This window comes from Neurospora hispaniola (assembly GCF_033458365.1).
Source record: "Neurospora hispaniola strain FGSC 10403 chromosome Unknown B0T23scaffold_2, whole genome shotgun sequence".
Classification (NCBI taxonomy): Eukaryota; Fungi; Ascomycota; class Sordariomycetes; order Sordariales; family Sordariaceae; genus Neurospora; species Neurospora hispaniola.
In genome coordinates, this window is record NW_026944407.1 from 4,790,545 (window position 1) to 4,903,201 (window position 112,657).

Sequence of the window (112,657 nt, forward strand, 5' to 3'; positions counted from 1 at the left end):
GAATCCTCTTATGGAATGTTTCATTCCAAGCTTTGGAACGGGGAGTGATGGCATTCGCGCCCTGGAAGGACTCAATCTCATAGGTGAACGGTGAAAAGCCGGAGGTTTTTTTTTTTAAATGGGACTCGGCTTGAGCGTCAGGGCAGTCCTCTGACCGACAGGGACCTTCTTGGCTCTTCAAGCTCTGACAGGGATACTGAACTCGGTGGCTCCCGTACATACTTCGATGGCCCTCGATGAAAGCTTCTTTCTGCCCTGACACCCACAAGTCACCGCCCATCGATGGCCCTGGCTGCCCACTGCAGCCTACCAACACTACAGTTTGAGCTGAGGTCGCTACCACAGTCCAAGCACGTTTGTAGCACCGTCAAACCCGTTACAGTACCCAAGATACCGCACTATGTTCGGGTGAAATCCGGGCGGGCGCGTGTCCGACTCCCCTCCATCTGTTCCAAATACTTAGCCCCATGGCGGCTGAGCCAGTTGCAGGACATGGTGTACGGGAATCTCGGCATTTCCATGGCTTGTAAAAGGCCGATATTGGACAATTGCCCATCCAGAAACCAGGCCCAGATGGAAGAATCGTGATCGGAATTCCAAGCTTCAGGATCACGATGTCTCCTTTACCAGGGGCGGTTTTACCATCACTTTGACGCTCCTCGTACCAGCTACTGTACTCACATCTCTCCCAGTTCGGCAGCGACATGCTTAATGACGAAACCACGGATGGTGATCGAGATATCCGACGGTTACATATGTCGACGGATCATCCTAGAACAAAGCTACACACAACACTATTAACTACACTAGAGAGACTAGCAACATGGAATCATCATGAAATTCCACATCTAAAAGTGCATCCTAGCCGATGAAGTCGAGTTGAAGAAAACCAACCGGGGCAGCAAATACGGACTCGTTTGCAGTTTATGGTAGAATACACGCGCACCTGATAATTGGACATCTGTGGAACGATGTCCGTCCCCGGTCTGACTTGGTCTACATTGCTGACCTTCAAACACGCCTCTCACCGTCATTTTCTTTGTGTGGTTTTGATGTTGAATATCTTGACTCCTAGTGACGTATCTGATACGGCTACAGCCTCGTGATATTGGTTGTCCACGCAGAGACGCCCTTGACGCCGTCACTGCAGTGATAACAACTGGCAGCTGGAACTCCCCGACTCGAATCCGGTCACGACCCGCATGCCGAGGCGTAGGTGCATGTTAGCAAGCTGAACTGCAAGCACTAAAAAATGAGCCCCATCAGGGGGTTGGTGAGGGGAGGTTAGGCGGTTGTGGGGGAGGTTGCAGTCTTTTGGAGTTTCGGCTCCGTTACAGGCGCGCGCGCACTGACATCCAATAGTGCGTATGCACCTACCAAGCAATTCCCTTTGCAGCTACCACATATCCTGACGTCCAACGGGTACATACTCGGTACCTACCTACACTCTGTGCCAGGTTCAGGCAACGGGGCTGAGAAGCATCCCGACGGTTGTCCTGGATCGACATTTGCAAATTCGATAATAATCTCGAGATGCAATTTTCTCGCATACGACTGACTGCACTGAAGCAATAGCACCTCCAAATAGGTGGAAATCACGACAGACTGAGAGAAAGAACCCGCCGGGTCCTCCCCCTCCCTCTTCCCTCCCCCCCTCTTCTCCTTCGTAACTCGAAAAGGGAAAGGATCCAGACCCGCCATGCCGAGTTGAGCAACCGGGAGCGAGGAAAGCGGAGCCGCCACGAGTTCCAAAAGAGTCGTCGATTCTTCTGGAGAGAGTTTAGTGCCTGTCTCACGGTTGACCCAAGTACCGTGTACACTACATTTTTCACCTGTCTCTTGCCATCCCGGGTAGGCAAGCAAGGTCTTCAATTTCTCTCTCTGTTCATTACGATATGTATTTTGTCGGTGCTGTAGTAGTGTACGCGAGGCTCGCAACGGGAGGTACCTCACCCAAGTGCCCAGGAGTCGATTTGGAGTTGCCCGGCTGGAGCTCCATTTTCGGCTTGGTGCCCACGATGAGACCAGGAAGAGGTCCTCTTGTAATTGTACACTACTGTAGACGACTCGGCCACTGTCCATGGGCAACCCAGAGCCCACATGTTTTGTACCGGGTACCACGTACCATGTCGACGAACGGGCTCTTTCCAGTTCACTTCTTACAAAATCCCACTCTTTCCCTTTTCCCCCTGCCTGCCTGGCCGCCCACCTTGCCCTGCTCCTGCCGCACCACCGCTACGCCCTGGCATCTGCATCTACCTGGCGTCAAGCTGGAGAGTCTCGAACACTCTGTTCATGCACTCCAACCCTCTCGGTACTTGACTTTGCCCATTTGTCCCTTCCTTGTCGACCTTGTCTCTGCAACTTGGACTTGCCAATTAAGATTCCCGTCAATCAATATCCGTCTTTTTCTTCATTTCGAGGTTTGCTCCTCCTTCCCCATCTTGAACCTCCGACGTACCTCGTCAGCAGTCACACTCAACCACTTTAACTTGCAGCACATCGCTTTGCTGCTACCACCTCGCATCGAGATATCAACCAACATCGAACCTTGCGACCACCACTTCTTGGGAAATCCGGATCACCATCCACGGTTTCGGTCACGGTTACCCAGAAGAGAGACGGAGATCAAAGACATCTCACAACGTCAACTGAACTCAAGAACACAAGGTAGGATGCTGCCACGGCTCCCCTCCCCCCTTCCCCTTTTGCTTTTCCAACCTAAACACCACTCCCCCCCTCTCCCTCGCTTCTTCACTCCTGCGGGTTTCACGGAGCCAAGAAACAAACAAATACATGTCCAATTGCGCGTTCGGAGTTGGTGGAAATGCACCACGGCATCATCAGCATGTTCGACATACCACTCTGTCCTGCTCCTGCTCTTTTCCCCTGTGCGTCTACATATCGCAGACGCTTCCGAATGTAACCGCCCTGTACGGCGGCAACCTGTTCCCCTTGACTTGATCCATTCACCCCAACATGCGCACGGTCTGCTCTTACCGTGACGACAGTCTAGCCAGGAACCCACACACACACATACACACACATACACTTTGACAGTGGATAGGAACTGCAATGTCTTCGGATACAGTACAGACAAACTCGCCTAGGCTATCAAAAAGCCTTGGTGGCTGAATGTATGGTACATGTATCTCGTGATACCCATTTCCCCGTCCACTTGGCATGGGATGTGCACACAGTGTCAAGCAGCAGATCTCTTGCCTTTTTGAAGATTCCCAATGATCCCCAATGTAGTGCATGGGGGCGAGGTTCCGCCGTTGGCTGCTCAGGGGTTTGTTCTGGTTACCCGAACGAAAGACGGGACCCAGGCGGCTCTGGGGAAAAAGAAGTCGGAGGCACTTCATCTCAAACTCCCCAAGAACACTTCACCATCCTTTGATGTGCATTGAGGGTGGCATCGCGCCGCCCGAACTTTGCACGCCTGGGGAAAAGTCTGGCTTGAGAGAGAAGAGTCTAGGAGCTTGTGCGGTTGTGGTCGAGGCTGGCGTGCTGCTCTCACTCACAAAATTCCGAGAGAGCTTGACAAAGTTCAAAGTTGACTTGATTGTCCACTCGCCGTTTACACTGATTTGCCGCTGACGTGGATCCATGCTGATAGATCTCTCTTCAGACAGCTGGAAGCTCCATCTTCTTCAAAAGCCCCTCCCAAGCGAAATCCCCCTTGTCAGCACTTGTGGGCCAAATTTCTGTCTTTGAAGTCCTGAGCTTCACCGTCCACTCACTCCTCCACCGGCGACGCAAGAAGCCTTGAAAAGAGCTGAAATAATCTCAATTCCACCCTTTGCTCATCGCCTGTGGCTGCCCCGCTAGGTACCTAGGCCACTGGTACAAGTATGTACCTCCCCCATTCCCTCTCGCCCGGTAGCTGTATCAGAGCCGAACCCATGCCCGTGCCGATGTCGTACCACGCGAAGACTTCCTTACCTGTCTTCTGTGCTGGGGTTGTCATCGAGATCTCTGCCCTCACCCCACCAGCCCAATGGGTCATGGCTCCATGAACTCCCGTCATCATCTGGATCGCGTCTGGACTTTACCATTGACCGAGACTCTTGTTACAGATATACCTACCATTTTCAGCACCTTGCTTGCAGTCTCTCAGCGCACTTTGTCTTTCTTCATGATCAGAGAACTGTGACACTCTGCCCAATATACCAAGTCGAATTACCTCCAACCATCCAAGGAAGCCATCATCACCACCATTAATTATTCTTCTTCTCCCTCCCGGAAGCTTCATCAATAGCCCGATCTGCTTCTATCCTTCACGGCCTTGGTTGCGGTTTCTTTTCTTCGCTTTGATTCAAAAGCTCACGCCATACCCACCACAGCAATTCATCCACACGAACTCGGCACGGCGACAGAAACCAGGTCTCTTGTCGCTCGGCCACCTGACGACGACTTTATATCCGATCTATTAATTCATCCATGCACCTGGGGAATAGTTGGTTTTGTGGCAATCAGGCATCCATACCATCAACCGCTTTTGGAAAAAGCTCCCGTTGAGCTTCGGTGCAGGGATCTTCTAGGAACTTCGACTTGTCGGTGCACCATGCAGCACAAATCACACCAATTGGACTCAATGGCGCAACAATTAACAGTCATCTTTGGGGAGTTGGGGATCAGTCAGTATCTCGATGCGTTCGTTGAGCAGGGTTTCGACACATGGGAGACTATTCTCGATATCACGGAATCTGACCTGTAAGCATCTTGTTTTGGACTTCCACGAGCAGGATGTTGGATGTTTGACTAACACAGCTGGTCCATCAGCGATGTCCTAGGCGTGAAATTAGGTCATAGACGGGTAAGCAATCATCTTACTGCCACGTACTACAAGATCTGTGGTACAATATGTCACAACTGCTAACACGGACCAACAGAAACTCCAGAGGAGGATAGCAAATTACCGAGGGCTTGCGCCAGAAGCTTCATTGGCTCCCTTGGCACAGCCCAGCATAGAAGATTTCAGGCCAACAGAGGTTGTACCTCGTGCTGAGCCACCAAAGATGGAGCTACGAGAACCTGGGACTGTTATTGTTACCAAGAGGAAGTATCGTAGACACCCAAAGGCGGACGAAAATGCGCCGGAAAGGCCTCCATCAGCCTATGTGCTTTTTTCCAACAGTAAGTCACCCATTGGAAAGCGCCTGTCCCGCGTCAGGAAGACAACTAACCCGTTTACCCCTTTCAAGAGATGCGCGAGGACCTCAAGGGCCGTAACCTCTCATTCACCGAGATTGCCAAGTTAGTTGGCGAGAACTGGCAAAATTTGACGCCGGCTGAGAAGGAGCCTTACGAATCCAAAGCGCAGGCTTACAAGGAAAAGTATCACGCCGAACTTGCCGAGTATAAGAAGACGCCTCAATATCAAAAGTACATGCAGTACTTGGCGGACTTTAAGGCGAAGCATTCTCTACCATCTCAAGGTACGTATGATGCGACCTTGCTATTCAACTGGGTCAGCCAGAGTCTAAACATGCCACAGACAACGATTCGTCGAAGCGAGTGAAGCTCTCGGAATCTGGTGGTCCCAGTAGCGCTGCTGCCACGCCCACCAGAACATGTCGGAGTCACAGTGGCGGCAGTGACAGTATTCACGGAAGCGAACCACCGCCATCCAGGGAACAGAGGATAAGCTCTATTGTTTCCACCACGGATTCTCATCAATCGGCCGCACTGAGCCCAGGGTCATACCATGACGACTGCATGCAATCGCCACGTACGATCCACGCGGATCGACGGTCTTCGGAACAACGATCACCCACGGCTTTCAACACCAATGCCAGGAATTACCCATTACCCAGTCGAACAGAGACTACCCGACCGGATGAACATCGTCAGGAACAACCGCTAAGCACACCTCAGTCTCAACAAAACCTACCATCCTTCTCCGATGTTTTTGATAGCCACAGATTTCTGCCCAGCGGATCACAACAGACAAACGATACAAGCAGCTACTTCCCAAGAGGAAGTCTCGCCAATAGCCCTGGTCCCCCACCTGGCTTGGTTGGCGGTGATCGGAGATATCCGCCTACGTTGAAGAAGGAGCAGTCCTCGGCGGGTAGCATATCCTCGGCCTCCACGGCCTCGTCCTTTGGCTATCCAAGGACCCCTACTGACGGTCCATTGCCGATACAGGCTTTGCTCTCGTCCAGCTCCGCCCACTCCTATGAGGCAGGCCAACCGCACCATTCGTACCCAACGGGTCCCTTGCCTGTGCATCAAAAGCAGCAGCAACATCAGCAGCAGCCGCAGCAGCAGACATCCATGTCTGCTGGACAGCCGCCGGTACTTGCTAACCTGGCCATGACAAATGGTATGCCTTGGAGAAAGTCACCTTCAGTATCTAGAGAAGCCGCTGACGAAGCCCTCGTAGGCTACCATAGGGCTCTATCGCTCGCACACGTGCCTCCTGCTGTAGCGAATACTGCTACCCCCACTTCCCATTCTATTAGTGCTGTGTATGGAATCCCGCCACGACCAACACCCCAGCAGATGGGTTCTGGTCTGGCACAGCATCAGCAACAACAATATCAGCAACAATACGACAGGAAACCAGAGGGAGGGAACCTCAATCTCGATGGAATGAGTGCCTTGTTGAAGGCTGGCGAGATTGTTGATCGGCGGACGCATTGAAAGGGTTACGTAAGGGGGGGAAAGAAGGGACAGGGAACAGGGGACAATTGGATTGGGGAAGGGAAAGGGAAGCATCTGGAAGCCGGGTTGGTTAAAGCGGCTAGACAAAAAAAAGACAACAACAGCAACATATAATACGCCGTTAAGGCTGACTAGCTGACGGACGGCCGTCAGTCATTTTGAATATCATGATACGGGCCATTGGTCCGGGGCTCGGAGTTTTCAGCATGCATATTCTGCATTTTTAGCATCATTAGTACTATTACTGGATATAAAAAACTGGTTGTATACTGAATGCGATGTACTTACCGCACTGTGATATACACTGTACGCTCTTCGTCATCATGCAAGTCAAGAATTCATCTGAAGTCTTTACCTGATTGGATGATGTATTCGCAATGCTTTGTTACATACACGATTTCTTCGTTTACGATTTGTAATAAACTGTATGGCATGGTTACCTCCAGATCACGTAAATACGTGTTGGTCGAGTGTAACAAAACGAACCATTTCCGACACACCGCGAGTGTGAAAGAATGGATAGATACCTCCCTCGCTCGCCTTTTCAGGACTTCTTGAATCAACCGCCATCCGCCCTCCATTTTCTGACTTCATGATGGACGTGAACTAGTGCAGTGGGTAATCCAGTCCCCAAAAAGTATGTAAAAGGGTACTAAAGTCAATAAACACATACATTTAAGCTCAAGCTTCTAGATGATGTTTTTGTCGAATGCTTTGTCACATGCATAGGTAGAAATGTGGGTCTAGATACGTTTCCTCACTGAAGTAAAGTACCTCATGGTTATATCACAGCAGTCTTCATGGAAACAACAGCTTAATCAGCACTGCAGGGGCAGGCAGGAAATGAAGGACCAGCCAAGATCTTGCTTCTCTTCCTTCTTCTTCGTTCCCTTTCGGAAGAAGAAGAACCGAGTGGTGAATGATCAGTCGAAAACAAAAAATATAATGAAAAATAAAATAAAAAATGGGAAAATAAACCGACCAGTTCCAGAAAGAAGAAGTGACTGGATGGACGGGCGGACAGATGGATGGACACATGGATGCATGGATGGTAGTGTGTGGTATGTGTGGTGTGTGTGGTTTGAGCTGCTGCCTGGGGCGCCTAATGAGAAAGAGAGGGAAAAAAAAAAAAACCAAGAAAAAAAAAGAGCCGAACTGAGACATTCTAGAAACTTGGTTGGATTATCATTACCCAAAGAGGCAAAGAAGTACGAAAGAGAAAAGCGAGAAAAGAGCGAAAGAAAAGCGAGAAGAGAGTGAAGAGGGCAAAAAAAAAAAAAAAAAAAAAAAAAACGACAGCGAGAAAGGAAGGAAGGAATCCTCAAAGGGTAAAGAGTAAGGACGAGCTCTTATCATCATCAAGCAAGAATCACGAGCAGCAGAAGGGGAAGAAGAAGAAGAGGAAGAAGAAGAAAAAGAAGAAGAAAAAGGGGACGCTCAAACAAACAAACTTTGTCGGAAAGGAGCGGCGGAGAGGGAAGACGCTTTGCAAGAGCTGTGGTCACCATGTACCTGCATCCACCTTATATATAATATATATATATATATATATATATATATAGTATCTTTATGTGTCAATTTCAGGCTGGTGTGTAAGACGTCAGGCACATGTCATGCACATGCCGAACTTATCACTTTGCACGAACGTTCGATGATGCTCATTCACATTGATACATTAATGTTCTAGCAAAGTTCAGGTTCGAGTCTGGAGTCCGGCCGGCTTGTGTTGAACTTCAGTTGGGTTGGTACTTGAGTCCAACTGAACTTGGCATGGTCCGTCCCTCTTGCCTTTCTCACGATTGCCTTGGGCAGTGATGGTGATGCCCAGGAGGTATGTGTTTCTGACTCACATGTAGTATTCTAATGTAGTGGCTACTTAAAACGGATGCCGTTACTCATTAATACTAGTTTCTTCTAATGCCAATGCTTTGGTGTCTTGGAAAATGTGGATATTACCGATACCTATCCTTGAGGTTGTTAGTAAAGGGAAGGGGAACGAAGCTTGTCTTATTGGAATAATACCCATTGAAACAGAAAGAACACATCCAACGAGCTCCTCATATTCCCCAAAACATAGAGGACAAAACCATTCCCCTTAGACACACAGAACTACAGCAAGAGTCTAAAGAACAATGTATGTGTATAATCATTCATTCACAGCAACTACACATGTCGATACTACATACGCAGTTCGTGAAGCCCGCGATAATTGCCCGTACACACCCCGTGTGTCTTGAGAATGTGTTCCGAGGTCGTCTGGCTAAAACCTAGATATCAGTGAATTAGCTTACGACTGACTGTGGTAGACCCAACCGCTGCTGCCGCCGCCCGCGTGTGCTTAGGCCTACATACTGGACTTCATGGACTTGGATGATCAATCTGATTGGCGACATGGGAGGTCTAAGACGAGTATCTACCTAAGGAATTGCTCAAGGCGGGAACTCGTGATAGGAACAAAGTGGTGGTGAAGAGGATGACAGTTACGAAAACTGTCCACAGCCGACGAGCTTGTGGGTCTAAATATATGAGAGTGACGTCGAGGATATGTATGGTACGACGTGGATGGAAGTATGGATGGAAGAGAGGATGGCAATCTGTAATAGTGATAAAGACACCTGCAGTGATGATGATGATCTGAAAAAGGAAGGAAACGAGATTTTAACAGAGCAGTGGTAATGGAGCAAAGTGGTGGTGGCATTCACGACAATAAAAGAAGATAAGGTATGATAGTAAAGGGAGTGGATCATAGAATAAAGCAAGGTTAAGAGTCAGACCTGGTAAGCTGTTGTTCAGATATACCTACCTCGGACAATTATTGGACAAGGGAGAATACATGCGGTTAACGTAGTTAGCTTTAGAATTGTTGGTGATATACGCCAAACTATGTCTGAGCCAACAGGCCTTATTGATGACCCCTTTTCCCGGAAGACAAAGTCAACAAACCTTAACCAAGTGAAAGGTTCCGCGTACACACTTCTGATGGACGGGAAAAAGCCAAGAACAGACTGATCGATTCATAGCAACTTTGTGTCTTTCAAAAGAAAAGTCCAAAGACGTCAAGTCACTACCAGCCAGCCGCTGCTCATCCACCAACTCGCCAACGGCGTTCCCTTCAGTCTTGTAGAAAATTCGGAGATTGGTGACCCACGAAATGTCAACGTTGACGACGAAGCGCAAACGGACAGACTGGGTCCAGCAACACTCTGTCCGCGTCAGATCCAGTGGCCGTCGTCTCCGTGATGTATCGCTGGCAAGGGGAATGGGTTCGGAAAGGTGGTTAAAAGAGGAGTGTCCCGGTGCTATATGGCGGTGCATTTGACGAGTCTTCATCACCATCGTTGTCTACCTCCCATCTATCTACCCAACCTACCTTAACCGCCGCACCCACAACAGATATCAAGAATGTGCGTAAAAGACTACCCAATCTACGCCTGCGGAAAAGAATTATTTCCCGGGCCCGCTCCAAGCCGAGAGTACCCCTGCGGCAAAAACTGCAAGAGTTGGGAAATTGGTCGGTACCAGTCTGAGCAGTATTGCATGAGTCCGCGCTGCGACGTTTGTATTCAGAAAATACAGCCCAAGACGGCGAAGTGGACGGATCCGCAGCATTCCCGGTATTATGATTCGTATGGGACTGTTCCTCCTGTGAGTGGTGGTGGTGGTGATGGACAGGTTGATCCGGGGTATGGTGATCCGTCAGGATATGGAGGTTATGGTGGTGGTGGTGGTGGTGGACAAGTTGATCCGGGATACGGAGGCGGTGGTTACGGAGGTGGAGATCCCTCGGGTTATGGTGGTTACGGAGGTGGTGATCCTTCGGGCTCAGGATATGGCGGCGGTGGTAGCGTCCCTCCGAACCCAATGCCGCGTCCAAATCCGAATCCGTTCGCTGGCGACAACCCGCCGCCGCTACCTTCGTGGCTGAGAGATGACGTGGAGAAGAAGGGAAGTAAGAAGAGTAAGGGGAAGAGTCATCGGAAGCATAGGTAAGGATGTTATGGGCAAGGAACATGGGGAGAGAGAAACATGAGAGAGTAAAAGAAGGGCAAAGGGGAGAGAAGAGTGGGTGAGTGAAAGATACTTAGGTGATGGAACTGGAGGTGAAAGGAAAATGAAGGGATTTGTAAAAGAGGAAGAGGGCGGATGGTCAGAAGGGAATGTGCAAAAGTAGGAAACAAGATAGGAAACAGAAGGAAAGGAAGGAAGATGAAAGGAATAAAGATGAGTGGCTACTAGATTCCACATATCAGAATATGTCGCCCACACAGAGTTGACGTTGCTCAACTTGGTACAATATCAAGTCTCTCTCCTCTCTCCATGCATGCATCAACGACACAGAGTCCACATGCACATATGCATATGCATTTGCATTTGCAGTACACGTGCTCATGTTACCACGAAAAAAAAAAAAATGTAAGAACAGCGTTGCAATCAACCTGCTTATACTTGGGTAACTTCGTCACCACACAGAACTAGATTCAGACGCACTTTCCACTTTTCCCTGTCTCCCCTATCTCTTCGATTCCCCCATGTCCGGGATTAACAGACTCCAAGCTAAACGTCACAACCATTCACCTTCATTAGACTTCTTACTCACCTTGTCGACAACCTACCGACGATATCTCACCACAATCGTCGGAGGCGGGCACCCTTGACTGCCACCGCCATACGGTGGGAAAGGTAAAAAGAAGGGTTGACCCAAAAACGGGGCTGGAGGTGCTGACATAGGACGCAACACCGGGTTGTTGTATCCTTGGTAGTAGCCGCTGCCAGTGTTATGATACGGTTGAAGAAAGGGAGGCGACGGCGCCGGATTGTATCCACCATGCACCGGACAAGACACGGACGGCCCCGACGGGGACATCGGAGAAAAGCCGGCATATCCACCGCCGTATCCACCGCCATACCCACCATACGTAGTAGTATCACCACCAGCGGCACCACCGTAACCCATACCCGAGGATGAACCACCACCGGTATAGTTATTACCAGCATGAGCACCATAATTCCACTTCCAATCAGCAATTTTCACTTGGCCTTTGTCAAACATGTTCCGTATTGCTGTTGAGCAGCGAACATTACCGCAGTCTGTTGGGAGCTCGTAGTAACCGGAACCCCAGGAGTGTTCTGGGCAGCTGTTTCCGCAGGACTCGGTGCGGGTGCTTTGGGCAGGGATTTGTTCGTGCCCGCAGGAGTAGACGGGCCAAAGCTTGCGGCACATTGTGACTATGAGTTAGTTCTAACGATGAATTCTGTTGGAGTTGGATTGGGTTAGATGAGGATATAATATTACTGGCGGCGAGGGTCTCAAACGCTTCTTTTAAGTAGGCATGGGAGATTGTCATGGTTGAAGATGCCTGCCTGGCTTTGGACATGATGCATCATCAACCAGTATCAGGTACGTGACATTTGAAATTTCATACTTGCGAAGCGCATGTTCGTTTGTCTTTCCAAGGCATCGGTCAGTGACACACCACTTTGTGGCAAATGTCTGGCTCGGATGCTCTTGTTTAAGGATTCCTAGCAAGTGATGTTGATACAGTTGAGTCGAGATCGAAACAAACAGGGAGCTAGAAGTGCCCCCCAAGACACTCGACAACTACATGATATTCTTCGGTGATGCACGCAAACCAGAAATACATCTGTACTCCATGACTATCTGTCAATTGCGTTCGTCGTTGCTTGCCCGCTTTCTTCATTCATCGTGCAAGCCGATAGCGACACCCCATTGTCATATGAGACTATGATGCTAGCAGGACCAGATCCCACGTTTTATCAGTTGAGCGTGCTCAAATTAACCATTTAGTACTGAAAATACTAAGGTACCTATCTATCCCACCCCGTTGCACGTAGTTCGTCAGATAGATGTACCTACAGCTCTAAATAAACTTATTCTAGTTCCTCAAATTCTCATTATATATTTGTCTACACACGACTATTCACTTTGCAGAGCAGAGGTTAGGTATAGGTACTCTCGGCGTCATTGGCCTAGGTATTACCGATATCGGGTTCCTTTGTACATACAATACATAGGTAAGGTCAGTATGTAGGCATGTGAGGCTATATGTATGTACATAAATAGGTAGTATGGTAGTGACCCCCAACCCCTTTACCCTGGCCTCGATCGCTCGCTCGCTCGCTCACTCGCTTATCAAAAAAAAACCAACTCACCGAGAGTTCACCGTCTCACCGAATGAAACCTACCTTACCTAACCTTCCTTATCTTACCGAGAAACACCCATTTCTTCTCGTTTTTCTTTCCCTTCGAGACTCGTCTTCTCGGCCCGACCCTGGCTAGATCTGATCTCCGAGACTGTCTTTGCTTCCTTCCTTTCGTGTTCCCCCCATTCTCGCACATACATGTAGTCCCCGGTTCTTTCACATGGACCCCCCCTCCCCTCCCCTTCGTCGCTTGCGGTTACGGCGCCAGTGAGAAGACACGACACTCTCAACTCAGACGGACCCTGTTTCTCTCTGTCTCTCGGTGGGGGTACAATGGAGGCTATCTCATCCATGTATGTACTATGTAACCTTAACTGTGGCTTGACTTGACGGGGGAATGATTTCATCGTCGCAATTCGTCTTTCCCCCTGCTTGGTACCTAAAAACCAAAAGCGAACCGCAACCCCAACCCCCGGGGAACATGGGGATGTTATAGCCTCACTTTTCTTTTGCCTCGCATCTTTTTTTTCTCTCTTTGAAACTCCACAGTTCAGCTTAGGGGGTAGTACATATGTATATATAAGTGAAATTCGTGCGTGAGGCTACATAGGTCTCATCCAGGCAGGCATTCATTCTCTTCGTTCCGTCCCTTAGGACATCCGTCTCGAAGTGTCTTGAGTGCCGCCCAGTAAGAACAGGTATGTGGGTAGGTAGGTAAGTGGTATCGTATTCAGAGGGAGGTAGGTGGGTAGTAGGAGTGCTGTTGTTAGTGTCGGCCTAGTGACCCCCCCATCTAGATACCATGTAGACACAGGAGCTGGTCGCATATCTCGACTGCGTTCGTTTCTTAGTTAGTCGACCTGTAGGGATGGCTACCTAAGAACGTATAGTCGCGGAAGCTCCAACTTCAACAAATTCGACCGCTTATACCTAGGGTACCGAACCAGACGCTCTGGGCTCTCATTGTCGTTGTTGAAAACAATAACGACTTTTGGTGAGCAGACAGTGTGATGATCCCCAAGCTTGCGATGCTGACTTCCAACTTAGCAGGTATGTACGAAACTTGAACTCCCACTCGTGACTGTCAGTTTGTACACTACATAGTTATGTATGACCCTACACTACCGTCTAGGTATATAATCGATTAAGAACCAAACGCATGTATGTACTGCGTAGGTTTTTATCCGGCCCGGATTCCCGATAAGTAGGTATCGATCCATATCATACCGAGAGCGAGCCAGCTGTCCTCGACAACCAACTTCCGTTCGTTCGTATTCGAACCACAAGTCAAGAAAAAACCCAAAAAAAAAAAAAAAAAAAAAAAAAAAAAAAAAAAAAAAAAAAAAAAAAAAACCTGGGGTTCCCCGGCGGCCCCCCCTTCCCCTTCTGGGTCCCGAATGCTCCGCCAGATGGCTTGGCAAACCTGAATGGGTTAATATGTAAAAAAAACATCGATGGCGAGTTGGATACCTATCCTATCCTATCCTATGCTATGCGAGAAGGGTTCAACAACCGTTTTCACTTCTTTTTTCTTTTCTTTTCTTTCTTTCCTTTTTGCCCTGTTCTGTTTGTTTTTTCCCCTTCCATTGATACCTCCTTGCTCCTTCCCTTCACAGCCTTGACATGGCGGATTTTCTAATATCTGTCCTCCCGCCGAAAGATCATTATAACGAATTCGTTTCTTGCGCGCGCACGCTTCCTTCTTCTCTCTTTATACGCACTACACTACACTACACTACACTACACTACATACTCCTCCGTCTTCTAGACTACACTACTAATTTCATAGTCAAAAAATACTGTCCCCTTCCTCCACATATCCAACATGGTAAGGGGGGACAGTATTTTTTGACTATGACTGTAGTAGCCCTTGGCGTTATGATCTTACTTACATATCAGACCACCCACGTTACACAAGATGAGTGAGCTTGGCGCACTACACGACACGACACTGTGTGAAGCACCCCAGTAACTACTCTTCTTCGTTGTTGCCAAGATGCCCCAAGATTGAAAGCGTTCCTTTTTCGGTCTTCGTTCATTGATGTATGGGTGATGAATGCGGTAAGGAGGCCACGTGAGCATTTCCCTCAGTGAATGATCCGAGATACATTGCTAGCTAGCTAGCTAGGTATCCCAATAGCATCATCTTGGTTTGTTTCTGTCAACAGTTTCTACGTCTAGCGCCTACCTATGTACCAACCCCTATAGTATCCTCTCTAACTTTTCTACATACCCGCATGCCATGCCATGCTGCCGCTACAGGACGAAACGAACTCCATCGAGCCATTGTTGGACATCCAAGCATGCATGTATGTAGTGACATACACTAAGGAAGCGGCCCTGGCTCCGGATGATGTGACCGATATCAGATCAAGATCAGCACTGACGAGAAGGGAGAATAAAATTAATAATAATAATAATTTTGTAAAAAAAAAAACAAAAAAAAAAAAAAAGTGTGACAGCCAAGACAAGCAAAAAAAAGGAGAAACGTGAAAAAAATCAAAATATGTGCCTACACACGGTACTGTAGTTTGGATCGGAGACTTCTTTGAGCCTCCCGCGGCAGGCACCCCCGGCATCCCGATTCCTGTGACACTACACTAGACACATTCTGGTTTGCTCCGGCTCTGAGAAACCCCCTTGATCGCTTTGATTCCTTGCTCTGCTGAGGGTTGGCAAGGAAGGAAAAAAAAAAAAAAAAAGATTGGTCGCTTGGGTGTTTAGGTCCCTTGTGTGAGCGAGTTACTGGGTGGGGTTGGATGTTTACTAAGAGGTTGCCAAATACACAATGTTTGGGTTGGCTTGGCATTGTGATAGGGGTCTCTGCACTAGCGTCCGCGAGTCCGTTGTTTCACTAACTGGGGCGGATCTGTTTCCTGTGAGTGGTGGTTGCATGTGCAACGTTAAAACGGTGATAGTATAGGGCTATGTATTTCCCAGCGAGCCCACACTGCGAGCTTCAATTCGCCACTTTCAGGGTGTCGATATGGTGGCCGCAGAGAGGAAAGAGACGGTTTTGGTTCGGTTTGCCAGACCATGTGGAATGTGGAGAGGTTAGTGAAGGGTGTGTGCTGGGACTAGAGAACCAATAACGTTGCCGGTATCCGGCTGAACGAGCATAGAAAAATATGAAATCAAGGCTTGGCGCTTGATTGATCGCGGGAAATAGCTCGAGCGTTGTGTTTTCTTCTTGGACAATACCACAAGCCGTAACCCTTGAACAACCACACCCACTTGGTGTGTTTGGGCACGCGAGGCAGAGGAGACAAGGGTGCATGTTAGCTTCCAGGGTCTTTGAGAAGCTCGAAAAGGGAAACTAGAGACAAAGCGAGGAACATATCCGGTTGGGCCCATCTGGGCATTCGCGTAGTGTTAGCGATTCGAGGCTGGATTTGTCCAGCCACAAGCTGCTTTTTTGTCTTCTTTCCCTTTGGCCTCATTCGGTTCTTACATTTGCTGCCCGGCCAAATACAGGCAAGATCGGACATTCGGGAGGTAACCAACACACCAGACAGATGAGTGGATGTGGATGACAATGTTTCTTGATACAGCCATGTTGGCTTGGGTTAAGTGAAGGCGTGTCGCTCTTGTGCCTTAATCACAAGATAAAACAGACGAACGGCCTTATCGCAATTTGTCGATCACCTCGGCTGTCGATAATTGAAGTGGCCTTTGGTTTTTTTTTTTTTTTTTTTTTTTTTTTTTTTTTTTTTTTTTTTTTTTGGTCCCCTGTGCTCCCTTTCACCCACGCGCTATTCGACTGACAAGTGAACAAAAGGGGATAAAGAGAGCAAAAGAGGTCGAGTCTGGATTCGGGGATCGACATTCGCCACCTGACCGCTTTTCAGGGTCCTGGGGATAGGACTTCTAAGGGTTCTGGAAGGCCTCAAGTGCGAATACGTACTGTGTCCCTGGTGTTGTTGTCTGCGAGTCGGCGTTGAGTTGCCAGCCTCCATTCGGATGTCAAGCCGTTTCGTAGCAGCTGGTAAACAGCAAGCGAAACCAATCCGCAAGATTGTGCAGTCACGTGAGAGATAACCAAGCCTTCCGATACTGCACAGGTAGGGGATCCCCATCAGTGCCCGCCTATGTCAGCTCAGATCCACGATTTCGTCTTGGTGCTTAGCTGTTAATGGTAGACACTATTTTTGATGAGGCTAGACTTGGACGAGGCTGGGACACTGGATACCAGACGAGCAAGCACATCCTAAGTGGTGAAATAATGTGATTTACCTTGAGCGCATACAAAATCTTTTTCTCTTGTTGTCAAAGTCATGATGCCTCTCTGGATTTCTCCGCCAGCTGATGCTTAACTCGAGACGTAAGCGGGAGCTGGACCTGACGGAGCTCTGGTTGGGGAAGTCGGATACGATGGTAAATTCCACTTCGGCTACAAGGGTCAAAGTATCGCGATTGCCGCCATCGTCATGGCTGGAAGCGTATACTGCCTAGGCTTGTTTCGGCATCAGGGCAAGTCCAGCCATGTCTTGCAGTGGTCTCTGTTTCCACGTCGTCAATTCATCAAACCTTCACCGCCGCGACTTCCATCTGAAAGAGAAAAAAAAAAAAAAAAAAAAAAAAAAAAAAAAAAAAAAAAAAAAAAAATATGTCTCGCTGGCCAGGGTTCGGTCGTTCTGGGCGCCAAAGGATGCCGTCCCAATGGCGGCTTTCGCGAGAAGAAACGAAAAGCCAGCACTGACGTAGGTGGCTGGCAAAACACACTTTGAGACGAGGAGAAGCTCCAAGAAGTGTTGGGCATCGGCCGGGTCGCCCGAAATTCACAATGGCCTGAGGAAGACTGGAAGGAGGGGTAAAATATCGACAAGTGTATGTAGTAAGAGTAAATAATGGGGTCGCGTGCCTGCAAATAAAATCGATTTTGACATGTTGTCGATCCGGTCGGTCCATGATCTCGATCGCATATCTTTTGGCCCGTCTAGTGTGGTGGTAGAAGTGGTCAATTTCCATGGCAATCGTTCGAACGCGATAGGGAACCTTGCGAGCGCAAAAAAGCAAACTGAGCAGTTAGTTACATAGGTAGTGGATGTGTTGTGGAATGGAAGGAACTGAAGGTGTTGGCACTTGCGCTTTCTCCGTCGGTCAGTGTGACGGGGCAATCATGTGCGAGAAGCCCTAGGTCCCTAGGAAAGCGACGGGAGTCTAGCCGTTTATGGGTTGGTGTACAGTACCTGGCTGACTGTACACACTGCAAAAGTTGGGGAAGGAGACTCCAACGACGCTTGTTGCTGCATGGGTGTCTTTGGAGTTTGGATGCCCAGCACTGACTGCATCGTCAGCTTTCATAGTTGGGTCGCAATGTCAAAACACGTTGGGCGTTGAAACTCCCACGGGATGCCGACGGGTTCGGGGAGGCTCAAAGTCTAGAACTGCTTTGCCTTGGCTGCTTGTACAGGGCAGAGCTGGCTGGAACTGCCCGCTGGAGCACACGGTTCCATCCCGAGATGCGAACTGCGAACTGAGGCTCACCTTTGTCATCTCGCGTGGGACAGAGGGAGTGATATGTATATACACTGCATAATACTAGCCAAGGGTTACCTGACAAGGACCGGCTGTCATGTTCTCGTCTCTGGATGGCTTAGCAGGCTTCGGGGCATCTGGAGTCGAGGCTAGTAGAATCCCTAAAGCTGTTTGGCGTCCGCTGTTGATATTGGCGTCTTTTTTATTGAAAAAGCGGCTGGCTACCCCTCCATCGGCATGCCTTGCCTGGCAACTGAAACCTGTTGCGACGCAGGCAATATTTCCACCGCCATACTTATATTACATGTAGGTAGTCGACCGAAGGCAACGAAAGCCGGGGGCAACAATTCGGACTGTTCAACGTGATGTTTGTAACAATGTGTACGACTTTGAAGTGGTGGCGTTGAGCAACCCCGCAACCCCGTTTCAGGCGACGACTCGCTGACTGCTGGGGGAGTGTAGTATATGTAGCCACACATAAGATACTTACCAACCAGTGATCTCCATGGCATCGATCGATCGTTGGTTGATGGGAGATTAGTGCATCCCTATGGCCTTTCTCCAAAGACGCTCGATTACTGGCGATCCGGCGACCCGACCAGATGCGCAATAGAAGCCAGAAACGGCTTCTTACAGAATCAACTAAAGCATGACCTAACTGCCTTGACTGCTAAGACTCCAAGTCGTACATTAAAAAGAGTCTTGTGCAAGGCGCCTTGTGTGCCATCGCGTGCGGGTATCCCATGCGTGCCATCGGCCAGCTGCCTGACCACAGTAGGTGACCTTGGATCCCTTGCTCCCTCTGCGATCGAGATCGGGCCCGAGATGGAAAACGTGAGATGAGGATGGTGTTTCTAGTGGTGAATGTCAGCCTTGACCCCGAGTTTCCAAGATTCCGATCTGGAGTTTGCGGCCTTGAGGGAGGGGGCGCTCTCGTTAAGAAGATGTCTAGGTCAATGGTTTCTTTGCGTCCCCTTGATGCCTTTTCTGATCCCATCTCTCCAAACATGCACGATCAGATGCTTCCGTCCTGAAGAGTGCCAGGCACGTCCTGGTTCCCGAGCGGAAACACCCCGTCCCGGCAGCTGTCTGTCTGTGTGTTCGCCGTCCGTCCCTCCGTCTCCGTCGCAACGGACCACGAGATGGGACGAGTCAGGCACGTGTCAGGCTCGAGGCGTGCAGGTAGCGTGTGAAGTGTTGCCGCTCATACTGTCCCAACCGTGCACCACCAGTCTGCAGCCTTTGATACCACCTGCACGGCACTGGATTTCGGAGTCCGGACGGTGGCCGCCGAGTGGCAGGAAGAAGATGACCGAGTTATCAGATGAACAAGTTCGGATCAACAGTTGACGACTGATGAGATCTTGGTCATGAACGTGTGAGAAGTGAACCCCAAGAATGCTCAAAGGGTCCCATACAGACTGCGTAGTGTACATCAAGTGGTACGCGCAAAGCACAGACCACCTGTACAATATCAACCCTCAGGTCCCAAGGGGCCAAGCACGGCAGCACCAAGCAAGAGGAAGCAACCAAGAAGAGTTCAGTTCATTGCCTGCCTTGCCGTGCAGGAAGCGCGGCCAGCGCTGATCCCTCCCTTACTCGGCGCACTCGGCCGGCAAACAACCCCACCAGCCCACCCCCATCCCGTTTCTGCGGCCTCTCGTCTCTCTTGGGCGGCTGTGAAGCATGGGAAATCAACTGAAGAGCCAAAGGGGAAGACCTGAAGAGATTCCCTTTAGCAAACACTGGAGAGGCTTCGTTCAGTTCTCTCTGACTTTCCATGACCCTGCCTGGTGTTTGACCTCGCCCAGCAACAACCACAACAACAACATCACTCCGGGCAAGTCTCAGACCTTGGATCCGCCCTCCACCCTCGTCGTCCGCGCGCCGCCATTATCCTTGTTGGCCATCGTCGGCCCTGTCCCTTTCTCATCCCATCCGTTTTCCCTTTCAGAATTTCCCCATCCACGTGCCATCCATCTTCTCGACGAAGCCCTTTTCCGCACTTGAGTTGCCTGAAGGCTCCGTCCACAGCACACTGTACAAGAGTCCCCCGTCAACCTCGACCTCCCTAGGTGGCAACTTGGAAAAGAGAATGAAGAGAGACTCGACTGATGGGATAGGCAAAACAGTTGGGAACGAAAAAGAAAAGAAACAAAAACCAAAGCGACGCTAGGAACAAGTGCAGTGGTCAACGGCACCAAAACCATAGCCGATTCATTCAGCCATTCAACGCTCGGCGGGCGCCCCTGTTCCCCGTCGCACGGCACGCACTAACACAACTAGCACTGTGCTCCTCCTCTAGCGCTCCGACGGACTCTGCACCTGGAGTTTACAAACTGACACTGCAGTGCCCTGCTGCGGCCCCGACGAGTCTGTCTTTGGTCTCCAGTCCCGTCCATCCATCCAGGAGCCAGTGATCTGATCCCATTCAACCCAGTCGACCCAGTCCACGCCCGCTGCCAGCCAGTCGAGGCCAGGCACCGCTCGATAACTCTCCTCTTTCTCCGCCTCACTCTCCCAACCAGCCCGTCCAACAGTCCACCCACCGGGCCACCACCACTTACCACCACCACGGCCCGGACTTCTTCAACCGCAGCAGCGCAAGGAGCCAGGCCCAGCAACAGATCAGCCAGCTCTCAGCAGCAGCAGTGCCAGCCCAGTCCAGTCCGCAGTCCGCCCGCAGTCGTCAACGACTGACTGACTGAACCTGAGGACGAGACTAGACTCGCTACCTACCTACCTACCTACCCACCGCTGTCGCTGTCCCCAGTCAATCCTACTACCTGACCTACCTTGGCCACGGAGAAAAAGGCGACCAAAACAGGCAAACAAAATCTCCTACTGCCTCCTCGCTCCGAGGCGCACGTCGAGTCTCCGAGCCTGAAGCCTCCGTCCAGCTCCAGCTCCCGCTCTCCTTTCGCGATACAATCCTTTTTGAAAAACACAATTCCCACCCATCGCGGCGGGATACCTATCTACAAACAGTGAGCCCACTCCCCACCAGCACTGTTCTTTCGTCTGAAACTGTCAATTATATACGCACGCGCTTGCATTCTTCACCTTTGCTGACGATCCCCTGCTTCAAGACCACCACCAACCCGACGCTCTGCATTGCAATTTCGCAACATAACCACATCAAGCTACCCAACCAGCAACACAACCCAGAGACCAGAGATCGATTACAACGCCGCTCCCTATTCTCTCGAGTCCATCTCCCATCTCGATTCAATTGAAACCAGCTTCTGAGACCCGCAAACGCCCATGAAGTCGCAAGAGTTGATTGTTACCCACTAGCTTCCGCGCCTTGCCCGACTGCGTTTCCTGCTCTATTCCGTCCCCAAGGCTCACGGCGCCAACGGCCGTAGCCCACAATCATGACTGACGGACCAACTCTCGCAGCTATTGCTGCTCTCGTCAAATCCCTGGCCGTCGACCCGGCCACTACCCAGACCTCTGGCCTTCGCCCAAGCACCCATGTCAGGCTTCCCGGTCCGTATACCCGTGAGAAGGGTGATTTGGAGCGTGAGCTCTCGGCTCTGGTTGTCCGCATAGAGCAGCTGGAGACTGCCGCCATCGCTGCCTCTCCTCCAGCTATGCCCGATACACCAAATGCGCCAACCGATGCGCTGTTTTCAAACGGCACCCTTTCGCCATCCTCGGAAACGCCTGATGCCCGCTACCCCGCTCCGCTACCGCGGAATGGCTTCATCGACGAGGCCCTGGAGGGTCTCCGCGAACATGTCGACGACCAGTCCAAGCTGCTTGACAGCCAGCGTCAGGAGCTTGCTGGTGTCAACGCCCAGCTGATTGAGCAAAAGCAACTTCAGGAAAAGGCTCTGGCTATTATTGAACAGGAACGGGTTGCTACCCTTGAGCGGGAACTCTGGAAGCATCAAAAGGCCAACGAGGCCTTCCAAAAGGCTCTCCGGGAAATCGGTGAGATTGTCACTGCCGTCGCCAGGGGTGATTTGTCCAAAAAGGTCCGGATGAACTCGGTGGAAATGGACCCGGAAATCACCACCTTCAAGCGTACGATAAACACAATGATGGACCAGCTGCAAGTCTTCTCCAGCGAAGTCTCGCGTGTCGCTCGTGAAGTCGGAACCGAGGGTATTCTTGGTGGCCAAGCTCAGATCGAAGGCGTTGACGGCACCTGGAAGGAACTCACAGACAACGGTATGTTTGATCCCATCTTGACAGCCGCAGCAGCAGTGGCCTACGTGTACTGACCATCATTTAGTCAACGTCATGGCCCAGAATCTTACCGACCAAGTGCGAGAGATTGCTTCCGTAACGACTGCTGTCGCTCATGGCGATCTTACCAAGAAAATCGAGCGTCCCGCCAAGGGTGAAATACTTCAACTTCAACAAACCATCAACACAATGGTGGATCAGCTACGGACTTTTGCCTCTGAAGTTACACGTGTCGCCAGAGATGTCGGTACCGAGGGTATCCTCGGTGGTCAAGCCGACGTTGAAGGAGTCCAGGGCATGTGGAACGAACTTACGGTTAATGTGAACGCCATGGCCAACAATCTAACAACCCAAGTCAGAGATATCATCAAGGTTACTACCGCTGTCGCCAAGGGTGACCTTACTCAAAAAGTACAAGCTGAATGCCGCGGTGAGATTTTCGAACTGAAGAAGACTATCAACTCTATGGTGGACCAACTACAACAATTCGCTCGGGAAGTTACAAAGATCGCCAGGGAAGTCGGAACCGAAGGAAGGCTCGGTGGGCAGGCCACTGTTCACGATGTTCAGGGTACTTGGAGGGACCTCACCGAAAATGTCAACGGCATGGCCATGAATTTGACCACACAGGTGCGAGAAATCGCAAAGGTTACCACAGCCGTCGCCAAGGGTGATTTGACCAAGAAGATTGGGGTCGAGGTTCAGGGTGAAATCCTGGATTTGAAGAACACTATCAACACCATGGTTGACCGTCTTGGTACTTTCGCTTTCGAGGTCAGCAAGGTCGCCAGGGAAGTCGGCACCGATGGTACCTTGGGTGGTCAGGCACAGGTTGATAATGTGGAGGGCAAGTGGAAGGATCTCACCGAGAACGTCAATACCATGGCCAGCAACCTTACATCTCAGGTAAGCTGCTCCTAATGATCCTTTGCGGCATGCACTGTTTGCTAACTTTTTACAGGTCCGTGGGATCTCTACCGTCACACAAGCCATTGCCAATGGTGATATGAGCCGCAAAATTGAAGTTGAAGCCAAGGGAGAGATACTCATACTCAAGGAGACTATCAACAACATGGTTGACCGACTCTCCATTTTCTGTAATGAGGTGCAGAGAGTCGCCAAGGATGTCGGTGTCGATGGTATCATGGGAGGACAAGCCGATGTTGCTGGCTTGAAGGGCAGGTGGAAGGAAATTACCACCGATGTCAACACAATGGCGAATAACTTGGTATGTCTCGCCGCCAGCACCCTTGAACAGCACCCCTCTTTGCTAATGCCTTTTACAGACGGCTCAAGTGAGAGCTTTCGGCGACATTACAAATGCAGCAACAGACGGGGACTTTACAAAACTCGTCGAGGTAGAAGCCTCAGGCGAGATGGACGAACTCAAAAAGAAGATCAATCAGATGGTCTACAATTTGAGGGACAGTATCCAACGTAATACCCAGGCCAGGGAAGCCGCCGAACTGGCCAATAAGACCAAGTCCGAGTTTTTGGCGAACATGTCCCACGAAATACGCACACCCATGAACGGCATTATCGGCATGACACAACTTACTCTCGATACTGACCTGACACAGTATCAGAGAGAAATGCTCAACATTGTCAACTCCCTGGCCAACAGCTTACTGACCATCATCGACGACATTTTGGATCTGTCCAAGATTGAAGCTAGGCGTATGGTCATCGAAGAGATTCCTTATACGTTGCGTGGCACCGTCTTCAATGCGCTCAAGACTCTTGCCGTCAAGGCAAACGAGAAGTTCCTGGATCTTACGTATCGTGTCGACCATTCTGTACCCGACCACGTCGTCGGAGACTCCTTCAGGTTGCGCCAGATTATTCTTAACCTTGTTGGCAACGCTATCAAGTTCACCGAGCATGGTGAAGTCAGTCTTACCATCCAGAAGGCCTCTTCAGTACAGTGCAGCACCGAAGAGTACGCTATCGAGTTTGTCGTTTCCGACACTGGTATCGGTATTCCGGCGGACAAGCTGGATCTCATCTTCGACACTTTCCAGCAGGCCGATGGTTCGATGACTCGCAAGTTTGGCGGTACTGGTCTCGGTCTCTCCATTTCCAAGCGTCTCGTCAACCTCATGGGTGGTGACGTGTGGGTGAAGAGTGAGTATGGTAAGGGTAGCAAGTTCTTCTTCACCTGCGTGGTCCGCTTGGCCAACGACGATATCTCGTTGATCGCCAAGCAGCTCAACCCTTACAAGAGTCACCAGGTCCTGTTCATCGACAAGGGCCGCACCGGACATGGACCGGAGATCGCCAAGATGCTCCACGGCTTGGGCCTCGTTCCCATTGTCGTCGACTCGGAGAGGAATCCTGCGCTCGAGAAGGCCAGAGCTGCCGGCCAGGCGCCCTACGACGTCATCATTGTGGACTCGATCGAGGATGCAAGGCGCTTGCGGTCTGTTGACGACTTTAAGTACCTTCCCATCGTATTGCTAGCACCAGTCGTTCACGTCTCGCTAAAGTCTTGTCTTGACTTGGGTATCACTTCGTACATGACGACGCCTTGTCAACTCATTGACCTCGGTAACGGCATGGTCCCTGCTCTTGAAAATAGGGCCACGCCGTCGCTGGCGGACAACACCAAATCTTTCGAGATCCTGCTTGCCGAAGACAACACGGTCAACCAGAGGCTCGCGGTCAAGATTCTGGAGAAGTATCACCACGTCGTCACCGTTGTTGGAAACGGTGAAGAGGCTGTTGAGGCCGTCAAGAGGAAAAAGTTCGATGTCATTCTTATGGACGTCCAGATGCCTATTATGGTGAGTCAAAGCTGTTTTTCCAACCAAGAAACCGATGCTAACAATTCCATAGGGCGGTTTCGAAGCTACGGCCAAGATTCGCGAGTACGAGCGCAGCCTCGGCAGCCAGCGCACACCCATCATCGCCCTCACGGCGCACGCCATGATGGGCGACAGGGAAAAGTGTATCCAGGCACAGATGGACGAGTATCTCTCCAAGCCGCTGCAGCAGAACCATCTAATCCAGACCATTCTCAAGTGTGCGACGCTCGGCGGGCAACTACTCGAGAAGAACCGGGAGCGCGAGCTCACTCGTGCTGCCGACGCCGTCACAGGCGGCCGCCGCGACAACGGCATGTACTCTGCCAGCCAAGCCGCGCAGCACGCTGCGCTCCGCCCACCCCTCGCCACCAGGGGCCTCACTGCCGCCGACAGCCTCGTCTCCGGCCTGGAGAGCCCATCCATCGTGACGGCGGATAAGGAGGATCCTCTGAGCAGGGCACGTGCAAGCCTCTCCGAACCCAACATCCATAAAGCAAGCTAACCGTGTGGATGGGTCAATATGACTTTTATTGGAGGAATTTAGCTGGTCATACGAGCACATACTACTCTTTGATCAACATCGCGTGCGATACACCAAGCAACCAACAGCCACGCCAATTTAAAGTGGAAGAAGGTTTTATGAGATGGGATGGAAGGAAAAAGAAATGAGGAGAGAAAGGGAGGAAGAAAGGATGGAAAGTGGATGGAGTCCGTGTTGTCTTTATCGTGTTGTGTGTTTTCTCTGTCCGGTACCCGGGTTCAAATCAGGTTTTTAAGGTCCAAAGGCGGTTTCTGTTATCAACAAGGCATTGAAATTACTACTTGCGGCTGGTTTGCTAGTTTTCAATTTCTGTATGTCTTGTTCCTCTGTCTCGTGTCTCTCTCGTATTTACTGGTTCGACTGTTGCTTTGCCATCGCTGCTAGTCTCGTCTTTGCCGGGGCTTGTTTGCTGCTGCTGCTGCTGGTGCTCGTCTGTCTTTCTGCTGATCTGGCTTTCTGGCTTTTTTGGTTGTTGTCGTCTGGCTTGCTTGACTTTGATGGCTAAGAAATGGTTATCGACTTCCTGTACCTTACTTAGCCAGACCAAGGGGGACCTGTTGGGTTGCTGCTTCGTCTCTCTATGGACTGACAGGAGTGGCTTCTCTTTTTTTAACGCTATTGCATGATACCTATACTACACTACTACTACTATCACCACTACTACTAATAAATCAGGAGTACAATGAACATATATATCCTAGCACGTCATCCGAGTAACCGGATGCTCTGCTTGTTTGTTTCTTGCGCTTCACTCTGCACTTGATCAGGATAGGAAGTAATGATACACACTGCCATGTTATATCAACCAGCAGTTGAGGATTCACACACATACACACATCTCTCTCTCTCTCTACCTACGTTTTATAGTGTTATGTAAAGTTATTCATACTTCCCCCTCGCCCATTTCGTCGTTCCCTTTTATATTAACAGCTAGGTTATCCCCTTGAACACTGGGCACTGCGTACTGCGTACTGGATACTGGGTCCTGGGTACAGGGTAACCTACTAGAAACGCAACGGTGATTCTTGTCATCATATCAGCAAAGAAAAAAAAAAATTATGAATGATGCCACCACCCACCCGCAATTTGAACGAGAAGAAAAAGAAATTTGAGAAGTACCTACCTACCTACCTACCTACCCCAACAGCTTTCTTTCTTTTTTTCTTTCTTTCTTTCTCTTAGAAGATAGATAGATAGAGCTCCCCCCCCCCCCCCCCCCCCCTCCCAAAAATAAAAAAAAAAAAATCAAAAAAAAAAATTAAACCCTGATTAATTGAACTATACTACACTGACGGAGTTTAGTTAAGTTTAATCAAGTTGCACAGAGCGACTAAGTAAATAGTGTGGGTACTGACCGAAGGAGGAGGAGGATCGGACCTTTTTCCATCTTTTCATTCTCATGTATGTTTCGGTTCCCGATGTCTCGTTCCCCTTAGCGTTTCCCTCTTTTTCCCTTTTTTTTTTTTTTTTTTTTTTTTTTTTTTTTTTTTTTTTTTTTTTTTTTTTTTTTCGAGATTATCCTTCTTTCGAAACCCTTCAATCGAGGTCTGTCCTCCTTTATACATTGTTGTTGACGGATACCTAGTTAACATTTCTACATCAATCAATGTCTGTCCTTCGATATTTCCCCTCTCCTCTCAATTTTCTCTCTCTCTCTCTCCTTCCAAAACCCTTCCATCGAGGTCCGTCCTCCTTTGCTCACCATTGTCTGCGGACACCTCGCTACGTAACATTCCTATTACATCGATGTAATGTCATCTCTCCCCTTGTAGCGTCCTTAAATCACCTATGACTGTCTGTCTGTTCTGTTCTGGCCGGGTACTACTTACCCAAAACCCAAAGATGTAGTGCCCATGGGCGGAATTATACAGGGTAAGGTTTTCTGACAACACAACACTCACTGGATACCGCACCGCTTGATTATTTAGTGGACGGACGGACACTCGATCGGGTAGGATGGATATGTGATCACTAGAGAGGTACCTTCAAGTTGTTCGTGTTACGCAAGTTCCAACCAACAAATCTGATTTCACGCCGCGATCAACTTGTAGCATCATTGAGGCTCTTTGTGAAGAAAATCCTGTTTCCTTTTGTTCTTCTTCTGAGATCATCTATCTACCTAACTAAAATGTCCTTGCTTGCTTGCTTGCTTGCTTGCTTGCTTGCTTGCTTGCTATGAATACCCATTCATCATCGAAGTGAAAAGATAAAGAAGCAAAACGCTATCTAGGTGTCCTCAGATGTACTTTGCACGCACAGATACATACATACATACATACATACATACATACATACATACAAAATAACATAACTCATCATATACCACTGAATCTCGCCTTGGCAAAAACCTCGCCTTAAAGTCCCATGCAGCACCGCTTTTTTGGCTAAAGAAACTCTCTCGTCACACATACAGTGGAGTGCCGAAAGAAGAAGAAAAAGAAAAGCAAATGGAGAAAAAAAAAAAAAAAAAAAGAAAAAGAAAAAAAAAATTAAGCAGATAAGACGAAAAAAAAGATTAAAGCTCCAGTGATATATGTACCAGTTTCCGTCCTTCATCCATGAAATCTTGCATCCATAATGACAATCCCAAAGCCGCTTGCTAGTTTGCCTGCTTCAACAACAAACATGTCATGACCTGTCCTGGTTTGGACATACCATTACATAGAACATCAGATCCATGCCATCCCCCCCAACATCCATCATTGTAATATATGTCCTCCTTATCCCACAGATACAACCCAATTATTACTCTAACAACCAAATGCAATGCTCCAAACGCCAATGCCCATATTCCATCGTTGAAGTTTTTTTGGTGAAGGGAGGCCAGGCAAGAAGTACGGAGTGATCATGAACCCCATTATTACTTTTTCTTACCCTTACCCTTACCTTTGCCATTCGTCTTTGTCGTCGACTCGACAATATCCTTCGCATCCTTCTTGGCGCTTGGGTAATTACTTTTCGGATCGTCCGCAAAGAGTACCTCATCACCCTTGCCACCCATCTTCATAAACTCATTTGGATCCCTGTTGTCATCGGGCCTGGCCTCCTTTTGGCGGGAGGGTCCTGCTTGTGCACCGGCAAGTTCGTGCTGGCTGGGCCCATTGACCGTTTCCGTGGGATTCTTCTTGTAGATCTTCAGCTCGGGCTTGTTCTCGCCAAGTGGGATCTTGTCGGCGATCTCGACCGTGTTAATGGAGCTGAGGAGGGTGCGCTCGCGGAGGACGCCGCGCCTGGTGACGTCGAGACCGGCGATGCCGTTAACGAGGCCGTTGGTGCTGTCGTTGACGCCAGGCGTTTTTTGGGTCATCCATGGATGAGAAAGGCAATCGTCGATGGTGAAACGCTTCTCGGGGTCGACGACCAGCATGGAATCAATCAGGTCAACTGGGGCACTGTTAGTATCGAGAACAGCACTATCTTGAATAAAACTAGGTAACTTACGAGCCAAATCATCCACCGGGTCCCAGTAAGGCGATGGATAGTCGAATTTGCCTTGTCTAATTTGATCCGAAAGGGAATAAGGGAAGTCGGGCGAGGTGAGTTCATCCGAAAAAGGTGGGAAGCCGCACAAGCAAATGTACAGCACTACACCGAGAGACCAGATATCGACCGCCTTGGTGTACTTGCGATGACGAGTGTCGGTGAGGATTTCCGGTGCCACATAACTGGGCGTACCGCAGAGAGTGGTGGTGAAGGACTCCTCGCCAATGATCTTGGCAAGACCAAAATCCGCCAGCTTGACGTGCAGGTCATCATCGACCAGCAGAATGTTCTCGGGTTTGATGTCGCGGTGGACAATGTTGCGGTCGTGCAAGTACTTGACACCCTGGAACAGCTGGGTAAACAACTTGCGGCACTCGTTCTCGGACAGCTTGGTCTTCTTGACAATGTAGTTGAAGAGCTCGCCTCCTGGCGCCAGCTCAAGGACTAGGTGAACGGCGTTGGGCTCATTGAAGGTATCTTTGAGACACAAGACGTTGGGGTGACTAACCCCCATCAGCACGGCAATTTCCTGCTGAAGACCCTCGTCCTTGGACCTCTCCTCGACGCCAGGAGTCTTGGAGAAGACCTTGACGGCATACTGTGTACCCGTCGACTTCTCCACACACAAGTAGACCTCGGCGAAATGACCCTTGCCCAACTTCTGCAGCATGGTGTACTGCTGTCTGAATGCGCTGGTGTGTCGACTTTTGGGGTATCGGAAGATGAAGCGGGCTGTGCCAAGAACGGCGATCTCATCTAGCTCTTGGAGCTCTCTCCGGCGGTTGCGACCCACTATTGCCTCGTTGACGAACGTTCCGTTACTCGACAGATCCTCTAATACGGCGATGGTGTCGTTGCCCTTGTTCTCTGTGAAGATGATGCAGTGCCGGTTCGAAACGATGGGGTCCTCTATTTGGATGTCTAATGTCATGTTAGCATGGTGGCGTATAGCGGGGATTGTACAGGTGAACCAACCGCATTCTGGGTGTCGGCCGATCAGATAGCCACCGGATGGAAGTCCCTTGACCTTGGTCTTGTCCAAATCGTGCTCCTCCTTGATCAGCGCCTTCTGGCCGCGTTTACCTCTCTTGGAGCCAACCGCCTGTGAGACCGTATCTGGAAGGGGACAAGCAGCCCTCCTCCTCAAGACGACGCAGCGGCCGCCGTACCTAGGATCTAGGGGAAACAGGTAGCCCCAAACTCCCTCCTTGACTTCGTCCTCCACCTCGTCCGACAAAGCCTTATCGAGATCGGGCAACTGGCTAAAGGCTTGTGTGTCATTGAGCTGGGACGCTTGCGACTGAGAATGTTGGTTTTCTGGGCGAGGGCTGATTTGCGACAGCTGGCTGGGGCGGCCGGCTGGAGGAGTGGCAGTGGGCTCTTTGGAATCCTGTGGGAATTCATCGGAATCGTGGGTGACTGGAGATGGCAGTTGTTTGGTGGTCTTGAGGGGCGTCTTCTGCTTGGGTTCGGGGCTGTCGCCGGTGCGCTGGGAGGAGAGGCGCTCGGAGCGACGGGGTTTCTTGAAGGAATCGTTGTCGTCGGCAGAACCCTGAAGTAGAGCGCATATTAGTCGACGGAGCATGCTTGGTGGTGACGCAATGCGCCATGGACTACCTAATAAAAAGCTTGATGTATAATGTAGTCATGACATGGCATGACATGACATATGGGATGGGGGAGTGAGTGGACGGACGTACGCGAGCTCTCTTAAGAGTGCTGCTGCCTTCAGCTCGGGGAGCCATGGCTGCTGGGATTGTAGGGCAACGGGTCGAATGGTGTGTTGGTCAGTTAATGCCGGAGCTGAGGATTCGATTCAAAAGAGAGGATCTCAAGTGATCAAGTGGCGGGATGGTGTGTTCCAGGTAGGTTGTGTGTAGAGTGGAAAAAGATGGGGTGGTGGTGGTGACGGCGCCGGGCTGGGGAGAATGACTGAGTGACTGAATGATGCTACTGTGCAGTTCGCGAGGGACTGGGATAGGCCGCGGGCAGTGCTAAGGTATTTGGGGGGGGGGGCCTCCACCAGAAAGCAACCATACAACGTCAGGGATTCACAGTGTACATTAATTACCTTACAAGCCTTGATGACCGCGCCCCAAGTGGAAGCTTTTCATCTTTTTCGCTTGGAAATCACGCCGCGCCTCGCCTCGCCATGACTCCACTCTTTTGGCGCGTATAAGTCAACAAATCCACAGAAAGGGAAACAGCATCCAGTTGACAACATTGATTTGATTCTCTATGAAATATCTACGTGTATATGCAATTTGAAATATGCCCTCAAGGGGCTTTGTTTACTGTTGCTGTCTCTGTACGCTAGCTAGGTACACTTGTTGACTTTCTTTCGGCGGTGCACACCCTCAGCCCTTGTTGAATGTCACCATGTGCATTGCATACATAGCGTAGGGCTGGTTGGTCATCACTCTTTTCTTGGGAATCCATTGTGGGTTCGTTCGTTGTGACTCTTCAACATCCTTCTGGGTTGTCAGGCGTGCCGGTCATTTGTTATTTTGAGACTCCCATCACGTCAGTGGAAAAAGGAAGGAGCTGATACAATATCCTCAGGCTGTAATGGAAGGTGGCCGTTGCCCGGGTCACCACCACACTCTAAGTGTCTGCCTGGATATCCGATTCAGATGACCCGTGACCCCCTCTTCGCTTCCCGCTTCTGTTTGTGTTTTAGGTGAGCTTACAAAGGTCGCCATCTTGTCTTGATAGATACGATCGTGACAAGTCAAAAAAGAAGATATTCGATGATGTAGCGAGTTCAATAGTTTTGTTTACTCTAATCAAGGTGTGCCGTCATTCCCGTGGTTTATATCTCCACAGACCAAGGCAAGTAACTGCGAACCTCGATCGAGTGCATCACATCAAATAGGAAATCAGATCGTTCAAGTGGTCCAAAATCTCGACCTGGATATTTGATTTGTCAAATTCGGATCCTTCGATTATTCATCTTTGTTGATATCCATGTCAAAACATCATGAATGGGAATGTGACTTTAAGAAGATCGGATTTGGAGAAGCTGGGGACAATGTCAAGTGCACGGTGACAAGCACAGGAAAAGGGACTGGAGCTTGACATTGTCACGACCTCGCTGGTCAGGGTTTTCTATGTCACAAGCAGATGACTGCAACAACCCTGACAATCCTGCACGTGACTGGCTGGAGCACACAGAACAGCTCTTCTTCAGCACAGGGCAAAAATAGGCGGTGGGCTTGGCATTTGAATGCGGGGCATTTTTTTGCTTTGAGAAATTGGTTCGAGGGTCCAGTCTCAGCGAGTCGAGGCCCAGCAACTGAGTGTGCAAAGAAAAAGAAAGAGCGGAGCCCTGCCACTAAAGAAAACTTCCTTTGGGGCCCCTCCCACGTCTGACGGGATATCCGTATCGTTTCCGGCCAGTGTCGACCTTTAGCACCAGGACATACTGTCAGATTGTCCCCGGCCATATTTTCCCCGTCGCCGTGTCCCCCGTCCGTCCCCCCGTCCCGCCGTGTGTCTCGCCTCAACCCGACCTCACTCCAGCCTTTAGGTCCAAGTGGGAATAGTTCGGTAGCCCGTCGTCAAACAACCACACACGCACACACACACCGACCAACATGGCTACCCCCCAGTTGATCTTCGTCGACGGCACCTTCGCCGAGCTGGCGCAGGAGATGGCCGACTTCGTCCAGGTCGGCGAGCAGGTCCAGCCTCTCCTCGAGCAGGACAAGCGCGAGGATGCCCTTGACCTCATCGTCAAGGCCTCCCACTCCCTCAACGCCGCCCCCGAGAAGGACTTCACCCCCGCCTACAACCTCCTCATCCACCTCGTCCTCCAGTCCGAGGAGCCCAAGAAGTACCTGCCCACCCTCTGCGCCAACCTTCTCAAGCCCATCACCTCGTCTCCCACCCACGGCTTCACCCTCGCCTCCAATGCGCTCACCACCATCTTCAACCTCCTCGACAAGTCCAACCCGCTGCGCTTCAATGTCTTTATGCAGATCGTCCGCTTCATCAGGCAAAACAGCCAGTTCGACCTCCTCAAGCCCAGGTTAAAGAACGTCGAGGGCTGGCTCCAGGAATGGAAGTCCGACTCGGAGAGCCAGCGCAAGCTCTACGTCGAGGTTTCCGATGCCGCCAACGACGCCGGTGATCAGGAGTGAGTATTTACCTTTTACAGCATCATTGTACGGCTTCATGCTAACCTTTTCTTGTGTGTACAGGGAGTCCTACTTTTACCTCCTCAAGGCTCTGGCCACCTTCGACCGCGACAACCAGGACGAGGTCGCCTCCGATGAGGCCCAGAAGCTCTCCCTCCGCGCCCTCCGCATGGCCATTTCGTCGCCCACCCGCTTCGACTTCAACGACCTGCGCTCGCTCCCCTCGGTCCACGCCCTGAGCGACTCGCACCCCGTCTACTCGCAGCTCCTCGACATCTTCACCGAGCAGGACCTCGAGGACTACAACGACTTCAGGGACGAGCACCAGGGATGGATCGAGAACGAGAAGCTCGACCACGAGAAGCTGCAGCGCAAGATGCGCCTGCTCACCTTTGCCTCGCTCGCCGCCAGCACCCCGAACCGCGAGATCCCCTACGCCAGCATCGCCAAGGCCCTCCAGATCCCCGACGAGGACGTCGAGATGTGGACCATTGACGTGATCCGCTCCAAGCTGGTCGAGGGCCGCCTGTCACAGAAGCAAAAGGTCTTTTTGGTTCACCGCACCACCTACCGCGTCTTTGGCGAGAAGCAGTGGCGCGAGCTCGGCACCCGCGTCGACCAGTTCAAGACGGTCGTCGATAGGCTCGTCGGCGTCGTGCGCAAGGCCCAGACCGATGTCGAGGCCCAGCGTGAGCGTGAGCAGCAGGAGCTCGAGCGCAAGCTGGCCAACGCCGGTCTTGGCGAGTCGGAGCAGCGCGGCGGCAACCGGGGAGGACGTACCGGCGGTGCCAGACAGACGAGGCAACGCACGGATGATGATGACTGAAGGGGGTTGCCAACAGGATATTTTTGCTGCAATAATTAGTTGTTGTTGTTAGTAGCATAGAGATATGAGGGGATCTTTCAAAAAGAAAAAGAGCGATGTCTTGCCCCTGTATTATCCCGCTCGGTCAGCAGTTCAGTTCAGTTCATTTGAATGGGAAAGGAATTCTACATCAAAACGGGTTGTTGTTGTTGTTGTTGTTGTTGTTGTTGTTGTTGTTATCTATCAAGGAGTTGTGAGCCCCCCGAAAAAAAAACGGAACACCATTTTCAAGGGAGAGCTACTACACTTTTTGGCGGAATTGCATTTCTATTGTTGTATCATTCCGAGGAATTGGGGGGGGGGGGGTTAGATATCCAGCAATCATCAGGTTTTCTCTCTCCATTCGTATGATGGGGCAAGCAGCAATTCGGGTGAAGGGGATGTCGAATGAACCGGATGTGGTCTACCACTCAGGATACAAAAGACCAAGAAGGCGAGTAACAGCATTGCTTCTTTAGAACGTCTATGACCCTCAACGGTGGAAACAACGAGATCATTCTGTTCAGGCTTCACAACGGTAAAAAGTCTGAATGCAATACCAAGCCATCTCGACATCTGGAAAAAGACAGAGCAAGTTCAATTTCCAAACGGGAGAAAACCATCCCCATCCATCCACCGACCGTCTCCGCGACTCCATCGCTCCGTCCCTTTCTAATAAATCTGTAGTAGTGTAGTATTTAAAAGTTTTTATTTTCATGGAACGGCCAACCCCATCTCAGAAATAGTAGAAACCAAGTTACCTTAACCCCCCCGTCAACCACTCCCATCTCATCCCCGGAGTAAGTCAAGTCAACCCCCTCTAAAACTTATCCCCAAACACCCTCCTCAACTGCTTTCTCGTCTCCTCATACACCTTATCCGGCCCCGGCGTCGAATCCACCTTGACCACCTTTCCTTCCCTTTCATAGTGATCCACAACCGGCATGCTCGTCTCCACAAACGTCCTGAACCGCTTCCTGATACTCTCGGCATTATCATCTTCACGCCCGCTCGTCTTGCCGCGCTCCAGCAACCTCTTCTCCATCTCCTGCTCCGGGCAATCATAAAAGAGCACCATCTTGGCAGGGCAAACGACCTCTTCGAACTTGACGGCTTGGTCCATCTTGCGGGGGAACCCATCAATCAGGAACCGACCTTTACCACCAGTTTTGGACGAGCTAAGAGTGTCGCGCATGGCGTTTTCGAGCAAAGCGACGGTGACTTCCATGGGCACGATGGCGCCGTTCTTGATGCAGTCGCGGATTAATTGGCCGTATTGCGAGCCGGGACGGTCTTGTTCGGCGCGGAGCAGGTCGCCGGCCGAGAGGTGGGTGAAGCCGTAGTCGCGGACTAGACGGGCGCATTGGGTGCCCTTGCCGGCGCCGGGGCCGCCGAGGACGAAGATGACGGTTACGTCGGAGGGGGAGAAGGCAGGGGTTGTGGAGGGGGCGGGAGCAGCCGCGGCTGAGGAGGAGGTGGGGTTGGGAGGCATGTCTAAGTGGTGATCGGGGGTGGTTAGCTTTGTTGTTGTTGTTTTGAGGATGGTTTATGTTATGTTATGTAGGTAAAATAGGGAGGTGGAGAGGTAGGTGGTGAGCTTCCACTTAGTTTAGGAACTGCAGTGGTGGGTTGTGTCGGACGTTTCGTCTCGTCTCGTCTTGTCTCGTCTGACAAAGCCACAGGGCAGCAGCAACAGCAGCAGCAGCAGCAGCAGCAGCAGGGAGTTAAGAGAGCGACTGGACCTTGAGTTGCCCTTTCCGCCTTCCTTCGCTGCCCTGCATTCCCACTGCACTGCTGCTTCCACGTGCGTCTCCCGTCGGCCGACTTGACTGACTGACTGACTGTCTCTAGTACCACCGCTTTACCCCTCTTCACATTCTTCTTGTTCTTCTCTTTTTACCCCCAGATTATATCAAACAAACAGAAAGAAGAACTCACCTTTTCTCCGGTTAACCAACAACATATACCCTCCGGACGTCAAGGCAATCAGCGCCACAAAAGGCCAAAAGCTGATCTTGTTCGTGTCCCTAGGCGGGGGAGAGCCACCGGGAGTGCTGTAGCTTCTCTTGTTGCTTCTTCCTTGCCCTTGCTGGAAAGTGGAAGAAGTCCACTGAGTGCTGCGACGAGTAGTGGTGTTCTGGAGAGTAGATGCGCAACGACGAGAAGCGGCGGAGGCGGCGCGGAGGGTAGTAGAGGTGGTTGTGTAAGAAGAAGGAGTGGAAGCAGCTAGGCTTCGGAAGGCTTGGCGGGATGCCATTGGATAGGTCGGTTTGGTGAGGTAGGTAGGTAGGTAGGTGGTACAGAGCGACTTGCCGGTTCGGGGTTGGGGGATGATGGGAGCGAGACGACGACGGAGGATGAGTGGGAAAGCTTGGTTTTGGGTTTGGTAGGCTGGTCTGCACGGTGACGCCCGTTTCGTTAGTTATATTGCTAGGACCGGACTGAACTGGACTGGACTGGACTAGGTGGGTTGTGTGTAGCTGAGCTGGAGGTGAGGTCGCGGCTTTGGGAGGAAGGAATTGGAGAGCTCCCGTCCCGTCCCCTTTTCTTCTTCTTTTGGGGAAAATGGGGGTGGTGACGATCACGGCGAGCGGCGGTCGAGTGGTGTGGTGTGGTGTGGTGTAGTGTAAGTTGCGAATTACCCTTGAGGTTGCTGACAACTTCATGCACGTACCTTTTTACTCGACTTGTTTTGTGTACTTCACTTTCATTCACCTCCAACTCTATCTGCTTAAACTACGAGAAGGAGAAGATAAAGGGGAAAGGAGAGGCACGGTAAAAGAAAGCGTCGGCCTGATTCAGGAACACACTTGGGGACTTGACCCGATCCGAAACGCGACAATTACATGTGGCATCCCCGAATGGGTCCAATTCCACCTCATAGCAAAGGGTCCTGGTCCCTCCGTCCCGCCGGCAAATTAATTGTTAGTGCAGGTCCCGCCAGCGTCCGTCATTGCAGTGTAGCGCACCCGCTGAGGACCGGACCCCGACAGGATGAGATGAACTCGGGCTGGCAGCTGTCGCAAAGTGCATCAATCTTGATCTGTTCCTGCTGCCCACTGGCAGTTCAGATCGATGAGTATCTTTGGCAGGTTGACAGCTGGCGCCCCTGAGCGGAGTGGAGCTTGGATTTGGCTTCAATTCCCCGGGCCCCTCCCCCGGGCCTTGGACTTGGTGAACATCAAAGCTTATTACTACCACCGAAGGAAACGGGGATGATGCGTCGGGTGCTCCCGCTTGTAATTGTTATAATGGCTGGGAAAACTATTATGGTATTACATACACTACCGTGCCAGGATTCACCTCGCTGAGTAACCCAGATTTTGTCTCTCAATGTAGCTACACATGAATCTTGGTGATGGCTTCACCATGTGGTTTGTGGCTGGGGAGGTTGGCTACCACCCAAGTTCGTTTGTGAGTATCACGATGTTCAAGACACGGGAGTACTTTTTTTTTTCTCAACATAAACACCAACCACTTGGCTATGCATACCACCATGTTCAAGTGAAACTCTTCAGTGTCAGACGAACTTGTTTGTTTGATTCGATTCACACACTTAGAGAATTCTATTCTCTTGTTCTTTTCCTGTCTGATCTGTCTCAGAGGAAAAAAGGTAACTTGACCTTCTGTCATCCATCCATCTTCATCTTTCACGTATCCCGAGTTCCCGCTCATATTATACACACACTCTGTCTGCTCCGCTCAATTTTTCTTCCGTCATTCCATCCATCCATCCTCCATCGCTATTCCAAAAAAAAAAAAAAAAGTTGTGATCCCGCCAACGCCTTTGGTATATCCAATTTGAAACAAACAAAGTAAAACCTATAAACAAAGGGAAAAAGAGATTGCTTTAGAAGAGAAAAGGGGATATATATACTTTCATCGCCTTGCTTATTGACACCCACTGCCACTGCCACTGCCATCATCCGAACCCGGTGACCACCTAAGCAAACCTCGTCTGCATAGGCGGCGGCGGGGGGTTCTTGATCGCCTGACCGGCATAAGCCCCGGGGATCGGTACCGCCTCATACTGCTGCTCGCCATCCGCCATCGGCGCGTGCGCAATCTGCACCACCGCCGGCGGGGGAGGCTGGGGCAGGTTGATTTGAGGCATGGGATCCACGGGCGAGACCGCGTTGGAAGACGAGGGCGTCATGAACCCGCCCTTGGGCGTGACGGGCGTGGCAGGGTTAGCCTTTGAGGGAGGAGCCTGCAGCTTGAAACCCGTGTCGATCTTGGGCGAGCTGAAGGAGGACGACTGAGGGATGATGAGACGCTGGCCGCCGCCGCCGCCGGGGGTGAATGGCTGCTGCTGCTGCTGTTGGGTAGGACCGGCACCGTAGCCCTTCTCGACGTCGTCAAAGGATTGGTACTGCGAGGGCGGGAAGCGGGGGGAAAGGGCGTATTGCGAAAAGGTGGGCGACTTGGGGCCGAAGCCGGGCGTGTTGGGCGCCGATTGCACGCGCAGCTGGGCGAGGTAGAGGTCGGACCGGGCCTTGTCGCGCATGTTCATGGTCTTGAGCAGCTTGCGCTTGGACCAGTAGCGGTAGAAGACGATGCTGTAGAGCGTGATACTGATGATCTCGATAATGATTTCGATAATCATGCAGATAAGACCCCAGTTCTGTTCAACGAGAAAAAAAGTTTGTTGTCAGTAAGACATTCCGGGTGTTGCCGTGATACAAAGTGAGGGGAGCGGAAGAGCTTACCTGAAGACGGCACACAAGCGCGTAGTCGACCTTGTCCTTGAAGAGCTCCGCGCGGTGGTTCTCAACGCAGGACCAACCCCACATGTCTTGGTTCTTGCTGTTGTTCTTGGTGAATTGGAAGATACCGGCAGCCACCGCCCACATGATCATGCTGAAGATGAACCAGCCCACAGCAAAGAGCGTGTAGTACACGCCAACCTTCTCCGCCCTTTGATGACCCCCACGGCAGTAACCAATGAAGACACCGATGCAGATGAGGAGCGAGACGCAGGAGCAGGCGAGAACGACGTATTGAGGCCAAGGGTTAGTGCCAGCGGCCCAAGCGGGAAGGCCGTTCATGGCCGGAAGATGTCGGGTAGCGTTGAAGATGGAGAACGAGGCCGAAAGCATGGAGAGAATGATGAGACTGCAGCTGAAGTTGACACCGCGGAGAGCGAACTTGGCCATGCGTACCCGGGTTTTAATTTTCTGTATGTATATATTAGTATACCCTAGAGCTTGGTCGCAAGTTGAACGCAAAAACTCACCAAATCCCTGGCCTGCTCCTTCTCCGTCAACTTTTCCTTCACCTCCAGCTCCTCCTCTTCCCTGAATGTTGGGCTGAGAGGATTGGCGAGAGCCCGACCTGGTGTTCCCGGAACCTTCATCGCACTCTTGAGGGGCGACCTTGGTGTCATTGGCATGGCGACTGATTCCCTGTTTCCTCCATTCCCGATATAACCAAAACCCACATCTCCAGGCTGAGCAGTCGCAACCTCCGACTGCTCAGAAAAGGGTAGTGTTCGTCCATCGACAGGCGAGTGTACTGAGGTGGCTTCGGCAAATCGTGGTGTCCTTGGAGGCTTGGCCAGTGATGAGGATGTGGATGATGAGTTGTTAGAAGAGACTGAGCCGGCCGACATTGTTCGTTGGGGCGTCAGGTTGAGAGCGGCTGGCCGCTTCTTCTCGTCGTTGAAGGCCATGTCGACGATGTAGATGTGTATACGTTTTAGTTGGCTTTACTGTATGAAGAAATAATTCGAAGAAGCCAGTCCCCGATGTCGATATCAAACCAGCAAAGGGTACACGGCCTCAAACTGTGAGATGATGACGGCACACACTTTGCAGGAGTGAAGCAAAAGGAAATAGAGTATAATGGAAAGGAGACACAGATATGAGAGAGCCCAGCTACCGAAGTAGAGGAGAGGATGGAAAGCGAGACGCTGCCGTTGGGGTGAAGGTGGTTTTGAATAGCCGCTGCCACTACCTGGTACACCTTGATTTGGTATCCTGGTGGTGGATGGGTATGGGTGGTTGCGCGAGTCTTGCCTCTCTGCATGAGACGATCAGCAAGTGGTTCCTCGGAGGGAAGCAATAGGGAAGCATACTTTGCACAGGGGTGGTGTAGTCAAACCCGAGACACGGAAGCTGATAGGACGACAGGCTAGTGTCGCCAATAAGGTCGGGCGACTGATGTCGAAAATAGACGCCCACTGGGAGTCAGGAGTGGGCACCAGACTGGCTTCGTGGTTACCTCTAGCTGCTTTTTCGCTCGTGGCTCAAGAGGGAGGCCGCGGATGTACGTCGGCAAGCGAGGAACTGTGATCGGGCAGTGGCAGGCCGTTTTTTTCGTTCCCTGCGTCTCCTGGATGTTGGAGATGCTGCAGATTTCTGTGGTGTTGCTTTGAGAGAAACGGGAAAAGAAGAGAAAGTCAAGTCTAGAAGCAGAAATGGTCTACACATAAGACTCGAACACCGTAAGAAAAGATGTAAGACCGGAAGTGGGGTTGCAACTTTTCTTCTTCTCGATATAGTAGCAACGGACCAGGGGAATAACAACAGCCTGTCGACGGCATGGACGATCCCGCGGCGTCAACACCAACATGTAGATGGCCCTGCGTGTGCACACATGGCCAAGAAGACGGAAATGTGCTCATAACTCGAATAGTAACCGACTGCTCATGATGAGTCCTCCTTCTCTCCTCATGTCTTCTCGCCCCCAATACCAGAGTTCTCATTCTCTCTGTGTTCTGCCTTCCTGGTCACAGGAGAAAATATCACTGGTTCGGACGGGCAAGGTTGGGTAACACGGATCCATTGGCCGGGGGCGGCTGGCGGATGGGGGAGCACTTTTACCGGACTCGACCAGGAAGAGGCAGGCCAACGACATCGTCCAGATGTACCGCCAAGATCATCGACAGCGTGAAGCTCAGAGCAGCACTAGGAGACGGCGGCCCGTGGTTGGGCGGCAAGCGGTCGTCGTCGTCGTTGTCGTTGCTGAGGAAGTCTTGGAGGGCGGGCCTTTTTCACAAGAACCCCTGCCGTACATCTCCGCTGGTCCCCTGCCATCCAACTGCCTACCCTGGAGTGTTCCGAGTCCTCTAATTGGCTGTTTGTTTGGGCTTTTCACAAGTGTAGCCAATCAGTTGGCACAATCCTGTGATAGAGCTGCCAACCATGCATTGGTGGGCGGCAAGCGGTACCACACAAACCTCCTCGACGCTCTCTTCTCCGCGACTAGCGACTCGCTCGCTCCACGCTGTTCACACTCCATTTTTACGCAAATCTTGGTCCCCCAATCTAGTGTAATATCGGGCGCTGACCCAGAAAGATTCTGGAGTGTGATGTTTGACCATGACTTCGCGGGAACGCGCGGGAATCACGCGCCGGGGACACAGTAATCTTTTATACTTGCCGACCAGAATCGTCAGTTGACCATGTTCATCAATGTGAAAGCCAAGGGCTGGTGAAGGCGGGGACTTGATCAACCCGGCGGCTTCCTCAGACTTGTCAATGTCGCACCTTCCAGCTATTCTGTGTTCTTTACGCTTTTCTCTATCTGGGAGCGGGGTCCTCTGGAACAGCGACGACGTCGGTGTTCCGTAGCACAGCGGACAACATGGCATGGTACCAAGACATGTACACCGCTAGGACGAATGTAGTGCTGCTGAGTGTAAGACGAATTCTGCAAAGAGCTTGATTCAGGAAAAACGATACAAGGCTGGGTGTTTTGGGTGTGTGTTCTGGACTCGCAAAGATCAACACCTTGAATATCAGAGCCGTCGTCACAAGTCCGCGACAGTGATGTCCTTGTTCTGGACTTGCATTTGACAGCCAATATATTATCGAACTCGGACATCTCAGCTTACGAGTTTCCGCCCATAGATAGCTTGGCAACTTATATGCCGTCCTCAACTCTGACGAGAAACCGTATCTACACCTGGAAGCGAGGTTACCTTGTGCTGCACTTGTCAGCACAGAGATACCGCCCACCCTCCATCAAGTGTTCGTAAGCACAGAGTATCATGAAAGTGCCAGTATTTAGCACATCAATTTGTAGGTGCTGTTGCCACCGGTTTGGTATTTTTAGCCCGCCGAGTCGGAGGTGGTGTACTAAAAGCTTCGGTATTGCCATCGTGATACTGCCATCAAGCAATGATGGGCAGCCAGTTCTGCGTTGCATTCCTACCCGTCCTTTTGGGCTCTCGGTGGCTCGGTGGAAGCACGCTGTTCGGCTGCTGCAAGTCATCACCCATGGCACCATTGATGCGGTTCTATTACTTGACAAGAAGAATCCGAGCTCAGCAAGAATTCCCAACTTGGTGAGGAGCGCCGTAGGTAGTGCTGCCCACATCATGTCGTGAAACGATGATTACCAAGCTCATTGCAGAAGACACTTCCTCAGCAAGTGCCTCTCGAGAAGAACTGACAAAGTATTTATAGGAGTAGCTCGGCCATGCCAGTTGTAAATTCACCTTTTGGTCGTTTTGCCCAGTCTCAGCCCGAATGATCTTGAATAGACACTCCCATGCTGCTTTTCTTGACCCCAACCCAGCGATGATCAAACTCCAACCATGGCTATGGCCGTGACTGACGGCCATTCAGCGGTCAAGCGGATATGTCTCGTGTAACCGGTTGAGTCTTCTCCCCGCTCCAATGGTCATTGCTGTGAATCGGTTGTGGCTTGAATCCTACTAGACTGCTTCTCGAACCATCAGAGACGGTTGTACGCGCTGTTAAACAGGTCTTGGCCCTGGAATCTCCCCGATCCCGATCCAACAAGCATCTGGGTTGGATGTGAAACAAGGGCTTGGGCGTGTTTTTGGGGCCAGGAGAGAAGCGTGTTTGTGGCCGATGTAGCTTCCATGTATACCGAGCATGTTCCCAATAAACTCGAGCAGTGTTGTCCTGAACACTCGAACATAGTAACGCTTGCACAGCTGGTGCAGTTACTCCCTGCCCCAGTCCGACATCACGGAGGACAACATTCGGGCCACTTGGCTCAACTTGTCACAGCGCTGTAATCCCGAGACTGAACCCAAGTTGAACCCTTATTCTCCCAAGAGTGATGAGCCTCACTCTTCGTGAAGATATCGAATAACTTGATGGGAAAGGGTCGAATCCAGGAGAAGACACCTTATGTCCTAACTTTTCGCTCCACAGCCAGGCATTGGTAGCAGGTAAGACTCTGATGACGCCCTTAACCAAGCTTCATAGAGTTGAGACTGTGGCCATGACCAGCGTCGTGGGTGCTCCTCAGAGTTGACGACAACAAGCAGACTCGGCGTTGTCGGGTGATGGATCAGCTTATCGACCCGGAAACGTTCGTATGTACGTCGAAGAATGTCGGTCTCAATGGGAGAGGCCGTTGCAAAGTAACGATTGTTCTCAAAGAAAGAGACCGATTTCAACTCGCCGATCGATACAGTGTATCCGTTCTCAACGTTTCCGTGTGATTTATGAGTGAGTCTTGTGCCGAAACAGATGAATAATCGGATCAAAGTGTAGGATAGCGAACTCTTGATAGGATGGAGGTTCCAAAAGTCAATGAGCGGGATGTGACTGAGCTCTGCACTTCATACCTAAGGTAACCACAGCAGCCAGAGGCGAGTGCTTATCGTATTCTTATCGGCCTTTGTGGGGCAGGCGACGCTAAGCCGAAAACCGTGCTTAGTGGGGCAGCGGCAAAGGGTTGGGCGCAGCGCACGCAGGGCAGGTTCGCAGAGCGGAATGTGTGAGGCGGCTCGCCTTGTTGGTCGCAGCTGGCAGCGGCAGCACAAGAAAATAGTACCGAGCACAAGCCAAACACAAGTCAAATATCGTCAGAGTCATCCACCAGGCAGGCAGTTTTTTCTTCTCAGCCTTCTTCCAACCTTCGCTGTAACCCCACTATTTTGGTCAGGTCCAGTTTTACCACCAACAACGCCCGCTATCACAAATATCGCGAGTCCCGTTGCGGAGACAGGCAGTAGGACAGACACCCACATACCCACACCAAGGAGCAGGGTCTGGAAAAGTACAGCAACTACCAGGCATACACCACCCACTGCACAGTACTCAGCGAGAGGGGTTCAGTTGCTTCACCGAAAGCGAAAAAATTACTGCCCCGCGACACATCCATCCATCGACTTGACGACCCGACCTAACTAACCTCCACACCTCACCTCCATCCACATCCACAATCATGGCTACCAACGGCGACAAGTTCGGCAACGATATCGTCGAGTCCGACTCGGGCTCCGACAACGAGTCTCAGGTCGACCAGCACGAGTCCGACAACGAGGTCGAGGCCAAGCCGCGCAAGTCGGCCCTCAAGAAGGCCCCCGCCCCCGTCGTCCAGAGACCTCCCCTTCCTCCCCAGACCGATCCCAAGGACCTCGACGTCAAGACCCTCAGCCCCCTCACCCCCGAGATCATTGCGCGACAGGCCACCATCAACATCGGCACCATCGGCCACGTCGCCCACGGCAAGTCGACAGTAGTAAAAGCCATCTCGGGCGTCCAGACGGTCCGTTTCAAGAACGAGCTCATCCGCAACATCACAATCAAGCTCGGTTACGCCAACGCAAAGATCTACAAGTGCGACAACCCAGCATGCCCTCGCCCGACATGCTATAGGAGTTACAAGTCCGAGAAGGAGGTTGATCCCCCTTGCGAGCGCGAGGGTTGCGAGGGCACCTACCGTCTGTTGCGCCATGTCTCGTAAGTTGTCATGCATAACATGATTTGCGCCAACGAATGACTGACCATGTTTCTCCTCCCAGCTTCGTCGACTGCCCTGGTCACGATATTCTCATGAGCACTATGCTTTCAGGTGCCGCCGTCATGGACGCCGCTCTCCTCCTGATTGCCGGAAACGAATCCTGCCCCCAGCCCCAGACCTCCGAACATTTGGCTGCCATCGAGATTATGAAGCTCGACAAGATCATCATCCTCCAGAACAAGGTCGATCTCATGCGCGAGGAGGCCGCCAAGCAGCACTACGAGTCCATCCTCAAGTTCATCCGTGGTACCGTTGCTGGAAAGTCGCCCATCATCCCCATCTCGGCCCAGCTCAAGTTCAACATTGACGCCATCAACGATGCCATCGTCAACACCATCCCCGTTCCTCCCAGGGATTTCTCCATGGACCCCCAGATGATTGTCATTCGTTCCTTCGACGTCAACAAGCCCGGTGCCGAGATTGACGAGCTCAAGGGTGGTGTTGCCGGTGGTTCCATTCTCCACGGTGTCCTCAAGCTCGGCGACGAGATCGAGATCCGTCCCGGTATCGTCACCCGTGACGAGAAGGGCGACCTCAAGTGCACTCCCATCTTCAGCAGGATCGTCTCCCTCAACTCCGAGGCCAACGACCTCAAGTACGCCGTGCCCGGTGGTCTCATTGGTGTCGGTACCCGCATCGACCCTACCCTCTGCCGTGCCGATCGTCTGGTCGGTTTCGTCCTCGGTCTCAAGGGCCGCCTCCCCGAGATCTACTCCGAGATCGAAGTCAACTTCTACCTCCTCCGCCGCCTTCTCGGTGTCCGCACCGCCGACGGCAAGCAGGCCAAGGTCGACAAGCTCGCCAAGAACGAAGTCATCATGGTCAACATTGGTTCCACCTCCACCGGTGCCAAGGTCTCCGCCATCAAGAAGGATGCCGCCAAGCTCATCCTCACCTCCCCCGCCTGCACGAGCATCGGCGAGAAGGTTGCCCTTTCCAGACGTATCGAGAAGCACTGGCGTCTTATCGGTTGGGCCACCATTGCTGCGTAAGTTTTGTTTTTCCCCTTTTCACACCCCATGACATACCGTCATTGAAACAACCACTAACATATCTTTCTTTTTCTTAAAAACAGCGGTGTTACCCTCGAGCCTTCCACCTCTTAAGCGACCACATATCGAAAGTTTATATCGCTCGATTAGCAGGAAAAATGAAAGGTTGTTAATTTTTGGTTGCTCTAATGATGGAATATCCAAAAAGTCGTTGGGGGATGATTAAAGAAGAATGGAAACTTGGGCGGCGGACACGGAAGGAAACGGCGTAGCGTGGGGAAACCGGGACCTGTGTTTCTAAAACTAGCCTTGTGAAATTTGTACATGGTCTTCTTATTTTTATCCATCCAAACAAACATGGACCGGAGAGAGTAAACGATGAAAAGGGAGCACTCAAGTAGAAAGACTGGTCATACGATTTGTTGAAGAAGATGGGAGAGAGAGGAATGTTGTGTGTGAAAAGAAGAACTTGTGAAGAAGAGGAACGCGTTATGAGCCGTGGTGTATCGGGTTTTTCTCTTTGTACAAAAAGTCATGTTTTGGTATGATAGGTACGTACTTTGGGTTTAACAGGTAGTGGTGAAGGTAGAGAAGATGAATACGTTGATTTTGTCACGAGTTTTTGACGTAACGACCATCTTACCATTACTGCATTCAGGTGATAACTAGATAATGAAGACTAGAGAGACGAGTGAACATGACCCTCTGTTGAAGATTAGGAACTTGTATCCGTACGTAAGTATCTATTTATTTCACTCTGCTCTAGACCTAATAGTCTATCACACCTACCACAATCCTGCCTCTCCCCTTTTGAAATTTAACCTCCCTAGAAACCTTCTCCTTATCTAATTACAACACCTGATATAATAACAAGTCTCAGTCTATCTAAGTAATCACCCCCTGTACATCGAATAGAAGAATATAACAATCATCCTTTTCTTACCCCCTTCATTCCCTAATCCCCAACCAACCAACCACCCACACTCTCACTTATATATACCCAAACACACCCACCTCCCCCCCCCCCCCCCCCCCAAAATCTATGTACTCACGTACGTACTTTACTTCCTAACCTTCCTAGCATGCTTCACCAGATTCTCAATCACCCCCTCAAACGCCTCCCGATCACCAATCTTTTCATCCGTCCTCTGCTGCCAATACACCAACACCTCGGACGCCACCCCCTGCATCGCCTCCAATTTTTGAACATGCTCTTTTAGTTCCTTGTCCGTCATCCCCGAAAGCGCCTCATCCGTCGTCTCGCACAGCTGCTTGGCAGCCACTAGGTCGAATACCGGTTCGGGCGGTGGTCCCTTCCGAGCGGAACTGGAAGAGCGGCTGGCGCTTCCTTCTGTGTTTGATCCTGCGGCGGCAGCAACGGTTTTGTTAACGGGTGGTTGTTTAGATGGGTTGCGGCTTGAATTCGAAGTAGTGGTAAGGTTTTGGTTTTGGTTTTGACTGCGGAAGGCGGCGGCGGCAGAGCTAGCGCGTCGCGAACGACCTGTACGTTCGTCGTCTGCTGCGTCGGGATCGCCTAACGAAGGCAAGACAAGTTTCTTTTGCTTGGAAGCGGGGAGGATCTCGTCTAGGTCGACGGGGACGCCGAGGGAGACGAGGAAGAGACGGCGGATGCGGGAGCGGATCCAGTCGGGGGGTTGGAGTGGGGGAGGGGCGACGAGCTGTGACCAGAGGGAGGCGGAGCGGGGGTGTTGGAAAATGGGGTCGGTGATGCCGTTGGAGACGTTGAGGGTGGGGATGGGGGAGGAGTCGTCGTCGCCGTCGGTGTCGGGGGAGGGGGGGAAGAGGGCGTTGAGGTAAGGGGAAGTGAGGGAGAGGATCTCAGACGCGGAAAGGTGGGTGAAGTCGGGTATTTGCTAGAGGATATGTTAGTGTGTGTTGGGTGTAAAGGGAGTAACTGGATTGGGGACTTACGAAGGATAATGAGGACTGCGGATGTTGTGGTTGCGGCTCAGGAGCAGGTGCTGGAGCTGAGAACCCTTCGGCTTCTTGGAAGTCATCGTCGTCAAAGCCGGCATCGTCAAAGTCGCCAAAGTCAGCATCGTTGTTGGCCTCGGCTCCCTCCTCAAAGTCGTCAAAGTCATCCCCAAAGTCATCACCGCCGGCCTGGGCTGGCTCAGCAAAATCGTCCCCAAAGTCGTCATCACCAAACCCGTCATCGTCGGGTGCTTTATCCCCTGCTTCAGCAAATCCGTCGTCGTCGATGACCCCATCGTTTTCAACAGGCTTCTCCTCTTTGTGGTCAAAGCTGGCATCGTCCGTCTTGTCCTCTTCTGGCTCGACCTTCTTCTCGTTCTCTTGACTGGGTTCTGCCTTGTCAAAGTGGTCCTCTGTGTCTTCTTCCTTTGTATCTTGCTTCTCAAGCTCTTCGCTGGCATCCTCGAACTCGTCTCCTTTAAGTTTTTCTTCGGTATCGTGGTCTTTTGACTGCTCCTCCTCGTGCTTCTCGTCTTCCGCCTCTCCATCTGTAGCCTGCTCAGTCTTGACCTCTACATTCTCCTCCTCCTTCTTGGTTTCATCTTCATCGGCCTGTTCGTCGTCGGTCTTGGCGTTGTCTCGTACGACATTGTCGTGCGCGTCATCTTTTGCCTCCTCCTTTTCTAGAAGACTGGGCCCCAATGAGGGCGAGTCAGAGGATGGCTGGTCTAGATCAGATGACGAGTCTCTAGAATGGATCGAGGCAGGACTCTTTAATGCAGGTGGTATTGGTGTATCTACGCAGGAAAACGTAAAGTCAATACAAAGGAGATCTTGTATAATTTGCTGGCTCAAAAAACAAACAAACAGGCATGTGCGTGTGAATGTGTGTGTGCGCGCGCGCGCGCGCGTGTGTGTGTGTGGCTAGAAAGAAGTGCTACGCATCCGTACCATTGTCACCACCCTTCTCATGCTCGATCTTTTGCCCATCCGCCTTGACAAGCACGTCGGGAGGACTGTCAACCCCGTGCCTCGCTTCGATCTCATGGTGGGTGACGGCACCAGTGCTATCTGGCGTCTCCTCCACTACGGTCATGGGAATGGGGCGCCCGCCTGGAGTGGACGGCCGGCGCTGGTCATGCTCCTCGGTCGAGAGCTTGGTGTCTGGGTCTGGGATAATGGCAAATTCATCCGGCTTCGCGTCCCCTTCCCTCATAGAATACGCCTTTGTCCCCGGGACCTCTCCATACGCCGGCTTGTCGTCTACTCTCTCAACTCTTGTTCGCGGGATGGGCGAGGAGGGAGCTTTGGGAGAAGAGATGGCATCGGAGTAGTGATCTTCGGTGTCGGAGCCTGTTGGCGCGTAGAATGAATGGTTAGTTGGATATCCATGTGCCGACTTTGTTCAGAGGTCTCCCAAGTTCCCCATCAGCTGTAACCTACCAGGTAGCTCATGAGCGCCCGGGTCCATGGTCCCCTGCCTCTCGGGAGGCGACAGACTGTTCCTGCGCGAAGCCATTGTGATCTCGAAGCGTAGTCGCGGCGGTCAATACGATCAAAGAACAAGAGGATTTCCGACTATGGTGAGTACTGAAGGAAGCGCAGAGGTGTATATGGGAGGTAGGAAGCAAGATAGGTGTATGTATATGGATATGGATATGGATATGGATATGGGAGGATCGGGATCGGGGATCGGGGGGCCAAGGTGAGGACTGAGGAGTGATGTAGTTGCTGTGGGGTGCTACAGTATGTTTACTGCTGAGGGACAGGACTGGAGTGTCCTATAACAAGACGGGAGTAAGCCAACTCTTATACTCTGCAGGAGATAGGTCAATTGCAAGCAGCGGGATGGCCTGAGGTCAAAGTGAAGTGAATCAAGGTTGGGTATGCACACAGACGTTGCGGCTGACTTGTGGCATCTCAATGTCCAGACGATGGACGATGTGTGTGGAGAGAGACGAGAGAAAGGAACAGCTTCCGGATGGCCTAGAGGAATGGGCTCACGATGGCCTAGAACATGGGGTAACCACCTACCACCCCAAGCTTTCCGAGACAACAGCGGGGGCTTCCTGCTTCGCTCCCACTGCCCGCTCGGCTACCCTGGTATGGCCCGTACGGTACTACAGCACTTCCCTTTTACTGTGTATGAGGCCCGCCCCGTCATCGCTCAAGGTCAGTTCAGTTCTCAGTTCAGTTGTCGAACTGTCGTCAAGCCACACATTGATTGGCCGTGCACGCTTGGCACTTGCTACTTAGTAAAATGTTAGACGGGGTGAGGTGAGGCTGACCACTTTAACTGGGGCTGACTCGCTGCGTGCAGTCACGGTGCAGTGGTGCTCCACTGCAACAAGCGGGAAATGCTTGGCCTTGTTGCGCGTCCGGGTCCCCAGAAGGGGAAAAGCCCAGGCGCGCTGCAGCACCTCCAAAAAAAACAGGCCTGTCGCGAAGGACGGAAGCTTGACAAACAGAGAGACAGAGTGACGCTGCCACACTTAGTTTCTTTGCTTTCTCCAATCCACGCCCAAACGACGTCCACGTCCACTCCACCAAACGGATTTCGAACCGACATCCAAAACTCGCGATCCGATATCACGGCTGGACCATTGCATCAATTACTTAAAACCGAGATCGCGCCGATCTTCCTCATCGCATTTCAACGAATCGTTGCTTGGGTTTCCGCGCGCTCCCTGTTGTTGTTGAGGTAACCGCAACAGCCTTGGGAAGTGGGACGCTGTTGTTGACTCTCTAGATTTTGGTCGACGACTACCCTACCATCAACGCCTCAACCAACCAACCAACCAACCAACCCCGAAACCTCGACATAATATCGTCAGCCTCACATAATCGCAATCATGTCATTCTTCGGTACACCAAGCTCCAGCGCGGCCTCGGGCCAACCAGCAACAACTGCTACATCCGGTGGTCTTTTCGGAGCCTCCTCCTTCGGCACCCCAGCAGCGAGCTCGACACAGCCGGCCGGTGGTTTGTTTGGCGCTAAGCCTACAGATGCCTCGAAACCTGGAGGACTATTCGGAGCCAATACCACCTCGACTACACCTTCGCTTTTCGGCTCTGCTTCCAACACTGCCGGAGGAGGCAGCACGACGCCTGGCGCAGGCTTGTTTGGAAACACCACTGCCAACACATCGACAACCCCCGCCGCTGGTGGCTCGAACCTGTTTGGTGGCGGGGCCAGCACCACACCCGCAACAGGAGCTCCTTCGGGAGGTCTGTTTGGAAACAATGCTTCGACTACTCCGGCTACCGGTGGTCTCTTCGGAGCTGGCGCCAACTCTCAGACGACGCCGGCCAAGACCTCGTTTGGACTAGGATCGACTACCCCAGCCGGTGCACCACCTGCTGCTGACGCTTCCAAGGCCGCGCCCTCTCTCTTTGGTGCTACCCAGCCTGCCTCTGGCGCCCTCTTTGGAGGAGGAGGAGCTTCGAGTACCCCGACCACAACCCCTGCCCCCACCTCGGGAACAACACCATCTCTCTTCGGAGCGAAGCCAGCCGAGACCACTACCTCTGGCACCACTTCTGGTCTCTTTGGCGCCAAGCCAGCCGAGACTGCGTCCAGCACAACTCCCGCGACGACAGCCACTTCCGGATCTACTCTCTTTGGCGCGAAGCCTGCGGCCAGCGGTGGCAGCCTGTTTGGCGGAGCCTCGACAACCCCGGCTACGACGTCAACCACAACCACCACAGCACCAGCAACTTCCGGTCTCTTTGGTGCCAACACAAGCAAGCCGGCCGAAGCGGCAAAGCCAGCTACGGGTGGTCTGTTCGGCGCAACTCCTGCTACCTCAGCTCCTGCCACCTCTACCACCACTGCTGCTTCCGGCAGCCTGTTCGGCGCTAACAAGGATGCTACCACTACCTCTACTGCCCCAGCCTCAGGAGGCTTGTTCGGATCGACTACGCCTTCGACGACCACAACTACAGCGCCTGCCACTTCGTCTTCGACTACTACTAGCGGCCTCTTCGGTGCGGCCACCACCAAGCCCGCCACTACCACAGCGGCCACCACTACTGCCGGTGGGAGCACCACCGCCACTGCTGGAACCACCAGCAGTCTCTTTGGAGGAGGAGCCAAGCCTACGGATACCACCACCTCCAAAACCACTACCAACAACACCACTACCGCCGCCGCTGGCACCACCAGCACCACCGGCAACCTCGCCTCCACGACCACCGGCCCTACCTCTACCCTCCCGCGGTTGAAGAACAAGACCATGGATGAAATCATCACTCGCTGGGCCACCGATCTCTCCAAGTACCAGAAGGAATTCAAGTCGCAAGCCGCCAAGGTGGCCGAATGGGACCGCCTCCTGGTTGAGAACGGCGAGAAGATTCAGAAGCTGTACACCAGCACGTACGAGGCTGAGAAGGCCAGCAACGAGATCGAGCGCCAGCTCTCGGGCGTCGAGTCGCAGCAGGACGAGTTGACGGCGTGGCTGGACCAGTACGAGGCACAGCTGGAGGAGCTGTTCAAGAAGCAGCAGCTTGGATCCGGCGGCGAGTCAAAGGCTGCTGGCGGTGTTGGCGACGGCTTGGGCCCCGATCAGGAGCGCGAGAGGACGTATAAGCTTGCCGAGAAGCTGACGGATAGGCTGGATGAGATGGGCAAGGATTTGGCCAAGATGATCAAGGAGATTAATGATATGACGGGCACGTTGAGCAAGGGGAGCAAGCCTGATGATCCGGTATGTCCTTTTTGTTTACTCCCCCCCCCCCCCCCCCCCCTGTTTTTTTTCTTCTTTTCCCCCCTTTTCCCACCCCTTATTTATACAATCACTAACGCACATGATAAACAAAAAAACAACAGCTCAGCCAAATCGTCCGTGTCCTCAACGGTCACCTCCACCAACTTCAGTGGATCGACCAAAATGCCGCCGACCTCCAAGCCAAGGTGGCCGCTGCCCAAAAGGCTACCAGCGGCATGGGTGCCCACCATGGCGTCAACGAGTCGGATGCCGCTCAGAGCTTTTACCGCTCGTACAGGGCCGGTGGTGTGAACAGGTGAAGGAAGGGAAAGGGAAAGGGAAATGAATGGGCTTTGATGACGAATGTATTTTAGGAAGTTAAAGTAAAGTGAAGTATGAGTGAAAGAGAAAGAGAAAGAGAAAGAGAAAGAGAAAGACATCGGAAGGCGGCGATTTTGTGTGTGTGTGTGTGTGTGTGTGTGTGTGTGTGTTTAGTTTTGAGTACCCTACTTACCCTAGTTTATTGGTTGGTTTGTTTATTTGTTAGTTTGTTAGTTTGTGAAAGGCCGTCATGCTATGATTTGAGGGGGGTCTTGTATGTGTACCATGGCTGTGGATGGGGGGATCGATGATGTTAATTTACGTAGCTGAGGTCTGTCTGTCTGTCTGTCTGTCTGTCTGACTGACTTTAGGATAGGGGATGAAAAGGCTACTATGCTAAGCTTGATTATGGTGCGCAGGCAGTTAGTTCAAAGCAAATAAAATAATAAACAAGATAGGTTTAAGGTAATGAATGGTCACAGTTACAACCAAAAAAAAAAAAAAAAAAAAAAAAAAAAAAAAAAAAAAAAAAGGCTTTGTTGCATCTAGATGGGAGTTTACATGTTTTTGCAGTTTAGCATTTTGTCTTTGGAGGCTCTCTTGAATGTAACACTGGCGCGCAGGAAATGTCGAGTGAATACAAATCAATCATATCGGACTGCCGAACTGGATATATATAAGTACCCTACTGTGAGTGTAATTTGATGAGGCCGGGAACTGTAGCAGCAGTATTGTTGCAACCCGAAATGTGGTTATGAGTCAGTAGATTCTTAGAAGACGCACTCAAAGTTGTTGTTATTACTTCGGTAATACTATCTTGTCTGCTTTCCCATGTAAGTAGCACTAGGATGCCTAATGGATAGTCTGGAGTCCTGGTCAGAGGAGGTCAAGAATCTAGTTACGGGACTACGTAGGCTGGCTCGCTTTCTTTGGTAACTTCATAGTATCCTTTCCATGAGAAATGTTTTGAGTAAAGCGCCAAAGTTGCCAGCCGCGTTGTGAAAATCTTTTGTCCAAGTGCGCGAAGCTGATGAGCCCACTACTTATCGCCCTTACTGCAGCAGAAAAACTCCTCTCAAATGCCCCGTCACGGTTTTGCACTAATCACATTCGTACCAACACTTCGTTCCTGGTTCCTTCCCCGGTGGATTTTTGATCATCGATCATGGCTTTGCTCGCTATATTGCTACAAGGGGTAAGTTTGAGATATGTGTAAGATGACATTCATCCTCGGCGCGCCGTCCCCGTATCCCCAAGTCCCATCCTTTCCTAACCCCCCCAATCCATGGCTTTTCTCATTTCATTGCATTCATACTGCGTAGGCGTAGTGGCATGTGTAGCGATGGGACGTCGCGGGTGGAATGATAATAAGCAGAGGAAGAAAAAAAATAAATGAATATGCGTTGTTATTGTTGCTTGTTGTTCGTTTAGTTGCGCTCGCCGCCCTGCTCCCTGGTGATCTCGTCACTGTTTATCGACTTGTTAGTAACTGCTTTTTTAGGACTTCCTTTTATCTGTCAAGGAGAACCGAGGCCCGGCTTCCTCTGATGATGGTGTGCGCAGCTGACTACGACCCATATGATGCGCGCCCGGCCTGGTGTGTTTGTGACGACTATGCGCCGGTGGTGGCTGTTGGCTGGCTGATGGGTCGTTCTTACATGTGATCAGAAAGAGTCTTGAGGTGCTTCTGCTGCTCGGCGAGCTTCTTCTTGAGCTCGAGGAGCTTCTCCTTCTCGCGCTGGCGGATAGCGAAATCCTCGTTGGCCTTCTCGCGGCGCTGGAAAGCGTCACTGGAATGGGAGGGTATGATGTCAGCGGGTTTGAACTAGTTTGAGTCGCCGCGTATCCACGTGCGCGTGCGAGGAACGCGGCGGAACAAAAACTCACCCTGGGCCGCCGGTCTTGGGGGGAGCACCGGTCTCACCGGCGAGAGCGCGGGAGGTGGTCGCAAAGGCCCTGGAAACGGTAGGGCGAGCGAGCTTGGAGACGGTGGTGCGAAGCATCTTGATGGTTGGTTTGGTGGTTTGGTTGGACTAGAGTGACGTGGGTTAAGCTTTAGCGGATGGGGTCTCTTTTCTTAGGTTGGCGTGCAAGAAGACAGATTTGATGGATGATTTAATTCAAAAGAGTTGAGTGTATGTATGGGAGAAGATGTATTACAACAGTTGGACAGTCGCGGAAGTTGGTGTAAGCTACCTTTTTCTATTGAATCGTCGAGTTAGTTGTCAATGCGATTACGTTGTGTAGGCGATGGTGATCCAATTGCGTACACTTGCTTGGGATGACCTGATGAAAACTGGAGACTGGAGTTCGGGGACGGGGATGGAGCTTCTCGGGTCCGCATGGACGTCGAAGCTCGGTTCTGTTCTCCAGCGAATGTCGTCGCGGGTTGGGGGTTACGTACCTTTACCGGGACAAGGCTCAAGGCTCGTGGCTTCTGGCACCGACTTGCTCCGCCTGTCCGCTGACGGCTCGGCTTTGGCAGTTGCTGACAGTTGGCAGCTTTACTGCAATCGGGTTGGATCAGACAAAGTTCACGCCTGAGGCAGCAGTTTGTTGCGACGACAGTGTTCTTTGCGCAAGCTTCCATGGCACGCTCAACCCCACTGCCCCGCCAAAGCTCACCCCTCTTCCCACTTTCAGCTGTCTTGCTGGGAGGTAACGAATGACGCATCAGGGGCTGAGAGGGGGTCCGAAAGCAATCATGATCTGGAGTCAATCAATGCCCTGGAGTGACAGACAACCACAAACGAAACTCCGTCGTGTGTCTTAGACCAAGTACCTAGTCTTGTCAACAAACGGCCCAGGGCAACAACTCCCCTGATTCAACTTGTCTCATTCATTGATGTTGTGACTTTGATTGCAAGCACGCAAGAAGCAGGGCAACTTTGCAACCTGAACGCCACCCACCTGCTGTGAACACACTCGGCAGTGAGATCTTGGTTGGCGCAAGCGGGCGGCTCTGTGGGTTTGCACAACCCAAACCCAACTTAGAGTCCCATTGAACCCTCCAGCCGTTCCAGCCCGAATTCTCTATCATTCAGAGTGTCTCCATGGGCGGCTTGCCCCTCCAGCCTTCTTGCATCATAGTATTGTACCAACTACCACGGCATGGATTTTGCCAAACTCCATGGAGCCGGAGATCATCGTGTTCCTGGCATTCGTGAAGGGCCTTGCGATTGAGCAAGGTCAGACAAGGGACCCTGGGTGGACTCCATCCTCTCAATCAGAATTGCGGGCCCATCCCTGTCCATCGAGGTCTGGACAGCGACCTTACGGCGAGAGGGATGAAGCTCAGCTGATGCTATGGGAACGGTTACATCTGGAGGGCGACAAAATGTAGGGCGAGACCCGGATGGTCTCTAGATGGCTTCAGCGTGATGGGTGTGAGCAGAAAGATCTCTTGAACTTGTAGAGATGATGCCAAAACAAGAGTCGTAGACCGTGAGACCGACCCCGTTTGGCCAGGCGAGACAGGGTCTTGTTTAAGGACATAGGGGCTGGACAGGTGGAATCCGAGCGATTGGTTTGTTTACAGCAGTAAAGAGTTGTAGCCGTGGAGAGAACTAAGCGCATGATCGAGATATGCCGGGCACTTTATGCCATAGAGACGGATGGATAGGAATTCATGGAACAGTCTAGAGAGCGGCAACCAAGGTCCAATCGCTTCAATCATGGCATCCATCCGTTGCGTGTATGATTCCAGGTTGGCGGGATGAAAATAGGGCTGTTCAATACCACCACCAGGGGGAAGGGGCTGATGGTCGTGTTTGTGACTGCCACGACAGAGGGTTATCACTATCAGAGTTTTCCTTCAAGAAGCAACGTGGTGTCTCCTTTCGGCCTACCTATTTTATGATTCCGCCGTCGTTCGCTGCGTGGCACACCTATCTGGCAGGGCTGCCCAGCTGCTGTTTGGGTTGGTGGTCAAACAGGGAGCGGGCTGGGCTCGTATGTACTACTTTGTGTGGGAGTATCAGGCTTGGGAGTGAGTGCAAGCACTCGCATAGAGGTAAGGTAGGTAGTGTAGAGATGCTGATGGAATGGAAGCGACGAGAGCCATTACCTGGTCCGGGCCCGTCTGCGATTATACCTCTACCTCTGTGATAGAGGTAGTAACTAGGTGGACTGAACCTACGTGAGTGCCAGCCCAGTGACGTGACGTAGATGCTACCTCTAGTGTAGGTTGCCCGGCCAAAGTGAAGCTGCAATCCAAAGGGAATCCCGTCTTCAACCTCAAGGCAGCAGAGGTGGTGTCACGTGTTGGTGGTACTTCCCTTCAGTTCCCCATTCACTCCTGTCCCTACCTCTACACTAGAGGCCCGTACACTATCATAGGCCGCAGTGGGTGAAGCAGACTAGAGGGAGCGAGTGCAGGCAGGCCGCCGCCCCATACTACCTCTAGCACCGATCAGAACCCAAAACAGGCGGAGGCGTGGCCGTGCAAGCCTCGCCCCGGCGGGTTCCTCTCACTTCCACTCACTCCAGTAGGTGTCAGGTCGCACTCACTCTCCCCTTCCCTGCCCGCCTTAATGCACCCCCTTCCCTCATTTCCAACTCTGCATTCCCAAAACCACTCTGCCTGTCCATTTCCTGCTTCTTTTTCCCCAACGACCAAGCGAAATCCACTTCTTCACCACCAAAGCCTCTGCTGATTGTCGCCTTTGCGAATCTACAACCGCCTTACCGTCTACTCTAATATCTAACCAGGTATGTGCCATCATGGCTTCTTGTAGACAGACAGACACACTGCCTCTCCCCTTCCTCCCTCTCTCCCTGCACCGTCGGCCATGGGCATCATCATCATCATCATCAGCTGCACACGCACTTCCGCTACCCGCTGCTCCTCTCGTCCACCGCCCGCTGTCGTCATCGCGATGCGACAACGCCATATCTTTGTCGCCATGGACGGCGGCCGCAGCACTCATCGCATCCGAGCTTTGACTTGACGGGAGCCGCTTCAAAGACGGCCGTTCAGGAGGTGCTGCCCAGCCTGCTGCGCGCATACCCCCTACCTACCGTTGGCGGCAAGTCTACTTCGACATTCGATCGACACACCGCGGGACTCACAAAATCAAAACACAAAGCGACTTTTAGTTTGGCTTCACCGTGTCGGTCGGCAACCAAGGGCTTCTTTCGTCGCAGCGCGCATTGCTGTTGTGCCTTACACCTCCTTTTCGCTGTCCCGCGTTGATATCTACCCCGCCATTTCAGTCACCCGCGTCCTCACATTGGCCCGCCCCTTTATCACACCACCACGCCTGATAATTTGATCCGCTAACACACGACACCTCAGAACTTCACAACACCGCCAAAATGGGCCACGAGGATGCTGTTTACCTTGCCAAGCTCGCCGAGCAGGCCGAGCGCTACGAGGGTACGTTAAATCAATCAATTCCCGATGCCGACCCACAGAGACTGATAAGTTCCGCCGTGCAGAGATGGTTGAGAACATGAAGATCGTCGCTTCCGAGGACCGTGATCTCACCGTTGAGGAGCGCAACCTCCTTTCCGTCGCCTACAAGAACGTCATCGGTGCCCGCCGTGCCTCGTGGAGAATCGTCACCTCTATCGAGCAGAAGGAGGAGTCCAAGGGCAACTCTACCCAGGTCAGCCTCATCAAGGAGTACCGCCAGAAGATTGAGAGCGAGCTTGCCAAGATCTGCGAGGACATCCTCTCCGTTCTTGACCAACACCTCATTCCTTCCGCCACCACTGGCGAGTCCAAGGTCTTCTACCACAAGATGTAAGCGTATAACGCCCCGAGTCGCTTACCTTGCCGCTCGCTAACCCCCGTAATAGGAAGGGTGACTACCACCGTTACCTCGCCGAGTTCGCCGTTGGTGACAAGCGCAAGGACTCCGCCGACAAGTCGCTCGACGCCTACAAGAACGCTACCGACGTTGCCCAGACCGAGCTTCCTCCCACTCACCCCATCCGCCTCGGCCTTGCCCTCAACTTCTCCGTCTTCTACTACGAGATTCTCAACGCTCCTGACCAGGCTTGCCACCTCGCCAAGCAGGCCTTCGATGACGCTATTGCCGAGCTCGACACATTGAGTGAGGAGAGCTACAAGGACTCCACCCTCATCATGCAGCTCCTCCGCGACAACCTTGTGAGTACACTCGAGGAGGTTGGATTCGGTTGAACGGCGCTGACTCTTTTTTCCACAGACTCTCTGGACCTCTTCCGAGGCCGAGGCGCCCGCCGCTCAGGGTGAGGCTGCCCCCGAAGAGCCCAAGGCTGACGCCCCTGCGGCGGAGGAGCCCAAGGCCGAGTAAAGAGGTGGCGGAAACGTTTCCTTTTTAGTCTCATGATGTGATAATTCCCTGGCAGAAATCTTGGCAAGTCCACGGTGGAAATGGTGTCTTTGGAGTGTCGGAATGGAGATCCCCCAAATACTTTTGCATGTTTTACGCAGATACACAACACAGCAATCCAAGAATAAGTGGACGATTCCCCCAATATGAAAGAGGATTAGAAGGTGGCAGAGCAGAGCACCTTGGAGGTTTTCCTTTTTTTGTCTCGGTATCGTCTTGTCTGTTAGACTAGTACGCTGGGCAGTCGTGACCACAACACAAACCCAAAATCTACCCCCTTTTTTCGGGCAAGATCTCGAGCAGACACTTTTAGCTTCCCACAGCATCGCTGGGCGTGCCAGTCAAGAACCAGGCCGATGAGTAACAGGCATAGGTAGGAATATTTTACATGTACGGGAGAAGATTAGTTCAGGCATTTCATTGCCGACTCAAAACAACATTGCGACACAATGTTCTCAGGCTAATATACCTACCAAGTGGTATTCGTTTATGCCTCCACCCTCGTCAAACTAAGCTAGTGATTCCGAAAGTCGTCTTGGTATACGGGTATCTTTTGAGTGACCATACCAACATTTCCTGCCAGATTCTAAACCATCACTCACTTACAGATGCCGTCTTCTCAATACCACCACCACCATAACCCCTCTACTTTTCGTTGATCCCATTGATCCAATCCAGCCCACTCACCTCCTTCTTCTGTTCCCGATCAACCACTTATATACCCACAGCAAGTCTTCCTAATAGCCATGATGATGATGCCTCCCCACTACCTCTTCCTCTTCTCCTCATCATCCCCATCCCCTTTCTCCTCCTCCTCCTCCTTGTCGTCGTCATCCTCAGCAACCACATAACAAACCCGCAACCAAATCGTACAATCCGCGCACTGGACCAATACCTCCCCCAAGTCGGCATTCTCTTCCAGATCTTCCTCTGTTAGGGCAAAGCCCCGCTCGTTGCCGCATCGGCAGGGGCGGTACCATGTGTCTTTTTCATTACTGCTAGTGCTGGTACTAGGTACGAAAACCATGTCGTCTAGGTCGATGGTGTCGATGCCTGTTTGGAAGTCTTCGACTACATTACCCTTGCCGAGGGTTGTTGTGGGGTGGGTGTGGGAGGAAGCAGCAAGACGTCGTAAGGAGGCGTCGTATTGGGTCCGTAGAGTGGGGGAGGAGAGGGTGGTGTATGCGAGGGAGATTTGGTCGATTGTGTAGGAGATGGATTTTTTGGTTTTTGGAGGGGGGTGGCTGTTGAGGTGGCCGTTGGAGGTGGATGAGGAGGAGAAAGCAGAAGAAGAAGAAGAAGAAGAAGAAGACTTGTCGGGGTGGTGGGTGAGGAGGGCGCGGCGGTAGGCTTGTTTGATTATGGCGGGGGTGAGGTCGGAGGTGGTGGGTGAGAGGGAGAGGATTTCGTAGAGGGTTGGTTGGGACATCTTGGCGGTATTGGTAATTCGACCCTGAGTCTAGAACGGTGTGGCTGTGAGACTACCCGGTTTGGTGTTGAGATGTATATGATGTGTAAGTGGTGAAAGGTTGGTGGTTTTCGTCGAAGCCTTCGAGAGAAAACTTTGTATCCCGCAATCACGTGTCTTTTTGGGCTCGCTGCCTTTGTCAATTTTGCTGTATACAGCAGGAAATCTGAATCGGGTAGAAAAGAGGCAGTGTGATGTGTCGGTTCTCGCGTGGTGGTTTGGGTCTTAGTTGTGTGCCTGATATCGTGAAGTGAGTTGTTCAGAGGAACAAATTCGGGGGGAAATTTTACTGCACCGTTCAACACATTACCTCGTCCCGGCCTCCAACCACAGTGGGGAACACCGTCTTATAAGACGCCAAAGGACGTTAAGTCAACAACCGGGAAACAAAACCACATCGATGGCATCCCCTTCCAAATGGCTTGAAATTTGTTGTACATTGTTGGTGATGATACAGTCTATGGACATGGCAGTGACTCTCGTTGTAATCTTCCCGACAAGCGACAACGACCGATCGCTTATTTGGGGAACTTGGTCCAGTTCCTCTTGCCGACCTGTAGTGAAGCCCATGGTTAACAAGAGTGCAAACCGCAAGAGTTTGGGCGCAATCCTTACCTTTTTCCATTCCCGGATAAGGTCGGGCATAGCCAGCATGGCCTCTCTCCTCTTCTCCATCCTGTGTGCGAAATCCCCAGTCAGCAAACCACCACTTCCTCCCAACCAGCAGCAGCAGCCGAGGTTCGACAACGTACTTGGCAACCAGTGTCCTTTCGTGCTTGTGACCCTTGACCTTCTCTCCAACACCGGTACCCTTGACACGGAGACCGAGCTCGACTCTCTTCCGTAGCTTCTCCTCGTTGAGCTTGCGGGTGAAGGGCAGCAGCTCCTCGACGCCGTGTTCCTGGGCCAGCTTGACGAGCTCGGCCTGTCGCCTGAGCGAGTACTTGGGGTTGTGCCACTTTCCGGTGATTGGGTGCTTGGTGGGCATGAACGGGTTCGGGCTCTCCTCCTGGTAGGGCGTCTTGTGCGTCTCGGGGTCGGCGCCGGCGGGCAGGATCGCGGCCGGCGGGTACCGGGCCAAGAAGGTGCGCAACCGCGGTGGGAGCGAAAGCGCCAGCTGGACGTGCTGCTTCACCGTGGCCGCCATGGTGAAGATGTCGATCGACCGGCCTGCTGGCGGTGCTGTGTCGGTCGAGGTGGGGGGTTTTGTTTGTTTGTTTTTGTCGTAGGTGACAGGGTCCGGATTGCTCGAACGAACGGGAACGGGGAACTTTGCGATCAATCGGCCGCCGACGGGACCCCAACTGCGAAAAAGTTCCAGGGCGCGAAACGATACTTGGCAACAGCCGGAAGTTGCACGTTGAACCCTAACCCGACTCTTTAACCCCCCGCGTAAGGCGCGGCATGTGGAGACCCTTGAACAGGTACGACAGGGATCTCACCGATCTTGAACCGTGACATAACTTTTGGGCGGGTCGAGAACTGTGCTGCACCGCTGCACCCCAGAACCACCCAAGTTCGCCATAACAACAACCAATTCCGGAACCCAGCACTGCTTGGAAATCAACACGTTTATCTTCAACACTGTTGCCTCCGACCAGTCTTTTACTTCGATCCATCACCAACGCCATACACTACCACGATGAGCACGACATCAAGACGGGAACCCCCAGACCTGGCAGCACTGCTGCGCAAGAAGAAGGAGGAAGAAGCCGCCGCCGCGAAACCAAGATTCATCCCCAAAAAGGAACGAGAGAGGCTAGAAGCCGAGAAAAAGGCAAAGGAAGAAGAGGAACGCAAGCGCAAGGAAGAAGCCAAGTCTCAGCCAAATGGAACAAACCATAATGGCCACCGCATGGACGGTATCCAGAGTCATCACAACCACAACCCTCAACGAAACATCCCAACCGGTCCCAAGGCGATGCGGTACGACGATGACCGGGGACCCAACGGCATGAGCAACGGTCGGGACTACAGAGACAATCGCGACAACAGAGATAACCGAGACAGAAACCCACGTGGCGCAAAACGTGGCGCACCCAACGATGACGAAGAGAAGCGAGCCAAGATGGAGAGGAACGACGAGGCAGAGCTGCGCGCCCGCTACATGGGTCCAGTAGTGAATCAGTCCACATTCTCGGCCAAGAAGAAGAGGAGGAGGACGGCAGCGAACAAGTTCAACTTTGACTGGGATGCCGATGACGACACTAGCCGACCCTTCGACCCCATCTACGCAGAGCGTCAGGAGCCTCTGGTCCGACTTGGTGGTTACGAGATGACGGAAGAGATGGTGATGCGAAAGGCCGAAGCCATCCGTCGTGGCGATCCCGAGACGGGCGAGGAGCGCGCCAGGCAATACCTGGAACAACACAGACGCATCAAGGAGATGGAACAGCGCAAGAACCTGGGCAAGCACTGGTCCGAGAAGAAGCTGGAAGACATGAAGGAGCGCGATTGGCGTATCTTCAAGGAAAACTTTGGCATTGCGACCAAGGGTGGTGCCATTCCCAACCCTATGCGCAGTTGGGAAGAGTCCACGCTGCCTAGGCGTCTGCTCGACATTGTCAAGAACGTGGGTTACGACGAGCCGACGCCTATTCAGAGAGCTGCCATTCCCATTGCCCTTCAAGCACGCGACTTGATCGGTGTGGCCGTGACGGGTTCCGGTAAAACTGCAGCTTTCTTGCTGCCTCTACTGGTTTACATCTCCGAACTACCACCCCTTACCGAGTACAACAAGAATGACGGTCCATATGCCCTGATTCTGGCACCGACAAGAGAACTGGTGCAACAGATTGAGAGCGAGGCCAAGAAGTTTGCTACGCCTCTCGGATTTACAGTCGTCAGTATTGTGGGTGGTCACTCGCTCGAAGAGCAGGCGTTTGCTCTACGGAACGGTGCCGAGATTATTGTCGCCACACCTGGTCGTCTCGTGGACTGTCTCGAGAGACGTTTGCTTGTCTTCTCTCAGTGCTGCTACACGATTATGGATGAAGCCGATCGTATGATTGACCAGGGTTTCGAAGAGCCGCTTACCAAGATCTTGGATGCCATGCCGGTAACCAACGAAAAGCCAGATACAGACGATGCGGAGAACCCGCAACTGATGAGCCGGTACGTGGACGGCAAAGATCGCTACAGACAGACGATGATGTACACAGCTACCATGCCTCCAATCGTGGAGCGCATCGCCAAGAAATACCTACGTCGTCCAGCCATCGTCACCATCGGTAACGCAGGCGAAGCCGTCGACACGGTCGAGCAGCGCGTCGAGTTTGTATCCGGCGAAGACAAGCGCAAGAAGCGTCTGCAGGAGATCCTCAACTCGGGGCAGTTCAAGCCGCCCATTATTGTCTTTGTCAACATCAAGCGCAACTGCGACATGGTTGCGCGCGACATCAAGGGCATGGGCTACTCGGCGGTCACTCTGCACGGTTCCAAGACACAAGAGCAGCGTGAGGCGGCGCTGGCGTCGCTGCGGAACGGGCAGACAGACATCCTGGTAGCCACCGACTTGGCGGGTCGTGGTATCGATGTGCCCGACGTCTCGCTGGTTGTCAACTTCAACATGGCTACCAACATTGAGTCCTACACGCATCGTATCGGTCGTACGGGTCGTGCGGGCAAGAGTGGTGTGGCTATTACTTTCTTGGGTCCGGAGGATAACGATGTGTTGTATGACTTGAGGCAGATCATCTCCAAGTCGTCCATCTCCAAGGTGCCGGATGAGCTCAGGAGACACGAGGCTGCTCAGAATAAGCCGCAGAAGGGACAGAAGAAGTTGGAGGAGAGTAATGGGTATAGCGGGAAGGGCGGGTCATGGAACTAGTGTAGGATATTCCACTATTCAGTCGCATGTTTGTTATCATAATATGATATGCATATCATTACTTGACTTGTTGAGAGAAGACGTCAACAGCATGGGATGGGTAAGGTGGATGGATGGTTTGAGGGATTTAATGTGATACTTGACCATCTTTCTCCACGAAGCGATTGCGGACCCAGCGGCGTGTGCACTTGCACATGAAGAGACGGTGAGAACCAAGGGAGAAGCCTGGAGAGCTCCCGGAGAGGAGTTGGTTAAGGTTGCAGTGGAGATGGTTTTCTGAAAATTATCAGATCATCAGATAATGTCGCCAAGCATCATCGGCGTGGGTCACATGTCTAGCCCCTCCAGCAGGTCCCGTTAGGTTCTGGCGCTTGAGTCCCGCTTGACATGGGCGAAACTGGTAAAGACTCGGCGGGTCTTGGGCCCGGCAACGCGACTGCTCCTGGACTTCGAAACCGCGCCAAGTTTCCGTTTCTCGGATTTCTTTGACCAAATTTTTGTCCACAGAATCCACTTCTTCTCGACGTTTCACTGTGGGACGGGGGCCCTGTCCTGTCCTGTCGTTCGCTGAATGCCGCTGCGGGCTGGCTGAGAGTTGCCTGCTGTACATAACTCACGGAAATTCCCGATGATCGATTTCCATCGACACACCCAAAGTTGGTGAGTGATGACTTCTCTCCTCTCTGTCTCTTCTTGAATCCCGGCCAATGTTTCCTTTCTGTTCAAATCTGGTCACAAGGGTATTGTGGGTAATACATACACTGCCTCGGTCTACTTGGTATAACTGAGGGTTTTTGTACCCTTGATGCTTTTTTTTTTGTTCTAGTGTTGGTGACGGTGGGAAAATTTGTCAATCACAAGGCGCATACTCCAAAAATAATGGATGAAGCATGATTTCAGAACTCGAGAAGAGCACATGTCATTTAACCACTTGAGGCACTTTGCTCACACCAATGACCCGGCTCCGCTCCGCTCTTGGTCTTGCGTTGTTCCGGAATCTTTACCCTACCCGTGGACCCAAATAAGGTTGGCTTTACGTATTCCTTATCATCGGTGGTGATCCCTGAAATAGTGTAGCGTAGTCCCCAAGTCTGAGAACGGCGACCCCGAGGATTCACAAGAGTACGGACCCTCATCCAAACCCGGCCTTCTCACCACCACTTTTTTTGTTCCATAAACCTTCACCTGCAACACCTTTTTTTTTTTTTTTTTTCTCCCCTTGCTTCATTTTGAGCAATCATAGACTTTTTTTTCGTTTCTTCTTATTTTTCTCTTTCCAGACTTCTTTCCTGGAACAACAACGGCTGTCGACTCCAAACCATTCTGACCCCTCATTTAGATCACGAGTCAAGAAGAAGTGAAGACATATCGGCATCTCTTCATCAGGCACACAGGCGCATTGCGCATCACACACCGTTAACAACCTCCGTGCCATCTCACGGGAGTCGACAGATCGCAAATTCGCAAAACGCCTCCTTGAGCGCAAACTGCATAGCATCTTGGGAACCGGCTAACTTACACGTCGTTTGCAACGAGGGGATTGGTCAGGTCTCATCACACCTCTCTCTTCAACCTCAACCTTTTTTTTTTTCTTTTTTTTTCTCTCCCTAATCACAGGCTTCACAGCCCACATCATCAAGATGGACTCCGTACCAGCCCAGACGCACCAGGGCTTCAAGGAAGCGGGTGCTGCTTCTGCCTCTCACCTCACAACAACCACATCTCCACCTGCCAAGGTTGAGTCACGGACAGCAGTGATGGAAGCTCTGGAGGATATCGTCTACGGATCTGTACGTGCACTCACTCACCAACAACACCCACAACCTTCAAACCTATTACTAACACCACCAGCGTGTAGGCCGCCGGTATCGTAGGCAAATACATTGAATACCCCTTCGACACGGTCAAAGTCCGCTTGCAATCCCAACCCGACCACCTTCCCCTGCGGTACACCGGCCCGCTCGACTGCTTCCGCCAATCCATCCGCGCCGACGGCTTTCTCGGTCTGTACCGGGGCATCTCAGCCCCGCTCGTCGGCGCCGCCCTCGAGAACTCGTCCCTCTTCTTCTTTGAGCGCATCGGCCGCAGTCTTTTGTACTCATCCGGCTTTGCCCCGCGCGACTCGGAGCTCTCGCTGTCCGCCCTCTGGTTCACCGGCGGCTTTTCCGGCGCCTTCACCAGCCTCATCCTCACGCCCGTGGAGCTAGTCAAATGCAAGATCCAAGTCCCCGACGAACCTGGTGGCGGAGCAGGAGCAAAGCAGCGGCAGTTGAAGCCGATCCCCGTGATCAAGGAGATCTTTCGGCATGAAGGACTACGTGGGTTCTGGCATGGACAGCTGGGCACGCTGATTCGCGAAGCGGGCGGTTGCGCGGCTTGGTTCGGGTCCAAGGAGACTACGTCCAAGTGGTTCCGGGGAAGGAACGAGCAGGCGCTGCTGAAGCGCGGCGCAAGCCAGGAGGAGGTGTTGGCGAGTAGGGAGAGGCCTCTGCCGCTGTGGCAGCAGGCGATTGCGGGGGCGTCGGCGGGCATGAGCTATAATTTTCTGTTTTTCCCGGCTGATACGGTCAAGAGCAGGATGCAGACGAGCCCGATTGGTGGTGGAGGGGATAGTGGAGGAAAAGCGGCGACGATGCCCAAGAAGAGCTTTGGCGAGGAGGCGAGGGCGTTGTGGAAGCAGGCGGGCATCAAGGGGTTTTATAGGGGGTGCGGGATCACGGTGTTGAGGAGCGCGCCGAGCTCGGCCTTTATTTTTATGGTGTATGATGGGTTGAAGAAGTATTTTCCTATGGCTTGAGGAGGGGGTTCGTACATTTTCATTAGAGGGGAAGGAAAACAAGTAGACAAGGGACATGAGATAAAGAGGGGTTCCGTCAATGTCGGGTTGCTTTTGGGGGGGGGGGGGGGGGGGGGGGGGGGGGCGGGGAGGAGAGGGAAGGATCTGGAGAGCATAAGGAAGATGGCTGGTAAACTGTGGGGAGAAAAGAAGAGGAAACGGTCGGCGGCGCAAAGTTTATAGATGGGGTTGGTTGGAACTGGAGCGTTTGCATCTGTTTTTACATACACATCGTTTTCTTTCAAGGAGGATTGATGATACCAAAGATACTACGTAGGAAGAGGAAACAAAAAGAAAGGATTGTGGATAAAGAGGGACGGGACATACCCAGCCAGAAATCTCAAGAACGTTCAGTTCAGGTGCATCGATAGAAGGAGGATGGCTTTGGGTAGACCAAGTTGCTTGCACATACAACAACAACAACAACTGATTTGGAGCAGTTCATATTGAATTACCTTGCAATTGGTACCTTGCACAGCCTGATGTTGTGTTGTGTTTTCCGTTTCCCCAGTGAAACCCAAACCAACAGCTTTCTTGTCGTTCTCCTTCAACTAGTCTAGGTAACCAATCCCAAGAGCCAACTCGCTTGCCTGCTTGCTTGCTCTACCCTCCATTCATCCACCATCTTACAACCCCTTCTTCTTTCTCTTCTGCTCCTCCTCCCCCTTCCTAATCCTCTCCTCGCTAAAATCCCACTCATTCAAATACCCACTCCCCGCACTCAAATACGTAGCAAACCCCAACCAGCACACATACGGCACCATCAACCAGCCCGCCACCGCATCGATTTGGGTTCCCCACGTCCAGGCCAAGTAGGCATTGATCCCCACCAGCGCTGCGCAGTCGAGGGTAGCCAGCATGGGACGACGCAGACCGAAGAAGAGGGGCATCCAGATTAAGTTCAAGCCGAGTTGGAGGGTGTATAACGTGGCGGTGTGGTGGACTGTTGATGATGGGTTGGTGGTTGGGAGGAGGAGAGAAGAAGGGGAAGAGGTCCCGAAAAGGTAGGCGCGGTGGGCGGCGTAGCCCATGGTGCCGTAGAGGAGGGTCCAGACAGGGCCGAAGACGGAGGAGGGAGGGCGGAGGGGGGGTTGCCGGAGGGAGTGGTATTGGCGTTTTTGGTCGGAGACTTGTAAGTGTGTTTGAAGGGTTAGTGTGAATACAAGAGAGAAGGGGGGAAATACTGAAGAAGAGGAAGAAAGAGTAAAAGTACCAAAGCCTGTGCCGAAGCCTACGGCTGTTCCGAGAGCTACGGGGAGGAGGATGGAGGCTGGTGCTGAGGTGAAGATGGAAGAGGGGAGGGTGAGCTGGGGGATGTAGCTCGTCATTTTGGCGGTTTTGTGGTTGTTGTAACCAGTGTTGATATGTTTTGTTGTGTTCTGATATATATTTTGTTTTGTTCTGGATATGTTTTGTTATGTTTCGGATATGCTGTTTGGTCAAGTTGACCAGATAAACCAGAGAAAAGGACGGGTCTTAATTTGGGGATATATTCTACAGGCGTCTGATATATGAATGAGATAGAGTGCTGGAATGGAAGCCTCGGCTACTGGTGGTGGTAGTGTTCACCTCATGTATAAGTCGGATGACTGACTATAAGTAATGACGACATGGCCAGGTTTGGAAACTAAGTAAGTTCAGGGTCTGTATTGCTAACACTGTGCTGCTTGAGAGCGGAAAGGGGTTCACCGTTGAAGTAAATATCTCGGTGGCATTGCTACTACTCTGTTGTGTTTACTTTGCTGTTTAGTGTAGAGTGAGATTGCAACCTTGGCGGGACAAACTTTTTGCTAGATCATTCGTTGAATGCTCGATGGACTTGCCAGATGACTGGTCCCTTGGATCGCGAGCTGTCAATGCCCCTCTTGTGGACATCGCTTAGAAAAGTCCGGTCTCCGCGTTTTGGCACTTTGAAGGGCCGAGGTTCAAAGGAACAAGAAAACTGAAAAGCATACACAGTAGTTTATAGAGCTTCAAGTATCCTGTCCTATAGAATAGCCCATGTGGTTACAAGGCCGATCATTGCTGATGATTTGGTGAAACAGGAACAGTGTCAGCAGTCGTTTGTTTCCTCTGATGGACTGCCTCCCCCGGCCGTTGGACAATGGATGGAAAGTGGAGACTACACGTGACTCGGCTGGCCAGGAGCGGTTCAGTTGGCTAGCGGCAAGTGGATCAAAGAAGGTGTGGACGGCTGCTGAGCTAACAGTGGACTTGCAGCTCCTCCCTCTCCCGACTCGCACAGCAAGCCAGGAGTGCCAGGAGTGCCAGGTACACCATTCCATCACTCCATCCCTACACTACCTACCTTAGGAATCTCCACGCGCGACGCCACGGGAAATCCAACCTGTACCCAGACAACCTCCCTCATTGCGCGACGGCGACCAGCAACGGGCCATCAACACTTCGTTCCATGTAATTGTTCGTTATTCCCTTTTTTTTTTTAATCCTCAAGCCTTCACTTGTTCAGATATCCTTCCAGCCATTGTTATTGTTGCCTTGGTTTTACTCGATCCCCCCCTTCTTCTTCTTGTACAGCGACGAGAGTGTGTTGGCGCTGAGCGAGCTCTCTCTGCTGTTGTTCATTGACCGTCTCCTCCTCCTCCCACCGTCACCATCATCACCACCACCACCACTCCAGCATACCAAGCAGCAAACCCCAGAAACATCACATCTTCTACCTCATCCACATTCTTTGTCTTCTTATTCTTCTACAATCACTTCCGCTTCTCTCCATCTTTTACTCCCAGCTTAGATCTTCCTCACCCTAGAGTTAGCCTTCTAACCGCAATCATGTCGCCAAACAGTAGCCAACCTCTACGCGCAATCAGCTGTCCGGCTTCCGCTACCGTTACTTGACAAGCAGCATCCCACGCTTGCTGTCCTTCAGAAAACATCCAACGTCCAAAATCAACACTTATACGACGCGGTTCCTTAATCCGGTTCCGACCACCTCCCATCCCGTTCCTCCATCCTTTCATCGATACGGTTAGAGACGGAAACAGTCCATTCCAACCCACCTTCACATAGCAGATTCCCATCAACGATGGACTCGTCCTACCACTCTTACCGAGAGGGTTCGGCTCGGTCACCTGGTGATCGGGGCTGGGGCAGAGGTGACGACAGAATCAAAGACGAGAGGGACAACTTTTATCGTGGCAGATCTCCTGGTACGTCCATCATCTCATCCTTTTCGTGTTGCACCACAGTAGACCGTCCTTCCCCCTCGCTCAGCCCCATGATCATGCGTTCATTCCTCCACACCGTACTCACTCCTGCATCAGCCGACCGCACCAGGCGTCGTTCGAGATCCCCGGCGGCGCTCGATCGTTACGAACCCAGAGCCCGCACACGCGACGATTACCCGACCCGCGATCCCCGTGACCCCCGCGACCTCCGCGACCCTCGCGATCGCGATGACCAGTCGAGACGCATGCGATCCCCTCCGGCCAATATTGACCGCTATGTTCCTGGCCAGGACGTGGCCCCAATCCAACCTCTGACCAACCCTATCCCCGATCCGATCAAGCTCCCCTACCAAGTCGGCTTTTCATATTACGGCGAGTGGTGGAGGGCAAACGAGAAAATCAAGGAGGAAAAGGAGAGGTTGCGCACTGGCCGCCGCCGTGAGCCCGAGCGGGTCCGCGGTCCGGAGGAGCGTGAGAAGGAGAAGGCCAAGATTCAGGCCGCCTACGATGCCTACAAGGAAGAGCTTCAGGCCAAGATGGCACAAACTTTTGTCAAGCAACACAAGGACGAGCAGTGGTTCAGGGAACGCTATGTCCCAGAAATCAGAGACGGCTTCAGAAAGCAGCTGAACGAGTTCCGTCGTGGCGCCTACACGCAGTGGGAGCAAGATCTCGAGACCGGCACCTTTGACGACTTTTCTCTCGAGGGCATCCCCAAGAGCGAGAGCAATGGTGCTGGCGGTGTTGTGGAAAAGGAAGAAGGTGAGGCAACTGCTGCGAACGAGGTTCTCGGCGTCGGTGACTTGGTCCCAGCCAATAGTGCCGACATCAGGGACGAGAATCTGTTCCAGCCAACGCTCCTGATCAAGACTATTGCCCCGTCGGTCAGTCGTCAGAACCTTGAGGCCTTCTGCAAGGAGCATCTTGGCGAGGAAGAGGGTGGATTCAAGTGGCTCTCGTTGAGTGATCCAAATCCTAGTAAGCGATACCACCGTATCGGTTGGATCATGTTGCACCCTGCACCCGAGGCTCCCATCGCTCAGGATGAAATGAAAGACGATGATGACGAGGGCTCAGCCAAGCCTCACGTCCCCAGCACCGCTGAGAAGGCCCTGGAGGCCATCAACGGCAAGACTGTCAAAGATGAACAGCGCGGTGATTTCACCTGCCACGTAGGAGTACACAATCCACCCATGAACCCCAGGAAGAAGGCCCTCTGGGATCTTTTCTCTGCACCTGAACGCATCGAGAAGGACCTCGAGCTTGTCAGACGCCTTGTCAACAAGTTCGAAGAGGACTTCGGCTCCGACTTTAATGCCACGCTCAAGATCGATGAGCGCGTAGAGGACCTGAGGGCCGCCGGTCGCCTGCAGCCTGCGGTCTCCGCTCCTGGCATCAAGAAAGAGAAGATCAAGAAGGAAAAGTCGATTGGCATGGATGAAGCCATGGACGAAGAGGGCCAAGAACATGAAGATGATGACGATGACAATGAAGATGAGGGGACGGTCGATGACGAAGTCGATGATGAAGACTTGCTCGTCAAGAAGAAGCAGCTGGACCTCATGATTGAGTATCTTCGCCGTGTCTTCAACTTTTGCTTCTTTTGCGTCTTTGAGAGTGACTCCATCCATGAGTTGACGAGAAAGTGCCCTGGCGGCCATCTCCGCAGACCCCGTAGCACGCTCTCGTCGTCGGCCAAGGCCGTCGCTCGTGCGAGCGCGCTTGGCGAGCCTTTCCCTTCCAAGAAGCGTAAGGATGCCGAGGACGTCGAGGAGGGTGAGGCGCCTGAGGGTGAACGCAAGTTCCGCACGTCCTCCAAGACAGAGCAACAGCTGCAGCGGGCATACAACTGGGTCAAGACCTTTGAGGACAAGATCATGCAGATCCTTGAGCCCGACACGGTTGACATCAGAAAGTTGGGCGGTAAGCCGGTTGAGGATGCCATTAACGATGAGCTCGCCAAGTACGTCAAGCAGGAAGATGAGAACAAGTGGAGGTGCAAGGTGCCCGAGTGCACCAAGCTCTTCAAGGAGGAGCATTTCTGGAAGAAGCATGTTGAGAAGCGACACAACGAGTGGTTAGATAAGCTCAAGGAAGAGGTGAGTTTTCCTTTGCTCCTTTTAACTGGATTGAATGCGTGCTGACTTTGAAAAGATCGCCTTGGTCAATGCCTATGTCATCGACCCTGCACACATTGCGCCGTCCAGGACCGATGCCAACTCCAATGGCCACTTCCCGCCTTCTAACGGCCAGCAACCGACTGGAACCCCACGTGGCTTCAACTTGCAAAATTACGCCATGAACAGCATGCTGAACTTCCCGGGCTTCCCCATCCCATCCATGTTTCCCAACATGATGAACGCTGGTGCCATGGCCGGGGCGGCGTCCAACTGGCATGCCGCTGGTGGTGACGATCGCACTGGTGCAGGTGGCCCCATCCGCCGTGGCGGTCACATGGGCGGTGCTGGAGGCAGATTCCAGAGTCGTACTGGTCCCTACGACCGTCGGCCCAACCCTCGGTACCCAGGAGGCATGGATGGCGGAATGGCCGGTCGTGGTCGTGGCGTAGGAGGTCCTACTAACCGCTGGGGTGATGGCGCCGCCGGAAACGCGGCTATGGGTCCGCGTGAAGCGGTCCAGGGAAGGACGATCAAGAGCTACGAGGATTTGGATGCCACGGCTGGAGGAAACGGCGGAGAGCTCAACTATTAGAGGTAATGGTCTCTCTCTAATTTGGTTGTCGTCCAGTCCGGCTTATATCTCTGGTGGAGATTCATGAAGGGAAGGATTGTGACAACCCTGATAATTGTTTGCTGGTTTCTTTTTGTTTCCTAGGGACAAGGTCTTTTTTCTTTTGAACGGGATGAAGCGGAAAATGAATGGGAGTGTGGGCACGTCTAGTCAGGTTTGAGGAGCGCATATGTATGTGTCCAGTCGATGATGAGTCGATCGTGAAAGGATGGAAAGGATGGGTGTCACTATGTTGTATGTTCCGAGGTTCGAGGTTTTCAGAGTGCCCATTTTACAGCTCTGGGGTTACGTAAGTAGCAGTAACTTAAGTTACGGTCTTGCAGACAGATTATTCAAGGAGCGGATTTTATTATCTTATTTTTCGCGCATCTTTGACATTGCTCGACTGTGACTAAGTCTTCAAGGTATTTGATACCTATCTATAATAGACAAGAGTTTCGTTGATCCGATCCAAAGGTGTCTGTGTCTGTGTCCCCTTCAGATGGGTTGTTCAAGTGACGAACATGACCGGAAAAGGGGTAATGTATACTTGAATTTAAACCGTCATGAGATGCATCAGTTGCTGCTCTATTATACTTGTGTGCCTGCTGATGGATTAGAGTGTTTCGTGGCAACAGTTTTGTCGATATTTCTCGTAGTGTCACTGTTATCCTCGATGTATATGATATCGTGAACTGGTTGACCAGTTCATCGAGTCTTCTTACCTATGAATGGATTATAATAAGATGCTCAAAACCACGCGAAATCAAACACGCGTGACCTTTTGATATTGTGAGGGCATATGTTGAACACATTTCCTGGCTGAAGAGGGAATCTACACTAGACATATGATCGATTTTTACTCGCGAAAGAGTGTGTGTTTCCCTTCAGGATACACTACCATCACTGACAACTGGGATGTGGTTCAAGACTTTACGCACGCACGCACGTAAATACAATTTCACCACTCCTTCCCATTCAAGGTCAGGTCTTTATTAGAAACACTAGATACTTAGCTACGGGGATTTGATTCCCGACTAAAAGCAATTCCCGCCCAAAAGCAAAATTCGAACAACATCCGGTCTGTGGACTGCAAAGTCCATGATAATTAATACCCAAGCTCTAAATCACCATGCAAGGAGGGAGTCTTGGCCAAATGATCAAGTCATGATAGTGATGATGGAACTCGGCCACACTTTCTATCACGCAAATGTATTAGGCTTGAGTTTCCATTGCTCTTGGACTAACACTCGACCGTCATTCTTAACTTTTATCAGGGGTACGAGACCTTTTCTGCGTTGTGTGTACTTTAATAGGTAGCCGTTAGGAGAATATTCAAGGATTTAGAGATACTCAATGGATGGTACTATGACTGCAAATACTCATGTACGAAGCCAACGGAAATTAAAATGCCAAGGTGCTTCATTGTATTGCCTAGATGATATCCATCATCCCCAGCTGATCCCAAGAGACTGACGAACTATGCTTCCCGGCCGATAGGTTAAAAGTGAACCGTTCAAAACCGATCGAGGGTCCTACCTACTTAAGTCAACAGGCATCAACAGCACAAACAAACAAAGTGTCATAATTCTCCTTCCTTACCTATACCTTAATCACTCATCATCTCCTTACCGCCAGAGCGTTGGTCCAAGATTGCTTATTCCTCTACCTATTTACGCTAACGAACGGGTAGACTAAATCACTGGGACCAACCTAAGTGGTAAGCTCCCCCCTAAACAAAGAACTAGATCAAAGGTTTGCCGCCCTCCCCTCCTCTCGCGGGTCACGGTGGACAGACAACAAACAAAAAAACAAAATGAAGAGGTATCCGTCCTTCTCGCCAGTTCGTGACCTAGTGCTTTTCATCGTGAACTACAAATGACGTTTATCCAAGCAACCTGAAGCGCCGTCGTGCCGTGTCAAGTTAAGTTAAAGTTGATTGGTGACTGCTTCGGAGCATATATGTATCTGTGACGTGAGGCCATGTCTCGTGAAGCATATAATGTGAGTGAGTGAGTGAGTGAGTGAGTGAGTGAGTGTCGACAGCGGTTTCGTATCATATCAACGGTGTCGAATGTCTGTTGGTGACTGATCAGAGGGCGAACAGGGAGAGAAACACTCTTCGCACACACACGCGCGCGCCATTTATCCCGTTGGGTTGGGCGCTTGTAAGCTTGTGACATATATCAGAGCGACGACGGAGTTGACAACTACAGGCTTTCTTGAAATGCGTTAAAAGGAGAGAGATCCATCTCGCGGTCCTCGCAGTCCTAGGTTCCTTTCCTTCCTCCGACTAAGACGCCTACTACCCTTAACATACCTACAACGAAAGCTAGCAGGACTAGCATTACTCGCTTTTCCCCCCCCAAAAACGTAGAAAAATATTTTCTATTCCTCATCTTTGATACCTAGGTATCTACTTGACCCAGTACCTAGTCCCTTCTTACACTTCACCTCTCATCACCAACCCTTTTTCATTTCAAAAGATCTATTCAAGAAATTGACCCAAAAAAAAAAAAAAAAAAAAGAGAAAGAAAAAAGGGATCAAGATGTGCCGCCTCCAACACACCTTCTTCCTCTTCTGCTCGCACTACACCTCCACCAAAATCGCTTGCCAAAACGAATTAAATTGCCGGATACAAGGGACATCACCCACATTAATCCGGCACAAGCTTCATTTTACAGTGTGTAGAAGCGTCCATTGCTCCATGTCCATGTATTGGAAAGCTGATAATGGCGAGATTAACTGTGCTACTTGGGCACTCAATGCTGACGCCGACTTTGACACCGACGCTGACATCGACACCAACTGGGGCGATGAGAGGTACCAAGACGACCCTGCTGCTGACTCAGGAAATGAGAAGAGAGATGATGATATGGACGAGACTGTCGTAAATCGAGAAAAAGCAGTCCGTGCAGTAAGATGGATGGAGTCCAAATACCCTGACCAACTTGCTCTGATCAGGGAGCAGGTTTCGACCGGATGGATACAGGGTGGTAGCGAACTGTCATCAGGACAAGTGCTGACGAAGGAGGTTACAAGAGAAGAGCAGCAGGAGTGCAGGGAATTGGTTAGACGAGATGTTGATGAAGTAAATAGAAGAGCGTGGCAGATGCAGCAGGCTCAGCAGTACGCATCATATCATCATCAGTATCCAAACCATTATCAAGCCCAGTACCACCCGGATCAATATCAGCTTGAGACCGGACATCATCCATACCAGTCCACGCTTCCCAGTTCGTCCTCGGGATACTATCTCCCTCTTCCAGCTCCAAACACTACCCTCTACCTCACAGCTCCTGATGATCATGATGGACATGATGGACACGCCGAAGATGCAGATGCTTCAGGCGTGGCAGGCCTACTTATTGCTCCTTTGTCTGCTGATGAAGCGCCCAGGAGTAAGAGCAGCACCAGCACCAGCAGAAGCAAAGATGCCTCGAAACACGGAAAGACTGAGAAGAAGAGGGAGAGAGATAAGGAGAATAAAGGAAAAGGGGGAGGGAAGGATAAGGGTCAGAGACGGTAATAGGGAGAGAAAGTGGGTAAAGGAGGATGGGGTTTAAGGTCGAGGGGGGTGGTTGCGAGTCAATCCGGTACAAGATACGGGGGATATGACATGGTAACACTTGGTTTGAGGTTAGTCAAAGACGGGAGTTATGAGGGAGTGAAGAAGGTCGCGAAACCTGGGTAGTCGGGACGGTAGAAAAAGAGGGAAAACTTGACGGAAAGACCAGTCAACAATATCTGTAAGTTAGTCTGCATTGACGTTGGCAACGTATTTGGAGTATAACAGAGAATGGAAGGTAACTGACACGCTGTTTATTGATTATCCATCCCTTTCCGTATTGATAGTTACGAGTATATAGGTAGTTTATCTCCCATCTCTGCTTACCCACTCCCTTTCTCCGTCCAAGCCGCGCAACCCACGCAGATATTATTGTTGTTCGCCCAATTCCCGGTAGCACACCCTATTTTAACTTCTTCATAAATACAACGCATAGCCGACACCCTTATCGACAGCTACCACTCGTTCCGCGCATACACACCAAGGCTACTACTCGTTGCTTCCACTCATCTCAAACCTACACTCCAAATGGTAAAAGTGGAGCATGTGCATTTGCCCTATCGTTAGGCGGCGAGGACCTAGGCGGATTCCGTCCTCCAAGGGTGCCGGCGGCTGCAAGTCCTCTTCCCGTCCGAGTCCCAGTGGCCGCGGATCTTCCTCCTCGAGTACTCGCTTGTTCAGCGTTGGATAATTTTCGTAGTCAATGCTGAGGTCCGGGTCCGGGTTGGGCACATCGAAAACAGGCCACGGCGGCTGCGGCGCGTCTGCTGTATTCTTCATCCGAGTGCTGTAGTGCCTATTTGTGGCGTAGAGGAACCCCGGCTGGTCGTAACGGGGGTATCTGTAGTCCCATCGATGGGGGGCAAGTTCGTGTGGATGGTTAACAGCTACGGGTAAGGCTTGGTCGTTGGCACCGGCGGCATACCAACGGTCATAAAATTGGACGAATAACCGCCAGGTGGCCTCATGAGAGAGCCCATGATGGACTCGCCAGCCCCAATAGTTTCTCACGGCTTTGCAGGTCGGTCGGCCACAGTCGTTAGCGAGGATGTAAACGCAAGACAAGCGGTGGCTCCCTTGAAACAGGTAGCAGGAAGGTATGTACCCATGGCAAGACCATATTTCGTAGGTTTGATCAGGGTATTCTGGTATGGTTCGGGTCGCGTTACATCCACATTGATAAAGAACTAGCACCCGCAGACACATTCCGGGCTTCGGTTTGGTCTTGTGGCCTTTAGTAGGTCGTTGTTTGCTGAAGATTGTGCGTACGAAACTTCTGATGGTCTAACAAGTGTTCTGTTGCTGTCAGTTTCCGTTGTTCATGGGGAGAGGGAATAGACTCACTATCTTGTTCAAAGGAGAATAAGCGTAGGGATATAAGGCGTAGACAACGGGGATGTACGCTCGCGTTTGTGCAGTGTTATGGTTGAGAATTCGTGGAGTGATGATGATGCAGAAGTAAGAAGCCCATGGAACACGGCTTTGTTGCTTTCATGTTGAAGATGATCCATTCTCCCTCAACTGTAGCTTCCACCGGCACGAGATGACGCAACACGTAGGTGCCTTCCACTTCAAGGCAACCAGCGATCTTTGGGGAGGAGCCGCCTGATTGTGATCCATCTGATATCCATGACGACGTATACATGGGAAAGAACGGGCGAGGGGTCAACCGCGTCACAGATAAAAGATTCAAAAGACTCCAGAATGGGGTAGCCGTGATATAAAGCCATGATTATTGATACGCTACTCCAAGATGCTCGCCGCTAGGAGTGGTTGATGAGATCTCTCCTCTGATCATTTCCCGTCAATCTAACTTGTGTTCTTCATTCATCTGCGTCAAGAGGGAGACACAAAGGATAGGGAAACCGATCAGCGAGTTCTTTTTCCAGCCCCGGATCCAAAGACAGCGCATCGATCGGAAGGGGCCGACCTTGCAGAAGACTCCAGATTTCTTCTCGTGTGCAATACGGGAACAAAATCTGTTGCTCTCGCAGCACTTGTTCACGTTGTTCTTTTGTCTTATCCTGCCACCATGGGATCGTCGGCCGCATCGGCGGTAGAGGAACCAGCTGTAATAGGGTGCCCAAGATAGGACCTGACCGGATACCGGCCTTGTCATCAACGGCGACGGCGGCGCCCGGCCCGGCTTCATTCTAGTAAGGATAGGGGCCGGGACAGCTCAGCGGGCAGAGTACGAGCTTTTGATGTGGTGGGTGTTTGTGGACCGGACAACCACATTGGTAAAACTCCTAGTTGTACGTGCACATGTTCGGATTTGTCTGTTGTTACTGATGCCGGTTGGTTCTGCATAGGGGTTCGTTCGTATGTCGAGGAGCTGCTTGTCTTCTGGCGAAGACGGCTTCATTAGCTTCCCATACCAAATCTGGAGCAAGAGGACAACATTTACTTTCCAGGTGGTTGGAAATATTCGGATGAAATGATAGTCAATCGGGATGCCTCTTGTATTTCTAGAATGTCGCGATGGCGATGATGTTGGCGATGATGATGCAGCAGAAATGAAGCGGGAACGCAAACAGAAAACCGAGTGCGGCCCATCTCCCTCACACTAACATTCCAGAGCTCCCTCATTCTGCCTCCTTTTTGAGCTTGTCATGTTAGGGAAAGCGCTTCTCGCCAGGTCACTCAATTCCAGGCCCGCAGGAAAGAGCAACCACGATGTTGAGTCCTCCAACTTCCCTCCAACAGGCCATCCTCAAAGAGAAATTGATCACCCCATCGAACGAAATAGCTCGTTAAAGGGAGATGGGAGGACTCAAATACCATAATCAATCATACTACACCACGAAGAGGACTTTGAACGCAGTAAAAAGGGACGATCAACCGCAAATGTCCATGAGAATCAGTCGCTCGGTCCAGTCTTCTTGGTTCTCAATCTCGTAGTGAAGTACGTTTCACGTAGTCCATCCATAAGAAAAGACACCTCGTTCTCAGCTTGTGAACTGAAACATCGTGAAATGACCAACAGGACGAACGGGGGAACCATTTCGTTGCATTTCTGGCATTGATTGAATTGATGGCTTGGCTTCATTTGCAGTCTGATGTTGGGTGAGGACATCACGCACGCTTGGTGTTACAAGGGTTAGGGTCCAACGTGACCGTGACCGTGACCGTGACGTAAGGAAGGTGACAGTGGTCCGAGTCCCTCCCTCTGCGAGCGGCCATGCGATGATAACCGTTTTGTCACCTAGGTCAGGTCATTTCTCAGGAGCTCTTTCCATTGCTGCCTTTTGCCAGATCCAGAAAGCATTCAGGTGATGAGGTATATAAATTGACGATACCCTCTTTCGAGTCAACTTTTGTGGTTTGGAAATTCTCCCTCGACAATTAAATCCATACTGAGACCGTCGAAACCCACTCGCTAGCGCAAACGGGAACACAAACACTCATAGTGGAGCCATCACTTTTCAACGGGACTCACATCACGACATTCACAGTGCAGACTTCACATCTCTCTCACTAAATCATCATCACAATTCAAAATCCCCCATGTAAGTTCTTTTTATTATGTCACTCAAACGATAGAATCATCGCTAATCTGATATTCAGTACACAAAAACAGAATGGCCGACACTTTCGTCTCCGACTTCCAAGTCCGCTCTCTCGTCGGCGAACCCTGCGCCGCCGTCTCGGTCCGCAACCTTTCCACCAACCTGTACGCCGCCTCCGACGCCTGGGGCCGCAAATGCACCGCCGCCCCACAACCATGTCTCATCTCCGCCGAAGTCCACTTTAAGCAACCCTTTGGGACCGCCGCCGCCAACGACCAGCTCGGCGCCGACACGGTACACTACGGCAACCTGAGCAAGGCGATCCTGGAGCGCATGAAGCGGTTCACGGTGCCGAGAGAGCAGGAGCAGGAGCAGGAGCAGAGGGGTAGCGGCAATGGTAACGGTGACCACAGTGTGCAAGAAAACAACAACAACAACTTTACGCTGGCGTATGTCATTCATGATTTGTGGGTTGGCCTGACGGGGTGGGCCCACTTTGGTTCGGTGAAGGAGGAGGAGAAGCCGTTTCTGGATATTTCGAGCATCAGGTTCTTGTCGCTTACGGTGACGCTGCCCAAGGCGTCGTTGTTGGGCGATGGAGTGAGCATGACGTGCAGTCAGTTCTTCAAGAACGGGCCGGGCGAGAAGATGAGGGAAAACCTGATTAGTGCATCCTTGAAGATTCATAACCTCAAGGTGCCGACGTTGGTGGGAGTGAACCCCCATGAGAGACGGGCCAAGCAGTTTGTTGTGACGAGTGTGACCGTGGAGAGGTACTTCCGTATGGATGATTATTACTCGGAGCTGGAGGGTGTGGTTGTCAAGGTTGGTATTTCCTCGCCCTTGTATAAGCAAGACGTTTGTTTGTTCCTTTTGGATAGCGCTAACGAAATCAAATAGGCTCTTGAAGAATCCTCCTATGAGACTCTCGAAGCACTTGGTGCCCATTTGGCTGAAAAGATCCTTGAGCCGGATCATAGAAAAGACCACACAAAGTGGCAGGTACACATTCGGATGGAGAAGCCCACAGCTGTGCCTCTGGCTGACTGCCCCATTGTCGAGGTGCGTGCTGGTTACGGGTTTCCCGCGCCCGGAAGGCCAGCCGCGAGCTAGGTCTTGGCAACTTTCCCATGACAGCAGTCGTGTGTGTGTGTGATTTCAAAGTCCTCGGATTTTTAGCTGGTTTGTTCGGTTGTTGAAAAGGTGCCCGGGCGGTTTTCGTTCGTTGTTAGTTCGTCTGTATGTATGATACCAAGAGGGACATCGCCCTTTGTGATCTCCCTCACAAACTCGGGGTCAGGATCAAATAGCATGACGTGGAAGTGTTCGACGGCTTTCACCGACTTGATGTGTGCCCAGTTCTTGAACCAGATGATCTGTTGCGTTTTTTTTTTCATTGTTAGCCTTCCAATAACCACTTATCATGGGTAAACGTCCTTCAGGACAGAAGAATAAGAAGGAAAGATAAATACGCACATGTTCCCCCGGCATCCTCCCCCCAACTTGAAACTTCCTCTTCACAAACTCATCAATCTCCGCCCTCGCTTCATCCGTCAAATCCCCCGTCTGCGGATCATCCTCCAGCTGGAATTTAGTCCACACCACCAAGTGAACAATCTTTTCATCAACCCCATAAGGCCAATCGTTCCATAGAATCTTGACGTCCCCATTTTCCTCTTCCTGGGTATCCCCAAACCTCGATCCCCTCGGCACCACCTCCCCATCCCCAGACCCCCACTTCAACCGCTCCTTCAAAATAAACTCTTTGATTCCCCCGCCTTGTGGATATTTTTGACCAATCTTCCAGCAAAATTCCAGGTAGCGCCACATGTCCGCTGGCGTCCGCTGGAACTCGGCCAGCTTGTTTTGCTGCACGCGACGACGGACTTGGGGCCAGGTGTCGCGTTCAAATAAATGGTTGGGGGTGATGATTGTGGTGAAGTCTTTGGGTGAGAGACCGGGGTTGTTGTTGTTGTTGTTGCCCTTAAGGAGGAGAAAGGGAGGGCAGACTGGAGAGGTGCGCGATGGATGGGAGGGAGGGGCGTTGAGGTGCCAGTAGTAGGGAGGTGCAGGTTGGTTTGGATGGTCTGGGGCTGGGGGGAGTTGGTGGGTGAGGGTGATGCTGCCCATTTTTGTTTTGGGGGTGGTGTTGGTGTTGAAATTTGTTTTGATGTTCGTTGTCAAGGGTTTGGTTGATAATGGGCGACAACAAGAGTTGGAGGATGGGTACTTCTGAAAGGTGGGTGGATGGATGGAGTGAAGGGAGTGGAGTGATATATGATATAAGTATTCGTAGCTGGGGAACTTGGGTATAAAAAAAAAGAATCAAAGGAAAGAAGAGTGACGGTGAAGCACGGAAGGAGACCAAGGCAAGGAGGTGGTTAGTTGTAGTTGTGTAGTTGTCTGTAAATCAATTCAAGTTTGCCAAGACGGGCGTTTCACCCGGCAGTCGTGCTTACTACTACTAATAACTCGGAGATAACGAACATCTGGCGGCGTGTCTGTGCTCCGGACCAACCAATTCAGTTTCGGTCCTTGCCGATCGGTTCGGTTTGGGTTTCACTTTCATCTTTACTTCCTCACCGTAATGATTGACCGTGTGGAATACAGGATTGATGAAGGGGGTAAAATATAATATCTGCTTTCGATGGATGGCTGTCAATGGTCTTGATCAACTGATGAATTTGCTTGACAAGCAGGTGTGTCCGGTAAGCTCTTGGATTATTGTGAATATGCCTTGTAAAGTGGGAAACACTATAGATGAAAGGCAGATCAGCTTAGTTGTTATCAATTTGAGGATTCTAGACACTTTTTGACAGGATAACATCGGTCTTTCATCCCAAGGAATGGATGGCACCAGACAAATGTAGTCAACTCGGCCCGTTAGCTACTAGGTTCGTGGTGAGCAAACATCGAGTTCCCAGGAACCACTTTAGTAGTATTCGAGAAGAAAAAAAGGGTGACCATGAAGCATGGCTGTGCTCGCCATGATGGTCCAACAGCTTTTTTGACTTTAGTCAAACATGAGCCACATTTGATGGTGGCTGGTCCAGCCGCGCGGACTTATCAGCTGAATAAGCCAAAGACAGTTATAGCATTGGGAGTTCCTCCCGCTCTTGAACCTGCGTATCTTCACAGAATAACCCCTTCCACTGTTGTACTGTATCTTCATGTACCTTGTCAAGATCCATGCGATACCCAAGCGACCCCGCTACCCAACACAAGCAAGAATTACTTGATTTAAGCCACCTCAGCCCTGTAGGAGCTGGATCCTGTTGACCTGCCCCTGCTGAAGACGTCTAGGTTCCCCGTTGGGTCATGGTATCCGTGGTCATTGCTTGAAATTGGCAGATAGACACAGCCCCTTCTGGCAGAATTCCCCGAAAGTACACCCATATACTGTCTCTTTATTGGTTCTGGGAACCGCGGGCGGTTGGACTGCGATGGTCTCACAAGGCTGATGCTAGATAATAATTGTGATGAAGTTCCCGTGAATTCAGTGACCGGATCTTGGGGCCTGTAAATTCGAGATAAAAGCAAAACTGACAAAAAACGTAAGACCATGTTTGCAGATATTGCCAGTATCACATCGACATGGACTTTCCTTTCTGGAATTTGCTTCTTGTGTTGCGCAAGCCTCGTGCAGCCAGCCTCATGTGGGATAACAGGCAGGCAGGTGCTTCAGCTTCAGCTTCAGCTGGGTATATCGATGTGACCCGTTCGTATGTAGGTATGTTTGCACTTGAGATAGATAGATAGCTCTAGGCGCCTTGTCACTTGAGCGGCGGCGGCGTATGGAAAACAAATACCAACTTGTCTTGAGGATTGCTTACAGGTTTATCCATTCTGTATTATTATCCACCTGCTGACATGATACTTATATGGAAGCCTCTCCATCTGACAGTGGCTGTGTTGCGGAACCCTTTGATTTTCCTTTTCTCCTACAAAGCAACACTTGTACTTATGAATAAATCATGCTCTTTAGCTCAAAGCAAGAGAAGTTGATGGGCTCACAGAGGACAACTATCGCTCCCGCCCAAATCTCAAAATAGAAGGGTAGAATTTCCCACTGGGGATCAGATAACAACAAAGTCAGGGGTAAAAAAAGACAAAGCCATGTGCCAAGAGGAACGATGCTCAGTGGTCCAAGACTGATGTGACCTGAGACAACAAGGTGATCATGATCTTCATCAGGCACACATTGGTTGGTGATGGGCGTTTGCTTGTTTGCATAGTGTAGAAAGACTGGACGGAAGAGTGAAGCCATCACCGACAAGCCGAGTTGTACCGAAGTAAGATGGGGAGAAGGGACAGAATGTTCAGATTGTAAGTATGTATGTAGTGTAGTGTACCAGGGAAGTCCATAATAGGTCGGAAGGGGGGTGGTGGTCAAGACAGGGGTGTTATTGGTTCCGCTGCTTTCCATTTCCCTTTGAATGAGCGGCGGGTCGGGAAATCATGAAGAAATCCACACACTCCCATGATTACCCCAAATTGCCCAATGAACGAATGGTCCGTGTCGGTGAGGGTGAGAATGAGGAAGAGTGAGGTCGGCAAAGCGACAATGTAGGTAGGTAGTCCTTCAACCGTCCTCGCCGCCGTCGTCTTCTCGCTCCGACATTTGGGGGACTCGGTGTAAGGTACATACAGAGCAGCAAAACAGCGCAGCTCCCCTTTCCACGTGGGAATCTGGAGGCTAACGAGCGCTGTAGCTACGATCTGCTGGGGGGGGGGGGACCTATGTCTGGGCGGCTGACCTGTTCTTGGCGGAGACAGTCGTATCGACAGCGTCTAGGCCTGATACCCTGTTGTACATATGCGGCGGTGATGGCCTCTCGTGGTGGTGGTGGTGGTCTAGTTGTTGCGGTGGGTGGTGGTTGCGGTGAGGTGCAATCGTATTCATCTTGCCATGTCCAGAAAAAGAAGACCGGGTGGGGCAATCTGGCCGAACGGAAAATCGGAATCTCAGGATCCACGGCACTCAGCCATGGGAAGAAGACCCGGTGTTGCTGTCAAGAATGTTCCCTCTTGAGGTTTGGACTGATAACGTTCTGACGTCTCGCTTATACAAGGTCGACCCGTAATTGCCCGTTTCGTGCAAGGGGCTTTTCTTCTGCATCATGATCCGTCACCAAAGTCAGAACGGCCAACCACCTGCTACCATGTACACAAACCGCCTATCTCCCGGAGCACAGCATAGGCCCAGGTGTAGTTGGACTACTGCCGGTGGCGTTTCACACTTTTCTTCCTGCCATGTTGTGATGTGTTGATACCAGCAAAAAGCAAGAGAATATTGAAGCGCCTCGCTCCGAGTCCTTGCAAGACCTCTCCCGCCGTGGTGGTTTCCCGTCCTGCTGTCAAATTTCCCGGCCATGTCCACCACAGAGCTCACGGTGGATCTATCGTGATCTCTCGCTGGTCCCACCATCCTGTTTTTAGCTCCCGCTGGGGCTGAGAACAACATTAACAGCCCCTCCAAAGAAGGAAGCTATAGCCAACAAAGTCAGGAAACGCATCGGGGAGGGCCTACACTACGATGTTGGGGGTTGAAGAAGTTGGGGAGCTTTTCCTTACCCCCTAAAATGATACTCCACGAACCGGGGCATGTGGGAGATGGAGCTGAGCCGTCCCCACGCCAGATAGTTATCGAGGTACCTTTTTTCCCGGTCAACGGTCAACACCTCGTCCTGGAGCTTGCAGGCAGGGAGGTGGAATGGGTGGATGCCCCTATTGCTTGCTACTGAGTTTAGTAAGAGTTTAGGTTCAGGTCCGAAGGTCGAAAGGGGGAAACACCAGGCAAAGTCGCAGGTTGGGCACGAAGTTGAGCCAAGCGGCTGACCAGTGATCCACCGAGTTTCGACAATGTTCTTTGAATGCTGGCCGTTTTTGAAGCAACAGCTTTGGATGCATAGGTGCAGCTTTGCCTTCGTTACCCCTGACTTGGACACTTGGCAATCCTGCCCTTCCACCTCCCATCCCCCCCCCCCCCCCCAACACCCGTCTTTGTCTCTACGGAACATGGAATAGTAATGACCTAGCCAAGGAGCCTCAGAGTTAAAGATACGAGAGGCTCATCAAGGCAGATACTATCTTGTCAAAGAGGACCCCATTTTGCGGATTGGGTTCGGCCGCTTGGGCAGGCTGGCAGGTTCCATTCTGACGGCGATGTTGGCATGAAAGTGGAGGCGGGGTTAATAAGGTACCTGGGTGTTTTGTGCCTTCCATGCTCTCAGGCTCTCTCAGCTGCTCACTACTATAACTACCTATCTACACTAAACCCAAGTCGCCCCGCGTCTGGAAGGAAAAGAAAGATTCCGAGAGTGTCTGAGATGTCATGAATGCCCAATCGTGAAATAATAAGCAGACCAAAACCAAATTCGAGTTACACTGCAGTTCAAAGGGTTCAGTTGTCTACACAGCATCTTCAAGCAGGCAGTCCAATGACGCCACACGGTTTGGGGTCGGTTGAAGATGAGCCTGGGCCCGATCGGGGGCCACGGGGTACCTTGTACCTTGCTCAGGTAGTAGCTCGTGTACATGGCTCCCTAACAATTTCCACCCGGTACGAGCTATTACGAGACGGGAGCTGGGTCCCGACTTTCTATGGGCCATGGCTTCCACTCGTTCCATGAACAAGATAAAAGCATCGAGATCCCCATGCCCACCCTCGAGTTCTCTGATTGTTGTTTTGCTCTATTCTTCATTCCTCTCTCTCCATCCTCTCCTGTCCCAACTACATACTACCAGTCTCACCGCGTGAGCAACAGTGTGGAAGTTTAAGCTGTAAGTTACTTAGCTTACCTTACTTACGTACCTTGGATCCAAGACGGATGAGGGCAGGGGCAGCAAGGGAAGCAGCTTGAGACTGCACTTGCAGGCATTGGCTCCTACCCCTCCTCCTTTTTTCCACCCCTCACCTTCCCTACCTTGGCGACACCAGACACCACCTCACACACCTCCTGGCGTTGGCTGGCAGGCAGGCAGGGCAGGGGAGGGAGCGAACGAACGACACAAAGCTCACCGTTCGAGTCGTTCTCCCTCCACTCCTCTGGCTGCTCTGACTGGCGAACCCTTTCTGCAACTGCCTGGGCCGATCCTCAACGTGTCCACAGAAGGACGATTGAGCTGTCATTTGCAGGGACGCTAGTAGAGAAGACTGGCGGGTCCCGGCCATTCTGTTACCTACCATCCAGCCTGCTGCCAGCTTCCCGTCCGTCCAGTTTCGAGCCGAATCGGATCCCTACTCGTGTTGCATTAGTCGTTTGGTTTCCATATATTACGTCAAGGGCGTCTACCGTACCTACTTGGGCTAACACCTCAAAGACATAGAAAGCGGCTTCCCTCCCATTACCTATTTATACCTACCTAGGTACCTAATCCTCCAAGACGCCCGTCACCATTTCGACCTCCTTTTCCAACGTAATTCCCGACTTTGTCACCACACAATTCGACACAATGGCCCAAGCAATCAGGAGCGCCCTCCCCGACCGCCTCATGCCTTCCAACGGCGACGAGGAGTTTGCCAAGAGACACCATGGCAAGACTAGATCCCACATGGTCAGTATTGATTCTTCCACTCTGCCATCCATCCACCAAGATGACAGTCCAGGAGGAACTAACACGCCACCAGGCTTTCGAGAACACCTCCACAAGCATTGCCGCTGCCCAGATGCGCAATGCCCTCACAAAGCTTGCCGAGACGGTCAAGGACCCCGACCAGAAGAAGCTCTTCGAGACCGAGATGGACAACTTCTTCTCGCTCTTCCGCCGCTACCTGAACGACAAGGCCAAGGGCAACGAGGTGTACGTATCTTGACATGTCGCGCTCCTCTCGCAGACAGCCAACTAACTGTTCACAGCAACTGGGACAAGATTGCCCCTCCTGCCCCTCACCAGATCGTCGACTACGAGAGCCTCGCTAACAACAACTCGGTCGACTTCCTCAACAAGCTTGCCGTTCTCAAGCTCAACGGTGGTCTCGGTACCTCCATGGGCTGCGTCGGCCCCAAGTCCGTCATCGAGGTCCGTGATGGCATGTCCTTCCTCGACATGTCCGTCCGCCAGGTTGAGCACCTCAACCGCACCTATGGCTCCAACGTGCCCATCCTCCTCATGAACTCGTTCAACACGGATGACGACACTGCTGCCATCATCAAGAAGTACGAGGGCCACAATGTCGACATCCTCACTTTCAACCAGTCCCGCTACCCCAGAATCTACAAGGACTCCCTCCTCCCCGTCCCCAAGTCCTTTGACTCTCCTCTCCATGACTGGTACCCTCCCGGACACGGTGACGTTTTTGAGTCTCTCTACAACTCGGGTATCCTCGACAAGCTTATTGAGCGCGGTATCGAGATCATCTTCCTGTCCAACGCCGACAACCTCGGTGCCGTCGTCGACCTCCGCATCCTCCAGCACATGGTGGAGACCGATGCCGAGTACATTATGGAGCTTACCAACAAGACCAAGGCTGACGTCAAGGGTGGTACCATTATCGACTACGAGGGCTCCGTCCGTCTCCTCGAGATCGCCCAGGTCCCCAAGGAGCACGTCAACGAGTTCAAGTCCATCAAGAAGTTCAAGTACTTCAACACCAACAACATCTGGATGAACGTCCAGGCCGTCAAGCGTGTCGTTGAGAACAACGAGCTCGAGCTCGAGATCATTCCCAACGAGAAGACCATCCCCGGCGACAAGAAGGGCGAGTCCGACATCAGCATTGTCCAGCTCGAGACCGCCGTCGGTGCCGCCATCAAGCACTTCAAGGGCGCTCACGGTGTCAACGTGCCCCGTCGCCGCTTCTTGCCCGTCAAGACCTGCTCCGACCTGATGCTCGTCAAGTCGGATCTCTACACCGTCAAGCACGGCCAGCTCCAAATGAGCTCGGCCCGCTTCGGTGACGCTCCCCTCATCAAGCTTGGTAACGACTTCAAGAAGGTGTCGGACTTCCAGAAGCGCATCCCCAGCATTCCCAAGATCATTGAGCTTGACCACCTCACCATTACCGGTGCCGTCAACCTCGGCCGTGGCGTCACCCTCAAGGGTACCGTCATTATCGTGGCCACTGAGGGCCAGACCATTGACATTCCTCCCGGATCCATCCTCGAAAACGTTGTTGTCCAGGGTAGCTTGCGCCTCCTTGAGCACTAAACGGGTTTTTGGGTTCTTGTCGTTTAATTATTAGCACGTGCCTTGTCGCTGTATGGCCTATTGTTGTGGGACGTCATCATGTCTTTTTTGCTGCACGTACATATGATTAATATACCAATGGTTATGAATGGGAATTCAATTACTCTTTTGTAATAAAATCGTCGTCTGTCCATGTAAAGGACGATGGTTTAGAAAAAGGAGAGAAGAAGAGAGGAAGAAGAAGAAGAAGAAGCATGATGGAGATGGGTGATGGCATGATGGGAAAGGAGGCTAGTAGTGATTTTGGCGATAGGTACAAATACACAATGCCATTAGTGCACACACATACGTCATTGCTTTATGGGAAGTAGAACTGGTAGTATACTGGTGACTTGATAGATAACCATCAATTTGAGAGAGGAGAGGAAGGCTCAGCGCTTTGTCGATTTGACTGTTTTGATTCCTTTTTCCTGAATGTGCAAATGTGATGATTTATTCCTTTCCCATCCTATGCAGATAATAACTTCATACTCATACCACACCCAACAATCTACCCTTTCTTTATCTTTGCACTCACTTCACTGCCCTCCCCCTCCTTGACTACTATTATTCCCACCACCTCCCTGGCTACTACTATTTCCCCCACCACCACTCCCACCACTCCCACTCTTCTTGTTATCGCTCCTCCCCTGGCTATTACTACTGCTGTTATTGCTGTTATTGCTGTTATTGTTGTTCATGTTGTTGTTGCTGTTGCTGTTGCTGTTGCTGTTATTGTCCCTCTCCATATTCTTGGCACAAACAGGACAATACCAAGTCCCGTTGGGCTCCGACTTTAGCCCTACACAGCTCCAGTGGAACCACTCATACGGACATTCGTCATTGTCGCACGCCACCATATCGCCAAAACTAACGTTTTGACAGAGGCAGTACTTGCGGTCGTCCCCGGCTTCTTCGTCGTCCAGGTCCATAGCATCTTCTTGATCGACATTGAGATCCATATCGTCGTCGTCCACGTCCTCGTCGTCGTCGTCGTCTGTGAGACCGGGGTTGTTCCGGCGGCGGTTTGAGGAGAGGGAGGGGGAGCGGTGCATTTCTTGGAGTTGGTGGTGCGTTGTTGAGGAGCGGGAGCGGTTGTGGCTGGAGATACTTTGGGGGTGGGAGGAGGTAGGTAAGGGACCGCCGCTGCCGCCGGGGTGACGGGATTGGAAGGGACCACCGCTGCCTCCACCGGTGCCACCGCCGCCGCCGCCGTTGGAGGCGAGGGAGGAGGATGGGCGGTGGCCGTGGCTTGGGTGGTGAGGGTGGTTGAGGTCGTCTGTTCCTCCTTTGTGCGAGAAGGAAGAGTTGGTGTGGTGGTGGGAGGCGGAGCGGGAGTGGGAGCCACCGCCAATGGGGGTGTTGCGGCCTGTGCCGATACGACGGTGGTCGGATTCGGAGCCAGAAAGGTTGGAGTCTGCGTCTGAGAGGTCGCTGTCTCCCGTAGAGTTTGCGCGGGAGGTCGTGTTGGGACTGTTCTTCGCTCCGCTGCCGGTGGTACCGGTGCCGGCGCGCTTGAGCACGCGGGAAAGATTGGATTTGTGGGAGGAGCCACCTCCCGCGCCGGGGCCAGAGACGCCGCTGGCGGAAACACCACCTGCTGAGCCGTTACCGCTGCCGGCGGTTGGCACGCTGCTGCCCTTCTTACGGGAGGCGGCCGAACTACCGGAGGGTACGGACTTGCGACTGGTGCTGCTTGTAGATCCTTTGCCTATGCTGCGGGGGCCAGCGCTGCCGGCGCGTTGGACGCCGCCAGAGGCTGTGGAGGATTTGGGCGTGCCTGGACCGAGCGAAGAGTGTCGGCCTATGCCACTCGTCTGGAGGCTCAGACCACTGTTGCTGCGGACGGCGCCCTTGCGCACGGCGCCTCCGGGTCCGGCAGAGCTTTCGCGGGCGCGCTGGTTCAGTATTATGGTCGCGGCGGGCGTGGCGGGTGCTGAGGCCGAGTGGTGGTGCGAGGCTTGGACGTTGCGAATCTGGTTCGATCGGGCGGCGTTGGAGCCTGTGCCGTTAGCGAGGCCGTTCAGCGCCGAGGATATGGGGTGGTTCCCGTTGACGGGCCGGAGAAGGGTCGGGGTGCTGGTAATGTTGGCGGCGCTGTCGCGGACGAGGGAAGGTAGTTCGTCGGGATCGGTGAAGCCGGGCTCGCCGCGGTCGTAGAGAGACTTGATCTGCTTGTCGAGGGCCCGGACGTGCTTGTCAAAGGTATGTTGTAGCTTCCGTGTAAGTTCGAGCTTCTCCTTGGACAGCTGCTCGGCTAGGTCAAAGTTCTTGAGGATGGTGGCTCTGTATTCTTCTTCCTTGGGGTTCGGCTGGAAGCTGCCGTTGGCCTTGATGAATTTCTGGATGCGCTCGTCGTTCTTTTCAATTTCCTTAACCAGCTTGTCATATTGGCGGTCCTTCTCGGCAATCTCGTCTTGCATGAAGCGAATCTCCTCGGGGAGGTTCTGCGTGTTGTGTATCCATTCGTCGAGGATCAATGCCGGGTCGAGCTCTGCGGCAGGGGGCATCTTCCTGACAAAGTCGATGGAGAGGTCGTCTCTAGGCATGATGACTGCTGTTAACCGACGAGGCACGCTCTGGGTTCGTGGAAGAAGTCAAGAAGGATGCGCGTGTCATAAGTGAGTGGGATGGATAGGTGGCAATAGGTGTTGGATACCCCGCGATCCAGGCGCGAAGTGGGCACGAAGAAGGTAAGTAGGTAAAGGCTATTAAAGCGTGTCTAGGACAAAAAGGCGCCGAGGAGCACAGGACTAATGCGGAAGAAGAAGAAGAAGAGGACGACGACTAAAGAAACACATGGCAGAGATGGAACAAGGCAGTTGTATTGTGGCCAAGCAAGTATGTAATGGTAGACAACATATGGTTAACACATGATGGAGAGAAAAGGTGAATAGACGAAGAGGCGATTGATGATTCGTGAGCCAAAGAAAAAAAAAAAAAAATCCGAGCGGGCTTACCTTGCGACGGTAGTGTAGTGTAGTGTACGTATCGGTATTGATAGCTGTATGGAGACAGGAAGTGGGCGCGCTACCGATGAAGTAACCCCCCCTGTCAACCTGGCTGCTGGGTAACGACGGCTGCTCTGGCAGCTATCATGCAGCGGAGAAAAGTGTAGAGCGCGGAGTCCAATTTCAGTCTTGGCCTTTGCTCTGTTTGTTTGTCTGTTGAGGATGGATGGGTGAAATGGATAGTTGCTGATGCTTCAGTTGGTGGGGGAGACGGGTTGTGCTTCAGTTCCTGGTCCCGTCGTTCCCGTCGCGACCTATGCCGGCCCGTGGGTGGGGAGACGAGGAGTGGGTAGATACCTATATGTGTTGAGGGAGATGGAACAGCAAAAAGACAAAAAGCAACTTGGAAGAGTAACAAGCCGTTGGATGACGCCAAGATGCAATATACCGGAGAGGAGAAAGGGAGAGTGGTGGAAGGATGGAAGGAGTTGAGGTTGGCGTTGGCACACAACTTGGGTAGGTAACCAGCAAGGCAAGGCTGGAATGAATGAGTGATGCCCTGTTTCTTTGTACCGGTCAAGGTAAGTGTACTTACTTAGTGTAGCCGCGTCAAACCTGTTGGATGTACATACACAGGCAGAGCGAGGCACAGCTCCGGCAGACTCAGTTTGACATATGATGGACACCAGGACGCCGTGCCAGTCTGCCGTGGCTGGTGCAAGTGGTTCCAACGAAACTGCTGGCGTTCAATTGGAGAGTTCCATCACTTCTTCCTGGAGGTTCACAGTTCACAGTTCCTGGCGGTTGGCGGCCTTGCGGACCTGGGCTGGAGGGATCACACCCACTGCAGTGGAAAAAGAACAAGGTACGTAGTACCCTCAGTTTCAACCAATCATGACGGCAATTCCGTCACCCACAAAATGCAGCCCATAATGAGCTAACGATGTCTGGTTAGGCCATTTTGCAGGCGCAAGATCGCCACGCAAAGCAGGTGCGACAAATGCACAAAAAAAAAAAACGCCAGAGGAAGCACTGACACTTGCTGACAGCTCGGGACTCGGATTTCAGAGACTCCCCTCGCTCCCTCTCTCATACTGGACTGAAATTCCAACCCTCGCCCAGCCCAGCAGACTGGGGTTTCGAGGGACGGGGAGGGGTACGTACCCAGGGGTCCACGAACCACGGCTCCGTTCCACTTCTTGTCAAGATGGAATTCGAGATCCACGACACCGGCCGGACAGACAGACAGGCACAACCGCGGCATTGATTGATTGACCTCGACACGCCCTCTCAAGGAAGGAACACTCAAAACACCCAACAGCGCTACAATTCTATCCCCTCCCACATTACGTCTTCCACACGTCGGACATACATACATCACCGCACCACCTCAGTAGTAGGTAGCGAGAGGCACAACAGGCGGCATCCCCAACCCATCATCTCTCGCCTCAACTCTCATTACACTACAGACTACAGTACCTATTCTACAATCACACAAACTTTGGCAAACACCACACACATTCTTTTACATTACGGCTTTTCACGGCATTCATAGAAGACGGCGACATCATGGACACCTTACAGTCGCTACAATGGAGGCCGCCAAAACCAAACTACCTTCCTCACGACATCGACGTCGACGAGCCCATTGTGGACGTCTACCAGCCCCCGATCCCCATGGACAAGGCCACCGACCGGGAAAACGCAGACTACTACGCCCACATGAAGCGCATGGCGCACGAATACAACATCACCCGCCCCAAGGGATACACGGTCTCGTACCACTTCAACCCCGACATGGAGCCTCACCACTTCGGCCTGACCCATCCCATGAAGCCCTTCCGCCTGACCCTCACCAAGAGCCTCGTCACCGCCTACGGCATGAACTTTGCCATGGACAACTACAACACCCGGATAGCCACGTACGAAGAGCTTAACTCGTTCCACACCAGCGACTATCTCGACTACCTGCACATGGCCCCGCCCGAGGAGATGCCCCGCGACATCGACAACCCCGACAAGGAAGTCAAGTTCAACCTCGGCGGCTCCGACTGTCCCCTCTTCCACGGCCTCTACGACTACTGTTCCATGTCGGCCGGCAGCTCCCTGGACGCCGCCCGCAAAATCTGCAACAAGCAGTCCGACATTGCCATTGCCTGGGGCGGCGGCCTTCACCACGCCAAAAAGTCCGAGGCCTCGGGCTTCTGCTACATCAACGACATCGTCATTGCCATCCTCCAGCTTCTGCGCTGCTATCCACGCGTGCTCTATATCGACATTGACGTCCATCACGGCGACGGCGTCGAGGAGGCCTTCCACAGCACAGACCGTGTCTTGACCTGTTCCTTCCACAAGTTCGCCCCCGAGGTCTTCTTCCCTGGCACCGGCGGTCTCGATGACAACGGTCCCAAGTCCGAGCACAATCCGGGTGCTCACCACGCCATCAATGTGCCCCTCAACGACGGCATTACAGACGAGCAGTATGGCCATCTCTTCCAGTCCGTCATTGGCAAGATCAACGAAAAGTTCCGTCCTTCGGTCATCGCCCTTCAGTGTGGTGCCGACTCGCTCGCCGGCGACCGCCTGGGTAGGTTTAACCTGCAAGTCCAGGGTCACGGTGCCTGCGCAAAGTTTTGCAAAACTTTTGGCATTCCCATGATCATGTTCGGCGGTGGTGGCTACACTCCTCGCAATGTCGCCCGCGCATGGGCCTACGAGACATCAGTGGCCATCGACGTTGACGAAAAGATCAACAAGATCATTCCCGAGCACACTCCCTGGCGGAAGCACTTTGTCCAGGAGGAGCTCTTCCCCTCGCTAGAGCAGATCCTGGGTGAACCGCGTGCGAATCGGAACTCGCAGAAGCGCCTACAGGAAATCATTCAGCACGTGCACGAGCAGTTGCGCTTCGTCAACGCCGCCCCCAGCGTGCAGCAGCAGGTGATCCCGCCAGACTTGGGCGGCATCCGGGACGATGTCGAGGACCGCCTCAAAGAGGAAAGCGAGGAGCGCGATGAAGGGCTCAGACGGGACAGGGAGGAAGGTTTGGGTATCAGTGGCGAGTTTTAGTGCAATTTACGCGGCGGCGGATGTTCCGACTTTGATCCCGACTCTGAAGCTCCCAATGATGTTCCTGATGATCCCCCACCATATCAAGAAACCACAACGGCCTCCCCCAATCCGAATAACGCTCCAGCATCAGCAGCATCCTCGACACCACCGCAACGGCCCCCTCCCGGTTTCGCCCAAGACCTCACAGCACCCTCGTCGACAGCAGCCTCGTCGACAGCACCCCCGCATCGGCCTGTCCCGTGGTGGCAAAAGGTGGACGCCCAAGATTTTGAACAAAATCCCGACCGAGCAATATTCGCTGCCCTCGAAGAAGTATGTGAAAGGAGAAACGGAGGGTTGATAACCGGAAAACAATTTGTCGATGAATGCACTCGGTTAAATCGCATTCGCACTGTTCTGAAAACTGGTCGGATTTCGGAAGCGAGCGGCCCGATGACTCCAGAAGAATCTCAATCCGCGCAGAAACTCTTGGAGTGGTGGAATAACTTTGCAGTCTTAGCAAAGGCCAAACAACACGCAAAAGAGCTACAAGATCTGCGGAAAGGAGGGACAGCGCGCCCGACACCAGACACGGCACCGCCTCCCAGGTTCTGGGATCAAGTAAACCCCCTGGATTTTGAGAAAGACCCCGACCGTGCACTGACCCTTATCCTCGGCGAATTGCGCAAACAAAGGGAGCAAGGGCAGCTGACCAAGGAAGGCCTGGCCGGAACTCACGCCGAGGTGAAACGCATTCGGATGGTTTTGAGAACCGGTCGCATTTCGGAATACATTGGCCCCATGACAGCAGAGGAGTCCATGCAGGTGCAGAAAGCTTTAGACGATTGGAAACAGTTGGCAGCCTATGCAGAGAGCCTCCAGCAGAATTTGCAGGAAGCACAGAAAAGGACTCAGGAAGCTGGGAAAGCTGCGCAGAGTGCGGCACCTGAGAGCCCACGTGGAAGAGCCGAGAGTACTGTGGATTTGGAAAAGACCCTGGAAGCTGTGGAAGAAGAGGATGAGGAAGTGAATGAGTGGGTAGGGAGACAGCAGCACTTCCGGCAGTATATGCGTCAACGTGCGGCACTTTTGAACCTCGATAATAGTTCATCAATGCAGTATCCCATCCGGGTGCACGCCCAGTTACTATAGGATTGGTTTCATGGACAGGTGAAAATGCAAACTGATTTGGAGGCTTTGCAAAGGGACTACAGGGCTGTGGTGGCAGCTTTACGACAGATGGGGGTAGATGTGGCGGTGCAGGAGTGGAAGAAGGAAAACGATAAAGGGGCAGTTGAGCAGCTTACCGAAGACCAGCAGTTCACAGAATGGGTTGAAAGACTCGGTGGTAGTTTACCAGCGAAGGTGATTGAGGGGAATGTTCATGTGATGGAGGTGGATCCCAAGAAAGCCGAGGATTTTTTACAGGGACAGGTGGATCTGGAAAATTCCATAATGGTATTGAAAAGAGAATACGAAGCCACGACGGCATATTTACGAATGAGGGGGGTAGATGTGACGGCGCAGGAGGTGAAGAATGAAGACGTGGAGGAGGACGGAGAGAAGAGCAAAAAGAAGAGGAGGTCTAAAAGGAAGCCGAAAAATCAGAAGAAGAAGACGACCGGCAAGGATGCGCAGGAGCATCTAGACGATGAGCAGACTAGAAATCTTGAGGATGGACAAGATGACAAGAAGGATGAACAGGACGATGACAACAAAAAGGATGAGCAAGGCGACACCGATGAGAAGGGTGAAGACGGACAGGCGAACGTGGATGAAAAGGATAAGGATGAGATAGATTCAGAGGAAAACAGCGACGAGTATAACACGGCCGCCGAAGAACAATCGCCGCCGTCAAAGAGGAGCAAGAACAATAACGCCAAGAGAAAGAGGAGGAAGGAAAGGAAGCAAAAGGCAGAGCAGGCGGCGAAGGAGAAGGCAGAGCAGGAAGCGTGGGAGAAAAAGAAGCAAGAGGCGAAGGAGAGAAAGGCGCAACAAGTGAGGGAAAAGGAGGAGAGAGAGGCGAGAGAGAGGAAGGAGCAAAAGAAGAGGGAAGAGGAGGCTCAGAAAGCGGCGAGGGAAAAGGAAGCCAGGGAAAAAGCAGCGAAAGAGAAAGAAGCCAGAGAAAAAGAAGCCAGGGAAAAAGCAGCCAGGGAAAAAGCAGCCAGGGAAAAAGCAGCCAGGGAAAAAGCAGCCAGGGAAAAAGCAGCCAGGGAAAAAGCAGCCAGAGAGAAAGAAGCCAGGGAAAAAGAAGCCAAGGAAAAAGAAGCGAGAGAAAAGGCAGCGAAAGCTATGAGGGAAAAAGCAGCTAAAGAGAAAGAAGCCAGAGAAAAAGAAGCCAGGGAAAAAGCGGCAAGAGAAAAAGCGGCAAGAGAAAAGGAAGAGAAAGCTACGAAGGAAAAAGCGGCGAGAGAAAAAGGAGCCAGGGAAGAGGAAGCCAGAGAAAAGGCGGCAGAGGAATGGGAAGAGAAAGTGGCGAGGGAGAAGGAAGCCCAGGAAGCGAGGGAAAGACAGGAACAGGAAGCGAGGGAGAGGAAGAAGCTGGATGAGGTAATCGTAGTCGAGAAGGAGGTGAACAAGGACGACATAGAACAAGAAGACGAGGTGAAGGAAGAGGCTGACAAGAATTCAATGCCGTCTCAGGGACCGATGCCGTCGCAAGGACAGATGCCGGGACCAGGACCGATGCTAGGGCAACAAATTCCACCTCCGCCGGGACCGGAGCCGATGCCACAGCAAGGACAAATTCCGTGGGGAGGAGACATATGGTGGCAGAGACAGATGCCATGGGCAAGCCAGATGCCGCAGCAGACACAGGTTCCTTGGCAGTGGCAGATGTCGCAGGAGACACAGGTTCCTTGGCAGATACAGATGCCATTGCAGGGACAGATGCCATACCAGAACCCTATGCCACCACAAAATCCCATGGCACCCCAGAAATCCATCCCAGAACAGAATTCCATTCCAGAACAGAATCCCATCCCACACCAGAACCTCATCCCATACCAGAATCCCTCGCCGATGCCACCACAGACTCCGATGCCACCGCAGAATCTGATGCCACACCAGAATCCGATGCCTCACCAAAATTCGATGCCTCACCCGAATCGCATCCTACACCAGAATTCCTGGCCGATGCCACCACAGAATCCGATGCCTCACCAAGAATCGATGCCACAAGGGCAGATGCCGTCGCAAGAGCAAATGCCAGCAGAGCCACACGTATTCCCGCCGCCGCCCGTGCTAAACATTGTACCCAATTTGGTCGAACTCACTGCAGAACAACTAGAGATCCACGCTCGTCTCTTGGTCCGCACCGGTTTCTTCTGGATACACTCTGCGCTCTCAGATGATAACAACAGCACTGCCAACTTGTCTGAGCACTCGAAGCAGCAAGTCGTCGCCAGGTTCAAGGCGCTCGTCTTGCACCTCATGAACGACCTGACCGTCTACCCTCCTCAACAACAGAAGCAACAACAACAACAACAACAACAACAACAACAACAACAACAACAACAACAACAACAACAACAACAACAACAACAACAACAACAACAACAACAACAACAACAACAACAACAACAACAACAACAACAACAACAACAACAACAACAACAACAACAACAACAACAACAACAACAACAACAACAACAACAACAACAACAACCGGAGCGAAAGTAGCACTTTCCTCGGGTTTCCAAGGAGGAGGAGGCTCGTCGACCGTGGAGGAGTGAGTCGTTTCCTTCTTACTTTGTGGACAGGGATTGGAACGTTACTTGGCCAGATGGAGACAGGCCCCAGACTCGAGAGACGCAATGGACGCAGCAAGGGGAAGAAGAAGAACGCCTGACTGTACGGTTTTATCGACCAGTGGCTAAGGAGTATAACACTAAGCTGGACCGGACGTAATGAGGGGGGGATTGGGCGTGGTTTTTTTTTTGTTTGGGATTTATATAGTATCTGTTTGCAACAACTTCGAAAGCGTAAACACAGCTGATTCTTTACCAGCGGTTATGGGTCTGATCGTGTAGGTTTCGTTGGGAACGTGTCATCAGGTTAGGTTAGGTTAGGTTAGGTATTTCAGGTAGTAAGGACAGTTGAATAAATGATCAGCTTGATACTACTTACTTATGTTATTGAACAAAAGTATGAACAAACTCTCTGTTCCACGTGGAATAACAAGTCAACGAAGTGAAGCGTGACTTGGCCATGTGAAAGGGAACAACAAGGGAACAACTATAACAACACGAGGGGTAACGTAGGGAATATATTCTCCAAGATGATGAGGATGAGCTCGCTTGTTTGCTTACTTGCTTGCTTGCTTTCTATGCTACTGGGATGCTCAAGATGCTATCGAGATGCTGCTACTACTACTCAAAACGGTGATGCTGCTGCTGCTGCTGCTGCTGCTGGGATTACTAGTAATCGATGTTACCATCTTTGAGTCTGTCCTTCATCCATCCATCCATCCATCCATCCATCCATCCAATCTTTGTTTTTATTAACCTGACACCCTTTTGCTTTGCGGAATTCCAGCAATATAACACTTTGAGCGAGCACTCCAACAACAGTTCAGCAACACTCCAACAACAGTTCAGCAACGGTTTGGCAACGGTCCAGAAACAGTTTGGCAACGGTCCAGAAAACAGTTTAAAAAAATATTTTAGCAACTCTTTGGTAAGAGTTTGGCAACACTTCAACAACACTTTACTAATACTTCAATGACACTTCAACACAACACTTCGGCAACACTACAGCAATACTGCAATACATTAATACTAGTACTTTGGAAACCCTTCAAAAAAATAGGTTGAGTAAACACTTCACCAACATTCACTCTACCATCGCCACTTGAACACCAATCAAGTAACCCCCCCCCCCCCCCCCACCCCCATCCCCCTACAAAAGCTTTCAATCAATCAATCTTTCCTCAAATAATGAACTGTGTTTATAAAGTATACCATAGTAACAGATGCTAATGTATGAATACTAGCTACCTACCTACCAAATGCCAAGAGAATGGGGAAAAAAAAAGAAAAAAAAAAAAAAAAAAAAAAAACATAAACTCCGATTTCCCAAGCGCCCGGCTGGCTGGCTGGCTGGCTGGCTGGCTGTGTATCTGATATCATATCATGCAAAAAGAAACCGTCAAAAGCCGTAACATATATCCGGGCATGCATATTTCCGTTCCCCGTACTTTTTTTTTCCCCCTTCGAATCCACCTTTTTTTTCTTGCGGCTGTTGTTCATTCGTTCGTTTTGAACGATTTGCAGTAGAATAGCATAGTCCCTTCATTTCGGCCGCCATCCTTCTTTTCTTGTCTCTTGTCTTTTTGTCTTTCTCGACGATTGTCGGATTGACTTGACTGGACTCTTCATCCTTTCTTTCATGAAGAGACGCCATCTTCTCTTGCATTTTTTTTTCCCCTCCCCTTTCTGTTTTCTTCCTTTTTGGTATAGGACGAGAGCAGTTCAGTTCAATTCAGTCCACTTCCGTTCAATTCGCAGTCCACTCCCTCGTGCTCGCCGTACTTGTCGTACCCGTACCATTCCCCCCATAAGCAAAAGCCCCCCTCGCCTCCTCCTCCAACAACTTCCTCTTGATCCCCCTCGACTGCACCCCGACAAACATGACCATCACCACACCAATCAACAGTCCCGCGGCCATCAGCCCGACATTGACGGGGACCGGATCCCCGTTAAAGGTCTCATGCAAGAGGTAATCCAGACCGGACTGACTGAAATTAAACAGACCAGCAAGACAAATAATGGTCCCGTACACTTTGCCAAAGGTCCTGAACCCAAAGACTTTGGCGGAGTAGTCGGATACGGCAGTGTAGTAGAAGGGACGGTACAGGACAAACAAGCAGATGTTGGCGTAAGCGGCGAGTAGCGAGTGGGGGATGATTCCCAGGATGCCGATGGTGGTGGCGGTTGCGACGAGGGTTACCAACACGGTCAGGGTGGAGGTGCGGTCGAGGATGGCGCCGATGAAGGGGATGGATAAGATGCCGCCGAGAGGGAGGGCGAGGTCGAAAAAGTCGTTTACGCGCTCGGCGAGGGCAGGAGAGGAGAGCAGGTAGGTGTATTGCACGCGGATGGTGGCGACGAAGTAGTTGATGCGGGTCATTTGGACGACTTTTTTTTTGGGGGGGGGGGGGGGGGGGGAGGGATTCGGTTAGTAAGGGAAATCTCAGATGAAAGCGGGAAAACAAAACAAAAGGGGAGAAGAAAAAAAACATACCGGTAAACAAACAAATAAGGATAAACCAAGGTGACTTGATCTGCTCCCAGGCGGTATAAGCATGCATGACACCCCAAACGCCCGAGATCTCGTTCTTGCGCTCTTCCTTCCTGGCCTGCTTGTCCGCCTTGGTGGTTCCGAGCAACTCCTGGATACCCGAGACCACCTCGGCGCGATGCTGTCTCTCCTCTTCGTGAAGCAAGGCAGTCTCCTCGTCGATCTGGTCGTCGTAGGGTTCCATGTCGGCGGGGATGGGCTCCTCGATTTCCTCGACTAGTTCACCGACGGTCTTGTAGGATTGTGCCGGCATCAGGACGAGTTGAATGACGGCGATGGCGGCGGGGACGACCAGGTAGGCGAGGAAGAAACTCTGGTGGCCAAAAGTTTCGTTGGTGTGTTCGTAGATGATGCGATATACTAGAAACAGGGCGCTGGAAGCGTCAAAGGCGCCCGTCAAGAGGGCGAGAATTAGGCCAGAGTTCTTGGGGAAGGCATTGGATAGCTGGAAGGACGAGATATAGGTGAAGGGTCCGCCGAGGGCCAGGAAGAGGTATCCGAACAGCAGGCCGTCAAAGGGTAGTTGGTTCTCGAAGGACATGCACAGGGCACCGATGGCGAGGCACAAGGCTCCCAGCAGGCCGCAGACACGGGGACCATATCGATCGAGGATGGCGCCAATGGGAAGGGCAGCAACGTTGGTGGCCACGGCGGCCGCGGTGAACATGAAGTTTAGGTGGATCTCAACGCATGTGTCCTCGCCGATGGCGTCCTCATCGTTGGGGTCGACGCGGCAGACGTCTCGGTAGGCACCCTCTCGTTTTAGGACGGGCTTGATGGCGGCATAGCCAAAGACGATGCCGGCGGCAAAGAGGCAGTATATGACGGCGACTACGACTTGGACTATATGGAGGAGAAGAAGAGACATATATATGGTCAGTATGGTATCACATGGTAGGATAAACTGTTGGGGGTTGAAAATGACGTACGCGTCCTCTTCCACCTGGGGACTTCAAAGGCACCTACGGCCTGGATCTGTTCCAAAGCTGGAGGATCCCATGATGACGGGAGAGGGTTGAAGCTGATTTTGCGAGCTCGAGTCGAGGCATCCGAGCTTCGCCTGGATCGGTTCTCTGTGAGGAGGGGAGCAAAGGTCTCCAACGAGGAGACACGGTTCAGAGACATGACGAAGACGGTAGAAGGGAACAGAGGAAGAGAGACGGTGGAGCTGGAGGGCTCGAGGGCCTCACGGTTCCCTTGTACACGGCCACGATGAAGTAGGAGAGGAAGAGGACGAGTGGTGAAAAGACGAGGGTAACCCAGAACTTGAGAGGAGGGAAAGATGATGTTTTTGAAAACTTGGGCCTAGCTCGGCGTTGATCGCGGCCGAATAGGACAAGAAGTGACGTCGTTGAGGCTGCAGGATGTCCGCGGGTGGGGAGATAGGCCAGACAGAAAAGGAAGCTATTTCCTACCTACCTTATCTTGAGAAATATAGAGACGGAACTGAAGCAGCGCAAAACTGGAAGCGAAACAGGAAACTAGAGCTAGATTATGTTCAACAGGGTGGCTGTGGTTGACAGAATCAAGATCCTTTGACACATAAGTACACGCATACCTACAATGGAACTCGACCTGTTCGGTCACTTGACGTCTTTCTGTCTCTCACTCACCACCAACCAGCCTCTCTTTTCACGAACCAAACAAAAGACTGTGATTGAGAGTCAATTGACGAATCCCTTTTCGTGGAGGACAGGAATCTGGGGTTTGTACATGTGTACTCCCTGGTCGTTGGCATGTTGAATAAGCAGTGTAAATGTCTGTTCGGGAGGAATTGAAGTCACCTATGCAGCATAACGCCCTGGACATGTTGTTGGACGTACGTCAGGTGATTGCTCGAATCCAGTGTAGCGTCCAACAACCCCGCTGGGAAATCCAGGCCGTGGCCATGCCTGCCGTCTACCATAGGCGTGCCATTCGAACCACCATTGCACATGCGCCGCAACTCACCACTGCAGGAACTTGATCCAAGGAGAAGATGGAAGGGTGTTTTTGTGAAGCCCGGAAGTCGCCTGGGACTGGACCTGGACAGACGGGGAACGGGAACGAAGCTGCGGCTGCAGTGATGGCGCTGGAAACTGGGTGGAACCAGAGTGGGACTTCCCGGCCGGCCCCGCTCCCCGTTGGCCGAGCCGAGTTCATGTTTTGGAACACAGCATCTCCTTGGTAAAAAGAAGGTGGTGAGACGGCATAGGTTGCTTGTCTCAAATATTGCAATTTGACAAGTTGACTTTTTGAAGGGTATATCAGAAATCATCTTCACCAGATGCCAGACGGAAATTGACAAGTGATTTGAGGAGCATCTTGGGGCTTCAGCTCAAGTCGGTGGAAGCAACTGTAGCACTCATCACAGTCGTCACATGCACCATCCAATGTGAACCTAACCCAGTACAAACATCATGTACACACAACTTGTTCTCTTCGAAATACAATGAAACTCCAAATTATTCCTTGTTGAAACTGAAAAGAGAGTACGTAAAGAGAGCACTTAACAACCCCCCTGCCCCTGACCCATTGTTTAGGCGCTTTGACCAGGACAGCCCGGGTTGCCCCGCCATCTAACCAGTGATCAATAACAAACTGCGGGGGGACTCCTTCATCCACAGCTCATCTCCCCCAGCATACCACAAGACGCGTGTTGTTCTTCCAGTCAACTCAAAGACAGATGGGTCTCACGAGATTGCACCATGGGTTCACCAGCAAATAGTCGGAGTCCTCTGACGCCCGTGACGGAAACCTCTTTGACGAGGCCTGAGCATGAACAGCCCGAGAGGATCCTGACAGGGTGAGCTTGGGTGGGCGCTTGCAACCGCTCTCGTCCAATCAAGCCCCCATCTCCAGACTCATAAGCGCTGCCATGGGAGGCCATCCGAGGCCAATCACAGCTTGTCTTGTTGCCCCAATGGGAGGATGCCCAACTCCCTCGTTAAGCACTTTATACACGACAAGCGAGCCCGACTGGGTTGAAGCCTGAGTGACTTCCCTTAGTCTAGGTGACCCTTTGCCCCTGGTCTGTTTCTCCATCAAGCAAAGGGAAGTAAGTGCCTGGCGCCGCCCATGTGCCAGTCACCTAGTCTAGTGTAGTGTGGCCTGCACATTTGGCCGCATATTGATCACCTTGTTCCCGGTCTGTCTTCTGATACACGACGCTTTTGTTTCAAAAAGTCCATCTTCAAGTCACTTTTTGTCTTGGTTTGGCTTGCTTCGGTTGGAAAAGCGACTCGGTTGTGACAGGTTGAGCGCAAGAGGTTGTCGTTGTTGCTGTGTTGATCTTCTTCTTCTGTCTCAGTTTTCTTTTTACCATCATCACCCATCCTCAACACCAAGGAGGGGTAATCACGAACCCTTTCGAGAACTCCAAACGACTGTCTCAGTTTTCTTTTTACCATCATCACCCATCCTCAACACCAAGGAGGGGTAATCACGAACCCTTTCGAGAACTCCAAACGAATATCCGGAAATAATCCACGCTCGATCAAGAGTGACAAGAGACCGTTTGTCTACCCGAATCCTTCGACACACTCCGAAACAACGCCAGTCCGTTGTTGCGCATAGCCGCTCTCCCAAAAATAACCACCACTCCTTGCCAGATATATCCATCCGCCAACATGTCTCGATCCCGCGGTGTTCCTGATGAGGAACTCTTCATCAGCAGGCCTCGCCCTTCGGATGAGGATTGCGATAGTCCCACCGTTGAACCTCTGAGAATCTTCAAGCCCATGAGCCCGAAACCGCCCGGTGCCGCCGACAAGGCATCTGAGAACCGCTACAAGTACCCCGCCCCGCCAACATCGTCGGCCGCGTCAGCCTCAGCTTCCAAGCCGTCCGTCGCCCCTTTACCCGGCCTCCCGGGCCTACCTCCGCTGCCATCCTTCCCTCTCCCGCCCGGAGCTTCGAGTTCGGCCGCCCCTCTCCCGTACCCGGACGACGACCTCTCTCGACCTACACAGGCCTCCAAGCCAGCCCGAGCCCCATACCCCGTCGATGATGTGCGCAGGCCTTCTCCCGCCTCCAGCACTGGGCGCATCTATAGCCCTCCTCCGGTCTCCTCGAGCCCCCAGCTACACAACGATACCACTCCGCGGTTGAACTCAAGTCCCATTGAGAAGAAGCCAGGGTTGGCCGACAGACGCGGAGCTGTCCCCAAGCCTCTACAGAGTCCTGATAGTCCCAATGGGGATGACCTGTTTGCGAAGCCCTTGGGTCGGCCTCCCCAACAGCCAGCCCCGCAGCCTGTTCATCCTGCGCAGAGAATCTCCAATGCCTATCAGCAAAAGCCTTACTACCCTCCTCCCGGAGGTGGCAACGTTCGCATGAACTCGGAGCCCAGCATTGCCCGTATCTCTTCAACGGCTTCCACTTCGACCACGAGGGCCAGCCGTGGGTCGCCTCCTCCTCCCGAGACGCCCATTGTTGAGCCGGGTGTGGTTCCAGGAGGCGGAATCGAAGCTCGCTATGCCGCTGCTGGCATTTCGGGGACCGCAACCCTCACGAGTCTCCAGGCACAAACTGCGCAAAGTGCGGCGGCCCAGTCGCGTCTGGCGCAATATGGTGGACAGAGACCTCCATCTCAACCACAACAGCATAGCCAGCATCCCGCGCTCGCTCAGTCCCAGCAGCAGCAATCGCAAGCCCAGGCGCAACCACCTCGGCCTTGGACTCCGACCGAGACTCCGGACCAGCAACCGTTCGGGCCCCCTACCGTCTACCAAGGCGATGCCGTCGCTCAGAACCCTCAGCCAGCGAGGCCCCAGCCCCAACAGCAGAATAGCTTCAACCTTCCCAAGAACCCCGAGCCCGTAAGCAATGCGCCGGCTGGATCGAGCCTCCAAGTGAGCGTTCTGGAGCAGGACTTCCAACGCATGCAGGCTTCTACTCCTCCACCGGCCTATAGCAGTGTCACTCCGAATGCTTCTTCGAACTACCCAGCCGAGAAACAACGGCCGGCCCAGACACATCCGGCCACCGCCACCACCACTGCCACCACCACCAACAACAACAACAACAACAACAACAACAACAACAACAACAGCCACAACAACAATGCCACTCCGAACCCAACCTCCCGTCCAGCAACAACTGCATCTGGCAGTAGTAGCCGGCCAGTTAATACTGCCTCTCCGGCTCCGGCTTCATCCATCCACAAGCCCAAGCCCGTTGCCGTGGCTGCTTCTCAAACCCCAGCCCAACAGCACCCCGGACACCCGGCCTTTGCCAATGAGCCCCAGCACCCGGCTCAGGTTGCCCACAATGTCGGACATCCGGCCCTGCAACACACGCCGTCTCTCATGGCTTCCACCCAGGCACCGCCGCCGTTGCCGGAGGGCTGGATTGCCCATCTTGATCAGAACTCGGGTCAATACTACTACATCCACTTGGCCACACAAGCCACGCAGTGGGAGTTCCCCAAGGGCCCCAACCCCATCAGCCACGAGGCGGCGCCCTTGTCTCCCACGGCGTCAACCTACGGCAACCCTCTTGCCTCGCCTCTTCTCGGGGGCAAGACCGGCCTGGCCTCTCCCATGTTCCACCCCCAGACCCCCGGCTATGCCGAGAGCATCATGACCGTCGCCTCCGCCGCACCCTCCGGCTTCACTGGCCCACCCCCCAGCGCCGGCGTAGACATGTACAAAATCATGCCCACCAACGGCGTCTACTTTGGCCCCTACCTGCGCTACGTCAACATGGACTTGGAGAAGGGCGTCTGGCACGGTAGCATCCTGATCGTGACGGACGCGCCCCAACCGCCCACCATCCACATCCACCTCAGCGTCGACCTCTCCCCGAACCCGCGCCAGCTGATCCCGCACAACATATGGACGCACCAGCGCTGGGTGTTTTACAAGTACGACATGGACTTGCAAATGTCCGAGCACGGCACCGAGCGCTGGACCTACGCCGTCACCTCGCACTTGGGGTGCACGCGCTACGAGTTCATCGTTGCAGGGCGGTATGAGACCGGGTGGCGGATGATTGCGCATTCGGGTAATGACTTTGCTCCGTCGACGAACCAGAACGAGCGCGCCAAGCTGGGCGGCGTGGGATTCATGTGGAAGGATATCCTGCAGAAGAACGTCGAGTGCGGCGGCTTTCATGTCCAGCTGGGTCTGGGCGACCAGATTTATGGTGATCGGCTCTGGCGCGAGGTGCCCATTCTCAAGCAATGGCTTGCTATCGCCGGGAGAGAGAACCGCAAAAATGTCCCCTGGACGGCAAGACACGAAGAGGATGTCACGCATGCCTACTTTCACTATTACACGAGCCACTTTGATCAACCATTTATGCGCGAGGCGTTTGCGCAGATTCCGCATGTCTTGCAGATTGATGATCACGATATCTTTGATGGGTTTGGGTCCTACCCAGAGTACATGCAGTCATCGGCGATTTTCAAGAATATCGGGCGGATTGCGATTGATATGTACCTCCTCTTCCAGCACCACACCACCGTTGAAATGCTGCGCAATGTCAGTTCGGATATGGACCTCTTCACCATCACCGGCGCCGGCTGGCATTTCGTCAAGTACCTCGGCCCAGCCGTTGTGGTGGTAGGACCCGACTGTCGCTCCGAACGCACGCAGACGCGCGTGATGGCTGGTCCCACGTACCAAGGTCTGTTTCCCAAGGTGGCCATGTTACCGCCTAGCGTGCAGCATTGTATCTGGATGTTATCCGTGCCCGTGGTTTATCCACGGTTGGAGACCGTCGAGACGCTAGCGAATACGTTTGCGACGGGCAAGAAGGCGGTTAACACGACATATAACTTGCTGGGTAAAGTGACGAGCTCCGTGGCCGGTGTGGTGGGAGGAAAGGAGGTTGTGGCGCATGGATTCAAGGAAGTAAAGAGGGCGGTGGGCAAGAGCGGACTGATGGGTAATGTGCTGAATCAGTTTGGCGAGATCGACATCGCGGAGGAGCTGAAGGACTTGTGGACGCACGAGAGCAAGGATCTGGAGAGGACGTATTTGATTCGGACGCTACAGGGGATTGCGCAGCAGAAGGGGATAAGGATGACGTTTTTGTCTGGTGGTATGTATTCTTTTTATCTCCCTCCTCCCCCTCCCATGCACTTGATAACTAACGTGAATGAAACAGACGTCAACTCCGCCGGCGCAGGCCTCCTCCACGACCCCTCCCACCCCTCCGACCACAAAACCATGTACCAACTAATCACCTCCCCCATCGTCGCCGCCCCGTGCTCTTCTTATCTCCTCAAAGCTCTCCACTCGGGCTCCAACTCCAACAAACTGCTCTATGTGCCCTTGAACGGGCACAAATCCACCCACGAAGTCTCCGACACCAAGGAAGACATGATGGAGATCTTCCATACTGATGCGAGCGGCGCAGCAAGGGAGTACAAGAAACTCATGGCGCGGAGGAATTATGTCGCTATTGTGGCTTATGATCCGGATGCAGGGGTCAATATGGGGATGGGCATGGGAGGACAACAAACTGGGTATGCGGCGAGTGTGCATAGTGGAGGGTCTAATGGGAGTGGATTGAATAAACTCAGTCTGGCGGTGGATTTTGTGGTGCAGGGCGATGGGGCGTTTACGGCCACGACCAAGTATGGGCCGGTGATTGTGCCGCATTTGGAGTATGGGCATTAGTTTTGTTTTTGGGGGATAGGAGGTAAGGATGTTGGATTGGTAGGAGGACGATTGTTGCTGTTGCTGTTTGATATCTTGGGATATAGCGAGGAGGAACAAGCGTCGTGATGGGCTTTTTTTTTTTTTTTTTTTTTTTTTTCTTGTTCAATTCTGTTCTGTTCTGTTCTGTTCAAATCCTATTGTAAGACGATTTATCGGATGTTTCGTTTTGAGTTACTCAACTTCTTATATATACCAAATTTTTTTGTTCCAGTTCAAACTAAAAAAAAAGCCTACTTCAAGACCATGTCGACAATGTGTCTGTTCTGTTCTGTTCTCCTTCACTGGCATAACGGCATGCAGCGAATAGATAGGTACGTAGCCGCTTAGGTTTAATAATTGACTGACTGACTGACTGACTGACCGACCGGCTTTGAGATTCGATTACTTACCTTACCCTACCCACTTACCGAATGTTCTTTTTTGTCTCTGTCTGTCTGAGTGTTCTGAGTCATCAATGTTTCTTCTTGGAAATATGGTCGTCGGTCTCTGAAAGCAAGCAAGCAAGCAAGCGTCTATCTTTAAATCTTTTCAAAACTCCAGAGAAAAAAAAAAAAGGTTCCGATAACTACCATACCTACCTACCTACCTACCTTGCTCAAACCTCGGAAAGAGGTAGGTATTTTACACTGGCCTCATCTTATGCAATCAATCAATGATTTCAAGCTGCTGCTGCGTTGACCACCGTTCGGATGATGGGTAGGTATTATTCATTACTTGATGATGTGTTCAAAGTTGGTGGGGGGTGGGTAGGTAGGTAGGTAGGTAATGATGTTTTTGATATTAATGATGTTGATGATGGTAATGGGCGGGGGGGGGGGTGTTGTTTGAATTCATGCATTCTCAGGTTAAGTAGTTATTCTTGTGGTCCTTTCCTTTCCTTTCTCGCACCCCGGCGGCCACCCTTTAGTTTTTTTTTTTTTTTTTTTTTTTTTTTTTTTTTTTGTGTGTGTGTCTGTTTTGTAATAGAAATGGACTTCTCATATGATCTGTCCTTGAATCTTCTTTTTTTTTTTTTTTCTGCTTTCTGATAGAACGGAACAAACAGGACTGCGGGAACCGAGCTACCTCTAGGTGACTGGCGTAGTAGGATCGATCATTTATATTAGGTAGGTTGAGCTGTTTCTGACCTGGGTCTAAGTCGCTTGGAACGATGGGAGGTTGGGAGGTTAGTTCTGGGTTAAGAAGCTGCTTGGTAGGTTAGTTCGGGTATCTTTCTTTTATTGTATCCGTCACGAGCTACCTAGTAGTGTTTGTTTCTTTCCCTTTTTTTGTGTTCTCCCTTTTTTTCTTCTTTCCACCACTCAACTTTTTTTTTTTTTTTACTTTTCTGTTATGCGCTTCTGTTGCTTCTTTCATTTCACTGTGGGAAAACAACCTCTATGGCAGAAGAGCATATTTACTTCTTTCAACGTATTTAGTCGTTCTGCAAACTCGATATCGCAACTACAACTTCATATCGGTCTTTTCAACCAACCAATGACGACTTAGACACATTTCCATGTTGTCTCCCAGCTTGAAACTCTGTGACCTAGACCCGGCCTCGGCAAGGCCGTCCGACTGAGGAGGAGGATTGAGACATGGAAAATGCAAGTCATCTCGTCTGGAGTACACGACTTTGTGTTCATAGACAGCTTGTATGTGCTGGGTATCACTGACAAGTGTCTATCGATCTTTTGTCAGGTTTCAAGCACTGACTAGGACCTGTAGGTAGTCAAGGTTGGGTTTCCATCTGGACTTTTGCATTTTGACGACCAAGGCTTTCGGATAACAGATCGCATGACAGAATGACCATCTCGCCAGTATTAACTGCACCATGCCGAGAAACACACCATCAAGAAAGCATGTTCTTTTTGCCTTCTGGGTGACTTCTGATGACCAGTGACTTGATGATGTCGCCTCCTCTGTACACGTGTGGACTCGCTGTTGGGCTTTTTGGCGTAGGAAGAGCAGCCAACCAGTGGGAGAGGTTCTCGATTGATGGATGGATGTGAAGTTGTGTGTGAAGAGAAAGGAAGTCGAGGAATGAATGGGCCAATTGAGCGGTGAGACGCATGCAAGGGTAGACTGCCCAGACGAGGAGGACGCAACAAGGGCAGAAAAAAAGTGCCCACCACTTTTAAAGCAACCCCCGGCTGCACATCATGATTCGGCCGCGGGACCAGGCGCGGGAGTCGGGACATGTTGTGACTGCATTGGACACCACTTTGTGTGCTTGTGAGAGGAAAAGAGAGGGGACGATGAGGGGATGACTGCAGTGGCAGCCCGAGGGTTCAGCTGGGTTGGAGACATGAGGAAACATCGAATTGGGCGGGAAGAGATCCCAGGATGACAGGGATCGCTCCTTCTCCCGCCGAGTGGTAACGTCGTGTTCATCCCAAGAAGTGGAAATGGAAAGAGGGAAAAGCACGGCCCCTCTCTCTCTCATTTGGGCAACTGAACTCAAGCTTGGGTTCGCCGAGTGAGTGCTTGTTCCTGCCACCTGAGATCTAATGAGCGGGTCCCAAGTGTATCACCAAACCAATTGGGGAGCAATCGGGGTCTTCTTGGTCTTCTCAGTCTCCACGCAGGGCATCGTCGGTTTCGGCGCTTGTTCCTTTCTTCTCAGCTTGTGGATAGGAGCTCTACACTAGTAGTGTTGTACCCAGGCAATTAATTCCCTGGCTTCGTTGATTGTAACCGTTCCGTCATCTTTCAAGAAGAAAGGACTGTGGACTCTTCAACACTCTATCAAACAACACACACAACACACACACACACACACTCCTTACAGCAGGGCTGAATAGAGAGTGTCAAGGGTCCAGCCTCATACACCACAACACAACGACGACAATAACTCTCAACTACCTACATACCTACCATACAACCCATTATTCTATACCCTGCAAAATACCAAACTCAATCAACCATTGTGAACGCTGTTCGCTGTTACGCTCGCTACCCGTGGGACCCTTCACCCAGAATCCATAAAATCGAGATCCAAACCCCAGTCCCGTCCACCCCCGTCCCCCGTCCCCCAGCCTCCAGACCGAGACAGCAGCTCTCAGCTCTCAGCTCCCGTACGTGTGATGATCCAAAAACACAGAC

General features: G+C 51.9%; 29 protein-coding genes across 29 annotated transcripts; 16 read left to right on the forward strand and 13 right to left on the reverse strand.

Moving 5' to 3' along the window:
• Positions 1–4,597: 4,597 nt before the first annotated feature.
• Positions 4,598–6,651, forward strand: B0T23DRAFT_311090 (uncharacterized protein; the record flags this gene model as incomplete). Its single annotated transcript, XM_062834623.1, has 5 exons — positions 4,598–4,716; positions 4,786–4,819; positions 4,896–5,139; positions 5,208–5,441; positions 5,501–6,651. The coding sequence occupies 5 exons, from the start codon at positions 4,598–4,600 to the stop codon at positions 6,649–6,651; spliced, it is 1,782 nt and encodes a 593-aa protein (XP_062696207.1).
• Positions 6,652–10,074: 3,423 nt separating this feature from the next.
• B0T23DRAFT_403011 (uncharacterized protein) lies at positions 10,075–10,662 on the forward strand (the record flags this gene model as incomplete). The annotated part of the gene is made up of 1 exon (XM_062838740.1): positions 10,075–10,662. The coding sequence occupies one exon, from the start codon at positions 10,075–10,077 to the stop codon at positions 10,660–10,662; it is 588 nt and encodes a 195-aa protein (XP_062696208.1).
• Positions 10,663–11,281: 619 nt separating this feature from the next.
• Positions 11,282–11,952, reverse strand: B0T23DRAFT_452091 (uncharacterized protein; the record flags this gene model as incomplete). The annotated part of the gene is made up of 1 exon (XM_062841135.1): positions 11,282–11,952. Exon 1 carries the CDS (start codon positions 11,891–11,893, stop codon positions 11,282–11,284), a length of 612 nt encoding a protein of 203 aa, XP_062696209.1. The 5' UTR covers positions 11,894–11,952.
• Positions 11,953–21,689: 9,737 nt separating this feature from the next.
• B0T23DRAFT_426999 (uncharacterized protein) lies at positions 21,690–25,815 on the forward strand (the record flags this gene model as incomplete). Its single annotated transcript, XM_062840029.1, has 5 exons — positions 21,690–22,491; positions 22,556–23,415; positions 23,471–23,737; positions 23,796–25,292; positions 25,345–25,815. 5 exons carry the CDS (start codon positions 21,690–21,692, stop codon positions 25,813–25,815), a joined length of 3,897 nt encoding a protein of 1,298 aa, XP_062696210.1.
• Positions 25,816–28,334: 2,519 nt separating this feature from the next.
• B0T23DRAFT_97222 (checkpoint kinase 2-like protein) lies at positions 28,335–31,022 on the reverse strand. The gene is made up of 3 exons (XM_062842072.1): positions 30,313–31,022; positions 29,296–30,258; positions 28,335–29,238 (listed from the first exon to the last, which is right to left on the reverse strand). Exons 1-3 carry the CDS (start codon positions 30,920–30,922, stop codon positions 28,715–28,717), a joined length of 2,097 nt encoding a protein of 698 aa, XP_062696211.1. The 5' UTR covers positions 30,923–31,022; the 3' UTR covers positions 28,335–28,714.
• A 1,799-nt stretch (positions 31,023–32,821) lies between these two features.
• On the forward strand, positions 32,822–34,656 carry B0T23DRAFT_97244 (uncharacterized protein). The gene is made up of 2 exons (XM_062842074.1): positions 32,822–33,475; positions 33,540–34,656. The coding sequence occupies exons 1-2, from the start codon at positions 32,934–32,936 to the stop codon at positions 34,300–34,302; spliced, it is 1,305 nt and encodes a 434-aa protein (XP_062696212.1). The 5' UTR covers positions 32,822–32,933; the 3' UTR covers positions 34,303–34,656.
• A 362-nt stretch (positions 34,657–35,018) lies between these two features.
• On the reverse strand, positions 35,019–36,780 carry B0T23DRAFT_97257 (UMP-CMP kinase). The gene is made up of 2 exons (XM_062842075.1): positions 36,259–36,780; positions 35,019–35,814 (listed from the first exon to the last, which is right to left on the reverse strand). The coding sequence occupies exons 1-2, from the start codon at positions 36,575–36,577 to the stop codon at positions 35,141–35,143; spliced, it is 993 nt and encodes a 330-aa protein (XP_062696213.1). The 5' UTR covers positions 36,578–36,780; the 3' UTR covers positions 35,019–35,140.
• Positions 36,781–38,201: 1,421 nt separating this feature from the next.
• B0T23DRAFT_97305 (uncharacterized protein) lies at positions 38,202–40,086 on the reverse strand. The gene is made up of 3 exons (XM_062842076.1): positions 39,557–40,086; positions 39,030–39,497; positions 38,202–38,944 (listed from the first exon to the last, which is right to left on the reverse strand). Exons 1-3 carry the CDS (start codon positions 39,989–39,991, stop codon positions 38,264–38,266), a joined length of 1,584 nt encoding a protein of 527 aa, XP_062696214.1. The 5' UTR covers positions 39,992–40,086; the 3' UTR covers positions 38,202–38,263.
• Positions 40,087–44,366: 4,280 nt separating this feature from the next.
• Positions 44,367–46,366, forward strand: B0T23DRAFT_97359 (eukaryotic translation initiation factor 2 gamma subunit). The gene is made up of 3 exons (XM_062842077.1): positions 44,367–44,990; positions 45,053–46,039; positions 46,127–46,366. Exons 1-3 carry the CDS (start codon positions 44,473–44,475, stop codon positions 46,155–46,157), a joined length of 1,536 nt encoding a protein of 511 aa, XP_062696215.1. The 5' UTR covers positions 44,367–44,472; the 3' UTR covers positions 46,158–46,366.
• Positions 46,367–47,104: 738 nt separating this feature from the next.
• B0T23DRAFT_310862 (uncharacterized protein) lies at positions 47,105–49,497 on the reverse strand (the record flags this gene model as incomplete). The annotated part of the gene is made up of 4 exons (XM_062834614.1): positions 47,105–47,917; positions 47,976–48,775; positions 48,930–49,331; positions 49,422–49,497. The coding sequence occupies 4 exons, from the start codon at positions 49,495–49,497 to the stop codon at positions 47,105–47,107; spliced, it is 2,091 nt and encodes a 696-aa protein (XP_062696216.1).
• Positions 49,498–50,422: 925 nt separating this feature from the next.
• B0T23DRAFT_452099 (Nsp1-like C-terminal region-domain-containing protein) lies at positions 50,423–53,175 on the forward strand. Its single transcript, XM_062841136.1, has 2 exons — positions 50,423–52,684; positions 52,807–53,175. Exons 1-2 carry the CDS (start codon positions 50,831–50,833, stop codon positions 53,002–53,004), a joined length of 2,052 nt encoding a protein of 683 aa, XP_062696217.1. The 5' UTR covers positions 50,423–50,830; the 3' UTR covers positions 53,005–53,175.
• Positions 53,176–54,432: 1,257 nt separating this feature from the next.
• On the reverse strand, positions 54,433–55,008 carry B0T23DRAFT_427007 (mitochondrial ATPase inhibitor, IATP-domain-containing protein; the record flags this gene model as incomplete). The annotated part of the gene is made up of 3 exons (XM_062840030.1): positions 54,433–54,472; positions 54,664–54,795; positions 54,893–55,008. 3 exons carry the CDS (start codon positions 55,006–55,008, stop codon positions 54,433–54,435), a joined length of 288 nt encoding a protein of 95 aa, XP_062696218.1.
• A 3,313-nt stretch (positions 55,009–58,321) lies between these two features.
• Positions 58,322–59,286, forward strand: B0T23DRAFT_403022 (14-3-3 protein 7; the record flags this gene model as incomplete). The annotated part of the gene is made up of 4 exons (XM_062838741.1): positions 58,322–58,382; positions 58,445–58,751; positions 58,808–59,120; positions 59,179–59,286. 4 exons carry the CDS (start codon positions 58,322–58,324, stop codon positions 59,284–59,286), a joined length of 789 nt encoding a protein of 262 aa, XP_062696219.1.
• A 513-nt stretch (positions 59,287–59,799) lies between these two features.
• On the reverse strand, positions 59,800–61,175 carry B0T23DRAFT_375519 (uncharacterized protein). The gene has a single exon (XM_062836902.1). The coding sequence runs from the start codon at positions 60,752–60,754 to the stop codon at positions 60,092–60,094; it is 663 nt and encodes a 220-aa protein (XP_062696220.1). The 5' UTR covers positions 60,755–61,175; the 3' UTR covers positions 59,800–60,091.
• Positions 61,173–62,092, reverse strand: B0T23DRAFT_375521 (uncharacterized protein). The gene is made up of 3 exons (XM_062836903.1): positions 61,546–62,092; positions 61,409–61,469; positions 61,173–61,347 (listed from the first exon to the last, which is right to left on the reverse strand). The coding sequence occupies exons 1-3, from the start codon at positions 61,938–61,940 to the stop codon at positions 61,312–61,314; spliced, it is 492 nt and encodes a 163-aa protein (XP_062696221.1). The 5' UTR covers positions 61,941–62,092; the 3' UTR covers positions 61,173–61,311.
• A 153-nt stretch (positions 62,093–62,245) lies between these two features.
• On the forward strand, positions 62,246–64,746 carry B0T23DRAFT_375522 (Pre-mRNA-splicing ATP-dependent RNA helicase prp-28). Its single transcript, XM_062836904.1, has one exon. It carries the CDS (start codon positions 62,436–62,438, stop codon positions 64,620–64,622), a length of 2,187 nt encoding a protein of 728 aa, XP_062696222.1. The 5' UTR covers positions 62,246–62,435; the 3' UTR covers positions 64,623–64,746.
• Positions 64,747–66,010: 1,264 nt separating this feature from the next.
• B0T23DRAFT_97833 (amino acid transporter) lies at positions 66,011–67,506 on the forward strand. The gene is made up of 2 exons (XM_062842080.1): positions 66,011–66,412; positions 66,481–67,506. The coding sequence occupies exons 1-2, from the start codon at positions 66,263–66,265 to the stop codon at positions 67,417–67,419; spliced, it is 1,089 nt and encodes a 362-aa protein (XP_062696223.1). The 5' UTR covers positions 66,011–66,262; the 3' UTR covers positions 67,420–67,506.
• A 578-nt stretch (positions 67,507–68,084) lies between these two features.
• B0T23DRAFT_427013 (TspO/MBR family-domain-containing protein) lies at positions 68,085–68,786 on the reverse strand (the record flags this gene model as incomplete). Its single annotated transcript, XM_062840031.1, has 2 exons — positions 68,085–68,587; positions 68,672–68,786. The coding sequence occupies 2 exons, from the start codon at positions 68,784–68,786 to the stop codon at positions 68,085–68,087; spliced, it is 618 nt and encodes a 205-aa protein (XP_062696224.1).
• Positions 68,787–70,504: 1,718 nt separating this feature from the next.
• On the forward strand, positions 70,505–73,358 carry B0T23DRAFT_403028 (uncharacterized protein; the record flags this gene model as incomplete). The annotated part of the gene is made up of 3 exons (XM_062838742.1): positions 70,505–70,628; positions 70,743–72,745; positions 72,801–73,358. 3 exons carry the CDS (start codon positions 70,505–70,507, stop codon positions 73,356–73,358), a joined length of 2,685 nt encoding a protein of 894 aa, XP_062696225.1.
• A 2,726-nt stretch (positions 73,359–76,084) lies between these two features.
• On the forward strand, positions 76,085–76,906 carry B0T23DRAFT_394155 (uncharacterized protein; the record flags this gene model as incomplete). Its single annotated transcript, XM_062838111.1, has 1 exon — positions 76,085–76,906. One exon carries the CDS (start codon positions 76,085–76,087, stop codon positions 76,904–76,906), a length of 822 nt encoding a protein of 273 aa, XP_062696226.1.
• Positions 76,907–77,434: 528 nt separating this feature from the next.
• B0T23DRAFT_403030 (uncharacterized protein) lies at positions 77,435–78,675 on the reverse strand (the record flags this gene model as incomplete). The annotated part of the gene is made up of 3 exons (XM_062838743.1): positions 77,435–78,229; positions 78,290–78,433; positions 78,589–78,675. 3 exons carry the CDS (start codon positions 78,673–78,675, stop codon positions 77,435–77,437), a joined length of 1,026 nt encoding a protein of 341 aa, XP_062696227.1.
• Positions 78,676–80,345: 1,670 nt separating this feature from the next.
• B0T23DRAFT_97895 (Dihydroneopterin aldolase-domain-containing protein) lies at positions 80,346–81,598 on the forward strand. Its single transcript, XM_062842081.1, has 3 exons — positions 80,346–80,454; positions 80,513–81,279; positions 81,355–81,598. The coding sequence occupies exons 2-3, from the start codon at positions 80,527–80,529 to the stop codon at positions 81,565–81,567; spliced, it is 966 nt and encodes a 321-aa protein (XP_062696228.1). The 5' UTR covers positions 80,346–80,454; positions 80,513–80,526; the 3' UTR covers positions 81,568–81,598.
• Positions 81,531–82,845, reverse strand: B0T23DRAFT_97901 (uncharacterized protein). Its single transcript, XM_062842082.1, has 2 exons — positions 81,931–82,845; positions 81,531–81,830 (listed from the first exon to the last, which is right to left on the reverse strand). Exons 1-2 carry the CDS (start codon positions 82,582–82,584, stop codon positions 81,630–81,632), a joined length of 855 nt encoding a protein of 284 aa, XP_062696229.1. The 5' UTR covers positions 82,585–82,845; the 3' UTR covers positions 81,531–81,629.
• A 4,959-nt stretch (positions 82,846–87,804) lies between these two features.
• On the forward strand, positions 87,805–89,869 carry B0T23DRAFT_97942 (UTP-glucose-1-phosphate uridylyltransferase). Its single transcript, XM_062842083.1, has 3 exons — positions 87,805–88,011; positions 88,085–88,257; positions 88,314–89,869. Exons 1-3 carry the CDS (start codon positions 87,910–87,912, stop codon positions 89,602–89,604), a joined length of 1,566 nt encoding a protein of 521 aa, XP_062696230.1. The 5' UTR covers positions 87,805–87,909; the 3' UTR covers positions 89,605–89,869.
• Positions 89,817–92,290, reverse strand: B0T23DRAFT_98001 (inhibitor of growth proteins N-terminal histone-binding-domain-containing protein). The gene is made up of 2 exons (XM_062842086.1): positions 90,278–92,290; positions 89,817–90,175 (listed from the first exon to the last, which is right to left on the reverse strand). The coding sequence occupies exons 1-2, from the start codon at positions 92,169–92,171 to the stop codon at positions 90,162–90,164; spliced, it is 1,908 nt and encodes a 635-aa protein (XP_062696231.1). The 5' UTR covers positions 92,172–92,290; the 3' UTR covers positions 89,817–90,161.
• Positions 92,291–94,046: 1,756 nt separating this feature from the next.
• Positions 94,047–95,683, forward strand: B0T23DRAFT_98015 (histone deacetylase phd1). The gene has a single exon (XM_062842088.1). The coding sequence runs from the start codon at positions 94,143–94,145 to the stop codon at positions 95,640–95,642; it is 1,500 nt and encodes a 499-aa protein (XP_062696232.1). The 5' UTR covers positions 94,047–94,142; the 3' UTR covers positions 95,643–95,683.
• Positions 95,684–96,416: 733 nt separating this feature from the next.
• Positions 96,417–99,722, forward strand: B0T23DRAFT_98011 (uncharacterized protein). The gene has a single exon (XM_062842087.1). It carries the CDS (start codon positions 96,801–96,803, stop codon positions 99,303–99,305), a length of 2,505 nt encoding a protein of 834 aa, XP_062696233.1. The 5' UTR covers positions 96,417–96,800; the 3' UTR covers positions 99,306–99,722.
• A 1,274-nt stretch (positions 99,723–100,996) lies between these two features.
• Positions 100,997–103,364, reverse strand: B0T23DRAFT_98031 (major facilitator superfamily domain-containing protein). The gene is made up of 3 exons (XM_062842089.1): positions 102,854–103,364; positions 101,868–102,767; positions 100,997–101,761 (listed from the first exon to the last, which is right to left on the reverse strand). Exons 1-3 carry the CDS (start codon positions 103,047–103,049, stop codon positions 101,121–101,123), a joined length of 1,737 nt encoding a protein of 578 aa, XP_062696234.1. The 5' UTR covers positions 103,050–103,364; the 3' UTR covers positions 100,997–101,120.
• Positions 103,365–105,532: 2,168 nt separating this feature from the next.
• On the forward strand, positions 105,533–109,531 carry B0T23DRAFT_403039 (uncharacterized protein; the record flags this gene model as incomplete). The annotated part of the gene is made up of 2 exons (XM_062838744.1): positions 105,533–108,950; positions 109,017–109,531. 2 exons carry the CDS (start codon positions 105,533–105,535, stop codon positions 109,529–109,531), a joined length of 3,933 nt encoding a protein of 1,310 aa, XP_062696235.1.
• Between the last annotated feature and the right edge of the window lie 3,126 nt (positions 109,532–112,657).

Bases quoted from the DNA above. Each gene is read 5' to 3' on its own strand.
- B0T23DRAFT_97942 (XM_062842083.1), top strand. From the start codon at position 87,910: ATGGCCCAAGCAATCAGGAGCGCCCTCCCCGACCGCCTCATGCCTTCC. The intron at 88,012-88,084 runs GTCAGTATTGAT...ACACGCCACCAG, and splicing joins GCAAGACTAGATCCCACATG to GCTTTCGAGAACACCTCCAC. The intron at 88,258-88,313 runs GTACGTATCTTG...AACTGTTCACAG, and splicing joins AAGGCCAAGGGCAACGAGGT to CAACTGGGACAAGATTGCCC.
- B0T23DRAFT_375519 (XM_062836902.1), bottom strand. From the start codon at position 60,754: ATGTCCCAACCAACCCTCTACGAAATCCTCTCCCTCTCACCCACCACC.
- B0T23DRAFT_97257 (XM_062842075.1), bottom strand. From the start codon at position 36,577: ATGGCATCCCGCCAAGCCTTCCGAAGCCTAGCTGCTTCCACTCCTTCT. The intron at 35,815-36,258 runs GTGAGTTCTTCT...ATCACCACTTAG, and splicing joins GTTGGTTAACCGGAGAAAAG to ACATGCCTCCCAACCCCACC.
- B0T23DRAFT_97305 (XM_062842076.1), bottom strand. From the start codon at position 39,991: ATGGCCTTCAACGACGAGAAGAAGCGGCCAGCCGCTCTCAACCTGACG. The intron at 39,498-39,556 runs GTGAGTTTTTGC...ATATACATACAG, and splicing joins AGGAGCAGGCCAGGGATTTG to AAAATTAAAACCCGGGTACG. The intron at 38,945-39,029 runs GTAAGCTCTTCC...CTCGTTGAACAG, and splicing joins CGCTTGTGTGCCGTCTTCAG to AACTGGGGTCTTATCTGCAT.
- B0T23DRAFT_97833 (XM_062842080.1), top strand. From the start codon at position 66,263: ATGGACTCCGTACCAGCCCAGACGCACCAGGGCTTCAAGGAAGCGGGT. The intron at 66,413-66,480 runs GTACGTGCACTC...ACCAGCGTGTAG, and splicing joins AGGATATCGTCTACGGATCT to GCCGCCGGTATCGTAGGCAA.
- B0T23DRAFT_97244 (XM_062842074.1), top strand. From the start codon at position 32,934: ATGGCTACCCCCCAGTTGATCTTCGTCGACGGCACCTTCGCCGAGCTG. The intron at 33,476-33,539 runs GTGAGTATTTAC...TTGTGTGTACAG, and splicing joins AACGACGCCGGTGATCAGGA to GGAGTCCTACTTTTACCTCC.
- B0T23DRAFT_98001 (XM_062842086.1), bottom strand. From the start codon at position 92,171: ATGCCTAGAGACGACCTCTCCATCGACTTTGTCAGGAAGATGCCCCCT.
- B0T23DRAFT_452099 (XM_062841136.1), top strand. From the start codon at position 50,831: ATGTCATTCTTCGGTACACCAAGCTCCAGCGCGGCCTCGGGCCAACCA. The intron at 52,685-52,806 runs GTATGTCCTTTT...AAAAAACAACAG, and splicing joins GGAGCAAGCCTGATGATCCG to CTCAGCCAAATCGTCCGTGT.
- B0T23DRAFT_98011 (XM_062842087.1), top strand. From the start codon at position 96,801: ATGCAAACTGATTTGGAGGCTTTGCAAAGGGACTACAGGGCTGTGGTG.
- B0T23DRAFT_98031 (XM_062842089.1), bottom strand. From the start codon at position 103,049: ATGTCTCTGAACCGTGTCTCCTCGTTGGAGACCTTTGCTCCCCTCCTC. The intron at 102,768-102,853 runs GTACGTCATTTT...TCCTCCATATAG, and splicing joins CCCCAGGTGGAAGAGGACGC to TCCAAGTCGTAGTCGCCGTC. The intron at 101,762-101,867 runs GTATGTTTTTTT...CCAAAAAAAAAG, and splicing joins CCTTATTTGTTTGTTTACCG to TCGTCCAAATGACCCGCATC.
- B0T23DRAFT_98015 (XM_062842088.1), top strand. From the start codon at position 94,143: ATGGACACCTTACAGTCGCTACAATGGAGGCCGCCAAAACCAAACTAC.
- B0T23DRAFT_97359 (XM_062842077.1), top strand. From the start codon at position 44,473: ATGGCTACCAACGGCGACAAGTTCGGCAACGATATCGTCGAGTCCGAC. The intron at 44,991-45,052 runs GTAAGTTGTCAT...TTCTCCTCCCAG, and splicing joins CGTCTGTTGCGCCATGTCTC to CTTCGTCGACTGCCCTGGTC. The intron at 46,040-46,126 runs GTAAGTTTTGTT...TCTTAAAAACAG, and splicing joins GGTTGGGCCACCATTGCTGC to CGGTGTTACCCTCGAGCCTT.
- B0T23DRAFT_97901 (XM_062842082.1), bottom strand. From the start codon at position 82,584: ATGGGCAGCATCACCCTCACCCACCAACTCCCCCCAGCCCCAGACCAT. The intron at 81,831-81,930 runs GTGCGTATTTAT...AAAACGCAACAG, and splicing joins GGAGGATGCCGGGGGAACAT to ATCATCTGGTTCAAGAACTG.
- B0T23DRAFT_375521 (XM_062836903.1), bottom strand. From the start codon at position 61,940: ATGGCGGCCACGGTGAAGCAGCACGTCCAGCTGGCGCTTTCGCTCCCA. The intron at 61,470-61,545 runs GTACGTTGTCGA...TTTCGCACACAG, and splicing joins GAAAGGACACTGGTTGCCAA to GATGGAGAAGAGGAGAGAGG. The intron at 61,348-61,408 runs GTAAGGATTGCG...GCTTCACTACAG, and splicing joins TTATCCGGGAATGGAAAAAG to GTCGGCAAGAGGAACTGGAC.
- B0T23DRAFT_97895 (XM_062842081.1), top strand. From the start codon at position 80,527: ATGGCCGACACTTTCGTCTCCGACTTCCAAGTCCGCTCTCTCGTCGGC. The intron at 81,280-81,354 runs GTTGGTATTTCC...GAAATCAAATAG, and splicing joins TGGAGGGTGTGGTTGTCAAG to GCTCTTGAAGAATCCTCCTA.
- B0T23DRAFT_375522 (XM_062836904.1), top strand. From the start codon at position 62,436: ATGAGCACGACATCAAGACGGGAACCCCCAGACCTGGCAGCACTGCTG.
- B0T23DRAFT_97222 (XM_062842072.1), bottom strand. From the start codon at position 30,922: ATGCTCCGTCGACTAATATGCGCTCTACTTCAGGGTTCTGCCGACGAC. The intron at 30,259-30,312 runs GTTGGTTCACCT...ACATGACATTAG, and splicing joins CGGCCGACACCCAGAATGCG to ACATCCAAATAGAGGACCCC. The intron at 29,239-29,295 runs GTAAGTTACCTA...ACAGTGCCCCAG, and splicing joins CCCGGTGGATGATTTGGCTC to TTGACCTGATTGATTCCATG.